The 144,179-nt window shown below is 33.3% G+C and overlaps 3 protein-coding genes across 4 annotated transcripts; all 3 read left to right on the top strand.

The window, feature by feature from the left end:
• The first annotated feature begins 14,085 nt into the window (after positions 1 to 14,085).
• Positions 14,086 to 18,614, top strand: Xport-A (exit protein of rhodopsin and TRP A). The gene is made up of 3 exons (XM_076118280.1): positions 14,086 to 14,181; positions 14,971 to 15,116; positions 17,011 to 18,614. The coding sequence occupies exons 1-3, from the start codon at positions 14,098 to 14,100 to the stop codon at positions 17,156 to 17,158; spliced, it is 378 nt and encodes a 125-aa protein (XP_075974395.1). The 5' UTR covers positions 14,086 to 14,097; the 3' UTR covers positions 17,159 to 18,614.
• Positions 18,615 to 59,988: 41,374 nt separating this feature from the next.
• Positions 59,989 to 116,836, top strand: LOC142975436 (cell adhesion molecule CEACAM1-like). 2 transcript variants are annotated; one of them, XM_076118268.1, is made up of 7 exons: positions 59,989 to 60,251; positions 85,333 to 85,419; positions 88,393 to 88,601; positions 91,118 to 91,328; positions 95,309 to 95,436; positions 106,584 to 106,752; positions 115,902 to 116,836. In XM_076118268.1, exons 2-7 carry the CDS (start codon positions 85,362 to 85,364, stop codon positions 116,009 to 116,011), a joined length of 885 nt encoding a protein of 294 aa, XP_075974383.1. In that variant the 5' UTR covers positions 59,989 to 60,251; positions 85,333 to 85,361; the 3' UTR covers positions 116,012 to 116,836. The 2 variants fall into 2 exon arrangements, with proteins under 2 accessions (XP_075974383.1, XP_075974382.1); XM_076118267.1 differs by having other exon boundaries at positions 85,330 to 85,419.
• A 4,684-nt stretch (positions 116,837 to 121,520) lies between these two features.
• Positions 121,521 to 133,902, top strand: LOC142975238 (uncharacterized). The gene is made up of 3 exons (XM_076117974.1): positions 121,521 to 122,168; positions 129,273 to 133,043; positions 133,885 to 133,902. The coding sequence occupies exons 1-3, from the start codon at positions 121,521 to 121,523 to the stop codon at positions 133,900 to 133,902; spliced, it is 4,437 nt and encodes a 1,478-aa protein (XP_075974089.1).
• The last annotated feature ends 10,277 nt before the right edge of the window (positions 133,903 to 144,179 follow it).

Below are 144,179 nucleotides of genomic sequence, written 5' to 3'. Positions count from 1 at the left end.
ACCAGTGCGGTATAGCAGAATATAGTACCATAGAACGACTGCTTATTGAACCTCCACAACCCATTCTCTTTTCTTATAAAAATCTCCAAAATAAAATGTAAGCTCAGGCATATTATTAATATCTTAATCGCAAGTAACTAACACGAATATCGCTGATCCTTAACAAGTTACTACATACTGAAGAACCAATTTGAAACCAAGTATCCGTCGTTGAAACAGGTACAGCAATATTATTACAAAACGGTGCACGTGATACGGAAGACACAATGATTTTTAAATAAGGCTTTTCCAATTAAAAACAGAAATCATATTTAACCCTAATGTAGAAATTTTTATTTCCTATCATCAATTGTCTAGCATTTCTTCCAACTATTTTGGAGTCGGTTTCCAGTATTACCGGATGCAACTGCATAACAGTAAATTACATGGAGCGACTTCCTATCAGACCTCCACAACCCATATTTATTTCTCATAACATCTTAAAAATGAAATCTTTACACAAACGTATTAGTTCTCACCCACAAGCAACTAACACGAATATAGCTGATCTTTAACAAGTTACTACATACTGAAGAACCAATTTGAAACCAAGTATCCGTCGTTGGAACAGGTACAGCAGTATTATTACAAAACGGTGCACGTGATACGGAAGACACATAATCTCGTTGATGCTTTGTAGCTCGCGTTCACAGGGGAATAGCTACGTGCTATTACGAGATACGAGACTAGTATTCTATCAAGGAGCTGTTAAAATGTGTTTGTAACAGTGTACTTTAGATTAGTCAGCTTTAAGTAGAGTTTATTTATACAATTGTTTTTGTTTTGTTTTTAAAAAAGTTGACTCCCGCACTAAGAATTGCTCGTGTGTTGCGGAGTCTTCTACAAACATACTAACAACGGAAACAGAGCACAACCAGACCCGAAACAATTATTTGTGGATCGCATAAATAATTGTTCCGTGTGGGAATCGAACCAAGACCTCCCGACGCAGTGGTGGCGGCTTGGTAACCTTAACCACTGCGGTATGGAGGCAATCTTTAAAGATAAAGAAATAAATATTATTGTGACGGTTTTAATGTCGTCCCCTCGCTTTCATATCGATGTTCAAAACTAAGAATTACTTGACATAGTTTTTGGTCGAAGGCCCTTTTCCTCTTGGAGGAACAATACATTTTTAATTTAAACAACATTTCGTAAATAACATTGATCACCAGTTTCCAAGAATAGAGAATCAAGCTAAAATATTTTTACTTCAAAATTCAAAACAAGCGTAGGATCGCTTGGGACTGTATTGTTGAGACACTGTCGATAATTTCTATAAAAATAAATATTAAGGATGAGGTGTCAGGGGTATTCTTATTAATCTCTTAAAAGGCTTCCCGTCCTTGTAACTGACTTAGTGTAGGAAAAAACCAACATTGGAAAGAGCTTGTTAATATACAAGTAAATAAAGAAGCCCTTATTTATAACAATAATTTCCTAACTGCTAGCAAGATCGGGTAAAGTGGCGTTCTCTCGTGTCGGAGGCCAAGACACATTTTGGGTCGTTGAGCCAACGGAGTAAGTAAGTAAGCATTACTACTTCCAAATAAGTGTTGCATCGGACTCATCTGTAGCGCGATTCTCTACAGTCGGTACCGTTGAGAATCGAGTGTTTGAGCCTGGTAAAGGTGCTGAACAGACTCGAAAAAAGCTTAAAATGAAACATGTATCAATAAAAAAACCTTGCAAAATCGAGATTGACACCATTGATTGCTTTTATTTAAGAATTGTTCGCTTGCATGAAGCGTTCAGGTTTACACTGGATTTCGGACGAATATCCCAGTGAAATAGTTTGCAACATCTGAATATTTGCAAGGTGTTGTTAGTGTGTAGAGTCCCTGAGTAAGGACATATAAATAGTGGATGCAAGCTTTAGTACTTTGTATTATAGATCACAGCTATTTTAGAAGGAATGCTTTTATTCTAGAAGGAATGAATATTTGACGAGACTGCAATGAAAAATAAAAACTAAATAATACAGTTTTCGTTTCATAGAAATAAATAATATGTGTTCTATAGCCGTACTATTTGCATAAAAATCAAATCTAAGGGTGATCCTTAGATTCAGTTTTTTTTTCAAAAATAGGAAAGTATCTTAAAATAGAACAGATTTTGCTTTTTCTTATCGTACGATTAGTAGTCAACCAAGTGTCAAAGTTGTTCAAGCCGCCCGAAGGCCTTTGACATGGCTTAAGACTGTTATGGTAGTAAATAACAACCGGAACCGACTTTTAACGTGCCCTCCGAAACACGGAGACGCCCAGTTCAAATACCACTATGCGGTCACCCTCTATGGAGTGACCGCGCCAAGGGTTGCTTAACCCACAGATCGTTTACCGACCGGTGAGCGCCACTGGGATTTTTGCTGAAAAATTAACAATAATACAGTGTTAATTAGTAACATATTAATCCTATCCCTATCATATTGGTGTTAACTAAACGGGACTAAATCTGACATTATTTCACTTTAACTAAACAACACAATCACGAAAGCTAATAATTATCTGCGAAAGTGATACGTTGGTATTACATTGTCACAGTTGAGTGTCTCGTGACAAACGGATCTGTGACGTGGGCGCCGTAGATAATGTCCGTTGAACGAATGAGCCGCGTCCTGAACGCCGATGCGATAAACCTTACGGATTTATATTCTGTAGGTGGATCTTGAATGTGATTATGGTTTGTGTGGCTTCGTGTTATAAGGTGACTTAATTCGCTTATGACTGAATATACAAACGTCAGTTTTGAGCTCAAAACATTTAAGTTGCTACAATTCATTGATAGTGAAAAGAATGGCACGAGTTTAAGTTGTTTCCTAAATACTAAAAACCTTTTAGTTTCTTGACAACTAGTTTACTATTCATTTGAGTTTTTATTAGTGAACAGATTTTGTTTATTTTAATAAATTAAAACATCAAGATAATGTGTTTAACATTTAGCAAAAGTGAATCTCAATTACTGAAAGATTATATATTATATGATTGTGTTATAACTTTCTATGGAAAAATATACTTCCTAAATATTCAATCTGAAAGCAGTTCCTATGGAAATGTTCCCGAATTATGGTAATGAAAACTGTTTATTGAAGTCGGAAAAACGCAAAGATTATTGAAAATTGGAAATTGAGAGGCTTTGATCTATCAGAGGATATGAGGCGTAGGAAAAAACTCGTAACTGATTTTTGAAATCCTCGAGATTTTGTAAGCTTAAATAACGTTGAGGAAATCAGTTCTTCATTTCTGATTAGATTTTAGTAAGGAAATTGGATAAGTGAAGTTTTGGTGGAGCTCCAAATCTGAGCTATTTTTTTTCAGTAAAACGAGCGTGATATGCTCCGACAATTCTAGGCAAATTGTTTTTTGGCAATCTTTATTTTTAGTTCAGACCGACGTTTTATCAAAATACGCAATAAGTTTGCAAAATAGAATCATTGAACAACACAAACATTGCTCAATACACTACAGAATCAGTCAATAATGCAATACAAATCGTCGAGGGCCTGCCTCGTATTCATTAAACTACTAAAAGTCTTTTTTACATGACCTCAAAGCTACAGGGGATATTACTAACAATTTAACATTATTATTAATTTCCTTTAATACTAGATTTCGATGGCCATCTTGACCTCTCATTTGAGTAGTGGTCACCCTCCAAGGGACAGACGAGGTCGTTCGTCTTAGATCAAGACAGAATTCCACGAACTAAGGTACTAATAGAATAAACATGTAGGTTTAGGGTTATTAGTCTCTAATAGATTATGCTTAGTATAAGAAGTACTGAGTAGTAAGGTTCTTTTGTAGTAGTAATAGGAAACTAGAATAATCAGGTTTTATTTTATAATTTATTCGGCAAGGTGGCTTGTCAACTAAATCTAATTATTATGGGAAAAACGGAAAGTAGAAATTATTAAAGTAGAATAAGCTTATTAGATACACATGGATACAATTAAATTATTTTAGCTATCCCAAACCTCACTTAGCTAACTAAGTGGACTCATGGCTTAACTACTCCTTTATTCGGGGAGTAGACGCGTGTCCGTCGACGAGACAGTTGTGAGGTTTGAAAAAGTTAGCAAAATAAACATAAATTAATGTCCAAATTTATGGAAATTACTTCAGTTTCAAAAAGGAAAAACGTCTTAAATTAGAATTAACACATAGCTCCTTTATCCTTTTATACTATTAATACATAAAATGAGCTCCAAACTACGATTATTAAACTGACCTAACTCAATGTAATAACTAAGATTAAAGCAATCTTAATACAAACTGAAGCTGCTACTATCTAGTTAAAGTTGACATGTGACTTGATGCATTGTTCAAGACAAGACAGATTAAGTATGCACAAGATTTGCTGAGGAGATGAACATTGATTAATTGATAGCCTGTCAGTCACCCTGATGTGGGTACTTAGGTGTAGAAATATGTAGGTATAGCAGAATTTAGGAATTCTTGTTGAAAATGTAAGCTTGGCTTGGATTTTTAAATCTATAAAAATATTAATATTTATTTTGTTAATTTTTTCGCCTTTTAGATGGACGTTTGTTCGAACTTACATTATTATGTACAATTAATTGAATATTATAATCTCACATGGTTAGAAAAATCAACTAAGTGATGGCGATTAAAATCAGCGACAAAATTTTCTATGTTTTATTGACGTACAAGATAGAGGTACATACTAAATGTAGATTAATTGATTTTGTATCGTATATGAAATCATAATTTTGATATTATTTTTATAAATTAAGAAATAAAAAAATATTTTTACTTTACATCAAACAATCTTAATGAAAATTTCAATCTACATCCTAAGCATAACATAAATACCGATCAAACGCAACAAATTACCTTTCAATCTCATTCACGTACACGAAATATTCTAAAGAAACCGTAACATCAAGACAGTATTCGAGTTTGTGGCTGACATGGTACGTAAAAGGAAAACTAAAAGCTCTTTATAGGAGCTGTGGAACTGAAGGAATTTCCTGCAGCTTTCAAACGAGGTGCAGATGGGTCGGTGTCCTCTCTTGAGTATCCCGAATAAGGAAGCTGGCTTTAGGAAACTGTAGATATATTTGCGTTGGTAGTATTAATTTTGGAGCTGTTTGTGGATGGCTGTTAATTGGAATATTGAGACATCTATATTGGGGTAGGATAGGTTTAGGAGTAGATTTTTTTTGTTAACTTTAAAGGTGTGTTGGCTAAGTTTAAGGTGTAATAAATTCATTTATTTACTTTACTGAGAGACGTTATTATTACTTGAATCCGTCATATGCATTGTTAAATTATATAAGCAACGTTTGCTTCGTATAACTGAAATTCACAGCGGTTTCAGGACTCCTGAATAAGTAGCTAATCAGGTGAAATTATCACAGTTGTTTTCACATAGTTGCTGTCACTTGATATATCAGTTATATGTCCATAAGAAATAAAACCGCCATTAACCTTATTAAATAGATATATTTCGATACTCGGTGAATGAAATCTCCATACATAGAATATAGTCTAGTATACAATGTCACTATACAGGACCAACTAAGCAATTAAAACACTAGGTATCCAAATTTTAATTGAATCTATAAACCTAATAACGAAGAGCACTACATAAAAGTCCAAACAGACAAGCCCCTTTCATCCGAGATAAAAATATAATAATAAAAACGCCAAACAAACACTTTTAGGGATCAAGTGAAGATTTACGATCAGGATGATAGGACAGCCACCTTTCGAGCCTCGGAAATGGAGTGTCGGAAGTACTTTAGCTAAACGATCACCTTACAATACTATGTACAAGCTTGGAGGATGTAAAGAACGTTTTCCGAAGCTCGACAGCAAAGGTATTGGATGTAGTTCGGTGTCGGTATGCTGAGGAAAGTAGATCCTTGACATTTGTGTTGTGGATTTTAAGTTCATTGAGCATGCATACTTGGTTAAATGAAGAAGCGATGTAGTAAAGTTTCACTTGTGTTGTGGTTTGAGTAGTAAAATTTGTATTAATGTAGTTTAATTACTTATTACTTTATGTCAAACTAGCTGACCCGCGCAACTTCGCTTGCGTCACATAAGTCAGGTCAAAATTTTCCCCGTTTTTGTAACATTTTTTGTTGCTACTCTGCTCCTATTGGTCGTAGCGTGATGATATATAGCCTATAACCTTCCTCGATAAATGGACTATCTAACACTGAAAGATTTTTTCAAATCGGACCAGTAGTTCCTGAGATTAGCGCGTTCAAACAAACAAACAAACAATCAAACAAACTCTTCAGCTTTATAATATTAGTATAGATTAGTATAGATGATCATGTCGGACAAAGTTACTCTTTGGTTAATGATTTATAAACTTTGATTTATTGACGCTAATCCACATGGATCGAGTTTTACTGTTAAAACTGGCCAATTATTTATTAGCTCAGATTTCAGTTAAGTTACAAAATTCGGTAGGTAGAGAGAGCTGGACATTTTTCGTATGCTTCTTTTCAATACTTTCCTACACCAAGAGATATGTTTTTTGGACTTACTACGTCCTACGTTTGTCTGCTTTTTCAGAAACTTTAAACCAAGATTATTTTTGAAGCAATAACCAACTCTTTGAAACAAAAGTTGGGTGGTCATTCTACGAAATCGAATTTTAAACGTTATATTTTATATCTGTCATCCAATCTGCGGCGATCAGAATTGCTGGAGGCTGTAACGGCCTTTGTCAAAGTTCAATGACCCTTAAGGCCATTGTACTCATTGTAGATAGTAATTTTGCGGGTAAAAAAACTATTTGAATTAACAATTTGCGAGATTAACTACTTTCTTCCTTGCTCTATTTTGCATTATGACGTCATAGTACGTACAACAGAATGATATTAGTACATCAATGAATGTCCAGACTACTACAAACCTATTTAAAAGATGTTATAATTGAGTGTTATACTTTAGTTTTTTACTTAACAGCAACTGCAAAAACAACAACAAACTATCACCTTCGTGTATATATATTCGCTTAGCCTTTGTTCCAAACTATGTTGGAGTCGGCTTCCAGTCTCACCGGATGCAGCTGGATACCAGTGTTTTACATGGAGCGACTGCCTATCTGACCTCCACAACCCAGTTACTTGGGTATTAACACGATACCCTTCGGTAAGACTGGTTGTCAGACTTTCAAGCTTCTGTCTACTGTTAACGACTGTCAAAGATCTTCGAAAATGACAGCCGGGACCCACAATTTAACGTGCCTTCCGAAACACGGAGGAACTCGATATGTATAAGATGGTCACCCATCCACGGAACAACCTCGGCAAGCGTAGCTTAACCTCAGAGATCGATCCGTGCGGCTGTTGTAAACTAAGCCACGAGCTCCTCCTTCCACCTTCGTGTATATACTTACCACATAATGTAAAAATAAAACCAAGAAAACTTGCTGTTAAAAAAGATTTGATATTTGGTAAAATTGTCCTAAATACACCTCATTATTCCTTAAGCAAGGTAACGTAGAACACCGGTAAGCCTCACCAAAAGCGTTTTCTTTGTGTCTAAACCTAAGGCTGTAGTAAAATGTCGTCGAGTGATTGATTTAGTGTTCCGTCCCTATCTATTAAGAGTTTTTGTGTTCCGGAATATTCGATCGATTGAGTCCTGAGGTTAAACAACTTTGCTCGCGTTCAATCATTTGGTAAATGACTGCTGTTTATACAGAAGATTTTTGTCTTTGCATAAAACGAGGGTTCTATTTAAACAATGACAATCGAAGCGGTGTTTTTTTATCAACCTATTGGATTTCAAGTGGGGTGGCGCTTGCAAGTGAAAATTAAATCGGTTGAAAAATTGTGTTTTTGTACTGTTTAGTTAAATGCCAAGAGCAACATATAGGTCTATTCATTACGCCATATACTACTAATATATACTACTATGTACGTCCTCATATTACGTCTTCTTCTTTCGACCTTAAATAACTATAATAGTAAAATTAGAGTATCTATAAAAGTATGAACAATATGAAACCTTATATCATGTAATTGATAGTAATAAAATGTGTTTACACACAATCAAGTCTTACTAACAACAATAGTTTTTAAGACGTTAAACTTTCTTCATTGCTTCAATCTAAGCGATCGTAAACTTCCTCGTAAACCGTGTCTCGTACACATTGGATGCACAAAACTTAATCTCGTAACAAATAAAACTAAGATCAACTTCCTAATGAACTGAAAACCACGTCATCATACATAATTCATCCTTATTCCGTAGGGTCGGAGGCTAAGTATACAGGGCCCACTTTTTTGCCCCACAAATCCCGAAGTGAGACAAAAACATCTGTCATCTCTTACTTTCGGTATGCGATTAATATGTTCAATAGCGCAATTTCCTACCACTATAGACTATCGAGAACCGTAAATATTGTATAAAAAATCCATCAGCGCCTCTAACGGGTGCCAAACGAACTATTTTTGCAGTACATTTTAATATCGAACTCTCGTTACTCGATAGTACTGACTGTAGAGAATCGCGCTACTGTTCGGCAAAATCAGAATGTGACTTCTCTATTTCCTTTCGGCGTTTGAAATCTTAATGAGATTTTTCTGTAAAATAGAACAACGGAATGAAAAATGGAAAGAATTTTCGTATGGCCTTTATATTTTTTTGGATTACACGTGCCACATGTTTATTTTTATACTGTGTTTATTTTTATTAAGTAAGTGATTTTATTTTCGAATGTTTATTTTGTTGTGTTAAACTTGATCACAAGAAAATTATTTAAATCTTTTGATAGTTTATAAACTCTCGCAGCTCGTACCTACATCTAATAAGGAAGGAATCAATTTAAAGAATACAATTCAATTTTCGTTAAGTAATTGTTACAATAGTTGTTACCTATAAAACATCAGTAGTTAACGACAAATTGGTTGTTGTTTGTCTGTAATGTCTTTGTAGATCTTGAAGGAACACAGTTTTTATAAAAAGCCCCATCAAAACTACTTCCAAAATACACTATTAATGAGCTTCAAAGCATTTACTAATAAGTCTTAGTATGTACGTATCGATAAACTCATACATAGATAATTAATGCAGTCTACGCTTCATATTGAAAATTAATAATGTATTTCCAATGAAAATCCTAATGATGAAACATTTCTAGTCTGAAACAGCTCGCATTCATATCAGCTGCTGTCAATTAGTATAATCTAATAAGCGCACAATGCTCTAAGAGCAACAATACGTTGTTCGGTTACAATTACGTAGTGTCATGTCACGGGCTGCTAGTGCTTCTAATAGACTAACGCGTCGATGTGGCGTAAGCATGAAATTGTGCTCTCTACAGCGTGTTTCGTTCACCACTTACTTAGTAATTCATAGACTATGTCTATTAGATATAGCGTGAAATATATTAGCTTGATATTTTGGTTAAATTTCTTAGCATTAGTTTGGCTTCAAATGTGTCGGTAATGCACTAGTTTTAAGGATAGGGTTGTTGCTTTCGGCACGTTTAAATGTGTGTTTTAGTTTATTATAGGAGCTGTTAATAAGTATTTATTAACGTTCCTGCATTCTTTATACATCTCAATATTCTAGATAGTTAAACACTATCGTTTCAAAAAGCATCCTAAATATGTATTTTCTATGGGTCTGAACTTGCTTCACACTTATTTTCTATTTAAAATAAAATTTAATAAAAAAAATTCACACTCATATAAAATAGAGAAATTACCACAAAATGATACAACTAAATATTAAACCGCGCGGTGCAAGTTTATGATTTCAATTACCATACCGCAGTGGAAACTTTCACACATTCTTAAAATTAACTTTTAAACTGAACCAGCAATAAATAACGAGCTTAATGTAGAATTTAAAGGTTCATAATAGTGAAATTCAAGAAACTTCTAAATTAGGCCACAGTGAGGCTCTTTTGGTATACATGCATCGTAACTTGTATAAAATACCTTTTACCAGCGCAGTTGCGAGATAGTTTGAGCCAAGTCTATTTTATCTTTACTATGTATGTAGGTATTACACTCGTCTGAAATAGAGGTAATACATTCTCTTCTGCATGGAAAGTGCTTTTTAAATGCTTTTTTGATGTGCCAGTGCGCTGATGTAAGTTATTTTACAAGCTTCAAAAAGTAGGTTAAATATTTCACCTGCATTTTTCCGGAGCGGTTAATAAAATCACACGTATATTGTGTATATGATTAGCAAATATTATGAAGAATCTACATGTTAGTTCGTAGTTGTAAGTATCGTTTACACAAGAATTATTTTTTTTTGCAACGTCACTATGAATTGAGAACACCCCTCCCTCGCTCGGAATAGAGACCCTTGTCCAGCAGTGAGAAAGTTACAGGTTAAAAAATACAAATTAAAAATGAGTAAGAAGTATAGACACTTTTATTTTAAACTGACATTGTGATATTAGATATTTTCTAAATTTACTTATTATATTTATTTATTTAATCTTAATATACAAATTTGTATAAAGGCGGACTTAATGCCAGGGGCATTTTCTGCCAGTCTAAATTCTAAGAATGCTCCTTAAGTTTTTCCAATTAAAAACTCCTAATGAAGTTTAGTGCCATAGGTACTCTGAGCATTTTTATAACATCATATAAAACATAATAACAACCTCGCACTATCCAGAGCTTAACCTTTGAAACTTCTAATAGTCTCTATATTTCGTAGTTACGACATTATGCGATAATTATAACTTTGTTAATAAAGATACAGCCTGTATACGCGTTGTAACGCCTGTCCGAGTCAAAGACATGAGTTCGTTAGCGATACTCTACGAGGTAACTCGTGTATGTATTGGCGCACACACACATAGACACGAATATTACATGATACAGCGTGTGTTTTAACACACGTGTAAAACTTTACGATCGCTCATATTTACTTTTTAATTATGTTCATGTTTTACGACGAAAGTTAAATTGTATTATTATTTTGTATTATGTCTCAGTTTGTTTATGAACGCGAGGATATGAGAGGTACCCCACTGTCTAACACTTAGTATTTTAGTCCTAATCCACGAGAAAGAAAATTAAGGGGACAGAATATTTAATGTTAAATATGAATACTTACTCGACGCATAAATTGGAAGACATTTGTTAATACAACTTTCACACAAGGAACTAATATAGCAACATACCGCCCCTGGCCAAATTATTAGACGCACTGTAGTTTTTTGAATGATTAGTATTATATACTAGTTTTTATGTAGTATTTTTGTATTTTTACATAAATAAAATAGTTAGTTTATTAAAGAGATTTGTTTTATACTTCGTATTTGTATTTATTTTAAGATATGGCAATACTTTGTTAAACTTTAGAAAAACGAACGTAAGTAAGTCCAAACCTGTTCTAGTCGCGGTCGCGCGCGTTTTTGAGTTGCGGATATATTTTTGTGACTTTATGCGCTGTGTTATTTGTTTCGTAGTTTTATGCTATGCAGTTATTTGTTTATTTCGGTACACAGTTTAAATAATCGATAAAAGCATTTTCAACATGGGTGAAAAAGGCGATTTTTCACCACGTAAAAGAGCTGAAGTAAAGGCCTTCGTGGATGCTAACATATTCTCAAACCGAGAAATATCACGACGACTGAAGATTTCTGAAGCTAGTGTACGTCGCATAAAGAAGGAAATTGAGTCAGGGGAGGAATTAAGCCCCAAACGAAAGAAGAGATGCGGCAGAAATCCTATTTTAACTCGAAGGTCAGAACGATGTTTAAAGAAAATATGCCTGGAAAACCGATTTGCCACCACGAAACTAATAACATCGCAACTCTAAGAAGCTAATGTCAATACTTCTGAGCGCAGTGTTAGAAGGAAATTGAATGATTTAGGTTTTAAGGCCTGCCGCCCTGCCAGGAAACCCAAGTTAACAGCTGCAATGAAGGCAAAGCGACTGAAATGGGCCAAACAGTAGTGTGATAAAGATGTGGACTTCTGGAGATCGGTAAGATTTTATTATTTGATCAGAAGTGGTACTTTTTATAATTCTCTATGAAATTAAGCGAGAGTATATGCTACTCTTGATGTTTATGTTATTTTTTTTCTATTATTTTCAGGTCTGCTTTAGTGATGAAAGTAAATTTGAAATTTTACAAACCAAAACTCAATTTGTGCGGCGTCGTCATGGAGAAAAGTTTTATCCTGACTGTGTCCTACAGACTGTAAAGCATCCTACAAAAGTTATGATTTGGTTAGTCATCAGTGGCCAGGGTACTAGACGTCTGTACGTGGCAAATGGCATGATGAGACAAGATCAGAACAAAGAAGACTTACAAAATCGATTGATTCACAGCTCCAAGAGTGGTTTCCAAATGGAGAACCCTTCACTTTTATGTAAGACGGAGCTCTCTGTCACACAGCTCGGTCTGTCAAAGCATATTTAGCAGAACAAAACATCCCTCTGTTGGATTGGCCGGGCAATAGCCCCGATATGAATCCAATTGAAAACGTGTGGGAGCTCGTGAAAAGAGATGTGGCTAAAGATGTGATCATTAACAAAACCCAGGTCTTAGAAAAGATCATACATGTGTGGAATCATCATCCTCGCATGCAGGAGACGGTACAGTCATGCATTGATAGTATGCCACGCAGAATAAAAGCTCTCATAGCGGCTAAAGGTGGCCCAACAAAATATTAAAATTTAGTCACATTCATTTACTTTATTTTCAATGTCTAATGAATTCATTTTTTTTCTATAGTATGATGTTTTATTTGTGTTGAAAAGTGAGATAAATAGGTGAATAATAAAAAAAATTACACTATATCTAGCAAAAACCATAGATCTGTGTAATATGACCTGATAATTAACATTTAATATAAAATGTTATAGTGCGTCTAATAATTTGGCCAGGGACTGTACTGCCTAATACTTATTTCACAAAAAAAAACTGGCCACTCTGTATATTTTATAAATATTTCTGTGCTATAAATTATTGCACTGTAAAAATAAATCAATACACAATAAAACTGGAAATCAGAACCATTGAATAAATCCTACATTTGTTGCAAACATAGAAATAAAATTAATCCCTATAATTTATAACTGACGTAAAACCATTAATTTTCTGATAACATCAGCTTTATCAATAGCGTCATATATCAGATAGAATGTAAACAAGCGATTCGCTATTTTATATTGATTTTTAAAACTTTATATTAAATTGGAAGGATGAAATTGACTAATGATGACTTGTCGACAACAATGAATAAATAAATATAAATGTATAAGTTCTTTACTCAACGTAAAGGACAAACGGTTAAAATAACAATAATGATACTACCCCTATCAATTTCACAAGTCAGTTTTTACGCCTGCACTTAACAAATTAGAACACAGAAATCGATAGTCTAATCTGTAATGCAGCACAAAACATGATGGTTTCGAAATAATTATTCAGGGAGTATCATAATTTGTTATCTTTACGGATGTACAAACGGCGATGACATGTCACTGAACCGCAAAAATGTCTTCGTCAAAATATTTTTTCAAACAACTTTATTTTTCACCGGCTTGCAAATTACCCAGGGTGGCAAACATAGCCGAATTTTACTCATTCACTCGCCGGTAATAATTCATAATCGCGTTAGGCGTCGACAACAAAATGTTAGGGTGAGGATTGAGTGACTTTTGTTAGTATTCATTAATTTTATTTTATGTGGAGCGTTCAGGTTTTTATGTAACATTTATTTTAACAATAAAATCATCTTTGCTAGATTAATGAATGCGTATTCTAATAGTTATTACTTCACGAAAATAAGTTTTTGGGATCGTAGTGAATGGGGTGTTTTGTTCTCTACCTGTCAATGATGATAGTTAACTACATTAAACATTTTGCGCGGGTCACACGTAGGCCAAAAATCATTTCTAGGTACCTTAAATAATTGAAAAACATCGAATAATTTATTTAAAAAATCTTTGTAAGTATGAATATTCTGTCTTTTTTTTAATCCCATGTTCCAGCACAACTCGCCAACCGCTCCGCTCATCTAAACCCAATACCCAAAAACTTGGTGCACGTAAAGTATCGATCAGCATTTGAGAGGTTTCCCGCTGAATGCGGTTCGTTAGGTGTGTTAGTGTTCACCGTGAGAGGCGTGCGTGCCTCTTGTTTCTTCCACCACACACCCTTGCCGCAGAGGTAATATTGAATCAAATAATATTTGATTAGGTGCTCAGGTGCTGTACCCCGCTAGTGTTTTGTTTAGCCTAAGGATTTTGCCTGTATCTCTATGTTTAAGTTTGTTCTTAATGGTCTGGAGGATGGTAGTGCTTTCATAGTTATTGTACATAGTGATATTATTGCCTAAAAGCAGTGTAAAAACTATAGATATTATGAATGGTTATACGATTACCGGTAATTTAATTGGATTGGCGGCTAGTTTGAAACAGCAAAGTCAAACTTCGTCAAATTAACTAATTTAATATCGTTGTTCTACCCAATTTATAGTACAAGAAACAAAAGAATATTGAAGTCCAATTTTACCAATGTATACTCGCCCGTAAAAAACCAATAGAATTCGCCTTCGCGTACGCAAAAATCAGTCAAATCTGTTCGCCTATTCAAAAGTTACGCCTGGATAAACGTTTTGAATCGTTTTTTAACGAAACTTTTGAAATATTCAGTGTACGCACTATGGACAGCTTTGTGGCAGCGACAAATTGCTGTTAAAATGGTTTTTGTTCGTTTAAATTTGTCGAACTATGTGTGGGCGGTACCGTTTTAGAACATTGTTACTAAATTTTTTAGTAAAAAGGAAGTTTCTATCAAAAACGTCCTTTTGAAACGGTTATTGCTTTATTTGATTGATGAGTAGATACGTTATTTTTAATTACACGTGCAAAAAAAAATATTTTAATATAAAAGCAGAAAAGAGAGAAGTGAGAATTCTTAATTAAAAGTAAGATAAATAATAAACTTGATTTCTAGATTATGAAGAAAAATAAAACAAGTAATGGAGCAGCTAAGAAAAAGGCAGTAAAAGTTGATGACAAAGAAGCGGCTTCTACTGAACAAGCTCCAGTGAAGGTTGATTCATTGGATGATGAGGAACAAGGCTTCGGTGGGTGGTTGAGGTAAATTGTGAATACTATTATATTGTAATAAATTAAAGAAGACATCAAACCTCTGATGAGTAAAAAATTATGTAATCAGTTTAGACTTGATTCAAATGTTTAATGGTATCAAATTTACTATTTTCTATCTCTTTGCACTCTATATAAAAATATATACTTAAAACTTATAATGACGAATTAATCGGTAATTCTGCCATTTTAATTAGTTTCAATGGAATATTCGAGCATATTATCGTTGTCCAAATATTTGTTGAATAGCAATACAATACGGAAAAGAATGATACTTAATAAAAACAAGTTACACATTGCCTACTACTGAGTTGCCACTAACACGATTATATTAAACAGCCTTGAACTGGTATTATGATAAGTCTGTAATATTTTTACATATACTACATATTTTATTAATAAACTTAAGCTCTGATTTGTAATAGTTTTTGTTTTATACACTCATATTCAGTTTTAAAATTTATTGAAAATTACCGAAACACTGTGTAACTAGTCAAATCTTAAACTTCTTTTATTATTAAGATAGTAAACAGCTGTACTGTTTTAAATATCAGTGTATCTTATTAAAACCCTTCCATCAGATAGACCAAACGAGCCTTTAATGTCAATACTTGGGTAACTTCGGAAGCAGCCACGCGGATGCTAATGTTTTTGAACAAACGCGCTCAGCGGCGATCATTTAAAATCGGTTATACCGTAAAAGTTGTATCTTGTAAAGCCTTTATATTTCTTGAATAAGTACAGGAAGTATTCAATTGAGAGTTTCAAAGTGGTAAAAAAAGATAATTATATGAGTTAATTTCGAAAAAATGTAAACAGGTCATGGCTTTCTTTGTACATAATGAATTAAATAATTTTACTTTGATAATATAATTATTGTGTTGTGCGTGAACTTTGCACTTTGTTTTCACTACTGTAATTTTTTAATGGAGTAAGATTGGCAGTAGAGTATTATGCAGCAGCAATAAGTCTGTATACTCAAAATAATTTGCTTTATTTAAAGATAATGTTTAAATTTGACAAAATGGAATACCTACATCATTCGTTAAGATTTGCTTTGAAACAATTGTCTTTTCAAAAAGTATTTCCCAAATATTTGAAATAATCCTTGGTATGCATAGCAGCAAAATTAATAGGAGCAAATTGTTTAAATATTATACTGAAGGAATAATTTTAACGATTAAAATTACGAGTATATCTAAAAATTTATTCGTTTGATCCAGATAGTGTTTTTACTTTGGACCAACTAGTGCAAAATGAATTACTAAAGTAAAAAATATATTGCTTATATAAGTGGCATGTCAAGAAAATATATCACGGGGCTAATATACTACAAAGTACTCACATTGTAATAACTCAGTTCTAAACTGCAAGCCTTTTATAAAATTGATTACAAAAACTGTCCAACTTGTTTTTGTTTAAAATATTGCACTACGGCACTTATTTTTACTTGCTCGCAAGGAACCGTTTATAAAGTTAATTAACTTTTAAAAGTTACACAAGACGATGTCAACTTGCAAAATAGTTTTATTTATAACTAGAAGACTTATACTTTGTTTCGTCATAATGTAAGTTAATTATTATATTTATTACTACTTAAAAAGAAGCGTCTAGAAAACATTTGTTCGTGAGATATCTAAATAGCTATGTACTTAACAAATTTTAACATTATCTTTATACAATTTTTTATCATAATCTGTCCAGTGATTTTGACGTGGTTGAATGATATTCGCATTTATAAGATTAGTAAAAAGTAAAATACAATTGTTTATAGCAATATAGTAATCTTAAAGAGACGGGTTACTGTATTTGCAACCTTCACCTTTGACCACCATTCCATTATACGAATAAAAACGTTTAATTGATAAATGTTATTATTTTTCAGATCCTCTGACGGGTTGGAGACTATGAAACTGTTTGTAATAGCAAATAGTATTGTGATGCTCACTACATTGGTGTACCCACATATTCAAATCGTCTTCGAGATTGTTTCCGATATGATTCACGGAGCAGACATTCCATACGACGAATAAATTGATTACGAAATTTAAATTTTGTACGAAAATCTGATCAGCGCCTCTAGCGGGCTCCGTAGGAACTAATTTGACAGCAAATTTTAAATGTCAAACTGCGGATTATTGCGCTGCTGTTACATTAACAACTGTGTGCCTTCAACAGTTAATACTAAGAGTACATGGCTTGCATCACTTTAGAAGAAAATTGTAAAACATTGTGTCTAAACTTTTTGAACTTTAGTGCTAATTACTTCTTGATAATAATCTTGTGTAAGATATTGCTAATTATATTTCATTTCGCGTATTTTTTCACATTTGTTATAGTCGCCTTATTTATTTATCTAGTTATCCAAGCTTTTTTGTTCACCATTTGATTTTTTTACGGAAGAAATATCATGTATATTATTCTAATTTTGGTGTTATTACCGCGTTTTTATCTCCTACCTGTATTGTAAGCATCAAAATTAAAGTACGCCTTTTATTAACGATTTTCAACTTACGCGAATTTGTACAAATACCTAATAGCCGAAAAACTTGTGCTAGAAGGAGCTCCATCAGTCAGCCCGTAGTCGACGCAATTCGATCGAAACGTCGGGTCAACAAATAAAGTATCTTAAGGGACCTTTACTTTTCAAACCCCTTTCCATTGTCTTCTGGTAAAACTTTAAAGTTATTTAAATTAGTATACGTAATTACAAATATACTTGTAAAACTAGTGTTCTGAATTCCTTGTTCTTTAAATCTTTACCGTTTAAGCTACCTTTGCACATTGTAAAAAACTTTTGTTAAACAGCTTAAATTTCTTCGCACACTCGTTGCTTTCTTTTCCTGCATTTAAACTTAAGTGGATGTTAAGTTCTTAGTTTTAAACTTAAGAAGATCTTGGTATTATTAAAATTTACTCTGCTCATGTTAATATTGTGTAATAATAATATCATAGAGATATTACAATCATGACTTTAGAATAGCTTATTGTTTTATGTCATTGCGTAGTTTTGTATTTGTATATATTTATTCTTGTTTTTTTTTATATTAAATACAATATACTCTACGTTATTAGTACATGCTGGTACGAAAATATCTATAACTTTACTTTAAACGTCGTATTGGTGTTTGTTAGTATCCAAAAACAAGGTCGATACACGTTTTATGTATTCACGTTTCGAACAACTAATTCAGTAAGGAAATTCTACTGGAGAAAAAAATACCTTCGGCGTAGTAATTTTGTTACGATGCTCGGCTTATTATTTAGACTAATATTTTCTTTGAGCGTCGTTGTGTGGTATTCAGTTAATGTCTGGAATATGATATCAGAATATTTTAATAAAGAATTTCATAGGCTTTTGTCAAATGAAACTGAATACGACGAGGATGAACTGTAGCTTTTATACTTTAATATAACATCAAATATTATTGAAATGTATTGAAATATTAATAATATTGTAGAAATGTAATAAAACGTAATATTACTTTTTTCTTGTTTGTTTTCATAACAAAAGGTATTTTTAGTCGCGTTGAAATGAAAATAGTTGTCTAAAAAAGAATATTTTTCAATATAATATTCTCTATACAAATGCTGGCTTTTGTTCAGTCAAACATCAACAGAACAAAAAGTTGTAGATTTATTTATAGGTTAATGAGTGCTGTGTTATATTTCATTTGACTCATAATATACCTATTTCATAAGGTAATTAACTTAAATGTAATCAACAAACGAATCTAGGGAACTGTTTAATGCAATATGATAACAAAATTAATTTCTTAATGCTGACCATAACGAACTATAAACTAAGAGCATTAACACACAGGGCGTATTTTCAACTTGCGTCAGCTGAGATAATACGCTCAAGTATCCATCTGCCATTTACTTCATAATATTATAAATATTATAAACAAGTGTTAACAACGCTCTTAATAAAATTAGTTTCACTGTACCAGCTTTATCAAGTTGCGAACAAAAAATATTTGAAGACACAATATAGGGCCAGTTTACATGACAGAAAATATAGGAGCACTACTGTCAAAATTGCATCTGATATGCTATCTGAAACTTATCCAAATTTGCTTAAGATTTTAATAAATAAATAATAAATAAATTTAACCCATTACCGTCCCACCGTTGGGCAAAGATCTCTTCTCGTAATGAGGGAAGGGTTAGGCTTTGAGTCCGCCACGCTGGCCTAATGCGGGTTTTAGTTTCCTAAAAAACAATACGTAAGCATTAAAATTTAATCTGCACAAATTGTATAATTTATTTTACTAAACAAATTATACAGTTACGCCCAGTTGGTGAAAGCTCCTTATTCAAGTGACCAGTGGCCACGCACATCACATTTACTTCGCGTGATAAATCACACTACAGTTTACGCTTATTTAATATTCCTAAAAACAAAATGTTAATAAAACATAAATAACGATTATCAACCAAACTCCTGTATCTAAACTGATTTATGACTTTTGGTCATGCAAAATTACAATTTTAAGCACGATATGACGGCTTCGTAATGCATATGGTACTTTAGTTAGTGATTTATTTCTGTTCTTATTACGAGTAACTAGTTAATATATTGCTAGGCTTATAGAAAGGCTTTGTGCGTAGCTTGAAACTTAAAAGGGTCTGACGTCCTAAATTTATACTAAGATGTTAAATATTTTAATACTTGAGAATAGTTTTTCATAACAATCCATACTAATATTATAAATGCGAAAGTAACTCTGTCTGTCTGTCTGTCTGTCTGTCTGTCTGTCTGCTACTCAATCACGTCTAAACTACTGAACCAATTTGCATGAAATTTGGTATGGAGATATTTTGATACCCGAGAAAGGACATAGGCTACTTTTTACCCCGGGAAAATGACGCATTTCCCGGGAAAATTCAGAAAATTCAACGAAATCGCGAAAAATCAATATTATAATGACATTTAATTAACAAAACTCCGTTGCCATGGCAACTGTTCTAATGGCGGATATACCTTAGCGCGACTTCGTTATACTAAGAGATATAAATAATTTTGAGAATATTTTTCGTGAAAAAAAAAGCATATTTTATATCATCACGCTACGACCAATAGGAGTAGAGTAGGTAACAGTAAAAAGTGTTACAAAAATATGGAAAATTCTGACCCATTCTCTCTTATATGATGCAAGCGAAGTTGCGCGGGTCAGCTATATATTATATGCATATGAGAAAACATTCGACGATGAGTTAACTATCGTTAATTCCTGTTAAATTGTTATTTACGAACAATAAAGAAGCACGATATAAAATGCGATTTTTTTTCTGTTTCAAGTAAAATATTTATAATAAAAGTACTTAGATACAGTTTTAAAGTACAAGAAGGATTGTAAGGGAGTACTAACTCTCAAAATCAAATACAAACTTAGCCGATAAAGGACTAACTTTAAAGGAATTTAGTATGTAATAATTACCTTCAGATACCCCGTGAATGGGAGTTTGGGTGAAATACCTTCATTTAATTAGAAAAATCGCTAACGACTTGAAGTTAGGCGTTCATTTTGAAGTTTTTTTGTTCTAAGTTCTTAAGTTTTTAATACGTAGGAAGCACGTGCCAACAAAATCTAGATTGGCTAAGAAGTGGTTTGCAAAGTTAGAAGGTTTTCGATTAAGAATTTAAATTAGTTTGGTTTGACGTCACGTAATTGATTACGTTCATCTAACAATGAGCTCGACCGGCTACAACTTGATGAAGTAAAAACGACTATGAATAAAAACTAGTTGGTAATTATGAATACTAAGTAGTTTTATAATATGTTAAGCTTGTGTAAAGGAATTTAAGGTCTTCCAATGTGGGAGAGAAGCCTGGGCCCAGAATTTTGACTCGGGCAGCTAATTATTTGTTCAAGATTAGAAGTAGCGCAGTCATAGCAGTGAAGGTTTTTAGATATCTTATTAAATCGAAGCATGTGTAGTTTCTAGAGCTGAAGCAAGGTATGTGATATCAAGTTAACACTTTATTTAAGAAAGCAACGTTATGTTTACGTTTCATTTGATGTCTTTTAATTTGAACATCGACTCACGCCTCAAAACTTCGTCTTAGTGCGGGAATTTAACAAAAAACAAACAACGTATCCAGACTTTTATATGCCCGGGTCAAAAACACGTATTGTAAGCGCCATACAACCGAGAACAGTAAATAACACAAATTGTTTATGCTTGCCAAATGTTTAGCCTTTAGGTGAATGTGCTTCTCGCTTCCAAATCGATACGTACAGGTTTTCTTGCTGCTCCTGGCGTCCCGCCAAATGCAGTCGCGTTTCCTACCAACTCTGCCTTCGCGACAATTTATTAAAGCTAAACTGTTAACTAATTATTTCGCTAAGTGCTGCAATTACAGCGCGTTGACTCCATGTTTGAGACAAAATCGACTGTCAGCTACTCTAGGATTAGTCGAAGAATTTAATTTACATCTACCAGTGTTCCTATTTTTGTTCCAATTTAGGAAATTAAATTCTTTCCTTTGATTTAGTATTCTTTTGTAGTTTACTAATTATAATTAGTAGAACTAATTCCGGCGAAATTGTAGTTCGTTGTAGTGCGTAATCTTTTGATTAAGTACCGCGGGGGTAGTTTTTATTGCTTTGAAATTTTAGTACCTAGTTCATTACTCAAATATTCCAGTAGTAGGTAGTTTATGCTTGTACGTGGGCGTTCGAATTTGTCGTATTGTAAATGAATACTAATTTAGACGGGAACGATTTGTAATTTCTTCAGCAGTTAGATCGTTTTCTGTTGATTTTGAATTGTAGATTTTAAAATACTGTGTCTAAGATTTGTTACGTATTTCTATTGAATCGAAAGGCTAAGCTAGTAATGTAGAATATCATCTGAAAACACAGGTCAATAAATATTAAGAATTGTGAAGTCATCTTATGAAAAGGTCGTCAAATTTTCGAAATGGTGTAATGTATTACTTAGCTGATTATTTATGCAAATTTCAAAATTACTTTTGAAGTAAACTTTAACCGCAATTAATCCACCACATCGTACTTACAAAGCATAACACCAAACAGAATCAATAGGTACTAAACTTGCACACGCTGGCGTAACGCCAAAACCATCTGTTTTCCATCAACAAACACGGAGAAATACGTGTTCTATATTGCATTAGCGTCCCTTAGGGCAATATTCTGTGTTCGTACACAGTGCATCATCGTGTGTTTAATCAAAACACGTAATGTACTAGGTACGGTTGTCACCGTTGCCTTGCTAATATGCAAATCTGGGAGTTGGACGTGTAGGATAATTGTCACCACACACTGGCCAATTACTTTGACACATTGGTATATGGTGATGGTTGAGGCCACTTAAAAGCAATATAGTTACAATATACACACTACTATATAGACGAAAGCTAAGGCCTGTTTGTTATGCAGATTCATAGCGTTCGAATCTACAGCTCAATAATGAATCGTTTCAATAATAGTAAGCTATCAACTGTTACTCTTTAAGTTTCCTGTAGCATACGTAGATTATTGCAGTCTCGCAGAAAACCTGCGCCGAAAAGGCAAGCAAAGGAAGTTTAAATAATTCGTGATTGCGTTATTCCAGTTTAATATTAGATAACATTTGTGCAACGCAAAAGTTCTAAAGTTATGATTGTCTTCGTTTGGTTAAATTGCACTGACTATGGTGTTGACTGTCTAACTCCCGTATAACATCAGATAAGCTATAGATTATTTTCCACTAGTTATTTTCTTAATATCTTTCTCTGCTTCTACTTTCCTCACGGTCAAACAAACTTCAGAAGTATTCCTGCAATTAAAACTCGAAGCAACTGTCTCCCAATAAATAAAAACTTCATCTTTCAGTCTTTGAACTAGATTTGTTTTTGAGACGTTTTTTAATATCCGTTTCACGCAATAAGCGACTTAATGACAATATAGAATTTTATTTAACGCGAAGCTGATGGGCGTAATACAAACGCTTTGATCTTTAACTAATAAAGTTGAAATTGTATTTCAGAGTATCTGTTGTTGATGAATGAACACTGACGTAACTTTTGTGTCGAATTTAGATGCAATATAATTTAAAAAGGAAAGTTCTTGTATTTGAAAGAAAAAGTTCAAATAAAAGTTGCAAATAAATGCAGTTGCCAGAACAGTAAGATAAAACTATTCAACTAAAATAAACCGGATTGATTTCCTCCTCTCGAAAACTAAAACGGATTTTACCAATTATTTTGTATACGTCTGATCATTGTTATCTAAAAATATATATATTTCATTAATTGCTCGCAATCAAAAAACGTCTAAATATTCTGAATAAAAAAACTTGTAAAAAGAGAGCAATGTAAAAAAAGTAAATTTTCAGAACAAAAAGTTACGAAATGAAAATCCTTTGAGTATGAAACAGGAAAAAATAATAAAAATAGCAAGCAAGTTACTCCAATATTATGTCATCATACAAAGAGCTCCCTGAGGCAACGTTTGAACAATTCCACACACATAAAAGTCCTTATGACATCTTCATAAAAAGTTAAAAGGAATACAAAGTGTGCTATTTCTTATGTGCATAAGACGTTTGATTAGTCTTCGAATTGAACAGCCATTTTCTTAGCTATTTTATTATTGGGAAAAGCCTTAATGACAGAGATTTTAATAAGAGAATTGTGACAAAGGACATGCATAATATTCATGCTAATTTAGATGCAAGTCACAGCGCTTGAAGGGTTTATAAAGGCATTTTTATTGGCACTAGTGATAGTAGCTTTACGTGATTGTAGTGTTTTTAACAAAGATAAGGGATTTTTCGGAATCGATTGCAAATTTTTCAGATTGAGAAAATTTATGTACTTTTGGTTTCTGATATAGAGCACAGTATTTATGATAATTTCATCAGTAATCTATCTTAAACACATCGAGGAAAACAGTCTTAAAATTATAACAGATTGTCCCTAAAATAGCTTGGTATTCTTACACGTGTATTTACTCTAAGGTAGCAACTCGTAAGTCTTTGGTGCGACATGATGATGTATTATTAAACATTTTTTTTGAACATTGCCTTTCCCAAACGGCTTATTACCCTTTTAGTCGGGTCACTTTGATACACCCACGAAACACATCGAGATAATCCAAAAAGATAGACTACATCAAATATTATGAATAAAATATGTATCTTTCATAAACAAACTGTGTTTAATAACCGTTTTAATCTCGGCTTTTAAAGCTTTGCCACTTACAAAGGCAGATTGGAAAAGTTTTTTCTTGTGAGAGTCCAATTAAAGTTGTTAGAAGCAATTTCCTGTGGTTCAATGTGTGCATGGTAGTGGACTGGGCGCGTGTGGAGTAAATCCGCCTTAATTGTTATTTTTTCGGTTACTTTCTCTTTGATGTGGTATTTTTAGAACGCTTGTGAAAATGTTATCTTTTGATTGGCAGGTGTTTAACGGATTAAAGTGAAGGATTTGAAGTTTTAATTAGAATTGAGATTAATTTATTTATTAGTTTCTAGCCTGCGTTTATTTGATTGCTGTCAAAGACTACACTCTTGACTTTTTTCAAAAGTCAGTCCAAAAATCAAATAAAACTCAAATATAAAGTATAAGTTAAAGAAATCGGATCTATAAATTTGGTAATTTTAGCACGCTCTTAAAAACAACAACTGGCACGATGAGACACTCAACTTTACCTTACTTGTTAAACATCAAGATGTCAACGAGAAAGCATCTTTTACGTTACGTAGCATTTCATTTTCACTTTAAAATATCAGAATATTATGGATGCTGTTTAATTACTCACTTAAAGTAATATAAGCTAAAATGTCTTTTATTTGTTTAGCACACAACAGTACATTAACACCGCGACTTACATATACTTAGGTCAGTATTGTATTGAGACACCGCAGCAGTGCATTTGTGGTAACAGATTGTCAGCCGGCGTAGTTGCGGGACGTATTCATTTGACGCACTAAACCACTTTCGTGTGCAGATGACTGTGGCAACCAAGACGACAGTAATACAATAGTTTGAAGCTTGGATTTAATAGACAAGAGTATGAATTTCTCTTTTATTTTTTCTGGTACTTGGGGATTGTATATATTATGTAGGTATGTTTGTCTTTCAATAAAGTAGCTGCAAACTTTAAATAGGGTAGGTGTTGTGGTATTTAGAGGCTTTAAAAACAAACAAATTAACCACAGGTAGTACCGTAAAAATCAAATATAGTAAATTATTCTCTCGTAACGAATATTGACCAAAAAGTTAGGAAAATATTAAAATTGGCAACTATTGCGGTCAGTGTCCTTCAACTCAATATAAACAAACTTAAGATATTTCAATCTAAGGTAAATGTCCGTTTTGCAGCTGACTTGCACCAAAGCTTTATTGGTTTCTAAATGCCAGCTTCATGCCAATTCACTGACATTTAGTTGCATTTATTTTATCACGAATTTTTCGTCACGTTTCGAATAATTGAATTTTATAGGATTGGTTTAATGCGTGTCCGGTCACGTAGTATCGCTAGGCAATAACAGAATCAAACTTTAAATCCTTCATAAAAATCAATGAATAGTAAATAGGGGATTGATTGTTCTATCGGTTAGCTTTAAAAATGGTCATATCGAAGTTTTTCTGGATATTTTTACACACTGTATATTTTAGGAGGAAAAAAGCGTTTTTGTTGCTCGTATATTTTTTGGTGACACCTGCCAAGAGATATGAGAGCGTCGAAAAATGAGTTTAAAGTGCCGAAAATATAGCCAGTGTTTATGAAATCGTTCCAATCTAGATTATGTCCGGAAGGTGATTAACATTATACAGTGACTATAAAAGATGTCACCGTTCCGCTACTTTACACTACGAGGTTCGAAATCCGCTACAAGCAAAGTAAGCAAATAGTACCTACATGAATCGCTGGTTCGGATTTGCCTGCATTTTTAGTGCATTTTATATGTGTCATTACATTAATATTGACATTAAAAATTTCGGTTAAAAAAGTTGCAACACAGATATTTTTGTTTATTATTACTCTTTCAAGAAATTCTTACCTTAGAAAATGTCCTATACAAATTCTCATTACTAAAACACGAACAAGCAGAGAAGTAGCGAAATTCCGTTAGCAATATAGTGAACGAGTAACAGGAAACGAAGTAGCGTGTTCCGTCCATACTTCTATTTTCACCTCGTTTACCCTAAACATAATAGTTAATTTAGACGTACCTTCACACCGTTAGTTGGGATTGTTGTCCATAGAAAGAAAAGCAGGAGACATAATTATTGTAAACCTTTTAAGACCTATTATATATGGTGACATAAAGTAATATACATTAGATAGTTTGAAATATAGCTGCAAGAAATATTAAAAATCCTTATTTTTTGCCGCTAAACAGGTTTTCAAATCGGTTGTCGTTTAGACTGGACTTGACTTCACGAACTTTCGTGAGAAAAAGGGTATTTTTATTTATAGGCAAACATAATTTGCAATTAGTTTCGAGATTTTTGTTACACGTATAAGCTTGTAATAAAAATATTATCCAAATTTCGGTTCGTGTAAAGAAAATGGCATCTAATGCAACAGATGAACAGTTTCAGTTGATTACATATTTATTAAAACATCAAACTTAAGCATAACACTTTAATACTCTACAATTGGCTATAAAAAGTATTCAAAGCTGTAATTACCACGGAATTCCCGCTTCCACTGGAAGGTTATCTTTTATACCAAGTTCGTTATTTTAGTCGCTCGTTATGTCAAACATTGAGCACGCAAAACGCCGATTCATAAACCTGAGTGACTACGTCGGCTGCTTGAGATATGAAGATGAATTCCGTTTTGGTAATTGAGTAATACGCTTATTGTCGGCCCTCTTTCTGTCTCTAGGATTTTTTAACGTATTTTTTATTCAAACCGTCACAGAATTTGTGTTTTGTTGCTTTTAAAGATTTATAATACATAAATAAGGTTTGGTCCGTGGGGTTGACGTAAGTTCATGAAATTAAAAGTCTTAATATAGTAGTTTAAAACAAGATTTGACGTGTAAGTGATTTTTTTACTAAAATGCTTGCAAAATCTTGCTGCTGACGCCAAGCTGAATAAAAACTAGCATAGAATATACCATGAAATATAATTTATGAACTTGTAAAACATCATTAAAATCGATCAAATATTTTTTTCTATTAAATTTTAGTGCTCGCTTTTATGAATATTATTATGAAAATTTAATAAATATGCAAATATGCCAAAACTCCTTTACCATAAGTGCACAAACATGTCAAGTTTTTTCAAAGTAGAGCAAATTATAATTTTATAGCACTTTTGCTAATCAAAAAGCCTTCAGGAAAACAAATAAAATATTATCAGATTGCGTGCCTTGAATCAACTTTAAATTAAGCCACGTGTTTCAAAGGTCAACGACCTAACGAGGACCAGTATTTCTTCATTAAATCTTAGTAATTCTATTAGTGTTGTTATTAGATATTCACATGGATTTATTTTACTCAATCATTCCAAAACTACTGAAAGGTTTTTGATGAAACTTGTTAAACAAATAAGTAGTTTATAAATCTAATTAACACAGTATACTGTATACTTTACTCTTCGGGAAATATTTTACTGTAAATTACGTTGCGAGGAAAAGCTAGTAATATAATATTTTATAAATTATTATGCTTAATTCTCATAGGGAAGGTAATAGATATTGATGACGGAACAATAAGATTTATTCGAGACAACATTGTGTACTCTACTATGAAAACACAGAAGGGTACAGAAGCTGATTGTTTTTATTCGCTCATTTGCATATTCCTATGAATATTCTAAGTGGAAGCTCGTTTGTTTTCTTTCATAATGTGTTGGGAAATTATATTGGAAGGTACTCCTTGAAAGCATAAAGTATGCCGTCATTTATTACCGTTATTTTTCTTGTGTTTTTGCGTGGATAAAATCGATTCTTTATTAACTAAGGGATACTTTTATAATACCTTAAAAGGAATCTAGCAGGTTCTGCCACTCAGATGTGACGTGGTAACAAAATTATTATTACTATTAATTCACCACGTAGTGATATACCTGGCTAGTAGTTCAGTTTTTCACTTATTTTACGATTGGATTAGATAATTACTCAGTTCATCAAAGTAAACCGCTTAGGGTAATAGTTTCCACACCGTTTAGGCAAACGTTTCCAAACAATCAACATCTAAAAAAACAACACTAATAATAAAATAACTAACTATTCAAACAAGTTTACAATAAGGACTCCGAATTCCAATTACTTGTTAATTCCAAATCCCGCAGGCTTTATTTGTATTGATGATCTAAAGACACAACAATACCTTCCCAACTCGTGATTAAACTAATTGATCTACTGACTTCGAACAATGCTCCGGGTGTATTTGTAAAGGTTTCAAAACGTAGTATTTGAACGGAGACTCCGATACCAATCGGTGGCTACGAGGTAAAGGACATTTCGAAATACGCTACGAATTTCGTAGACGTGCTACGGAAACGCCCGTATCGGCTACGACGTAGGCAATTCTATCTACGGTAGTACATTTCAAAGAAAATACATGCGTAGCAACTGGTGAGCATTTATCTTTATACGAACCGTCAGATAGCTGGCAACTAACTTTTAGTTTGAATAATAGACTAAACTTTCTATTCGGTATATTTTATTTGATTCGTTCTACACGTGCCAATTTAAAAATCAATAGAAGCAAACCGAATAAATTGTTGGAGTACCATTGGCCAAAACTAAAAATTGACTTTAAAATAAAAATATAACGTGAAGCGCCCTCCAAGTAAATAAGTACTGGACACTCGACGCAGTCAAGTACTGCACGCGCGTAAAAACTTTATAAACATTTACTATTAAATTTCGGTCAGTTTTTGGTGTGGACAGTGGCTTATGGTGTTAAATAAGTGATCATCGAAATGAAATAGCTTCGTTCATTAAAAAATGTGAACTTATCTGTATGTGTCCTGTATTTTTTATGAAAATATTTATAAATTACTACCGCTTTTTCATGTTACTCAATGTTTAGTGAACATATCTGACTGTATTTCATGAAAATAATTGTGCCATTTGCTCTCACTTATAACAAAACTAGCAATTTTAAACTTACCAAGAATAATGAAATATAATTTTCAATGTAGGTATATCGATTTAACGTCCTCTACTAAACCTTAAGTGGCAATAGCAAAATACTCAAAGAAAAGTAAAAAAGAAATATTCTAAACCAAATTAAATCCATCACACGTCAATAATCATAAATCGTTATGATTCGAACAAAATACATTCATGGAATCAGAAATTTCGAAATATTACATTTGATATTTTGAGTAACTCGATAGTCTAACGTTTTCAGTTCATTGAATTTTAATCCATTTTCCACAAACATTGGGCTACGTAGACAGATTTCAAATTTGAGTTCTATTCATAGAATATTATTTCATTATAGTGAAGCTATTGAAAGCCTATAGATCAAACAACCAAAGTAGCTTTGATACATTCTAATGGACAGCTTTGAATATTACTGCGTTTATTGGAATTTAGCAGTAATCGTGAAACTAGAGATACATTTTGAGTATGTGTTGAAGATTATTTTCAGAATTTAGGGTTTTGAATAAGTAACTGGAACGTAATTTCACTACGTTTAATTAAAAGTTAAGTTGTTGTTATTTGAAATAACATTCAAATAAGCTCCTAATAGCTATATTTTATGCAAAAGATGTACTAGATGCTCGTAGGAACTTATCAACAAAGGCAAACGCACTCAAGGAACCCAGTGCATTTATTGGGGATTTTAATTTTAATTGAATATATAATAGTATTTTTTATCTTAGCTTTACACATGCTTTACAATGATAAATTCACAATTCGCTCCTTCAATGCAAAAGGGCCACAACTCAAAAAAAAATGAAAATCGTTTTATTGCAAAAATGACACCTGAACCGACTATATTTTATAGTAAAAAAAAAACCCCCATCATTTTTGCTTATATTATGGCTGCACTGACTTACTGCCCTTTTTGCATTAGCTCACTTTGACAGGTAATGTCAGTGCAAAACAGCCACTTTGTGAGTTGCGCCCGGAGATTCAACGCAAATGCTCGTCAGTTGCGTGAAAAAGTGCCACAATCCAAAATACGTCTGTGTTGGGTGCAAAAATTTCAAGTTAATGTGATTATATTTTACAATACAAAACTGCCATATTTTGGAAAACGTCCTTTTTGCATTCTAACTATAGTATTTGTTACCATATTTTGTAATACAAAAGTGCCATATTTCTGAAAACGACCGTTTTGCATTCAAACACTAGTATTTGTTATTATATTTGGTAATATAACAGTAGCATATTTTGAAATACGTCCCTTTTGCATTAAATTATTGTGGAATTAATAATTATTTTTAGCATGCTAGAATGGGAAGGCCATAAATATGGCCGTTTGGCATGATAATAATTTTAGTTTTCGTTAAAATTTTCAAAATAAAATTTAACATTTTGATGCAGGGAAAGGCAAGGGGGGACCCTTCCCTTTCAAATCGCCCTTTTAGCGGCAAGATCCGACCAGTCCTTTTCAAATGCGTCTAGGTCATCCCGCCATCTCCGTTTAGGTCTCCCGCGTCTGCGATGACCATCCCCTGGCATCCAGTTGGTAGATATGCGGGCCCACCTTTCCGGATGCATGCGGATAATGTGGCCGGCCCAGTTCCATTTCAACCTCGCGGTCTTCTTTCCTAAATCGGCTATGCGAGTTTGGGAGCGCGGTATAGAATTTTGGACGTGATCTGTTCTTCTTACATCTGATATACTACGCTCCATCGCTTTCTGGCAAACCTTCGGTTTCTACTTTTGGTTTTCCGTAAGGAACCATGTTTGGGCACCGTAGGTTAGGACGGGTAGTATAAACATTTCGACGAGCTTCCGGTTTAGTGACAGTGGAAGGTTACCTTTCATTAGCTCTTTCATGGATCAGGAGCTCTTCCAGGTACTTGTGACACGTTTGTCCAACTCTTTGTCCCGTCGGTAGTTAAAAGAGGTTATCTGGCTCAAGTAAGTGTACTCGTCGACATAGTGTATGACGTGCCCGCCTACCTCGACCCTACGTTTTGTGTTGTTGGTCATAGCTTGGGTTTTTGTACGGTTCTTACTTAGTCCAATCTGAAGGCTTGCCGTGCTCAGATATTTGAGCATTGATTCGAGTTCCAATGCAAAGGAAGAGAAGAGGACAATGTTGTCTGCAAAACGAAGGTTTGTTAACTGTTTGCCACTAACAACAATGCCTTTTGATTGCCGCCAGGCTCCTGAAAATTCTTTCGAGGGTGCTGGTAAGGAATTTGGGAGATAGCGGTTCTTCTTGTTTCACGCTTCTTTGGATTTAGAGAGATTGTTGTATATTGCTTTGATGAGTTTGATGTATGTAGCTTCGATTCTACATAGTATCTTTAAGAAGGTCTTGGTTATGGAGTGATGATTCTATGGCGGAATGACTGATGCTGCCAAAAGCTTTGGAATACTCCACGAATGATAAATATAAAGGTTTATTAAACTCATAAAACTTTCCTATTATCTTATTTCTTTAATACTCCTACTGCACTCAGTCTACCCGTCACGTTACCCATTGATTGATGATGATGATTGATGTTTAATTTTACTGAATAATGAAAGTTACGCACAAAGTTGATCTCTATTATATTACTTACTTAATAATAAGTAAAGATTTTTTAATTTAGATTGTTTAATACAATGTTTTCCTGGTGTCTATTCACTTATGGTTTTATTTACTAATAAGATTTACCTTTTTGATACGGTTTTTTACCAAAAAATGTACAATAAACCATTTTTATTTGCAAAACTGTGTTTAATTTTTGACATATTTTTCATGATATTGGTTCAAATTTTGAATGCAAAACGGACTTATATGCTTTTTTTTCTTAATAGGTAACAGCTATTACAAAGTTTATATTGTAGATAGATAGAGCTAAAAAATACGCATCTAATGATATATTAATATCTTATATTTAATTAAAAAATGTATAAAATATTATAAAAAAACACTTTCAAAAATTTGTTTTGGCTGTCCTGTAAAATTTATAGTTTTCGATTTGTGGCCATTTTGTATTCAAGGAGCGAATTATGGTTACAGTTTTTATACCTCCCTTATCACATATTTTAGTTTTTTTTTTTTTAAACAAACCGTATTGCAGCATCCTTACATGTTACATCTAAAACCAATTGATAGCAATATTCGTCCCGATAACTCGTAAGTGATAAGCCTCACTATGTGATTACCTGTCGGAGGGTACGAGCGAACAATCACTATTACAGTGTTAAGGACCGTTATAGTCCCGTTAACTTTTATTATACAGGTGCTGGTACATGCAAGACTTTCTTGTTCTGTAGAGGTTACCCTCTGTAGGGAATTTAGTAAGAAATAGGAGGAAGTGTTTCTTTGTATATTTTTCTTTTTATGGATTTTTGATTTTTTACCACTATAAATTCTAATTGTAATGATACTAAAATATAAAAAACAAGCTTATGTATATGTAACCGGTATTTATGAGCTCCATACACTGGTACGGATTAACGTAAGTATTCATTAGGATTTACTTATTATTTGGTCATTTTACAGCGGCATTAATAATATGAAATGTCGTAGGTATATGGGAAATATATCTGGGGGCACGGAAGTGCCCCCGCAAGTCGAGCAAAAAAAAAGCGGCACGGCCGTAACATCCTTTTCTCGAAGCAATTCGGGCTATTTTTGACACCCCTATAATTTCGTAGTGGATAAAACAAGAAGCCTGGATTTTCAGCAACTAATCAGTCATTGTATAAACACGGTATATTTAAAATTTCAGTCAATTTGAACCAGTAGTTTAAGAATGACAACTTGCTAAAATTTTGAATTTTGTCACTCACTGATTCACTGACTCACTGACTCACCGATCATCAAAAGTCTAAGGTACTTCTAGCAGACTTAGAAGCTTAAAATTTAGAATACAAATAGGGTTTAGTGTCTTAATCATGGGAAAAATTCAATATTTTCTAATTTCGGTCAAGTTTTCTAAATACACTAACTGCAACAATAACTTTGTAATCCCATATAAATGTATAAGATTACAAGGTTACATTTGCAGTTAATGAATTAAATTATTATTTCTGTAGAAAATAAAATAAATAGGTGTGAATATGTATCTACTATATGAGACATAACGGGAGGGGGTATAGGGTGGGTAAGGGTGTTTAGCCCATGAAACTGAACAACATTCCCATAGGAAAATATGTTGAATTATGAAAAAATACGGCTTTCCATACAAATTGGACTTATGTTTGCTCTATTCTCTCTACAAAAAGAAGTGAGATGCCATCAAAAACATTCTGTAAAAACCTCAAGTCGCGCCGTAAAAAGTTGTGAGATCTATATAATACCAAGTCGATTAATCTATTTAGTCTCTACTTAAAGGACCTTCTGTCTTAAGTTATTACGTATGTTATTATCATGCCAATTTAAAAAAAAAATACCTTTAAAACAAATAGATCGACTTGGTCATCGCAAGAAAACACAAATTCGCCATTAAAATTTCAGGAGCATTAACTTCTCGTCGTGCTGTGTAGTGTGATACATACTAATAATCAAATCATGCGATGGCCAGGTCGGTCTATTTGTTTTAGAGGTATTTTTTTTAAATTGGCATGATAATAACATACGTAATAACTTAAGACAGAAGGTCCTTTAAGTAGAGACTAAATAGATTAATCGACTTGGTATTATATAGATCTCACAACTTTTTACGGCGCGACTTGAGGTTTTTACAGAATGTTTTTGATGGCATTACTATCTTTACAGAATATAAATATAAGTACGGCGAGGCAAGATCTCAAAAAACAAAGAAGAAGACGGTCGAAGACGTTCACCACGCTGGATAAGAGGAATGTATGACATAATAACAAATTGATCATTTAACTTAAGTTAACGTAATTTATCGGAAGGTATTTATAATCTAGACCGAGATTATCGTCAAATAGAATTACTCGCGGATTCCGTAACACCTAACCTAAAACCAATACCATTTCGCGGTACAGAAATCGGTTTTGCAACATTGTACTTAACAGTACAATCTGTAGGACAGAGACAATGTTTGCATGTCAAATGCAGCCAGAAATCCGTTGGTTTTAATCACACAGAGCGCTGAACAGTTTGCACTGAGCCGCGTATAGTCGATTGAAAATAAATACATGGTTTGCGTGCTGTTAAAGTTCCGGTAGAACTGTTATTGTTTAGATAACTGATGTTATCTGGTGTTTGGTGGGAATATGATTGGTTTGTTTTGTTTTGGTTGTAGTTTTTAAGGGCTATTTAATGATTTATAAATGACAATTGTTGGAAAGCTCAAACGGAGATGGCGGGATGACCTGGATGCGTTCCTGGATCGCAACAATCGACCAAGGGGAATGGAAATTCAGGGGAGAGGCCTTTGCTCAGCAGTGGAACATGGAAAAAGGCTAATAAAAGAAATTAAAATAAATAATGGATGCTTTAAGAGAATGAATGAGCGTTACGAAACTTTGCATGCTTGATAGGAGTACAGGTTTTGAAGGTATTAAAGGAATGTCTTAACAAAACCCGCAGTGAGGTAGACTCAAGGTGGCCTTTCATTTGAATTGCAGGAGACAGTTCTGTTGTGCAGTAATCAATTAACTTAGTGATTTTTTAAAATTATTGTTTTTCGAAATTAAATAATGAACATTAAATTTGCATCATAATATTGTTTTGTAATTAACCTATTGTTGCTATTAAATTGTACAAATCGAATTAAACTATTGACATAATTTATTATGCGAACCTTTTGTAAAAGGCTAAACAAGCGTCAGTTCAAACAAATAAATTGTGCAATGTTTATAAATAATTAAAATTAATTAACGCTCATTGATTATTTGAAAACAATATCGTTTCAGATATAATTAACGATAAAATTAGAATTAACTGTGTGGGAAATTAATAAATAGCGAATAAAATTTGTAATTGCTGCTATGAAATTACCCAATTTAAACATTTTGCCCATTGGGGCTTTTATCTCAGTTAACAATTTTTGAAGGCACTATGATGTACACTGGTTTTTACGATTATAGGGATAAACACGTTACATAACAACAGCAACATACCTACTGAATGTGTGAAAAGTAACCATCGATTTGATGTACTCAAGTTGTCAACTGAGATACGCATACAGGTCTTTATTTTGTAAAACTCTCCTCCTAATCAAGGATTTTATACTATTCATAGAATCTACAAATCTTGATTCGATTTTGTTTGTCAAATAGAATGTCCCACTTGTAGAGGTATACTCAAATCAATCAATAGTAAATAAAATAATGTCTAGGTGGCTACAATACTTTTTTGAACTCGTCTTGCAAGCTTTCATACAATTGAATATACTACGACTTGGCAAACATATTATCCGATAGTATAGAAATTATATGACTTTTTCAAATATTTTGTATAAAGTTTACAAAATAACAGATATTTTTAAAATTGAAGTGGGATATGTCACATTTACAACTCTGACCCCCGGTTTCTGAGGTACATTTAGCGTTAGTTTATCTATTTATTAGCGTTTAAACTCATATAAAAAACGCTATTGAATAAATAAACCAGCGCTAAATGTACTTAGAAACCGGGGTTAAGAGGATTTGTGTGAGCACTTCACAGTTCTACTACTATAAAGTATAGGTGCTAAAATCCAGGATGCGTTTCCAAACAAAGGTACCCCAGCAGTAAATTTCAGTGATTGCGGAACATTGATCCGTGCAGAACACATAAAATAAAACACCTGGATATTGGAGCGTGATGTATTAGCTTACACACAAACCGATTGGGAGTAGACGATCGATTCTGCCGATTGTCACTAGACAATAGTTACAGCGGTGTAAAAATATAAAAAAAATGTTGGAATAGGCAATTCGAAAAAAACTTTCATTTCAATCCTATTCCTATATACAATGTACACCACCATACGAAACCCGAAATTTAAAATCATTATTTTGTAGCACTAACTGAAGATTTCATCAATCTCAAAATCTTAGGTTAGATTTCTGAGTTCATGTACAATTACAATAACGTTGGTCTCCAAACCACTATTATTTATTGAAAACAGCTCAATAATAATGTAACGATATAAGACTGAAACTCAAACTAAGTAGTCTTAAAAAACAGACGACAAAGAATATGGGGAACATATTTCTATTGTCTCGTTGGTATTCTTTTATATTTAAAGAAATAGAAAAGTTCTAAATATAAAATGAGTCTTAACGATAGACAGTTGACAACAGGGACGACTAAAGTTCCAACTAAATTATTTGTTTACTCTAATTCTGTGAGTCTATTTTCAGGGACTATCAATTTCACTGTCAATTAATCTCGCCCTAATAGGTAGGCTAATTTATGCTACAACTAATTTTGAATATAAATAGACACTAGCGAGTTCGATTACATTTCACTAACGTTCAAAATCAATCAATTAGTTTGTCATACAACTTAGATTAGAAATTGATACATTTGATTCGTATTTTGAAAGTCATCAAAAGACTTACGTCATATTGTTAGTGACAGATAGATTGTAAACATGATTTTGATTTAACTTTAGAGATCGATATATCGTTTTGAAATTATATGATAAGTGACATGGAGGTAAAACAGATAACGCTAAAAACTATTCCTTGACAGTTGAAGAACTGTGTCGACTCTTCAACTTCTCTTATGCATTTATCTTTCATATCTCACCATCTCTTCTCTCAGAATGACTTAAATCTAGTAGATTCCTCGTTAATACCGTCACTATTTGAACTAAACAGTAGAACACACATTCCATACTTTACCTGTATAGTGACTGTGAAAAGTGTCAAGCATGTTTATACCACAAGTAATTTCATCTGAATCTCAAGCTAAAATCGTAATAATCTTGAGCCATTTCGTCGACAGTAAACTCGTGTGCATAGCACAGGTTGAAACGTGTCTAATTATTTCAACGTCAAATCGACTTGGAACGTTGTCACTCGAAGTTTCAGTCGTCACAAACTTTCCGAGTTTCAGAACATTGACTTTAGGAAATTATGCATGCGTCAAGGTTAAATAGACTGTAGTTATCTTTGCGTTTGTTTGAATTTGGGAAGAAAAATCAAGGTATACAATATTTGGTTTCCACCCTTAGAAAGGTCGATGAACTTTGACATCTTAATAATATTTTCCGAGAATTACCCAGTCGTACACACTTTGTATTTTACACATAAGGAATATGAATTATAAGGAATGTATAAATGCTAAAGAAGAAAGGTCTTTCTACAGAATTTTTATTTGTACTGTTTTTTTTTTGTATTTATTGCTACGTAAATTGTTATGAAATCTCTATATTAAGTATAACTATACATTAAGTAAAAGAAAACCAATCACCAATTCTTGGAAAGTGTCTGTCTGTGTAGAACTAAGGAAAATGCTTTAAGTAGCCACATCAATTCACATCATAACTCTATAAACATATTTTTCTCAAGTTACGCGTTATTATGAAACCATATTTCCCTCTGTTTTGGAAACCCCATAGTTTATTCTATAAACGGGAGCCCATCTGATCTGATTTTTATATTCCGTTGGCAGTTTTCCTCATTCTTTTCTTAGAAATGTTTCCACTATAGAACGTTTGAGTATTCTCGTGAGACCAAATTCCCGCGAAGGGACTGGACTCCACAAACTATTCTTTAGATAAGTTTTACAGAAAGTCGTTGACTTTACGTTTGCTTTAGAGAGTTTTGTATAAATCTGATTTGAAATACTTATATTCAATAGCTATGCTATGTTGACAGGACATGGAAGATTTATGTCCTTTAAACGTTAACCCTTATAGTACAATAATAATTGGCAACAATTTGATTAGAATACTTTTTTTTTTCTACATTCAACCAACGATTAAGAATTTTGGAATCGTCAGTATTGTTCAGAAATCTAGATTTGTTTGTATATACATATGAACGTGCTCATCAGCTGTACTCAGACTAATAACATAAATACTAATCTATTTCCCTTAACAATACAAAAGCGAAATAATCCTTTGAAACCGAATCTATCAACAATGAAATTACATGCTTATTAAGCAACAATGCCAGTCCTTTGACAGTCAGATGGGTACACTAAATTGTATAACCTTATCACATTATTATAATTTTATTAGCATCCATTATGATCGGATATTGCCACAAACATTTGCCATCGTCAGCCAATATTTGTTCTCCATTACCATATTGTACTGCGATAATTACATTAAATCTAATGTATGTAACACGTGTGATCTGCTCTGTTGATTGTCATGTTCAATTTATAGTAATCTAGACGACGAAACACGAACATTACATATTATTGGACCGTGGATAATGTTCATAACAAACCGATCCTGACAACACAAACAAGAATTTTCAACTCTATATGTATCCTAATACAGTTTAAATTCATTTAGCGATGTAGTGTTTGAAGAACTATATTATCAAGGGTACACAAAGGCCCTCTAGTGTGTTACGATAATGTCTACCAGCTTGTCTGTTCCTATCGTTTCTATCGTGTCAAAATTCAACTCAAAGCCATATTACCTTTACATGTAATTATAATAGTCGTCACAAGATAACACGGAGGGATCGTTAGCCGTCTTAATTCGTACATTTGGAAACAGACAACCCTATCTTTGAAGCCTAATGTACTTTTAAAAGGAGATGGGATCACTGGATTGTGTGATAGAGGAGAAACAAAAGATGTTCTTTGTGAAATTTTCTAGTGTATTCTTTTTAAAGTAACAAAGAAAGCTTAAGGCTAAGTAATTATCTGTCGTGTTGTTGTAAGTGATAACAACTGTAATACTGCCTCTACAACATTAAACATATTGCCTTTTTGTATGATTGATATGTTTCTCTTTATAAAAACTATGAGAACTTTTTACTTAGTAATCAGGCCGGTAATGCTATTTTCAACAGAAATGCCTCACGTATACACGTACTACAAAATTCCAGGAAGCAGTTTTTTCACACAAAAACCTATTGCATTTTATATTCCTTGATACACGACTACACAATAAACCAAACAGATGACACAACCCTGTTCACGAGCTAAGATAAAACAATTGAACCCTCACGCACCTTTCACCAAATTTTCCTATAAACCTAAAACAAATAACATAATTACTGTAAAAGAGAGTACAGGATGCATTAATGTGTTTAACAAGTAAACTCACGTCTGTCCCTCCTGCGGGTCCAACAAATTTTAAAGACTTAATTAATTATCCCTCTTTACTCAGATGTGGAAGTGGGCATTATGTTTTAATTTCGTTAGGATGAAAATTAAGGAAAACTCAATTATAATATAAGTAGAACGTTCTGGCTTTCTTATTTAAAAGGTTAGGTTAGGGTAGGTTTGGGTGTACAGTTTTTTTTGGCATTATTTGTACAGAGACGCAGTACACATTACGAATAGTGACATTTTTGGGATTGGGATTTATATCTATGATATATAATTTGACTATTTATTACTGTGAATATTTTCGAATTGACTGTTAAGTTTGCAGCGAGCAAGTATGTTAAGTTTGTCTAAACAAGCTTACTGGGCATGTGTAGAAAAGATGATTATGTTCAGAAAAGTTTACAAGCTGCCGCACCAAGCCTACTGCAGACTTGGAGTGTACTTGAACGCATATGGTCAGTGTTTAAGACAGCTCCACTTGTGTCCTTATATAACACTAGCTGACCCGCGCAACTTCGCTTGCGTCACCTAAGAGAATGGGTCATAATTTTCCCCGTTTTTGTAACATTTTTTACTGGTACTCTGCTCCTATTGGTCGTAGCGTGATGATATATAGCCTATAGCCTTCCTCAATAAATGGGCTATCTAATACTGAAAGCATTTTTCAAATCGGACCAGTATTTCCTGAGATTAGCGCGTTCAAACAAACAAACAAACAAACAAACAAACAAACTCTTCAGCTTTATAATATTAGTATAGATTTTAAACCGAGATTATGAGTATTTTACATTACATACATTTTACATTTTACACACGTTACGTCAAAGCAGCAACATACTGAATAGTGACCATCGATTTGATGTACTCAAGTTGTCAACCGAGATACTTGATATGCATACTGGTCTTTTGTTTAATATTATAGTAAAACAACTCCGCCAACTTCAAATCTTGATTCAATCATTTTTATTCGACAAACACATTGTTGTCCCACTTGTAAACTCAAATCAACCCAAAGTAAAAAAAAATGATTACTAGTTAGCTCCAATAGTTTTTTGAACTCGTCTTGCGGCTTTTCTTACAATTAAATATACTACGACTTGGCAAACGTATTATTTGATACCATAAAAACTATATGACCACTTAAAATATTTTGTATAAAGTTTACGAAATAACAGATATTTTTAAAATTGAAGTAGGATATGTCACATTTCCAACTCTAACCTCCGGTTTCTAAGGACATTTAGCGGTAGTTTATCTATTCAATAGCTTTTAAACTCATATAAAAAACGCTTTTGAATAAATAAACTAGCGTTAAATGTACTTAGAAACCGGGGGTAAGAGGATTTGTGTGAGCATTTCACACTTCTACTACTATAGAGAATAGATGCTAAAACCCAGGATGCGTTTCAAAATAAAGGTTCCCTAACAGTAAATTCCAGTGATTGCGGAACATTGATCCGTGCAGAACACATAAAATAAAACACCTGGATATTGGAGCGTGATGTATTAGCTTACACACAAACCGATTGGGACTAGACGATCGATTCTGCCGATTGTTAGAGGACAATAGTTACAGCGGTGTAAAAATATAAAAAAAATGTTGGAATAGGCAATTCAAAAAAACCTTTCTGATTTTAATATTATCCCATTTCTATATTACAATCTTCACTATACCAAACCCAAAGTTTTATAATCCCGATTTTGTGTGCTACAAAATCGGGATTATAAAACTTTGGCTTAACTGAAGATCCTTTCAATCTCAAAATCTTAAGTTAGATTTCTGAGTTCATGTACAATTACAATAACGTTGGTCTCCAAACCACTATTATTTATTGAAAACAGCTCAACAATAATAATGTAACGATATAAGACTGAAACTTAAACTAAGTAGTCTTAAAGATGAGGAACACAGTTCTATTGTCTCGTTGGTATTCTTTTATATTTAAAGAAATAGAAAAGTTCTAAATATAAAATGAGTCTTAACGATAGACAGTTGACGACAGGGACGACTAAAGTACCAACAAAATTATTTGTTTACTCTAATTCTGTGAGTCTATTTTCAGGGACTATCAATTTCACTGTCAATTAATCTCGCCCTAATAGGTAGGCTAATTTATGCTACAACTAATTTTGAATATAAATAGACACTAGCGAGTTCGTGATTACATTTCACTAACATTCAAAATCAATCAATTAGTTTGACACACAGCTTAGATTAGAAATTGATACGTTTGATTCGTATTTTGAAAGTCATCGAAAGACTTACTTATCGTTAATGACAGATAGATTGAATACATGATTTTGATTTAACTTTAGAGATCGATTTATCGTTTTGAAATTATATGATAAGTGACATGGAGGTAAATCAGATAACGCTAAAATCTATTCCTTTACAGTTGAAGAACCATGTCCACTCTTCAACTTCTCTTACGCATTCATCTTTCATATCTCACCATCTCTTCTCTCAGAATGACTTAAATCTAGTAGATTCCTCGTTAATACCGTCACTATTTGAACTAAACAGTAGAACACACATTCCATACTTTACCTGTATAGTGACTGTGAAAAGTGTCAAGTATGTTTATAGCACAAGTAATAAAATCATCTAAATGATTGCTAAAATCGTAATAATCTCAATCCATTTTCATGACAGTAAAGTCGTGTGCATAACACATATAGAAACGTGTCTAATTATTTCAACGTCAAATCGACTTGGAACGTTGTCACTCGAAGTTTCAGTCGTCATAAACTTTCCGAGTTTCAGAACATTGACTTTAGGAAATTATGCATGCTTCAAGGTTAAATAGACTGTAGTTATCTTTGCGTTTGTTTGAATTTGAGAAAGAAAATCAACGTTTACGATTACGTTAAATATTTGGTTTCCACCCTTAGAAAGGTCGATGAACTTTGACATCTTAATAATATTTTCCGAGAATAGCCCAGTCGTACACACTTTGTATTTTACACATAAGGAATATAAATTATAAGGAATTTATAAATGCTAAAGGAGAAAGGTCTTTATACAGAATTTTTATTTGTACTGTGTTTTTGTTGTGTTTATCGCTACGTAAATTGTTAAGAAATCTCTTCATTACTATATATTTAGTAAAAGCAAACCAATCATGAATTTTCGAAAAATATTTGTCTGTGTGAAACTAAGTAAAATGTTTTAAATAGCAATTCATATCATAACTCTATAAACATATTTTTCTCAAGTTTCCCATTATTATGAAACCATATTTCCCTCTGTTTTGGATACCCCGTAGTTTATTCTATAAACGGGAGCCCATCTGATCTGATTTTTATATTCCGTTGGCAGTTTTCCTCATTCTTTTCTTAGAAATATTTCCACTATAGAACGTTTGAGTATTCTCGTGAGACCAAATTCCCGCGAAGGGACTGGACTCCACAAACTATTCTTTAGATAAGTTTTACAGAAAGTCGTTGACTTTACGTTTGCTTTAGAGAGTTTTGTATAAATCTGATTTGAAATACTTATATTCAATAGCTATGTGATGTTAATAGAACATGAATGATTGATGTAATATAACAAAACGTTAACCTTTTTATTACAATGATACAAAGCGACAATTTGCTTATCTACGCTCAAAATCAAAATCAAATCATACATATAGGTCAAATGCTGACACTTATGATAGTCAATGATACAAAGAGTGAATTTACCACCAGTTCGGAAGGTAGGGCCAATGAGAAGAGCTGGCAAGAAACTCTTGGCCACTCTTTTTAATCGCCAAATGGTTTTAACAATATAATTATGTCTGGTATAAATCATTGATTATGTAAGGAGCTGCTACCAACACCACCGAAAACACTTTGATCATAAGATAAATTAAATTAAATCAATATAATATTAAGGTGCTAGTAAGCACGATAACAGGTGTATTGGAAGCATGCTGGGAGCATCTACCTACACAATGATAGTATTGCAATCATAAGAGGCATCTCAAGAGCATACTATGGCACAATGAATTAATTATATTGATTTATAATAATATGTATTTTCTTGAAAATTTTGGCAAACTCGCCGTAACCAGGACGACCAGTCACCCCAAGCAGCACCCGTTCACGAGTATGACGCATGGACCAGCCATCACCCTCTTCGCATATATTAGAGGGAAGGGGGTGACCCGGCACACGACGACGCCGCAATCAATGACATTTTAGTGAGCATGACGAACCTTGGCATGGGAGCCCACCATTTCAAGAAAAAAAAAAAAGACAATGAATACCACTGAGACTCGTGCGATACCTCTCAGCGGGCTTATCACGTATCTCAGTTGACAGCTAGTATACGTCAAATCTATGGTCACTATTCAGTACATTGCTGCTTTGACTTAACGTATTAATCACTATCATCTAAGGAAAAAAACAATGGACAGCACAGTGGCTTTCAAATGGTTGTCATCTGAGATACGTGATAGCCCCCCTGTTACAGAGTTAAACATCGATTGCGAATTTTGGAATTGTCAATATTGTTCAGAACTCAAAATTGAGAAATTGTTTGTTATTTCTTTAGAATAGACATATTAACGTGGTCATCAGCTGTACTCAGACTAATAACATAAATACTAATTTATTTCCCTTAACAATACAAAAGCGATATAATCCTTTGAAACAGAATCTATCAGCAATGAAGTTATATGCTTATTAAGCAACAGTGCCAGTCCTTTGACAGTCAGATGGGTACACTAAATTGTATAACCTTATCACATTATTATAATTTTATTAGCATCCATTATCATCGGATATTGCCACAAACATTTGCCATCGTCAGCCAATATTTGTTCTCCATTACCATATTGTACTGCGATAATTACATTAAATCTAATGTATGTAACACGTGTGATCTGCTCTGTTGATTGTCATGTTCAATTTATAGTAATCTAGACGACGAAACACGAACATTACATATTATTGGACCGTGGATAATGTTCATAACAAACCGATCCTGACAACACACACAAGAATTTTCAACTCTACGTTTATTTGCATAAAGTTGAAGTTCAATTAGCGATGTTGTATTTGAAAAACTATATTATCAAGGGTACACAAAGGCCCTCTGGTGTGTTACGATAATGTCTAACAGCTTGTCTGTTCCTATCGTTTCTATCGTGTCAGAATTCAACTCAAAGCCATATTACCTTTACATGTAATTATAATAGCAGGCACAAGATAACACGGAGGGATCGTTAGCCGTCTTAATTCGTACATTTGGAAACAGACAACCCTATCTTTGAAGCCTAATGTACTTTTAAAAGGAGATGGGATCACTGGATTGTGTGATAGAGGAGAAACAAAAGATGTTCCTTGTGGAATTTTCTAGAGTATTCTTTTCAAAGTAACAAAGAAAGCTTAAGGCTAAGTAATTATTTGTTGTGTTGTTGTAAGTGATAACATGATCGTATCTCTAATTTTGATTTATTTTGTAATGTTGCCTCTACGACATTAAACATATTGCTTGTATTAACAAAGCCATAAAAAATGGCAAGCATTTTTATAAAACGCTTAATATATTTCTCTATAAAAACCATGAAATCTTTTTATGTAGTAATCAAGCCGGTAATGCTATTTTCAACAGAAATGCTTAATGTATACAAATTCCAGGAAGTAGTGCTTTCACACAAAAACCTTTTATACTTTATATTCTTTAAAATGTCGTGTATTCTAGTGCACAAAAATCAAAACAATGAATATTATAATGCCCGCTGTCTTAAACGCAACGAAAAATTAAAGGTATACTTATTTGTTTACCCGACGTTTCGATCAAATCGCATCAACCGTGGTCACGAGCTAAGCCAAAACAATTGAACCCTTACGCACCTTTCACCAAATTTTCTTATTAACCTAAAACAAATAACATAATTAAAGTAAAAGAGAGTACAGGATGCATTAATGTGTTTAACAAGTAAACTCACGTCTGTCCCTCCTGCGGGTCCAACAAATTTTGAAGACTTAATTAATTATCCCTCTTTACTCAGATGTGGAAGTGGGCATTATGTTTTAATTTCGTTAGGATGAAAATTAAGGAAAACTCAATTATAATATAAGTAGAACGTTCTGGCTTTCTTATTTAAAAGGTTAGGTGGTTTGGGTGTTCTTTTGGCATTATTTGTACAAAGGAGCAGTGTAGGTTACGAATAGTGACATTTACTTACTTTTTTTGTAGGAAATATACAGTGCACTATTTATAATGTAGCTGCATAGTGTATACTGTTAAGTTTATACAAACCTTTTCATCATGCCTATTGAAAACTATATGCAGAGAGGTTAACAAGTTGCAGCATCAAGCCTGCAAACCTGAAAGTATACTTGATCATATTATAATACATTCCGAATTTAAATCATTTTTTATTGCATCTCAATAATGACTAATAGATTAAAACCAAAGAAAGATTACTTATCCGGTCTTTATGCCTGATTACTGTTTTCCCGAAAATAACCCAAAGGTACCCTATCGAAATGATTATCGCATTATTTCCCACCGCATTATCTAACAATAAATCTGAAAAACAAACAGAGTATTCTATTTAAACAGGCGTTACCATATTACGACTATAATTCAACGAGAATTGACATTATAATATGGTGATTAAACCAAAAATATGACTTCATAGCAAATGTGGAAGTTAATTAACATTGAAATCAATTCTGAAGCAGATGGCTTTTATTGTCTGACTCTAGATTCAACGTCTAAAATCAACAACTAGATAAGTAGTTAGTAGTTATTATTATATTTATTTGGTATATTTCTGTAGATAAGAACGTATCAAATAGTAATTTGATAGGTGTGTTTCTTTTTGTTCTAAATTTTACTTATACATTTTTCGTTGCTTTGTCTTAAATCATAACTTAAAAAGCTTTCGCGTTGCAGTCAGCTTACTGCCGCTTGTGATCACAGCTAGTAACCTGTATAAAGCATTCAACAAAGATAAACTGCACGATGGCGCTAATATGTGTATAATATGACATAACAGATTTTTCTTTACGTGAAAGTAGGTAACACTTAAATTGTGTCCGCTTTTACCAACTTTGAATTAGTATCGATTAGCTTTTGAGGTGGACTTTGATCAACCATTGATTTGCTGTGACTTTATCTGTCAAATAGGCTATTTGATACTTATCTACTAGAAACTAGCCCTTAAAATTACGATAACGCTACTGTATAACTAACGCCATCTCTGTGTTTCATTGAGAAGTAATTTTCCGGTACTCAAATTGTCTCCGCTTTTGTTACTTCGTAGTTCCGAGGTATTTTCCGAGGTGAATAGAATTTCAAATAAAAACTTTTGTAAAGTGTGTTTAAAGCCTTGTAAGTGGGAGTACTTTTTAAGTTTAAGGAGCTTAACTGTGTAAAAATGAAAATCTTTTGAACTGAAAATGGGTTAATTCTTGTATAGGCAATGAACTTACCTTTTGAGAATTATTTGTTATTTAATTCTGTTTAAACATACTTTTATTACTGTCGAAATCTTATGTATATCTTATGTAGTAATTGGAAGAAGGTTTAGTATCTTGATAGTATTCGTCGTTCTTATTTAAATATCAGTATAGATAGTTTTTGTAGTTTATTTGTTTATTGGACGGACTAATTCGTTGTCACGCGTTTCTACTTATCCAATGTGGAATGATTTAAATTATTCCAACTAATTATAACATATGTTAATTAAACATTGCGTTCTCAGGCATTGTGTTTTTGAATCCTTCGGGAACGAGTCAGTAATTTGTATTCTTAATAGTTATTGAAATCGATAGTTTATTGTATTAATAGCTTCATTAATTTATCGTAAGCCCAAGCCCTTACTTTAAACACTAAGTTTTACCGTCAATAAGTGAACCATTCCACGTGACTAACAAAAAGCAAACTGCTAAATCTATTACTCGCCATCGCTCCGAGTCGAGTGAACTGAAGTGTGAATTTTGTATCTCACGACAAAGGTACGTTTCCTAAAGAATATTTGAACACTACAGTGTGTAGTGTTATGAATAGTCTCTGAGTTGCTCTTTGTAATATGCAAGTGATGTTATTGTTTTGAGTTTTGGAGGCTGTTTCTGCTGCAGTGTAGAATGATTAGTGGTAAACAAAGTTTATGATTAAGTTATGGTGTATTTTCTTTTTTCATAGACAACTCCCACACTAAGAACTGCTCTTGTGTCGTGGAAATTTTTACAAACATACAAATAACGGACACAAAGTACAACCAGACCCGAAACAACTATTTGTGGTTCGCATAAATATTTGTTTCGTATGGGAATCAAACGCAAGTCCTCTCGATGCACTGGTAGTAGCTAGGTGACCACACTGACCACCGTAACCACTGCACAACGGAAGTCATCATCTGTAAAATGTGAGTTTTACAGATAGAACGTAGGAATAATCCACGTACATATGTAAAAGTTATAAATCGTGTTAACAACTAAATGCGATCATATATTATTTTTAAGAGCAACAAATTGTACAGACAAAGTATGTTGTTGACATTTGAAAAGTCTTGTCGATGGTACGGAGTGTTAATTTACCTTTTCTTACAAAGAGTCTTAAATTACAGAAAATCAAACTAATAACAAAAGTTATGCTACTGAATTTGTAAATGTTTATTTATTTAGAAACTAATACCGTTGTTACACGGTACTCCTAACATATCTGTATCTGTCCATTCCTCCGCTGCAATAAAGACGAAATGCTGATGATGTTTCACAAGCGATCTCACAGCGACTGCTTTATTGGTGCTAAAGTTGATGGACTAGTACTAGCGCACTCTGATGCGCTTTCGAACGACTAATGTAGCGTATCTTGGTAGTAAACATACGAACTTATATTGTCTTGTCACTTGTCAGCACATTCGTGCGTCTGTTATATGGTTGCCGATATATTTATGTCTCCAGTATACAAATAAATGATATGATATGCTTTCATACTGTGTACAAAGTTAGATATTAAATTACAGTGGTGATTACAAATAAAGATGATGATAAAGTTCGATTTCTGTGATGTTAAAATGTGTGGTTTCTGTTGTATTGGCAATAAGTTTGTCTAATACTTCGGAGTTATAAGAAAAGTAAATAAAGTTTATGTTCTTAGTAGACATCTGTTTACGTCTCATAATATAAAAATGAAACGTTTAAAAATTGTGCTTAGCACTCGTAAGTACTATCACAACGCTTATTATTTTCAGTCTGTCAATGTAGTAGTAAAGGCAACCAGTAGCTCGATTCTCTACTACTATCGACTACCGACAACCGAACTGTCATCGAGAAATTTTGTATGAAAATCTGATCAGCGCCTCTGACGGGTGTCGTAGGAAACATTTTGGCAGTACATTCTAAATATCAAAATATCGATAGCTAGCCGGTTGTCGGTAGTCGATAGTGGTACAGAATCGAGGTACTGTTTAGTGTCCATAATATTACAAAAACTCTTTTAAATAGCAATAAAGTACTAGGATATTTCGAAAGTATTTTATGTCGTAACTAAGCGTAGTCACAAAAGAATTCCATAAGCATATTCAGACGGTACAATAGAAAAAGTTATTTCACTTTTTTTCTGGCACCCGACCAATTCAACAAAAGGTTTATTATTTGCCAGCGAAATAAGTATTTAGTAAAGTTTCAACAGTTGGCACGGTTCTGATTGGCAAATAAATTGAAACTTGTAAACGTCACTAAGGGCTTGAACTCGGCTGGCTTAGTGGAATTTAATGCCTACAGGCAAAATATTTTATTTCAATATATTATTTATTCTTCTGTCAACTGTACCTACTCATACACCTACATCTGTGGGTATAATAAAAGCAATGTATGATATAAAAAATATTTGCATTAATATTCTTAATAGCTCACAACCCAATTAGACCTCCTATTAACCCCAGGTTAAACTCATAATGCAAGATGCTTTATTTCATCGCTTCTACAACATTTGTTCGAGCAACTTATGTGAGTTGCTCGAATTATATGTTAGGTTTGGTATTTTTTTTTCAGCAACAAATGTCTGCAAATAAAAGGCAGGTACAGTAAAAAGCCTAGATGCTTAGAAAACATTGCCTTAATGTAAAAATAATATGGAACATTTTCCAGGTCTTACAATAAAGTGTTGCTGTGTTGAAATTGTTTCTTGTTAAAATTGTTGACTTAGATTAACATAATTAAGCTACTTTTCAATTAAATAACGCGAGTTCTTGAAAGAAATGTTTAGCATATCTTGATTGTAAGCAAAATATGAAAAATGCCAAATTGTTTCAAGCTTTCAAAAAAGGTATTAGTTTTTTTTAATTTAAATATGAAACCAATTTATTAACCTAAAAATAGATTTTGTTTCTTAAATCTGCTTATGATATTTTATGCCCAATAAATACTAACTCTTTCATGTTCGTTGAACATTTTTAAGAAAACAACAACAAAAGGCTTTCTATTCGTTGTACCAATACATCTTATAAAAGAAAATCCCATCGCCGCATCTCTTTTTCTGCCTGTTTACGATAGACCTAATATCTACCAAATGGATTTCCATGTGGTTTATTCCAATAGATCCTAATTTAAGGCTTCATTATCTATTTCATAAAGGTTTTGTGTAAAATTACTGCTACACTTACGAAGTTAGGGCGGACCACTAGTCTATTATAATCACTGGTTCAAAGAAACATAACTCAATAACAACAAAAATACTGGATAATATCAAGTTCCTGGTACAATATACATTAATACGATTCTGAATAGATCCCAAATTACGCACAAGTCATTGACCTGTGGTAACTAATGAACTTCATTATGTATTATTCACATAAGTTATTGCTAATACGATGAATAACTTATTTATTTGATAGAGTATTATACCGGTTTCGTAATTGAGAGTTTTTTGGAAGACCTGTAGTTCGAGAGTAGTTAATACGAATTGAAAACGGTTGGAGTTGGGGAAAGTGATGTTGGGTGTATTTTGTTGCCTAGCTTAGGTTAGGTTTTGTTAAAAGATAACGTACAATACAAATAGACTATTACAGGTTAAGTAAAAAATACTAGTGCAAGTAAAGAGAAAAATATGTAAAGAATATTGAGTTTAGTTCAATTGATTACATCCTAGGTATATAAATATAGGTGCTAGCAAACTAGGCTAGTATTACCTGATCTTCAAAAGTAAAAATTAGTCTTTCAAAACAATGTTTTGCTAAGGGCAGAACACGAAAATAGCTAATTATTTTTGTCATACTTTTTTAAGACACGGTAATAAACTACTTGAAAAATAATCAACTAACTTTTGAGTGGTTCAGCTACTAAGAAATATTGATGACAAATGAATTTACATAAAAGTTTATAAATGAATTCCCAAAACGAAACCTCAGTTGTAAGTAGTTTACAATCTAAAACCTAGTCTATATACCTAGAGAATAGAGCAAAGGTCTGGAATTGAGTTAGAGTAACCCTGTTAAGTCTGTTAACTGTACTAACAAGCTGACCGGCCAAGTTTTACCTAATCACTACAGCCTTCAGTTACATAGCTCGATTGATAGCCGTTTTGTATTTAAATTTTGGTTTATAGTGAAATTTAGTATATTTGCTTTTATTCATGTTGTTTGATTGGTTTATTAGATAGTTTTTTGTATTTATTTAAAACGTCTTTAAAATGAAGACTATAAACAGTGTATTGTGTCAGATAACCAGACTTTAACAAATTGGCCTAACATCACTACTATCATCTGACTACTTGGACTATCATCTGACCTAAATATTTACTTATTCATCGTAGAAACATAACGTGTGCATGCATGCATGCAACATTTTGGTCTTTGTGACGATTTAAAGCAGGGTTTCAAAGTTATCACGATAAACAACAAAGAACTAATCTAGGTTATTTGAAAACATACTGTAAAGCGCAATGGTTAAAGTATTTTTTTCATTATCAATCAATTACAAGTCCACAACAAATTACAAGTTAATGCACATTTAGAAAAGACTAAAGGTGTCAATAGTTTTTGTTGGATATTAGAATAATGTCATCTTGTATGAACGAACGTGTGCGTAGTTTTATAGTTTAGTAATACTAGCGAATACTCTCACCTCTTTTACGAGTGGCAAATGTTTATAGACACTTGACCTTTTATTCCTAGCGAACCTTAAAATAACGTGACTTGTGGTCTCAAAAAGGCCCCTATTTTATCTATGAAACTCATCTAACTATTTTTGCTTTATAGCAAAATTGTTCTCCATCAAATCTGACAAAAGACAATAATTAAGCAAATTTTCGAAATAAATAACGAAACCGCAAAGATAAATGAACCATTAAAATTTCGACTTGATCATTTAAAATGTAAAATTTATCAATCAGATCCAAACCCAAATTACTCCGTAAAACATGCAAAATAGATCTTAATAATGAAATTTTCGAGACGTCTCAAGGGCTCATTGTTGTTCAAACGTATTCTCATAATTGTCATTCATAGTTCAACTAATAGAATTATCTTGTTTGAAGAACCTTTAGAAAGAAGAAACTTTGAGAATTCACAAGAAAACATTTACAAAGGCAGCCTTAAAACGATAACAATGTAAGGCAATACTTCGAAAAAATACACGGAAATCGTATCAATTTCGCATTAAACTTGTGAGAGTTGAGTTTGAAGTTCGTTTCGAAATATATTTGTACAAATCTTTTATTGACTGGTTCACTGAGATATGGATGGCGCAAACAGCGCATCTCTCGATCAGATTATGAACAATACTGGGCTTATTTTACTTTTTTACTCACGATGTCCCTGGTAAAGTATCATCACCATACCTACCTTTATAATCTCGCACAGGTACTGTACAACCGAATATATTTGTTTGTTTTATATCTAGTGGTATATTATCTATTCCATTCTATAGCTCTCCATTACTTTTATAGTTTCTTGGATGATTAGGCCTTACTGCCCTATGAAACTGCCAAAAGTCTTATTTAAATTATAAGAACGAAGTTGTAACCATAAATACAAGGGAAATTGCAGGGCGCAGCCAGTCTTAAAATAATATATTATTATCATACGTATGAATAAACATCATGAGAACAAATCTAAAATAGTGTAAAATCCTCTCTAGTATTTTATTGGGTGTAAAACTCATCTTTGAAACATAGCAGAGTATAAATCCATTATATAATTGTTTCAAGCTCATAAAACAGAGTGCGTTGGCAGAGACTGCGGCTCTACTTTTTTACAAAGAGAAAAATATGAGGCATGTGTCGCCACTTGCACTGAAAACTAGGCTTCATAGTAGTTTATGAACGCTGATATTATATAAAAATATATATTTTTTAGATAATAAACTGTATTTTTGATAGAAATTAAACACTATGTTTTTGACACTAAAATACACATTGTCTTGTTAAAGTGTGGATGAAGCAATGAAAATCTGTACGGTGCATAGCAAGCGGCGTTCTTTGGAGTCCTACTTTAACGGAAAAAGTTGTCGTTTTTTGCATGAATGTACGTAAATACACTTAAAATAAAATGTCTGTTATATAAGACTCAAATTAGTATTTACGACGAATTAGAATCAAATTCTCATATAACTTTTATTTTTAAAAAATGCGTTGCTGAAATAAAATAATTGCACATCTCAAATTCTCGAATAAACAGAACGTAAAAAGAATGTAATAAAATCAAACATGGAACGCACACTCGAAATTCAAATCAAACACAATAAAGAGGCCTTAACGAATGTCGAAAAAGAAAAAAGAACATTAAATTGAAATCGATTGCTCAAGAGGCTGAATATTTTACTTCCTTAAACAAAGTTATTTTTTTATGAATGAGATGAGTCAATATTGTCTTAGAACTGGTTGAACCTTTTTATTATGAAACCGTTTTTTTTTAATATGAAAATTGTATTGTATGAATAAAAAGTAAAGCCGCATGTCACGAAAAATTACTATATTTTGTGAATTTGCATTAAATGAAATTGTAATGTATTGTCTCCTGAATTAAGATTTAAAAAAAAATCCAATCAATTTAAAATAAAAGTTTGTAACAATAAATCAATAACAGAAAAGTTATTACTATTTTGAAGCTAAAAATGTTAATATTCGAGAAAATAATAACAATTAAGAATTGTAAAGTAAAAATTCTTGCAAAATATTTCAAGCAGATTTCATTAGTAAAATTAATTTGGCGTACCCACTAATTTTTATTCTAATTCGCTTACAACAAAAAAGAGCACGTACAACTTAGTTCGTAAACTAATATAAAAGTTAGCGCCATGTTTTAACGGACAGCTAATTTTATCAAAAGCTTTATTCTAGTTTCAAAACTTCTGCAAAATATTATACATAGCAGCTAAGATTATATTGTAATCATGCTTTTTATTATTCCATAGTCTTAATAAATTTATTCCTACATACCACTCATTAAAGCGATATTAACAAAATAATATCGGAAAAATACACATACGATCACTATGATAAGCATTTTTAGTAATGCTTATTTTCTATTTTAATTATAACTAGATTACGCTGAATATCTACTTATGGTCAGACAATGTCATTATTGCTTACGACAGTCTTAAAGTTTTATTCAAATAAAATCTGTCAAAAATTTTGTCTAAAATACACAACAATGTCCACTTTACTTAGGCGTGCTAATGTTACACGTTAAATAGTTTAATGAAAAGTTCTTTAACTATAAATATCAAAATGCCAGGAAAATTAAAACGGCTAACAAAGTGTTACTCTTTAAATAACAAAAAAAACATTTTAATAATATATTACACAAATTAACATTAAAATCCCTGTTAATTTAAAAATCATTTCCCGCTCAACATCATGACAGAGATGTAATCTTTTCTGAGAAATTCTCGCACATATGTACTGTACTTGTATTCGTAAGCAAAACAGTATGGTCGATTGGGCCACGTGTAAGCTTTACTCCTACTCGCGTTGGCCAGACACAATGATTTTGTTTAGAAACCATTGAGGTTACTAAACAAAATCAAGCATATCTATAGATTGAGTTCTAAGTTAGACTGTTAGTCTATTTTTTATTACGTCGCATTTGAAGCAGCTATCGATACTACACTTGGCCTTATATATTTTTTTCCGTATCGTTAATACAAAATCATATTCCGACACGATATCTAATATTTCTAACAGTAGAGACCAACAAAATTATTCAACCTATTAATCAGACATTCAAAGCGAGAAGAACCAAAATCTCGAAGCGTAAAACTTTTTTATATTATCTAAGCAAATAATTTTGCCCCCAAAAACTATGTTTGTTTGGTTTCATGACACAAAATATTATTTTACGTAAAAATGAGATACACAACTGAATAATTCATTATTAAGCGTTAAACAAACAACGCCATCTATCTTATTTACTCCGAACTTTATACGAAACAACTACACATAATATTCTCGAAGTATTTGTCGTGTTCCGAGCGAAGTGTAATAAAAGCAATTACTCGGCAAAAGGTTGGAAAATAACCTCATTTCCATCATACTTTTCTCTTTCTAGCAAAACAATATTCTAGGTAATTGTGTACTAAACTAAGAACTTCTTAAAAAACGTTATAATTTAATTATCGTTCGAGATTATGACTTTGTTTCATAATTAACTTCAAACCTAATCTGCAAGACTATAGTTTAAAATTCTAATCAAGTTAGACAAATGTTTTTGATTAGCGGAGCTGTTTTTTAAATTATAATGGACCTAGAAAATAAACTAGGGACAAATTAATTTCAGAGAAAATTTTGAAATATCTGAGGTTTTTAGATAAAAATTAGTAGGTACAACTGGTCTTCAAATATGTTTCAACAATTGCCTTATAAAAATAGTTCAAACTGTCAACAAACCTTTGTGTCTCAGCAAAATAGTCCATGGTCAAAAATATCACCCACGTGTGAGCCGTATAAAAGGGTCTAATCTTCGGACCACAGACATCTAAGAGTCTATAAACCGAAACGATGAGACTTGGGCTCTTTATAATAGGAAGGCAAAAAGATTTCGATATAACGAGAAGGAACAAACGATCCGTAAAGGCTTCAACTATTCGACCATAAGGCCGAGGCTTCATACTAATAATATTTCGTCATCGATCAGTCACGGTGTCCTGGTTATGGTATCACGGATCATGTGACTTCCTCCTTATTTTCTCATTCTTATAAGACGTTTGACCGAAGGCCACGGCCACTTTAGGACTACAAGGTCATGCAATTTATCAAGGGAAGCGTTTTCGATAAATTACCCTTGCCTACGACTTTCTTTAGCGAAATACTGTCACTGGTAAAGTTTTTCTTACTTTTCGGTTTTTGTATGGTTCAATCTATTTTATGCGGTTTAAGTTTATGAAAACTAAAGAAATTAATTTTAATCTATACTAATCTATACTAATATTATAAGGCTCAAAAGTTTGTTTGTTTGTTTGTTTGTTTGTTTGAACGCGCTAATCTCAGGAACTACTGGTCCGATTTGTAATACTAATATAATAAACCTGAAGAGTTTGTTTGTTTGTTTGTTTGTTTGTTTGTTTGTTTGTTTGTTTGTTTGTTTGTTTGTTTGTTTGTTTGTTTGTTTGTTTGTTTGTTTGTTTGTTTGTTTGAACGCGCTAATCTCAGGAACTACTGGCCCGATTTGAAAAATTATTTCAGTGTTAGATAGCCCATTTATTGAGGAAGGTTATAGGCTATATATCATCATCGCTACGACCAATAGGAGCAGAGTACCGGTAGAAAATGTTACAAAAACGGGGAAAATTTTGATTCATTCTCTCTTATGTGACGCAAACGAAGTTGCGCGGGTCAGCTAGTATAGTATAATTAAAGAGCAAAATGTATTCTTATTGCGGAGTTCTATTTATATTTTACAAAAAACATATAAAGAAAGTTTAATATACAGCTGTAAAATTATAGCAGCAATATAATTTTGGGGTTATCCCAATTTACACTGGCTATTTATTGTCAATACAGCCACGTTTTCTAAAACTGTACAACATTACTTTCGTTACCAACCAGCTAACTTATCCCCATTTAATCCACAAAAAGTGAAAACACGAGTACAAAGGTAGCGAAAGTAAATAAATGCCTTTAGGATTTTTCGGTGCGTATGTGTCCTCATCACTTAAAAAGGAAACGGGATGAAAGCCCCACTTTTGTTACAAAACCTCTCTTATTTTTTCATTTGAATAAAAGGTTAAATAGAGATGAAATGGGATGTCACCGCGACATCCTCAGTTAATTTACTTAAAACATGCCAAGGTATTATTGAAATGTATGGGTGGAACTGTAGCTGTTGCTATGTTGTGACTGCGTTCAAGGAAAATGCGTTTGTTTTGGGTTGGTACTACAAAAAGTCATGCTAGGACTTGTTACACTTTATTATGAACTAACTTTATATACAGTATTATTTTGAGGAGTTATATGTATGCCTCGTATATGATCACCGCGTCTCAGGGAATTTTCAACGATGATTACAATGAAATTCTATATGTTAATACAGCAAAAGTTTTGGTTCAGTATTTAGATTAAATAATCCTTTCTATATTCAATAACTTTGACCGACATAACTTCTTAATAATAGCTGTCTGTACACGTGTAACCTGCTTAAACCTTTTAAGAGGCTCAAAGGCTTATCGATCTACAAACAACATGCAAATAACTAATATAAAATTGCTTCATTTTTCAAACAGATAATGTTCTTTCTAAATCTAAAAATAATACTACGCATAAATCAAAATATTTTTACTGCGTGAATTTTTAACCAAAATTACTAATATTTTTCTAAGATTATGTGCTTATGCCTCAAGTAATTCCACGCTGAGCTGCGAACGACAGCGTATAAATATAAAAACATAATTTAAAAATTTATTTATACGTTATTTCTTTGAACAATATTTTCACTAGCTACGAAGTCGTTAAAGACAAGCTACGTTAGATTATCGTAGCACCGTAGCGCCTACGAGCTACGACATCTACGAAGCGTAGGCTCTCGTAACTCCACGTACCTGAGGAATCTATTAAATTGAATATCGCACTTCGCTATTGTCACGTACTTGAAGTATATCTATCGTTATGAAATATTGTTAATTACGCCATCTTCTTAATTAGAATAGTATTTAATACACTCTCTGAAATACCATAAAATTTTGATATTCTATTAAAAATAAAGTTCTAATTGTCTGTAGTTATTGAAACCTAGCAAAGCAGTTTGTTGTCCTATATTTATACCTTGCCATTTAAAACGTGCAGATTGTAAAATTGAATGCATTTAAAAATAAACGATCATAATTTTAATAAAAAGCCGTTTAAAAGATCTTATAGAAAAAATTGTTTGTACCATACATTAAATCTTGCTTAAATAACTTGCAAAATATTTACCGTACACTCAAAACATCAGTGCAAATCATATTTTACTTAAGAAAAATAATTACTTAAGTGGCTGTTGGCTGAGATAACAGATATTCTTCTTTAATGGCGACTCTAATGTGCTCTGAAGTGGTGCAAAAATATGAGGGCTTTGCCTTAATGCTATCTATTAAGTGAATTTACAAAATAATATTATGTTTTTTTTTGGAACATTGTGTTTGTTGCCAGTGCTTACGCGCCGTTTAACTTGCAGTCTTTATGTACTTTTAGAGCATCAATTGTGTCACTGAGCTAAAATTATCTAAATTTTACTACGGTTGTGCGTAATAAATTTCATATAAGTATATAACATCAACGATGTAAAAGGTAATATTTTTGAGTCACTAGAAAATAAATAATAATTGAGACATTTTTAAACATCACCTGTCAGAAATGTCAAAACTATAATCGCGATTTCGTTACAAATTATAATCTTATCGACTTCAATGTGATCTCAACAATCGTTGAAGTATACCATTAAAAAATACGAACTTATAAGTTTACAATTTTTATTTGTACTCCTAACTGTATTCTTAAGCATCCATTACATTCTTTTTTTTTTAATACACACACGCACTTGTTTCTATAATTATATCTAAAACCAATAAAAAAATACTTAATAATAATAGGCACAAAACATCCCGGAACTTTTCATAAAAAAACCTATTTTATATTCCATCCATATTCCTAATGTCAAAAGTATTCATTGAGTTAATCACGATTTCATGACAAATTATAATCAAATTGACTCAATTGCCAATCAACTATCTTCTTCGTAGAGTTGTTACTGCATTCTAAAGCAAGCTTTTATTAAGTAGAATAGAACTACTGACGACAGTCCAAGCTCTCACTTTCGTCTATAATTATAACTAAAACCATTAAAAAAACTTAACAATAATCAACCAAACTATCCCGGAACTTTGCACAAAAACATCTATTTTACATTCCAGCCATGCTCTTGGTCAGCGCAATAAGTAGCACTACTTCCCTATTAAGTCGGTCTTGACCAAGTATACCTGCACAAGAGCTCGGGTCAAGTGGCCGTATTATTTACTTTGTCACCGTTTTATTATTTTGAGTCGGTAGAATAAGAAAACAAGTTGTAGTACCACTTTAGTCTCCTTTGTTGATATCTGTCCACATGAATGGGCGGGATTTTGAACTTATTGAGTTGAGAAAGTTCTCTGAGAATTAAATTGGTCTGCTATTGCATTGATTTTATTACTTTTTTGAGTATTGACTTTTATAAGTTGCTTTCTGAAGTAATTTTTTTGAAGTGAGTATAAAAAAGTTATCAAATGTTTATTTAAAATAATTAATTTTCTATATAAATATAGTGCATGTCTTAATTGTCTTAAATAAATATTTTGACAAAACAATGCTTATATGACTTTTGACAATACTGTTTCGTTTATCAATAAACAGTTATTAAATATACAAGTTTCGTATTGAACTTACTTAAAACTAACGTGGTTAACAAAAATCTTATGGACAAATTACTCTCGCATATCTAATTGACCAAAGTGTGACTACAAATCTATCTTCTGCTATTCATCACATTCCTTATGCGCTCAAATATTTTTAATTTGAATAATAAATAGTTCATATCGAAGCGGTGGGTTGACAAGACCTTATTAGTTCAAGGATGTTGTGAGCGACGGCCAATTATTGAAGAATGGCTCCACTACTCAACTTGTACGTATTTATGTACGGCACTTACTGCGAAGGGGTTTCAATTGTACCACGATACGTATTTCCGATATTATGATTAGTCTGGTCAGTTTCTGCTGCAACTTGAGAAATCCGGTGTTAAGTTTCAAACAGTCCTTTCTTTAATTTAAGGAATATCCATGTAATATTCCTTTTTAAACTTTAATGAAAATTGAAACTGCATAAATACCGTCACCACAAAATTTTCTATAATTGAAACATCAAGCAAACTGCAGCAAATACCAAAACAACAGTTTCCAGTATATAAATCCAGCTTATTCATAAGTCGTTTGTATCGACGAAATACATCTCAAACTTTTCAATTAGAATACAATAGCACAGTAAATAATAATACTTCATCATCATTCCAATATCGCGCGAACAGTTAAAGCTTGCTACCGGCGAAGCACTAGTAGGTGTAATTGAGTACAGTGCTGGGATTAATTGAAGCAGAAATGTATCAGGAGTGCAGAGCCGGTGGCGCAAAGCTACGCAGGCGCGCTACGCACCTAACATCGCAGTGGCAGCCCTACTGACGCCACGGACACTCGTTCACACAACTTTCACGATACCCAACCACGTACACGTTAAAAGTGCACGCTCCAAAATATTCCGGTACAACCCTAAAGTTTACGTGAAAAAGTGTTTAAATTTTATTTTAATTTAAAACAGTGTCTTATTTTTAAAGTGTTGTGTGTTGACTAAAATTTTGTGTTTGGAAAACTTTTTGTGCCAGTTATTGTACGGACTTTTTCTTTTGTTTAAAAGTGAAGAGTTTTTGAGACTACTTAATTAGGTGAGCTTCCTTGTTTTATATAATAATATGAACTTTGATATAACTTTTGTCGCAATAACAGGGTTTTTATCGATATAATCGTATCGCGATTCAATCGCGGACTGGAAGGGCCGTTTTGTTGATTTTATTTCGAATCAAATTGTTCGTCTAGGAAGGTTTATCGCTTTTCCAATAATGACATCAAATCGTAAAGTCGTTTTAGGCTAATATAAGCTGTATCAGTAGGTTATCGATGTCGTTAAACTTTGGTTTAATCTGGTGTTTTGTGACTCCTTATGAATTGGTTTAAGTTCAAACTTTATTTGTTGTTTGCACTATAATTTTCGACTTGTTACATACTTTTAGTGCTTTAGATATGTCCGAAAATTTGGAGCCGTATTATGGCCTCGGTTCCTTTATGAAACTGAGAATATTTGAATTTTCTTTTAAAGATACGCTCGAATTTGTTAACATAAAATTAGACTAGTTTTAATTTTTTAAAGTACATAATATATTGTGCAAAGAAACAGTTACACAACAAGTTAAAATAAAAACATGTGTAGTTATTATATACTATTTTCACTTTTCAGTAATGAAATGGGAAGATTGATAATATTTTAATAATTATAATTTATAAATATTTATCAAAAAAATATATTCAAGATGTAACCATCATAGTGCCTTTTAATAACGAATTCATTACATTCCTAAGCAGACACGTCAAGTGCTTTGAAAAGTCAATGAAAAATATATGCTCCGTGTCTCCCTGTGGCCCAAGATGATTTATGTCAATGCGTACATCACTACGGTAACACACCGAGACAAATTGCCTTTTGACACAAACATAGTGTGTAGTTCTTTTTTCCTTTTTTGTTCTTTTTTTACGCACGCAAAGGGAATTTATATGCCAGTGCGTAAAGTATTGTCTGTAATATTTTACGCGACCGAACATAAAGGTTTTAATGAAAAATTTGTTTATTTAACGGTTCCTGAGTTTTGTAAATGGAATGGTTTGTTGTAGAGGAATGTTATGGTGTAATATTTTACGGGTCTTTTGTTTGAGACAAATTTGTCAGGTTACAATGTTGCTAACATATTTTAAAACCAATTTTATTCTTTGGATATATAGAGTCATCGTCACTTTAACGTAATGCTGCGGTTTAATGTGTTTGATTATATAATAATAATTAAACAAGTAGTTATTTTTATTTACCAGACTACATGCAGTCATAAATATAATAAAGTTATAGGCGACTTTTGTTCTTACTACTAACTACTACTTTTTTTCTGTCTAAACCTCGATTTTGCGTAATTTTTTACCTTTGTATTTTAATTTCTGAAAACAAAATGAAAATCCTTTAGCTAACATTACCAGTTTTTTTTTGCTCAGCGAATATAACTATTACATTACATTTTATACTCCTTCTGATAAAATGAACGTAGGATTACGATACCATTTCACTCGTCAAAATTCTCTCACAGTTGAATCTCATCAAATTCGCTATCAAGCATCAACATGTTTGATTGAAACGTTCTATTTGATTACATTTAGATCTGATCTAGGATTTAAGTTTTGGGATAGTTTATCTGAATGATAAAGATTTGTAAAAAGTACTTTCATATACATTTAAAGATATGGTTGCTGTAAATTTTTGCTTATTTTAATCTTATATGAAAATTAAAAATATTGTATGTCATACAAAGATGTTACCTATTTTTGCTAGTTTTAACGCAAGATGGTAAAAAATGGCGTACTGAGGGGGAGGCCTACACTCAACAGTGGGTAGGAATGGGCTGAATAGATAGATAGACAGATAACCAATTAAAAAAGTGAGAAATATTTAAATCACTTACCCCCGGTTTCTGAGTACATTCAGCGGTAGTTTACCTAATCAATAGCGTTTTTTTATATAAGTTTTGACACTATTGAATAGATAAACTATCGCTAAATGTACCTCGGAAACCTGACGTTTGTAAATTATAGACACTTATAAAAGAACAAACCTACAATACTACTTCAAAGCAATTAGAAACATTTTAAAACAATCAAGTTTGCGAGTATAACTACAAAGTAAAGCCCTCCTTTCTTTTCCATTCATCGGCGTTTATCGATACCAATAAAACTATTGTAATTAACCATTCAGAATGGACCATTGTTGTAATAGATTTGTTGTTCATTGTTTCAATAGTTCTGTGAATGTTGCACTCACTAGTTAGTAAACGATCAATGTAAAGCTCTTTGTTTAGATTTTCCATACTTACATATTTTACTGCATGTTTCTGTTATCCGGGAAGCATGTAAAAGTCCCGATTGTATTTAAAAAGTCAAATGTCTTTGAGATTCGTACACTATTGTATCACAAGGTTGATTATTGAACATTTATAAGGAAGATAGTATTCAATTATTGATCGTATAATTTGAACTACTTTGAATGTAGAACTTACCTATTGCGCCTTACTTTACTTACTTATTCGACACAAAATAAGATTCTCGTTCAATTATTTTATGTTCTAACAACTACAGTTTATGAAGTAAGCAGTATTATTAAAACTAAGTTATTGTGAATAAACTTGTGCGGCGTACTAATATAATGTTACGTTTGATATCAGTTCACTGCAATCTATTGTTCGTATTATCATATACTGTATGTAGTCAGACGCTTCTCATATCCTACATACAAACACGTATTATTATGTAGTCAGAAGATATGTATGTAGTCCTCACATTTCATATTAGTATTTTGAAATATGAATTCTGTTATCAACATTCACAGCCTGTCTTAGTTTAGGTATTTGGGTTCGCGATTCCCTCCCGGGCCTGAAATGTTCTACTTCGGTAAAAATGTTACTTAATGGATCTTTATAACTGAATTTTAGTTCTTAATTTTCTTGTGTTTATTAATTTGAAACTTAATTGAGCGTCCTTTGTTACGATTTGAAATAAAGTTTAAAAAATAAAATAAAAATTCTGGAACGCAACAGAAAAAAATTCAAAGCAATATAAAAGAGAACATTTTTTTATTTCAGCCAGTTCGCAACCGTAATACTTACGTATGCAGCTTAATGTATCAAAGTGAATGAGGCTCCAAATTGTAGAAAAAAGCACATACAAAACAAACGTATAGTATTCAAATTCAGAGCACGCTGAACGAAAAATGTTTGATGTGAAAAAAGATTTTGTCCGTTGTCACGTCCCTATAGTTCGTTAACGTTGGATTCAATCGGTCGGTGCTGAGTCGAGTGTTTGGTAAAAAGGCAGAGTACATCACTAACGGCCGACGTGTTATACGCTCAATATTTTGAAAAAGGTGCGAATAGTGAATGAACTCGATTTTAGTATTTTGTTTGCGTTCGTTTTCTTTGTATAGTAGGTTTTTATTGCGATAAAATTAGGTATGACAAAGTCTAAATTACTTCTTAGCCTCAAACCTAAGTTTTTATTTATAGACTTTGAAAGTAACTACGTATGTTGAGATTAAGTCTTTAACATGTGTTTATGAGTGTAGGTTTGGTTATTACAAAATGAAATTGTATAACACCTACGTCCTTAAAATTACGTACAAGTTTTAATCCACCCACATATTGAAATATGCTTCAATAAGTATATAAAGAGATGGAAAGGATGCCAAAAATGATTTTCGTCAATCAAAACTATTGAAGATATATGAAATACTCCCACGGTCGGTTAATGTTGTTCTCATGTGATGGAGGGCGAGTCTATTATATTGCCTATTCGTGTTCTATTGAGGTCAACTCAATATAAATTGGAAACATCTAATAGCCATTTCTTGGTGCTCGACTCCAGTATTGGAACTCACATAATATAGTTACTATCACATGATATGGTATATCAAACCCAAATTTTGATGTATGTGCTAATCTTATCCGATTATTTTCTTACTATAATTATTTTTACTACACAAAGATAATTATTTTCTCTTTGTTACCTTAAGAAGTTTAAATTTCACCACGGTAAAGGGCTTTTTTGTTGATTAAAAATCTTGTATTGGATGTGTTTATCAATTGATGTACGTATACTGTTTATTATAAGAATCTGCCGTAGGGTTGCGTTAATAAAATGAGAAATCCTCTCGAAGTAAACGGTGCTCCCCGCGGCGTTTTAAAGTAGCGTTTAACGTGCTAAAAATTATTGTGACTATTTGTACAACTTTAATGCATACAACAAAGACCATTTTTTCATTAGCCTAGCCTTTCTTCCAAACTGTATTGGAGTCGGCTTCCAGTCTCACCGGATGCAGCTGAATATCGGTATTTTACATGGAGCGACTGCCTATTTGACCTCCACAACCCAGTTACTTGTGTTATAACACGATACCCTTCGGAAAGACTGGTTGTCAGACTTCCAGGCTTCTGACTACTGTTAACGACTATGAAAGATAGAAAATGACAGCCGGGACCCACAATTTAACGTGGAGGAACTCGTTATGTTGTGGATGGTCACCCATCCACAGAATAACCTTGCGTAGCTTATCCTCAAAAATCGATCCGCCCGGCTGTTGTTAACAAAGCCAAGAGCTTCTTATTAACAAAGACCAAATTAAGCAATACTCTGTACAGTACAGTATTGCTAAATTCCCTTGAAAGTTGTTCTTCTGATACCTTGATCAGTTTGCATTTGAAACTTAACTCCGCGAAGCTCATTACGTGTAATTACTTATTTGAAAAACTTCTTCTGTCTCGATCACGGAGATCATAGTAAAGTTTCCAACTTTAGTTCCTAGTACGAGGTGTAAGGTTTAAATTTTATAGCCTGTAGTCTAATACCACTTTAATACTTTTGATATTAAGGTTCATAATTGTGGTAATGTTTAAGAAACTTTATACCTTTTAGTTTTAAGATATTTTTGATCGTTTTTAAAGATGTTCAAGGTTATTTTATAGCACGTGCAGTGTCTGACAAGTTTTAGAAAATTGCTAACTATATTCAAGGATAGAAAGAGGGCTTAATTTAGAACTAGCATTACTTCATAATTTTCATGTGTAATTTTTGGTATAAAGACGTGTTAATCTTGAACGCCGTCTGAATACGTCGGAGTACATGGGTGTTGGTAGGGTATCTAATATTAGATGAATTAAATGGTCTTCATCATAATGAATACGCCTGTCAATCGTTAGGTCTCAAAGATTAATTTCCGCTTGGCAAAGTACTATTAGGTTTCTAATTCTCTTTCCAATTACATTTGTAATATTTATGGTAGCTACTCTGGGTATGGGTTATTATAAATGTAAGTATAATAATATAAATATAAGGTTATCGATAACCGAAACCAAAAATGTTAACGATAAATTAAGGGCCTGCTTTATACAATTCTAGGGAGGGTGAGATATTATAAAAAATATATTATTATACTCTTTTTCATTCAAAAACAAGATTTTAAAAATGTGACAGAGTATGCTCGTGACTGTTCATATAACAAAGACTCTCTCTAAAAGCGGAGCTCTACGTGACGTAAAAGAAAACATGACACAATTGCTTCCCTGTAAACGATACGTAGCTAGACGTTGCATTGAGTTCCCGTTGTTAATAATAGCGAGCTTTCAAGCAGTGTTACTTGGAAGAGATTTAAAGTGAATGTCTTGTTCGCAGAATTTGTTGTAGGAACACGTAGGGAATATTATTTTTCATAGTGACTTTTATACGCTGGATACTTTAGACCGCGAAAGCAATCGTGGTTGTGAGTGAGATTGTTACTTGTGCTGTTTATTAAAACGTGTGGAAGTTATTTTAAACACTTAGAAAGTATTATTTTTCATAGCATATATACGGCACATTTTTTATAGTACCGTAGTCAAACCCGTAGGAAATTGTTCGCTTAGATAAAGTTAGTTTCGATGCTGATAATGCAATAAACTGCTTAGAAAAAACTACTGCGTTAATCTGGTGACTATTGGTTTTATTATAAAGTGCTTGCTTTAAAGTCTTACTAGAGTTGAAAACTGTGAACAGTAAAGCAGACTTTACAAGTCGTGATGTTCCTCAAACATATTCATTCATAATCAAGTAATCTCGTCTCGGATGGTGATACACGATCTTATACTAGCTCACCCAGTATTCGAATATCTTAGCTTTAGATATACTGAACATAATATAGTTTACGTAGTCATTACAAAGCAAATAGTGCGGCAAGTATGCAATTGACTCTACCTGCAGGATACTGTACAAAGCTGAGCCAAAGTACGGAATGGTTTTGAAGGCATGTTGTTAGAAGGTAACTATTACATCAGAGAGTGCCTATATTTACTTACTGTAGCCATATATAACAAAGCCCTGCTATTTTCAGTTTTCTTTTTTAATTTATTGCTGCTTAAAATTTTACCCCCGCAATGAAGTAGCTCTTTTGTCTCAAAATAATGACTTTGTTTGAATCAAAATCACGCATGGTAATAAATTGTTCTAGTACAATAAATAAAATGACGTAACGATTATTTTTAAGGTTTTACCAAAATGTAGCTTCTACCTGCGAGCTCACCACGAGAAACCATTACCTAGAGAAAGAGTGTGCTTTGTGCAAATTCAGGTTATAAACTATCTACGTAAAAATTTCCTTATAATCCTGTGCTTTCGGCGTCATTGAGTCACAATCATCCAAAGTTTCGTATTCATAATATAAGTATAAACTAGGTACATCCCATATTCTAAGAAAAAGAACTTTCCAACTGTTCACTTAAAACACTATATCTTAAAACCGCGACACTTTAAACTAAGGTATAAAAGAGAAACATTTCCATTTTGTCTCCACAGGTAAAAATATTCCACATTTTTGTATAGCTAATCCAACCACATATTTTACGGTAGTTGGGTAATAAATTTTAAAGCGCCGTCTGTGAACTTGGTATATTTTCAGTTTAGTTTCAAAGTTGTAATGTGTAGACTAATAAATCATAATAGTTTATCTTTAGGGAAAGCTTAGTGATAAATACTGCGGAACGACAACGTTTAGTCGTTCATGAGTAAACTGTAGTGCGATTTTCTGTCGTCGTGTACTATCGAGTATCGATATTTTGACCTATAAAATACTCAATTGTGCTAAAATTTGTTCGTACGTCACTAGTTAGGGGCAGTGACCAAGAAGTGCAATTATACAGGCTCGATATCGAGATCCGAGAGTTTCAAATTTAGAATTATTTTTTTTAACCTATTGTAAACCGGTTGTTTAAAATCGATAGTAGTATTAAATGGTTTGTCTGTTATGGCGCCTCTAGCACTCAGATTTGTAAACAATCAGCGTAACGAAGTAATATGCAAAGCCTTCTATAGGTTGATTACTGGTACTTATCTTACGAGACCGTTTACGGGAATTCTACTGATTATATACTTAAAATAACACTGTAGGTCTGACAAAAATGTAAGATACAATCATTGTTAATAAAATTAAGGTCTTACATAGCAAGCATTTGGTGTCTGTTCTTGCAATAATTAGGTGTTAAAATGTTGGTAATGAAACTCATTAATACATATTTTCACGTTGTGTCTAAATTTCTATAATTAATTTATAAAGCCGTTATTATACTGTGTTTAACTAAAACCTATTTGTGTATTATTATAATATCAATGTTTAATTTAACACATGAACGATTTTATTAAATAATCTTATTAGTTTAACTAACGCGATTATAAATTAGTTGACACGGTAAACATTGAGCTTGTGGTTTTAAATAATAAAACGTATGCGTAATAAATAATACACATTTGTTAATGTCGATACATTAGCGGTTTCATTTTATTCGTTTAACTTGCATAGGTAATGAGTAATTTAGTAATATGGGAATTTTGTAGCGCGAATCTCTGTAGTCAGATAGAATTTGACACTATTTGTTCCTGTGGTATAATATGACAAAATTAAGTCGACAGTTAGCTAGGTTTATAGTCGAAAGCAGTTAGGAATCGCCCCTTTGACCAGTATCTACTTCACAGAGTGTTAGACTTAGTTCAACGAAATATTCCTGTTTTAATTAAAGACTATATCGTTTACTTCTCTGGTATGAAGAATAGATAGAATTGTTTTTTGAACCCATTAACTGTCCCACGGCTGGGCCAAGGATAGGCCTTAATTGGATACAAAAATAATATAATAAATAAATAAATATTATTGGACAACTCACACACGGTCATTTTATTCCAAACTAAGCAGAGCTTGTACTATGGTAACCAAATAACTGATAAACATGCTTATATACTTCTAAATATATATTTTTATAGATAAATCGACACCCAGGCGCAGAACAAATACTCGTCCTCATAACACAAAGGTTTGTCCCGGGTAGGATTCGAACCCACCACACGCGGCGCTACGGTATATAAGTAGCATGAGTTTCTTTGACACAACAAATAAGCTTACATACTAGTTCAAAGTAATTATGAAAACCTTTCCTTTGTAACAATATTAACAATATTCAAAGGAAAAGTACGTCACTTGAAAATTAATATAAAATTAACCTTTATGAGCAAAGGGATCATGTATTTCAATATGAACCACAAAGAAATTGTACTCGTAGGAAGAAAAAGTATTTCATACCGTAGGGAAATGAGCAGAACATACAGACCGACGTGAAATGTTCGCTGAGTTAATATTATTTTTCTTTTAACTACATTCTTTGACGTACACTGTCGGCATGTATTAAATTTGTAAGAAATTCTAAGGAAAGAACGCTTTAAATGTGTATTTTGTCGTCGTTACTTTGGAGCAAAGAGTTCTTGTAACCTTGCTTTATTACGACATAATGACTGTAAAATTTTGTTGCGTTTTCGGTTGTACTATTCCTGGTATTTTGCCAATGTTTTAGAGTAAAATGCCGTGATATGGCTAATTTTAAAATTGCTATATTTTGAAACAAGCAAATAAAATATTACGAATAGTATTGTTATGGTAAGTAAACGTAGAGTTTTTATTTATTTGCAAATCAGATTTATGGCAAACAACGAATTTCAATCAGCTATAACTCGCAATATATAAGAAAACTGTTTATACCATAATATTTTAATGAATGTTGCATCGCAATTGACTTTATCATTATTGTATTTCAATACAATGTGTTAATGTGTTACGTTTTTAACAATTAATCCAAGTGAAGGTGTACATTAATATTCGGCATTGCCCCGAATAACAATACATGTACACGTTGCACTATCTCCCAAGCGCTGCAGATAAAATATTCCTTACTTACTTTATCTTTTATCCAAAGAACGTTCAGGGTTTACGTCACCGAAGCTTTGTTTAAATTCTTGGCATCCCTAAATAGGCTTTACTGCTTCAACCAGTTGGTGTGGAATCGTTCCAAGATTCTTTAATAAGAGAACCTAGTTTCAGATGGGAGATTTCTTTGATACAATCCTTAATGTGTTGCATCTAGAGCGCTTACAAACTAGGCTCTTATAAATGCAGTTAGATAACCATCGCTTAATTTGAAAGCTTTAGACGTGTTTACTAGGTTTTCTCAAATTAAGCTTACTACTTATATATTATTCACTAGCTAACCCGCGCAACTTCGCTTGCGTCACAAAATTTTCCCCGTTTTTGTAACATTGTTTACTGGTTCTCTGCTCCTGCTGGTCGTAGCGTGATGATATATAGCCAATAGCCCTCCTCGATAAATGTGCTATCTAACACTGAATTTTTTTTTCTAATCGGACTAGTAGTTCTTGAGATTAGCGCGTTCAAACAAACAAACTCATTAGCTTCATAATATTAGAATAGATTTGAAAGAGTAAAACGAACAGCTAATTATGAGAGTATTGTAAATTTTATATGGGATTTACATTAATATTAACCATTAAGCAATGTTCTTAATTGTAGTATACTGTCTGTATTGATGTACTTGATCCTAAAACTTTCTTCGAGCATTGCTTTATCAGTTGCTGAAAGCGGCGTGACAATCGGTTCAGTAGATTTTAAATTTGTCGCGAACGGACAGAATGAAACGAAGGAACTTTTTTTATAATATAAAGTGATACTCTAAAGGCTTCCTCAATAAACAGTCTACATGCATACCTATTGTTTCAAACCGCATGCAAATCTGTACAAGAGAGTCAATCGCAAATAGACAGATTATGATAGACGAAACCACTTTTTTATTATATCGAGTGATATGTATAAAATCGTAGAAGTTTATTAAAATGTTTTAACAGCTAGCTGGTTAATTTGCTAGAGGAAACATAATTTACCTGCGGTGGCTTCGTGCATTTCAAATGAGCATAGAAATCCTATTAACTAGGAAACTGTAAATTGTTTTGTAATGAAGAATATCTGCTCCGAGCCGACTCTGAGGTCATTTCTAGGTTAATTGCTGGTGTAATTATGTGCGAGAGGGTATTTTCTAGGAACTATTAATTTATCTGTTGGTCGCTATTGAGACTACGTATTTATTGTTTTGTAATAGGAGGTGGGTTTCTTAAAAGTTGTCGAATAAATAAAAAAGACCTTACAACCCGTTGTGCGGATTTTCTTTATTAAATGTATCAAAAAAGGCATAGATATTTATGGCCATGTACCTACCTCGCGCTACTTTTGTCATCTGCAATAAAAAAATTCAAAATAATGATGGTTTTGAACGAAGAGGAATAAATAAATTAATACGACATTAATTATAATATTTGGATCCGACGTGAAATTGATAAACAAATCAGTCAATCACGGTGTCATCAAGAGGTATTAATTAATTGTTTTACCAATATTCGAAGTGATAATCATTTTATACGCCGTAGAACAATATGCGATAAACAGTTTTAACTCATGTCAACAAACAATAATGTATTAAAATGTAAAGTTTATTTTTGGATCATACATTACAACAACGTTTTCTTGATATGTCTATTTTGCTTCTTTTGTTGAAATGTATTTAAAATTTACCACTTTGTCACTTTAATCTGAAAGTAAAGCAAACAGATACAATCACCAAATGGTTTCTAACATAACATTTATTGCATGCTAATTATAAAACGTATGTTAACGGACGTAACAAAAATAATGATCACGTCAATTCGCCTATTCTTCTGTTTTTTGTTCTTAGCCAAATATTTCTTGTACAAAGATTTTAGATTCTAAAACATTTTTAAAATACATTCAGCTCTCGAAATTTATGTCTCTGGACTATAAACTGCTATGAAAAGTCCCAGTAACGCTGAGATATAACCTATGAAAACTAAAATTTGGTTACAAAATTCTAGTCGAAAGTTGCCAACAATGAATTATTTTAGAGAGAAAAATAGCTAAAATACTTGTCTAAAATTAATTTGTCGCCAAAGTTATTTGAACATTGTAGAACAAATTAATAGAGTTTATTACCTAGCGTAGTAGCCATTTAAAATTTATCTCTCTTACAACTAAGCTGAAAAATAATAAACTGTTTTATAAATTACAAGATTTTTCTATGACGACATGTTTATTAACTACCCATTTAATATAAAAATAGAAAGTATCCGAAATCGTATCATTATATATTATGATAATAATATGTATAACTTCTTCTTATTTACCTTTTAGTTATTTCCGAGACTAATGATGTAAAACTATCACAAGAACCCAACTGGGGAAAAATATAAACTAATATTTGTATTAAGTCTTCAAAAATAAATAAGTATAAGAGCTTTAAAGTTTACTTTGTTATATTTTAACAAATATTAGCTCGGAGAAATAGTCTTTTCGCATTATAGTATGTATGAACTTGTAATAAAATCTTTTCTCTACACAAAAAAGCTCGATATTTGGGTACCTACCTCACGAGCTCACTGAAAGAAACCTAATGAATGTACATGTACTCATTTGTTATTCTTAAAGCCCTTTTTGGCTTTGGCTATTACAAGTTCATACATACTTTGCGAAAATATTTTTTTCCCGACCTAATATTATACATTTCAAATTAAACATGACACTCAGTTATTTGTTGACCTACCGGTCTGGTTCGTATAAAAACTGGCTGCAGAAACAGTGATCTCAAATCAAATAGGTGTTCGATTCGAAAACAGAAAGCCGGCTTTGTTTTAGACTTCGCTTTGAGTGCACGTGAAACCTTTACAAATAACAGAGAAAAAGGCTTTTGTAATATTTAAGCTTGAAAAATTCTACACTGCAGTATTTACTATAGGTTTTCTTTTTTGATATAAAAATCGACTAGTTTTTTGAATATTTAATTGTTAAATTGTCAGTTCGAGTTTTCGATTGACAGGGTAATTATATTCGATTGAAGAAGTAATTGGAATGTGAATGACGAGGCTTTGAAATAATGTAATTAAAAGTTAATCAAAATTATGACCTTAATTTTTATTACTATTACTAGAAAACCATTTTTTATCGCGCTGCGCTAACTTTCTACATTTTTTTTTATTCATCGATTCTCCTAAATTTATTTTAGAGACATTAATCATGGGGGTTGCACTCAAACACTTACATTTCCACAAGTAACAACCGCAATAATTACACCTATATTTGTCTTCAAAACCCGGAAACAAACAAGAGCAGTATTCTTCCTCTAATATAATATTCAATTTTCCTACAATACATAAACAATGTACACTACTTAAGAGTCTAATCCCGCAAAGGGTCGGCACAATGTGTGACCCTCTGCCGAGAAGTTGTGATGCGTCATCTGCACGCCCTCCCAGCTCGAGGCAGGCACAATAGACCCATCGTCTGTTAATTTTCTATTACTCTACTCGTAATAAAGACATGATACTCCATTTTTCCTTCGTTAATTGTACCGTCAAGCGTAAATGAACTTGTCTGCTTCACGAATATGATAGGTTATTATCGTAATTAATGTTTTCTAAGATATTCTTCGCGTATAATACACAGAATTTCACACGATACTTCAATCTTCTTAGTTCTTTGTGCGTTTCGAGAGACGCCAATTAAGAAACAATATTAGACAGTACCGCGAAGTAATGAACTTGAGTTTTCTTAGATGTTAATACTTTAGCTTTTCCGTTGTTAGAAAAGAAACAAATTTTGAAATGATTAAAACTTACGTAATGAAAACGTAATAGAAGAAGATTGAACATTATTACTAAGTTCGAGTTTTCCTCTATAGTGTTAGTTTTACGCCATTAGCATTACAAAAATTTGATGTCGAATTAGAACAAGACTCAATAATATAAAAAATAGCAATGTTGATGAGTAACCACCGATATCTAAATAAATTTAACGGTAGTTTATCTATTCAATAGCGTTTTTTTATATGAGTTTTAAGGCTATTGAATAGATAAACTACCGCTAAATGTACCTCAGAAACTGGGGGGTAAGTTGTCTTTAATAATATTGCAAATACGGCACGTTGGCTTAATATTTTGATAACAACAGTAACAAAGTTTACAAACCACACGCGGGACACGTTTCCAAAACGATACACGTTACGTCACAGCTGTTAGCTCTAAATATTTAGATTAAGAACATTGAAACAATATCTGAAGGGTACTCGTAAACACACGATTTTCAACCTTATGTCTACTAGTTAATGGAAAATTTCGTAATCCAATATGAAACTAGGCCCAAATTATAATTACGTTGTTCTAGACTTATATTGTGTTAAAGTTTATTAAGCTTTTACACACATTCACAAAATCACGCCTTCTTAACACAAGGGTAGTTAGAGACCAGAGAACGACCCACGGCACGATCGTTTGAAACTTCCTAAGCTTTATTCACATCCATACATCTCGTTTTACAAGACTACTAAAGCAATGTGTTAAGATAAAAATATAAAAAATATTATTTAACCAATGTCCTCTCCCCAATGAGGGAGGAGATCGATGGCCGGCAGTGGCATTGTAATGGTTTTAAAAAAATGTAACCAAATTGTCATTATTATTCATCTGCAACTTGCCAATAAAAAACGTAACCCCAAGATCGATGCGCGAGGTCAACTCCATTTCCAACTTCCAGAAATTATAATTATATTCCAGAACATTCTTTGAAAGATCAAACACAAGGGAGTAGCGCAAATTGATGGTTACTTTACAAGCTGCGGTCTAACTTTGTAATTGATTGTAATTAACAACATTGTGTCACAACGCAGCAGTTTCGTCATGCGCGTATAATATTAATTGCTTAATTAATTAATTGCTCGTCTTTGAGCCTCTCAAGTATTTCCGCATAATTTTTGACACAGAATTCTGTTTGGGGTGTGTGAATTTGCTTTGTAATTGGTAGACAAAAGTCACACTTGAGGAAGAAATTAGAAAATACCGACTAGGAGTTTAATTAGCTTATTCAGTAGCTCGATTTTCTACCATTATCGATTACCGGCTAACTATCGAGAAATTTGGCGAAAATCTGATTAGCGCCTCTAGCGGGTAACGCAAGAACGAGGCATTTTGGCAGTACAATTAAAATGTCTAACTCTCGACACTCGACACTACTGACTGTAGAAAATTGCGCTTCTGTCACTATACAGAAGCGCAATTTTCTACAATCATAGTTGTCAACTGAGGTACACAATAATTATAGCCTCCCAGTTCACCGAAATTAAAAAAAATGAAAATCGATATGTGCACAGCCATTTACGCGGTTCGTGATGACCTTTTGTTAGGACTTGTTTTTTTATTTATTCATTAGTCTTACTCTATTCTTTCTTCAGTATCAATAATATAGACAGTATTTGACGGCATGCCTGTGAATTCAAGAATGAAGAATATGGCGCAATAACGTAGTTCTAAATTTAATTTGTGTTCCTTGTCTTCGCCTTTATTTCGTTTTTAAATTTCCTTTTTCTCCATTGTGTTCATTGTATCGTTAAATTGATTACTTTGCCATTGACTTTGTGTTGCTACTACAAAATGTATTTCTCGTTTCATAATTAAATATAATTATAAAATTCTTCCGTTACTGAGTGGTGGAAAACGCACAGCCGAAACTACTGACCGTAGGAAATTGAAATTTAGTATAAAAGTCCCTTAGGAAGTGTGCACTTTGAGAAGATTTTTGGAAATGCCCACTCACCCTGAAGGGACTGAAATTTCACGCGGATAAAGCCGTGGGTGAAATGCTAGTATAATATAAAAAATACGTTTTATATATCAAATTTACGGGCTTTTTTGTTTAGTTGTTAATGCCTTTTATCATCGTCAACCTCTCAACCACAGCACAACGTCACTTTCAGGCACATGTCAGAAACACATTCGCTCACATTAAAATAATAAACAAGCACTATGTTTAAACTCATTACATTTTATACAAAACGCGCTATGTGCGAGCGAGAGAGGGTTATACAAGACCTACGCTTGAAAGAGACAGAATATCAAATACAACGATTTATTCTACACAACGTAAACATAATTCGTTGATATATTATCGTCGAAATAAAGCTTATTATTAAAATCTTTTCTTTTTTTTCTGCGGCTTGTTCTTAGTTTTGACAGAATGTAATATAAACTGGATTACTAAATATAAAAACCTTAGAGTAATAACTCAACGACTTTTATTTGTTCTTTCTATGAACAAATTTTGAGACGTTTCAACTCAGGTATTAAAAATAAAATATTTGAATTGGGATTTTGTGAATATCCTATGTTTTGAAAAAATACTGGCAGGACATGTATGCCTTTAATGCGTCAATTAGAAAAGGGCACCTGTCTTATGTATATGTATAGAATGATGCAACCTTTTCAAAGTTGAAAATGCCATTAACTAAGTAATGCATGCTTGTCGAGGGATTAACTAGTACGATAGTACCTGAAGTAACTAGTACAATCACGTTTATATTCGAAAATTTTGTTATGCCTACAAGGCTTTCTCAGATTTTACTGTTAAGTTAATCAACTTCAAACTTATAACTACTTTAAATACTTCAACAACTAACAAATGATAACATTTTACGATAACTTTCTTAGTTTCGGTTCGTCAACTCACTTAACAAGTAAAACTAAATAACTTTTTCACTAACTTATTTTTCGAATCAAAGCTAGCGACAAGGACTCGAAAGTTCTAGAACATAATATATTATTTTATATACGCAGCTGTTTCACAAAGTTTTCGATAAAAATTAAGGATTAACCAAACATAAATTGTTGAAATTAATTCATCGCCTTTGAGAAAAAGAAAATGTTCGACATTTCTTAGTACAATTTGAATTTGATTTAAAGATTAAGTTTTCAGAAATTTTGGTATCAGAACTAAGCCAAATGTCAAAGCTCTTAAAGCCACCCGAAGGTCTTTAATAAGGCTTATCGACTGTTATCTTAATTACTAATAACCAGGACAGACGTTGAATGCTCTTCTAAGCAGGAAGCTCAAATAAAACTATGCGGCAATCCATCTATTGAATAACCGCGCTAAACTTGCCTAACCTACTGATCGTTTTACCGACCAGTTAGTGGTCTTTGATCGCCTCTAACATTTTCGTATAATAAAACAATAATGTTTAAAATTTAACATGTTGCTTTTCTCTCGTATTTGTATTTTGAAAAAGGGCTGCGTGTACCTTAATTGCCACATAAAAGGTCTTATTCAAATATAAAGTCCCGTTTTCAATGGAGACGGCCATGAATAGTATATTTGGGTACATAACTGAAATGAGAGAAGGAATTGCTGGCTACTAAATAAGACAGTAACTTTGAAATATTGTTTAGCTTGTATTGTGTATTTTTGCTTCAAATCTTCCTTCTGAGATGAGTACTAGTTGCTTTTGTAATGGTTTTTCTTTTTATTTGCTATAAGAAACACTTTTAAGTACTTGACTAAACACCATAAAGGAGGCTTATCTGTACCAGCTGGTGATAAAATAGAACTTAAATATAATAAATTGAATTCTATATTTTCACATATTTTTATTCGGAACTAAGCCTTTTCAATCACTAAAAAACGTAACATAAAATGGACGGTAGCGCCAAAAAATCTAGCTTATGCCTTAAAATCACTTGCAAAACCTCCTCAATAGATGAATTTGTTCTCGATTTAGTGGTATTGAGGCATAAAACATAATAATAGTACACAATTTGTCGCTTCGAGTATTAATATCGCCCTCGGTTACATGTAGGGTAAACTAAGCACCTGATTTATTACGGTACTCGTACGTAAACTGATCAACGAAGGGAATTCTGTTTAGTGGGAAACATCTTATTTGGAGCAATTTATTTGTGAATGAGAGTGTAGTAAAAGTACAAGACAATGTTGTTCAAATTTTAACGATTTAAATGCATATATGTAAATGCACATTTACAGGCATTCAGGCTCACAAGGAATATTTTTATGCCTAAAGCGCCAAACTGGTTCGATAGTATACACTTATGGGTGGGTAAAATTGGGGACGAAAAATTTATATGTAATTGATATTGAGCACCATTTTTGTATCTGTATCTATGAATTCGTTTATTTATTATCCCTTATATACTAGACAGACAACGAAGGATTAAAAATAAACCTTTCATAAATATTTATAACCCGCTGCCGTAAAATTGACTAAAATTTAATTACCAGCACGAATATCAAAAATAAAATACCAATAAATATTCAATCCTTTATCAAAACTTTTAATCATCGATATTTGTATTCGAACTAAAAACGTCAACTTTAATGGACGGCTCGCTGTACAATTATTTAAATCTGTTTGAAATATAACGTCCAATGATACGAATCGTTGGCCGCCATAATTGAAAAGTTTAAAAGTATTTGTGGCTTCATTTTGTCCCGATGCCAGTAATATTATGTTCAATTGGCAAATACATTTTGCGTTATTGAGGTGACTGTGATTAATTTTTCGTAAAATAACTGTGTCCTGCAGTTTTACTCACTATTATGGATATTACTTGTTTCCCAAAAGTTGTTATCTGTACAGTGTACTGTACCGCGATTCTGTACAACTATTGAGTATCGACTATCGACTCGCTATCGAAAAAATTTGTATGAAAAATTGATCAGCGCCCCTAGCGGATTTTCGCAACAACTATGTTCTTCAATGGCGCCATTTTCCACCAAACATGAAAATAAAATAAAATTAAATAAATATTTTTTTTTGCTGGAACGCACTTAAGGGCAATTCGAAATTCGAATTTCGAAATAAAATATTCTTTCCATTTTTAATTTTAATAAATTATTTTAATAATCTTGATTGGATATATTTAGGAAGACGAGGCCAACGAGACTGAAAAGATATTGTCTCCTTTGCCTGCTTCAACGTAGAAAAAAAAAGACGCTGATTCTTTTTTTGTGTTGATAATGTTTCGTTGAACAACATTAATTATGATATTTTTATGTTATTGATTTATTTTTACTAATACCGAATAAAGTAGACTATAATTATTATTTATGAGAATAATACCTTTCATGATTATTTTTTATCCACTATATAATATATTTAAAATTAGTTTATACACAATTATTACGAATAAATTTTTATTTAAAGAACAAATTTTCAGAACGAAACTTTTTCTCACTTTAAATGTCAAGTTTTCGATACTCGATAGGCCGCGATTCTCTGCCGGATTGCTGCCGGTTTCCTTACGAGTAGCTCGATAGCAATGTATGGTATTCGATAACGTGACGTTAGTATCGAATGTACAGAATCGAGGTACTGGTAGCCTGTCCGCTATAATAATTTTCCCGTCAGTCCATACATAAGCACGAACAAACTTTCGTTCATTCTTTCACTATTTCATCACGACTCGCATTTAGGGTTGAAAAAATCGTATCCTCTTTGGAATAGTAGCTTACGCGTCTCTCTATTTTAAATATTCTTTTTTATATTTTAGTTGTTCGTGGAATAAATTCCTATAGTAACGATACATACCGAAAAATAACAGTACTAATAATATCTCATATAATTGAAAACACATAACCTCCCACAAAGTGGGGCCGGGCCGCAAGTATGATACATCGCCGCAGACGCAATCAGTCTTGTTTACACAAAGTACGACAAATCTCTTTCATTTCCCTCTCACGGTTGTAATGGGGCTATTGTTTAATCGACGGAGACATGTATGTCCTGTTTTTATTGCACAACTTTTTCATATCATTGTTTCGGAACATCTGGCATGGTAAATTATGTTTTTGTGGGCATTTTTCGTGGTTGGGTAATAGGTACTTATAAGTGTTATGGTTCTAGAAATATGGATGTGATATTAAAATATTTATTTTTGTCTATTTCCAGCTTATGTATTGTACAAACTGCTAATTAATTTGCCTCAACTTCATGTTGCAAATATTAGAAGAGAGATGCAGAATAAACATCCGTGTGATGTCAAGCTTGCATTTTTTTAAATTGTTCGAGGTATGAGCACTCCATTAACATTTGTTGTAATAGGACGTGGCGGCCATTCTTTCTGTTGAATTCTTTTATTCTCCATCTCATAAATAGTACACAATTTCATTGTAGAACTAAACGCCCACGTTGCAACGCTAAGAAATAAGAAACTGAAATAACTCTTCATATTCTTTCCACGTTTTAAATAGATGACGGTCAGAAACTTAACACAATAACTTCTGATGTAACTTTTAAGCCTTAAGGGGACTTGAACTTAAGACATTTGCGAAAGAATTTAAAACAACCAATATACCATGTTACGGAGCCTCGGTATTTTTATTTTCGCTCGCCTTTTGCCTATTTTCCTTACCTATTTACTTTTAACGCAAATTGAGATTTTCTTACAAAGATGCTTTGGGGAAAAAATGTAGTCTATTTTCATAAATCATGTATTTTTTTGCCTTGAAAAATTGTTGATTTATTTATCACTAGCTGTACCGCAACTTGGTTTGCGCAGTGTTCGGATTTGGCTTAAAATTTATATGTCTGGGAGATTAAGCTACGTCAAAATAGAATTTTGTGTACCAAAATGGTGTTTATACAATTGTTCAGAGTCAAAATTTAAGTATATTTACCAACATTATAATAACGGAGAACGAATTTCTATTTCTATTTTAGTTTACCTTTAAAAATAAGTCATAAATAGAAGTACCTTTTATTTTATTCGTTTAAGGTATTTAATATTTCTCAGAGAAACTTAATTTAACATCGTCGAGTTTATTTATATCAACCCTCGACTCTACTTACTGTTTTATTTTTCGATTTGATCTAACTAGTATAATATTAATAAAATGTTACATTCTCAAGTGTCCATTTCCCGACGCGACTCAATTCCAAACGAAAATAAAGCAGCGGAAAAAGCCTTCACATCCCTTCATATCATAAACCTTATTGTCGATAAAATCTTGAAGCCTACACCGTGCTTCTCTATACAAGTGACTTTCTGAAAGCAACGAACCAGGAATACCTACTAAGCTTATTGTCTGAAATTGGAACAATATGGCGACATTCAAAAGTTTGTTAAGAAATTTCGGAGGGCTTTGAACGCCTTATTGATTGAGTCCCAGTTTCGTAATCAACTGTAATTAAATGGCAAATTTCGCTTTAGTACACTTCATAGGCGTCTTACGTTTAAAGATTATAACGGTTTGTTCAGATACAATTGAGAAAATGGAACAAGCCGTTTGTCCTTCGCGATTGTCGGTAAAGACGAGATAGGTGCTTCTAATCTCTTCCAACGTTGCGGTTTTTCGCTTATCAGAATCGGTTTATTAGCATAAAACACGTTAATACTAGCGTATTTGGGACTCAGGTGTAATATTCGCGTTTTATTATATAGGTTTTCGGCAGCAGTATACTTAATGGAATAATTTGGTGAACATCTTTTTACTTTTTCAATATATTACATCCTATTAAAGTGTATATTGAGTTTCTTTCCTTATTAATACTTTGCCTGCCTACTCTAAGCTATATTTATTTATGCCAGTATTAAATTAGAAACAGAAGTTCTACATCCAATTTAGCAGGAAATTCTAACATCGGTGTACCAAATATAAATATTTGTTCGCAACTCCAGCAGAATTTGTCTGACACGTTACAAATATGACGTTTTATACGGCACGGCAAACCGCACATATACGCCTGTTTGCCTTCAAAACTTTTTGTGACAAGGGCATGTTGCACATACTCGTGTATTTTGTGGAGGCAAAGGTTTCGAAGCTCGTGTCAACTGCAGTACGGTGGACGGAGTTTGTAAGCTGATACAATTTAAACGTTGGCAAGGCTAAAGGTTCATGTTTATAGGCTGTTTTATAGTAAAAAATGTAACGTTGGTTACGTTACTTGTTTGTGTATTAGATATTGATATAACAATTAAGACTGAAACAATGAATCTCGATAATTTAAGCGAATACGAGTAAGTTTTAATATTCAGCAATAAGATGGCAAGAACTTATGCTGTGCATTATTTTGTTTATCAATTACAATAAAGTCCCTTTTTCGTGGAAGACGTTGTGAGTTTCACATATAAGAAGCACCTATTTGTATTATTTCAAAACAATTGAAGTGTGTAACTGTTTGTTTTTTTCCTAAATAAATAATGAATACGCAACATCAAACGATACCGTTTATGATTTCAATAAAACTTTAACAATATAGTTTATCTATCCATGAATAGCTCAGTACTCAGTAACCAGGTTCCAATTACTTCGTCCCTATTAAGACAGGTGCTTAATTTGGTTTGACGATGACCTGTTCAGGCGGTAGATATTCAATTGTCTTCGGTTTCAATATATCGGTCTCAGTTTAGTATACGTTTGATAATGGAATGATTATTGAATAGAATACGTTATAGTGTGCGGACTAATAGTTTGTGAATAAATTGACGTGAGTTTTGACGGATAAGGGATGAATTAATACAGCATGGTTTTGATCTTGGTAAGTATGAACCAATTAATAAATAAATATTTTTTTACAATAGCAGAATTATAATATTATGTGGACAATTAGTTACACTTAAATACGTTTTGTTACTTTGGTATCTGAACTACATATTATATTAATTGTTAAGTAATTACTTAAAACTTTTTAGATTTATTTAGAAGAGTGGTTACAATAAACGCTCAAACGCTCTCTACTTAGATTACAATAACAAACTACGTACCATATTTATATGTGTGGTCCCTCCCTGGTAGGTCTGCCGTCAACTATAACAATAAAAACGCTTATAAACACTAACGTCCAGTCAAACACCATAATAATTACAGCCAGTGCTTCATATTTTACTTTCACGATCGAGTTTAGTGCCGGCCCTTACAGACATTAACTTTATACTGTCCCGAAATATTATGTTACTTAATGACATCTTCACAAAGCTTTGATGGCACAAATATATCGTACGTTTCAGAGGCCGCGGCCATTTTTATTCCATTGTCTTTTATAAATAGAGTTCCCAGTATTATGTTTTGTAAGCGATATTATTAAGATAAGTGTTGATTACTGAAAGTTCGTACGAAATTCTCTTTGAAGTTTAGTTTGTACGTTGGTAATTTTAGGAAGAAAATCTTTTATAATTACAAGTTTGAGGATAAGACTACGTTACGAAGTTGATGGAAAATATAACTTACTCGTATTTTGTTAGCTTTGGATAAGTCATTCACTGTATTGTAGTGGTTTTAATATTATACAATAAACATTATACATGTGTCAAACATACTTTGATGAAAATTAACAGAAAACCTTTTTTATGCCTATTCAGATTAGTTAATGTTGGGAACCTCCTATTACATGGGACTAACAATGAAAACGGCAAAACGATGTATGTTATACATCTCTGTCTACGCCCTCGGATATCACTTCATACATACATAAAATCATGCCGATTTTATGTTTGTATAAAATCAGTTAAATTTTAAGCAACTTGATCAATAAAAATTTTCTATACTAAACTTACAATACGACAAATAGCGGATACACTGTAATGGATACAAAGGATACAAAAAAAGTATCAATAATTTTTAATTGGCAAATGTTTGCTGCTTCATTTAAACGTCACCGTAGACGTGTCTCATTCAGGCTTGCCAGGATTGTCGTATTGTAACGATCCACTGAATGAACGTGCAATGGACCGTGTAATTATCGTATAAAAATGACTCAGATGTTTTTAAAAGTATATTAACGACAAATTTTATTTTATTGTTCACACCGGCTGACGTTACAAAAGCGAGGCACAGAATTTATTGAAGACTAGCTGACCCGCGCAACTTCGCTTGCGTCACATAAGAGAAAAATAATTTTCCCCGTTTTTGTAACATTTTTCACTGGTAATCTGCTTCTATTGGTCGTAGCGTGATGATATATAGCCTATAGCCTTCCTCGATAAATGGGCTATCTAACACTGAAATAATTTTTTAAATCGGACTAGTATTTCCTGAGATTAGCGCGTTCAAACAAACAAACAAACAAACAAACTTAGTATACATTTTTGCTGTGTAATGGGTTGAAGTTTTGAGTGTGATTTGAAGAAGAAGCAATATGCTTAGTACTTTATTAAATTGAAAACTTAACTTATATGCAAAGATAATCGATGTAACTTGCTAGTGGATAAGAAAAAAAATCGTTTTAAAGAAAAAAATGTTCTTGTAAGAAGCAGCTACGACCACCGTTTTTCATGACTATAAAACTAAAAATCAAACCAATTATTTATTTACACCTCTTTTGTAATTCAATTGTTATGTATTTGAAACAACCAAAGGTATTAACCAACATATATACTTGCAAAGACAAATTTTATCGTAAAAGGCGTTTCGACTAGACACTTTATATCTTTTAGAAAATGCGTGTAACATCATGGTAACGTTTTAGAAATTCTAATTTTAGGCTACGATACCTGACTTTTTATTATACTACAGGGATGTTTCAAAGGTGTGGAAAAATCTACAATATCTGGAATAGTGTTACATCACCGACCTTAGGAGTAATATTTCGAGATAGTAATGTTCTCTTGCGTTTTTCTTCTTTGTTTTACTTTGGCCTGGTTGAGGATTTATGTGTTATAACTATTTGCAATATTTTTTGCAAAAGGGTAGATAGAGAGAATACAGGGCTGAACTAACTTGACTTTGTTTATTTTGCGAGCAGTAGACATTTAGAAATAGTGACTTGGCAAGGTCAGTGAAAAAAATACGAAAAACATTGTTTGGCTACTTATGGTCTTCTTTTTAAGAGAGGAATTCAAAAGATTTGCTACTACAACAGATCCGAGTTATCGTAAATTTCCAAACGATCATGAATTATGATAGGCATTTTTTATGAACTCTAAAACATTATATCCTTGAACAAATTAAATAAAATTCGAAAATATTATATTTTGATTTATCCATTCAAAGTGTCTAATTAACTGGTGATATGTAATATTCCATTAAACGTTACGTATCTAAGTATAAAGTAACTGCTATGAAGAGTAAATTTAATTAAACCACGTTAGAAATCATTCAGATCATATTATGAGATATGAAGATTATTAGCTGGTGTGCTTGACAATTCGGCCAGATTGTATCTTGCAAGCACAATAAGCGACGGTATAATAATTATTATATAATACCATAAACCAAAACTAAATAAATAAAGGCTTGACTCTATCATAACACGTCTCTGTGACAAACTAACTAAAATGAAATCAACCTTCGCATCTGTTTAAAGAATGAAACTGTACCAGGCAATTCCACACCTCTTCAAGAAAATTGACGCAATTACCGTTTTAAGTTGAGCCCCTACTGTGTTCTATTTTACATACAGCCCTTAAGCCAGCCCTCTATTGCAAGCGAAGCAAATTTCGCTAAGCTTATCAATGTAAAATTAATAGAACTGCGCATCTGAATGAATGGTATAACTATTTCGAAAGGTTGAGATAAGTGAAATTTCGGTTTTGATTTGGTTTCATAATAGCTACAATAACATATTTTTAGTCATTTAGAATATTACATCTAAAACATTATGAGACTTATTTGCGCACTTACGAGTATAATGTCTGCTTATCTCAAATCATAACATATTTTTCAAACTATCTTAGTTATACTTTTAAGGAAACTGCACATAAATTCTTCAAAACTTCACCATAATAATATTACACAGTAATAAAAGCAATCTTCCGTTTTCGCCAGAGTGTTTTGACGTTTGGGTACAACTTGTAGGTACGAGACTGTACAAGCAGAATCTAACTGTCTAGAATTCTTTGACAGCTACTACCATTTCTGTCATAATTTGTTGGTTTCATTTTCCTCCCACATTCTCAGCCCATCACATCTCGCCACCCTCAGGTATTCAGAGATTATTAGTGCACTCTTTGTTCCAGGAGCGATGACCCCGCGCCGGGAGAGGTGAGAGATGGCGCGTGCCACCGCCGTCTGCCTATTCACAGCTCATTTCCTCTCTTGCATTATTGGTGAGTTTTTATAAGCCTAGCTACATACTTATGACTCATGACTGTAGCTTATTACAATTATAAGCCTAGTATGCTACATACTTATGACTTACGCTTGTTGGTAATTCAGTGGGGCGTAAAACATTCATGGTTGATAAATGATCTGAAGGTTAAGTAAATTTAAGCTTAAATAGTTTGTAGATGGCCGCTTAGTACAATTTTAGCCGCTCGACTATGTACTCCGGAAGGCACATTAAAAGTATTCATAAAAAGATTTCAGTACTTACCAAAAAAAAAATTAAAAGTACTTGTGTCTATAAGTAATAATACCTTTAAGAATGTATTGCAATACTTTAATTACAATTTAACATTTAAAATTGCCACTTGTTATCTATACTAATATTATAAAGCTGAAGATTTTGTTTGTTTGATTGTTAGTTTGTTTGAACGCGCTAATCTCAAGAACTACTTGTCCGATTTGAAAAAATTTTCAGTGTTAGATAGCCCAGTTATCGAGGATATAACATCACGCTGCAGTCATTAGGAGCGGAGTAGCAACGAAAAATGTTACAAAAACGGGGAAAATTTTGACTCATTCTCTTAAGTGACGCAAGCGACGTTGCGCGGATCAGCTAGTATTATATACACACATTCAAAGTGGTATTAATAAATGTTAAAAGTCCGCTTAAATGAATCTTATTTTACAAATTAAATTAAAAGGTTATAACTGTATGTCAAAATGTTACAACGGCATAATTACATTGATGCAAGAAATGGTTCACTCAATTTGTGTAAACTGCTATCATGGGATGATAAGCCAACGACCTTATATCCGCAATACTGAAGTTTTGTAGCTCGCGGCGATTCGCTGCCTTTACTTATTACTTGTCATAGTTTAAGAGAAGGGCTTGGACTGGCTACGGACATATTTTACAACCAATAGTCCTTAATAAAAACATTTAATTAAATAAATACTCGGCTAAGATTTTGAAGTTTTGTCTTTAGTATTTGAAGTATGAGAGAATGAAAGAACATGACGAATAGGAAAACGTAGATGACCACGTAAGATATCACCGTTAGAAAGAAGAATTTTATTTAAGTATCGTCATAAATAATTTAATTATGAAGAAGTAGTTTGTAGTTCCATCTAATTACGTATTTATGAGAAGTTATTGTAACATTTCTATGAGTATGAATGTAACTTGTTTTTATTTATCTGTATTTGCCGAATTGTTCAAAATGATATTAAGACATTATGCGTATAATATATATAAACATCTATGCATATGTAATGTTTAGTTTGATAACTTAATAAAAGCTTACTTATATTATGAATGCCTGCGTCATGAATAAGTCTATACTAGCAGTAAACGTTACGTAAATATGAATACAGAACGAATATTAAAAAGGTTACAACGCACACTTCAACACTTTATACAAAGTAATTATGAAACACAATATTATTATCTTAACAACAAGTTGTAATTAACAGTATATAAGTTTCTACTACATACCTTAATGAGTCCTTAGTAAGCACAAGGCTTACAATGCCGCCGAGTTTACGTCACTCAGACTGTAAGGGTGAAACAACCCAAAATAAATTACTAAGCAAAGTACAATTTTAAATAGACACCGCCGTTCTCATTTCCTACGACGGCCAGCTGACGTAGTAATTATATGGTCAATTGAAACACTGAAGCCAATTTACGTCCATCAAGATTTTATCATTTAATTTTGAAACCGGCAAAACACGCAATGCAGGTACGATCTATCTTTGCACGACAGACGTTCAGAATATATTTTTCATGTCCGTAATAAAATAGGTAAGAGATCGTGCGAGAGCGAGCTCGTTACGCAACCACCGAGCCTCTATTGTAATAAACTCAGTAGTAAATTCGTCCATCGACACGACAAAGCCGTGGGATCATAATTTAAAATTTAACACTTAATCAAGCTTCGGCGGACAATCGCGATTTACGTCTCTCAGTGGACGTTTCATTTTCCACTCGATTACTTTCCTCAGGTCGTTAATGCGATTAATTTTTAATCTTATCAGACGGTTCCATTAATCTGATGGGGATCGTGGCAGTCCGTGAGTGAATTAATGAAGTTATCGTTTGTTTATTGTACTTGGGCGTGAATATTTACAATTACATTTGATTTACGATTGCGTTTGCTAACCGCAGGATTTTGGTTTGATAATTTAGCTCAGAACTCTTCTTGGTTAGACGGATTTCGGTCTTGATGAATACTTAAAATAATTGTTCTGACTTTATTAGTATAATGGAAGTATACTTACGATGTATTGAAGTACAGCGACATGAGCGATGAATATATATTTCGTGCTCGTAAATAATAATGCGATAACGAGAAATTATGAATGGCGTTATAAAGTAATTTTGAAGCACGAAACGGGTTATTAAATAGAAATACTTTATATTTACGACCTGGCCTCAAGATTACGAAATGTTCTTGGGACTTGAATTAATCAAAAGAGATTCCAGATTTAATCTAAATTGTAAAAAGTATTAAGGTTCATTCAACTTACCGAGTTAGCTTGACCAAAAAATAAAATTATGTAAAGACTTACGAATCTCAGGGGATTTTTCGTAATGGTTTTTCTTTTTACGAAATCTCGCGTCACTTTATTTCTTAGGAGCATTATAACCGGGAAAGAAGTTCTCTAATAAATAATTTATCGCATTCGTATGTAATTTATAGCTTGGGTTATAAAAAATGCAGTTCAGAAACATGTCACTAGAAGCTGTTTTACGTTTGCAATTTTTCACGATCGAAAAGGAAACATAAATTTTAATTTATCGCTGATCGTGGAGCAGGTGACTTTTTGCTAGTAATATTGATTTGACGGTTTTAGGTCTTAAGACCTTCATGCTAGTCTTGTTGCTAGTCAAGCGCGGTTTGTTTGTATGTTATTCATAGCCTAGAGAATAATTTTTACTGCAAACATTCACTAATACAAATAATTTTTTCCAGTATGCCGCCAAGATAACAGTAACAGTAAGCCGCGGGAGCAGAGCACTGTGTCGGAATCTTCTAGAAGGTTTCGAACAGAGTTCTTGGAGGACTGGCCACAGACCCCCGGGTCTCCATACTTCGACCCAAGCACGCCTGACAACGTGACCGGTCTAGTTGGACACCCAGTCACGCTGCTTTGTAAAGTGAAGAATTTGCAGAATAGAACAGTAAGTATGGCAACAATTGATCTTTATAGCAACATATTACTTTCACGTTAATTACTTTAGAAGCTAACGAACCCAACGTACGAATAGAAATGTAATATAGGAAGATTGTTTTGATTTTATTTTGTGTCATTGTTTTAGTTATAAAAGCAGAACAACGGATACTATTTTTGTTTTCAATGACGATTTCGAATTACTCGTTAACTAACTTTCCAAAACTTAACACTTGAATAGTTCTTTAAGAAATGAGACGTAAAAGTATTGGATGGAGTATAAAATCTTATTTTTAATACAAATGCTACTGGCAATGAAAAGCCGTACATTACGTATCGATAAAGTAGCCAATCTATGGTCCTGAGAGGCCAATACATTCCGAGCAGTTTGAGCCTTACGGAATTGTAACTGCAGTGGAAATCCGCAAAGCGTTACTTAAAGCTTTGAATTTAAGTGTCAATGCACTTACGGAAGCAGCACTTTCGACCAAAAACGTAGCATAATTATAATTCAATCTTGAGTAGTATGATGACAATTTATTGTAGATACAGAAAGAGTATTGGGTGTCATAGAAATATTAGTAGCATAATATATTTCTGAGTACATTTCGTCAAAAGACCAATATTAAAGAAAAAATACAGTGACGAATAGTCAGTCAACGGGCCAAATAATCAATTAGGCTGCAACTACACGTTAAATGTGTATGCGCTAAATCATTTGGCACTCCCTCCAATTGTCCGTTGCAAATGACAATTGACTGAACTTCGCGGCTATCTAACAGTGCGTAGCGACTTTTAGCGCATGCAAGTCATTCAAACTGCTAATTTCTCACGAATTACCAATTTCATGAAATGTTCAGTTGTATGTTCAAATATTGGCTGCCAATTTCTGCCTTATTTGCTGCCGGAGCCTAATTTCTATCATTTATTGAACAGAACCTGTTTTCAGCCGTTCTGAACTTGCCAAATTCCTGTTATTGGCAGCTGTATTGCTCTAAAATTTTAGTAGTTCGATGCGTATCTACGCGATTCATTTGATTACGTTCAAAATTTAGGAGTTAATATATGGAGGCACATTCATGCTGAACAACTACCATTCGACATTCAAGCCAAATTAGTGGCCTTAGAGAGCCTAAATGTTTAGACAGCAATATTATTACTTACATATTTTTGCAATGCAACAAAACAAAAACATTTCAATCATACACGTACCACGTACAAAATTAATTCTTTAATCAAAGCATAAACTCAGAACTTAATCCATTCAGCGAATCCAAAATTGCATATTCAGAATTTCAACACAACTGCAACAACAACACAGGTTAACATAATTTGTTTAAGTGTTCGAAGTTTTGACAAAGTTCCCTTCAGAAACAGGTGTCGCGAAATTCTCAGTTGTATTGAAACCGTGATATTAAGCTCGAATAGGTTTTGGTTCAAGTGAGCAAAATCTTCCGGCTCACTTTTGTTCGACTTACAATAGGCAATTTCCGATATGTGTAGAATTCATTTCTGCAAGTGAGCACAAAGTTCCTTTGGAAGTGGAAATGATATCGCGAAAGTTCTTTGGATTTAACTAAAATACTAAACAGAAATACTTTGTATTGTAGCAATTTTGTTGTAATCTGTAAGTCTTTAGCTAGAATTGTTGTTCAAAATGTTAGTTGTTGAATACACATACCAATGTCCCTTTCTGTCGCATTCTGCATAATTTGGCCTTGGAGAATTGAAATGATATTAAATTTCGTCTTTACTTATACACAAATGGTTAACTTTGCGACAATTCAACGATATTTTACTGTTATTATAAAAATTATGAATACAAAACTAATTTGTACTTGCTACCATAAACTTTAGTGCTCCAAAAATCAAGCTTCAGCTTCAAACATTTCTTCAAGGAATAACTTAAAACATCAGTCGCTATCGAACTTTTCTGATATACATGTTCCGCTTAATATAAGCTCCAAGTTTTCCTTTGTCATCGGAACAAGTTTAGTTATTCCGAAAGTGGGAGCGAACGACTATTTTCTTGCTATCATCGCTCGACCCTCCTCAAATAAGTTAGACAAGCCAATCTACTGGATTAGTTATCGCCAATGCCATTTTGATTACCAGAACGAATGTTCTCGTTTATTTGATAACTTTCATGCACTTTAGTGTCTGCATATTTGAATACGTTAGTACAGTTAAGATTGAATTTAGCATCGTTGAAGGGGCATTCAGTATTGCTTTTGAGTTTTAATATGATTTGAATATCTATTTACCTTCCAGTGAAAATAAAAATTGAATTTCAAATATAATATTTTCGATATTCGTTGAAGTTGATTAGTAATATTGACAATTTTGATTTCAACTTTGGAGTACTATTCAGTGACTTGCAGGTTTAATAATATACAATATTTCGATTTCCAATTCTAGAGCATAAATAATTTTGCAACGTATCAATGCACTTCCACACATTTCAACACATAGGATTCATTTCAAACCTTTTTATTAAGACTGTTTCAATTATTTCTTGTTACTCAGGTATCATGGGTGCGTCACCGGGACATCCACCTGCTGACAGTGGGTCGCTACACGTACACGTCGGACCAGCGCTTCGAGGCGCAACACAAGCCGCGCTCCGAGGAGTGGGCGCTGCGCATACGCAGTCCGCAGCGACGCGACTCCGGACAGTACGAGTGCCAGATATCCACCACACCACCTATAGGACATCCTGTTCATCTTAATATTGTAGGTTAGTAGAAAACTGCTCTATTTTACAATCGAATTATCTTTATTTTTGGAAATAAACAACTCTTCTTTTTAAAGTGCCATAATTTAAAAAAAAACGTCGACAAAAGCTGGAGTAATAACCTAATAAACCTCAGCAAAGACAGCATCAAGAAAATACTTGGTGCTTTCACAGGACATTACGGCACGAACTACATGTTAAATAAAATAGGAGCCATAGATGACCCTAAATGCAGGCACTGCAATGAAAAAGCAGAAACCATGAAACACATACTGTGCGAATGTGATGCTTTAGGAAGGAAAAGAATGGATCTTCTAGGATGCGGTTACCCTAAACCAGAAGACTACAGGCTGCTTCCGGTGGGGTGCATAGCAAAACTGAAAAGTTTTGCCCTGCCCCCCAACGTTTAGAGTAGCAAAGGAGGGGGTGACAAAAAGGATCAAGAATGGTCGAAGTGTCAGCCAGGCATTAACTGGCACCCCCACCCCTAAGATAAGATAAGATAAGATAAAGTGCCATTATTTGTGATTTTTACATCATTTTAACTTTGTTTTCTCGACTGAAAATAGAAAATAAATGTAAGCTTAACAAGTTGTAAATGAAAAACGGAACGACCTTAACGACAAATTGCGACGTTGTAGAAAAACAAGTTTTTAATTACACGTATATTTCAGGTCTCAAATAAACACGTCTACGTTTAAAGACCGTGTTACACAAATAGTTGTAACAGAAATTCCGCTTCAAAGTACTTCTAAAATACTCGCTTGCATTCTATTTGGACAAGTTCCAATTACTTTGAATGAACTCCATTCAGAACTTGGAATCGACCGCCAAATCTTAGGGCCATCCAAGAATGGACCAAGATACGCAAACTACGTAATCGTTCCATATTTTTCACAAGTACCTAGAAAACATTTCGTTGGCCAATAGACGTTGGTGATTTGGACAAATTCTTGGCACAAAAGTTGGATTCGACACAAATAGGTTGATGTCTGGGTAGATCAAAGAACAGAGGGTTTGCGAAATTGAAAGGAAGCAACTTCAGATAGAGAGTTAGAGGCAAAGTTAAATAGGACACTTCACAACTATTGTTTGTATGGTTTGTGTTTCACACTAGCGTCTTGGAACGTAATTCGTATGTTTGCTCTGTTAGTTTGTTGTTCTATTATTATTTCATTATATCCAAGATGTAGATAAACATCAGTTTATTGTTGGCATATCTCATAACTTAAACAACAATTTAGGGACTATTCTAGATGATAGAATATGGAAATGAAATGTTATTGTATACATTATAGTGCTTAGTTATAACGTCCTACATTAAACATAATTATAACAAAGAGAAGAGCAATGTGTAGTTCGGGAACTAAATCATAAACTTACGCTAGAAAATAAAACTAAATGATTTGGGAATAAAGTGTATTTGTCGCCAAAGAGACAGTAATTGTTTTACGAACGGAAACTCTTTTAATAGAAAGCTTCGATTATTAGAAAATATAATTGAATATTTAGCATAGATATTTGGAATACTCTTCGAATATATTTAAGCAAATTAGATGAAATTTATATTAGACAATTCATTATAAAAAGCGACCACGTACTTTTCGCCGCATTGTTTTATCCTCAACATTGATAAGAACTTTGTGAATGAATAATTTTGTATTGCTCAAATATTGAAGACTCTAAAACTTCAGAACGAAAATGATTTTTTTCCCCATATCACCCTAAATTAGTTCAACAAAACCTTAAAACTTCATAACTGATACTTTATCGCACAACTTCCGTATTCACCCTGTATAATAAAAGGGCACGCAAATGCATAAGAAAACGTAGCAACAATGAATAGCAGTCACGCATCCATAATTCATTCAAAGGGTAAAAGTTTACAAAGTATAAAAATAGGTGGAAAGTAAATGTCCCTTTTTAAGGCCTTTCTGCTTGATCTGTAATGGAACCTTTATGTTGAGCAACAGCTGTCTCACACTTTAGCGAAATGTCAAACTTTCCTTTGGGACGTAATGAAGCGAATTTCATACACACTATATTTTTTTGTAAAGGGTTACTTATCCCTAACGTTATTGCGTTTTTGTGATCGCGATGTCTTTATTCACTTGTTATATTCGTTTCAATGTATTGGATGGTCTTTTTGCTACTTTATTTCCAAATGCGATGTTTTATTGCCTAGTTGAGCTGCTGTTACCAATCAACTAAATAAAATAGTAACTGTTTCCAGTCATAGAATGATATTTAATCGGATGATATATTTCCATACTAGCTGACCCGCGCAACTTCGCTTGCGTCACATAAGAGACAATGGGTCAAAATTGTCCCCGTTTTTGTAACATTTTTCACCCGTACTCTGCTCCTATTGGTAGCAGCGTGATGATATATAGCCTATAACCTTCCTCGATAAATGGACTATCTAACACTGAAAGAATTTATCAAATCGGACCAGTAGTTCCTGAGATTAGCGCGTTCAAACAAACAAACTCTTCAGCTTTATAATATTAGTATAGATAATTTAGCTATAATTTACCGTCATTTTTAGATTTGTAATAAGGTAAGCAAGCCAATGGCATGGGTTTCATGCACTTTAATTGTATATGATAAAATACTTGTAACTACAGCTATTCAACGACAACAAAAACTTCTATCCGTTCTTGTTATTCTAAGTTCAGAACCAATTTCGTTGAGAGTCCAACCTAGAAAATTCAGATCTTAAAAATACATCTTATAGTCGTTGAAAGGAAAAAAGTTAAAAGCTGTGTAGTGAAGCAAGGAAAGGGTCAACGCATAACCTTCCTACTGCCTTCACGTTTCCGTATTCAGCCCTATGCTTTCAAAAAGAATCTACGCGCTACTTTTACTTCGAGTTGAATTTGAAATGCTTGGGAGTATTTCTTCCAGGAATTTATGGGATACGCAACAGTAATAGCTTGGTAGAAATATAGTTACTTAAACATTTTTAGGGAACGTTTGGCGATTGAGAAATATCATACACATTTTTAAAATTTAACACGAGTTCGTAATATTCTTCAAGCTTTGTTAAAAATTGCTTTCTACTATGAATTTGAGGCTTTTAGCAACTTAAAAAACAAGACGTTTTACTCCAACACCACGTAAATTGTTTAGTGTTTTCATATAGTTAAGAAATTTTAAATATAAGTAAGTTTACTTATATTTAAAGTTTTTTAATTTACTATATCAAAACATTCTGACCATATTGATCGAAAATGCGAATAAAGTTGAAAAGTCTGTAAACACAATGTATCCATAAAAGTTGCCAGTATGCCTAAACAAATATTTGTTTACAACCTTTTATTTTTAGCTCTGGTAATATTATAGAATCTTTTCTGCTAGGGTTAAGAGAACTGTATCATGTAAAGCTTTGGAATTCGAGTAGGTAGTTAGGTACATATTTTCTATTGTTGTTTTTGTAGTGTTTCAAGTTATTTTCGTGCTACATAGAAATGTATGTTTTGTTATGAATTCGAATAGATTTAGTTTATTGTTCTGTGACTTCATTGTTGAAAATATAACACACCGAATTTGTAAAGATTTTATACATATAAACAATGAAAATAAATTCTAACTGACATCCGTTTTTAGCCACACCATAGAATAGGACTTAAGTATGATTTATTATTTGCATAACTTATGGACTCTCAGATATGTAGAGCTATAACGCTCTAAATGAAACGCTTGAATCTTTTCTAATAATGACATCCATTTTATGATAGTATCATTAGGACATGTCTAAAACATTTCCTGAAGTTACTTACCCAAGTTTAACTATTACTCTGCTCCTATTGGTCGTAGCATGATGATATAGCCTCAATAAATGGGCTATCTAACACTGAAATATTTTTTCAAATTGGACCAGTAGTTCCTGAGATTAGCGCGTTCAAACAAACAAACAAACTCTTCAGCTTAATAATATTAGTATAGATTGTACAAGCTAACAAAATTCCCTTTGTCCACAGAACCCGAGACAGAGATCCTGGGTGGTCCAGATCTGTTCATATACGCGGGTTCCACGATAAACTTGACGTGTATCGTGCGACACACGCCGATGCCGCCAAACACCATCAATTGGACGCATAGAGGGAAGGTGAGTGACGATATATTTTTACATAAAAATTAATCACGAAAAAATGTATAACGTGCATAATGTTTGAGAGAGACAGACACAAAATTGTACCATACCCGGACGAAGTTGGGCCAGTCTGCTAGTAACTACAAAATATAAAAATTACTAAACTAAATTAAATTCAAATCAAATCAAATCAAATCATTTATTGGTGTGATTTTGGGTACAGTAAGGTCTTACAAAATATTTCGTCTCTCCAAGAACCTGCCAATGGGCTTACACACTTAGCACATGTAATTATGAAAGGAAGAAAAGTAAAAAATCAGTATGGTATACAAAAACAAAAAGCTTAAAATTAATAACACACACACAAACATAATAATCACAGAGAGTCATTTAAAAAATCAGTAATGCTGTAATAGCTTTTTTGAATTAAAAACATTTTTAGCTTAACTCTAAATTGTACATCGGTAAGTTCTTTAATTTTATTTGGAATTTTGTTATACACTTTTGGTGCCATACAAAAAATGCTTTTGTGCATTAGAGCAGTTCTTGATGGCCTTATGCATATATTATGTTTATAGGCTGTTCTTGTGGTTCGTATTCGGTTGTCAGAAACTTTTTCAAAAAAGGCAATGTTATTTCTTACAAATACAGCTACTTCATAAATATACAAACAAGGGACTGTCAATATGTTTAAGTCAGTGAAATGTGTTTTGCAACTGTCAGTAGGTTTTAAATGGCATATTGCCCTGATACATCTCTTTTGGGCTTTGAAAATAATATCTTTTGCGCAAGAGTTACCCCAGAAGATTATTCCGTAGCGTAGCACAGAACCCACGTATCCATGATATGCAGTTAATACAACATCACGGTTAACTTTTTTATTTAGGCTATACAGAGCGTAAGAGAATTTGCTTAATTTATTGCTAAGCATACTAGCGTGATGTTTCCAACTTAAGTTATTGTCTATAGCAAGACCAAGAAATTTTGTGTGGGTCACTACTTCTATTTGCTGATCAGTGAAATTTATAGCTTGCATCGGAACCTTTGGTTGCCTTTGATGAAAATACATGATTTTAGTTTTGGATAGGTTTATTACTAAATTGTTTTGTTCCAACCATTGTACTGACTGGTTTAATGCAATGTTTATATTCGTTTCTAGATCATTGACTTGGTCCTGTTTGATGATGATAGTGCTATCATCTGCGAATAATACCATCGGATATGAGACATACTTTGGAAAGTCGTTAATGTAAATAAGAAAAAGCAGTGGCCCCAGGACGCTTCCCTGTGGTACTCCGATTGTTACTGTCCTTTCATCTGATAGATATTTTTTCTCTATTTTGGAGGTTGTACAAATGTTCACTATCTCTACATATTGTTTTCTGTTGCTTAAGTACGATTCTAACAAAGCAAGTACATTCCCACGTATCCCATAGGCACTAAGTTTTAAAAGAAGCAGTTTGTGACCGACTAAATCAAAAGCTTTTGACATATCCATGAATATTGCACAGGTTAGGGATGCATTATCCATTTCTGGCATAATGTCGTTTAGGAATTCATAGATGGCCATATTTATGGTTTTGTCTTTCCTAAAACCTTTTTGTTCGTTGGTCAGTAATTTATATTTTTCAAGGTAACTATACATTGACTGGTAAATGACTTTCTCAAAAATTTTTGAGAATATAGGTATTAGGGCAATGGGTCGATAGTTATTGACGTCTTTTTTGTTATCTTTTTTGAATAGGGGTTTAACAATACTTATTTTTAATTTATCTGGGTAAATACCAGTGCTTATACTGAGATTTATTATATGGCTTACTGGGTTGGCTATATTTCCGGATACAAATTTCACAACTCTAGTAGAAATATCATCGAATCCCACACTAGCTTTATTTTTCAGACTATTTATTATTGTTCGTATCTGTTGCGGAGTTGTTGGAGACAGAAACATGGATTGATTACAGACATTTTCAAAACAGTGATTAAGATTATTATTTTGTGACTTATTAATGTTTTGAGCTATATTAATATAATTATCATTAAAAACGTTAGCTATCATTTTAGGATCCCTTATGACGTTATTATTTGACTCTACCTCATTAATGAAATCAAATCGATTGTTATTACTATTTTCGTTTATAATAGACCAAGTAGTTTTACCTTTGTTTCCTGATGAAGAAATTTTGTAGTTATTTTTGGCTATCTGTGTTAATTTAATAATCCGTCTAAGTCGCGTGGAGTAGTTTTTTAATTTAGTAAGACTCGTTCTACTTGGGTTTAACCTATGTTTCCATAGTAATTGCCTTTTATTTTTACTGCATTTTTTAATACCTGGCGTAACCCAATGTGCAGACCTGCTTGTTTTTACTTTTATATCGAGTACAGGAAAACACAAATTATAAAATAATAAAAAGCAGTCAAGAAAATTATTATATGCTAAGTTAGGGTCTTCTGCTGTATAAACATCGTTAAAAGAAATGGACGCAAGGCACGTATTAAACTTTTCCATATTTTCGATACTATAACATCGAGTTTGTTTGCTCCAACTATCAAAAATACAAGTTTTTTTAATGTTTAGCTTAAACAATTGAGCTGTATGGTCTGACATATTAAGATCTAAAATTTTATGTTCACATTTTTGCTTAACATTATGCGCAAAATTGTCGATGCATGTGTTGCTTTTCAATCTGGTAGGTTCGTTTATTTCTAATGTAAGGTTATAGCTAAATAATAAGTTACGAAATTCTAGAGCAATATTATCATCTTTTAAAATATCAATATTGAAATCACCACATACAATGACACGTCTACGCGGTATGTGACAGATGGTGTCAAGAATATTACATAGTTGTTTATAAAATATGTCCAAGTTGGGTTTAGGTACCCGATACACACACAGAATAATTACATTATGTTTTTGTAACTCTATTGCACAACACTCTATTGTTCCTTGAATTGAGAACTTTTTAATGTCAGTAAGTTCTTTAAACTGATGCCCCAATTTTGTAAGTATACACGCACCTCCTCTTTTGCTGTTTCTGGAGTAGCAGGCTGCCAGTTTATAGTTTTGTAGTGTTAAGAGATCTTCATGGCCCTTCTCAATAAAATGTTCGGTTATGCATAAAACATCCACAGTAGTTTTGTCTGCTAGCAATTCCTCAAGGTGTAATGTTAATAGGTCAGATTTATTAATTAATCCAGCAATGTTCTGATGCAATATGTTAATGGTATTATAGAAAAAACTTATTATTGTCGTCTCTCTCTTGTATATGATTGTTACACTGAATATCATAATCTATCTCCGTAATCGTCTTTTTTAAATTGCTAAATATATTCTTCATGCCTGTGTGGTTCAGTGAGCCATCGCGTCTCGAAAACATGACATAATCACATGTAAGATCGTTATTAGAGTCTAGAATGTATGCATATTCATGGGTTAGGTTATCCAAATAGAGTAGGTTGTTGAATACCTCTACTCTGTTATTGTACAATTTTTTAAGGTAACTGTATTTATAGGTTGGCAGGCATATAACTATATTTGTATGTTGTAGGTTCTTCAGTGTATCTCTTATCAAAAATATAAGCTGATAGTAATTATTAGTTTTTTCGAAATCTTTTTCTCCTAAAATAATAACGCAATAGTCTTCTTTACTAAAAGTTTCTAGTTTTTTGTTAAGTCCTTCGAGCATGTGTTGGATACTTGCGTTGGAATATTTGTAATGACAGTACGTATAGTTCCTTCCAAAAGTGTCCTCGCAAATATTCAGTATATTGTTTCGAGAGTTATTGCTTAATATGCACAGTTTCTTAATACTGTTCATACTTTTTTCTTCTTCTTCCTTTGGTTTTTGTGTATTTGGTTGTCTAATTATTACATTGGGTTCTTTTGACTGGGAGTGAGCGTCAGTTGTTATATCAGCTTCGGCCTCCAATTTGTTAACATTGGAGTCATTGTCGTTTCTTTTTGGGCTTATAAGACTGATCTCCTCAGCAGTACTAATGACTTTCTTTTGAGCTGTTGAGTTCTTTTGGAAATTGTTGAACGAGTCTTTTATTTTATTGTTTTCTTGAGTTAAACATTCTATTTTTTGATGAGCTATTTTTAGACTTGATTTTAGTTCTTGTATTTCACGCCGTAAAGCTGATATTTCGCTGCAATCGTCATTATCATCTGACAAGCATGGAAAGCTACTATCGTTGTTTATGTGACTAGTGGTGCCATCTTCTAGGTCACTGTTCGATCCGTCGTCTTCCGTGTTGTTAATAATTCGTTTTGTTCTGAGCGTTATGTTATCGAAGAAATTCATTTTGTAGAAGTGTAATTTTGTGTTTGAACTAGGATGATGTATGACGAATAATAGATTTTTTAAAAAATCCTCAAAAAGCTCTATCGATTGGTGAGACGCGAACTCGCGACACCGTCTTCACGGGCTGAATGCACTACCGCCTTTGCTATCGATGCAGATGCAAGTTGAGTGAAATAGGGGGATAGTGTTTTAATGTTTACAAACACTGCATATTGCGAAACCGTGGGTGGTCTCTTATTGGTCAATAATTGTAAACACTGAGTTTCAAATAAAATTAACGAACAAAATGTTTTACACTTCACAAATTAACTGTTTATTATTTTTTGGCACAATATAAGTTGATTGTGACTTAAAACACTGTTTCTTATATAATTTTCTTATGTTTCAATTAATGTTTTTTGTTATTATACACTTGTTTTAGCTATATTGTTTATTTTCACTACACTATCACTTGTTAATTTTGAAACTGGCTTTACGTAATTTTTACTGAAGATTCAGATTTGCCTACATTATATGTTAATTATTGTTCTTAGATACTTGAATTTATTACACTGGAATGAACGAAAACACATAAGTTGTACTTTATTTGAATATTTTACACGGAGCTAAAGTTAACATGGCAACTAACGCCACCTATCCACCTAAATTAATATGGGAATAACGTACATTCAATCAGAAATCGAAATATTATCGTTGTACATACATAAAACCTGAACCTTATCCTGTTGTAGTCGCTCAAAATCGAGCTACCTTAACTAAAGTGTCTGCCAGTAAAGATTCTAGGAATTTAAAAGTTGCACGGCAAGTTGTTTGAACTTTTATGTTGATTGCAAAAAAGTTTACTGCGTGGTGACGAAAAAGTTGCACATTCTAAGTATTTTTTTAATGATACATCATTTGAGTACAAAATTAGCAATAATTTTTAGGTTGACAAAATCTGAATATTACTTTATTAATGAACATTTACATTCATTTTTAATCAGTTAGAATTCGCGAATCAATAAAACATTATTATTTATTATACTTTTGTGGGGATTCAAATAGGTTATTCGGAATATTTTCGGAGTGTAATCTATACTAATATTATAAAGCTGAAGAGTTTGTTTGTTTGTTTGAACGCGCTAATCTCAAGAACTACTGGTCCGATTTGAAAATTTCTTTCAGTATTAGATAGCCCATTTATCGAGGAAGGCTATAGGCTATATAACATCACGCTACGGTTATTAGGAGCGGAGTAGCAACGAAAGATGTTACAAAAACGGGGAACATTTTGACCCATTCTCTTAGGTGACGCAAGCGAAGTTGCGCGGGTCAGCTAGTGTAGTATATACGTAAAATAAATCGTTTACCCAATTGATTCCCGGAGGCATACATAACAAATTGTGATATGTTGAATAAACATTTTTAGATCATACAATAAATAAGTGGGACTTTTGGGAATAGTATATTTCGTTCTAGAGGTAACTGATATTAATAAAGTGTCCAGCGAGTCCATTTTTATTTTGTTATTAATTTAATTTATTAAACTGCGATTGAATTTGTGGTTGACGCGTGTCGGGCAAAATGGTTTTGATTTATTTTTATTAGTCTATTGAAACTTGTAAAACAAGAGCTCGGAGTTTTGCACCCGATAGCAATATTTCAATAAATCCCTTATACCTAAGTAATCCAGTAGGGATTACTTAAATAACCTAAGTAATCCCTACTACCTACCTAATATTAGTGCGAATATAACGCCGTCTAACCGTCTGTTACGCTTTCACGTCTAAACTCCTGAACTGATTTTAATGAAATTTGACACAAAGATAAAACTGACTTTGAGAAAGAACATAGGTTTCTACAGTGAGCAAAGGGGAAAAAAGGATTAGGAAAACGAATGAATGTTTGCATGGAAACTTTTTCCAAAGTCACTAAATTCGCGAGCAAAAGCTTGGAATAACATTTACAGAAAAACGTGGGTATTCATAGTACACAATATTATAGAAATAGTGAAACATACTTCCAATTAGGACACTACCAATCGTAAAAACACATTCTATCCAAAAATTTGCCCTTACGATATATGAAACGAATCACTCCTTTACAATTACCGACTAAAATTACTTCACATTGGCAGTAGTAAATAAACAATGGAATACGGAGCCTTGAAGCCTTCATTTCAATGTGTGCGCCGGTCTATTATGAGCCATGCAAACGGTATGTGATTCCCGAAATCGCAATTAGACGGTCGCTCGACGCATCCGCATATGAATGCCGTTGGGTATTAGTATTAGGATGACTTTACATTGTGGTCTATGTACTTGGGGTTTGGTGTTGTATTTTATTGTTATTAATGCATGGATGAAACTACAATATAATAGTTCACTGGGATATAGGTATTTGTTTTCTTAGTAGACAAGGGACCGAACTCAAACGAAAGTCGAAGTTGTGAATCGTAAAAATCAAGTGTGAAATTGAAAAATGTAATAGCAATCTAGGTTTTGTTTTCGTAGCCCGAACTATGTCTTTCATGTTTGTATTCTTCCGTTTATATTACCTACATTCATTGGATATTATTTTTGTTAATTTATATTTACAGCTTTATAGACCATAATCTTATGAAGTTTACTAATACAGCGAAGGTAGTTTTACCGACTTCTTTACCTATGAAAGGGTTCCTAAGTCCCAAGTACGTTTGACAAAAGACGAACTGTAGTAAAATTTAACAGTTTTCTCGTCCTACAAAATCTCTTTACATATTCTATACGTCCGAGCTCATTCTGAGAATGCATCGGATTGGCGTATCTTGGAGCGCAGGCGACTCGTTGAAACAATTACCGGAGTCAGAGAACTTCTGGACGTTATTTTATATGAACATTTCTAGGAAATACTCGTTTGACGGTAAGCTTTGAGATTTTGCTTTAAAATTTCATACGTCGGCTTTACTTAATTATAAATTGGGTGGCGGGAAGGATTATGTGGTGAGGTCGTGGTTTTTAATACTCACCACAGCTATGTCTTACTTTGTTTTCTAGTTCTTCGTGCAGTTATTTTGTAGATTTAGATACGGGTATTTTTTCCATTATGGTTTTATTAACTTCTAATTGAATCGCTTCCGTACTTACATTTTTTTTTAAGTTTTAACTTACCGTAGTATTCACGAGATATCCAATCTCAAATATTCCTCCTACAATCTAATGGCAGTGACAATATAATTCCTCATTAATTTTATTCTTTATCAAATCTTTAAATTTACTTGACTCAATCTCTGCAATAAACAATAATTAATTCTTAAACACAAATCCAACTGTATCTCTGTTAAGTTCTAACAATAAACAAAAAATACACTTTGAACTTAGCATAACTCTAAAGTAAAGTTAAAACGAACAATGTAAACATCATTCAACTTTACCTCGCCGTTTCTTGTTCTGATTAAATCTTTACTGCGTCGCTAAATAATATTATTCTCACAGTTCTTGGTAAGAATTATTACGTTTGTAGTTTTGATGAGAGAAGATAGGACACGTTGTTTTATTATGGCAAGATACAAATTGAAAATGTTATTTGGTTTAACGTTTTAGTGTTATGAATTTATTTTTAAGTAAGACTTAAGGAAATATTAAGACTACAAAGTTGTTTGAAAACTACTCTCAGTATCGCGATTCTCTTTTGTCAGAACTATTGAGAATCGAAAATTTGACATCTAAAATGTATTCCAAAAACAGTTCTTACGTCTACTACTAGAGGCGCTGCCGCGCTGGTCAGATTACTTTTTCGATAACTAGCCAGCTGTCGAGTAGTCAATAGTATCGATGTTCTAATAGTAGGGAATCGTTACTCTGGTGTCTGCCGTTTTATAACACTATGATTTGAAATAACTTTGACGATACCTAACTCAAAAAATAATGTCTATATTTTTAATCGTATTTAAAACCCAGTTTAGTAATAACACATCCGATGTGCGATAAAGCTTACAGTTAATACCAAGGATTTTTGCAGTGGACAAGGAATTGAGGAGTATTAAGTAGTATATTACCAAAAGAATTACTTTCATCTTTCCTAAAACGAGTAACATTTCAAACATCAAATCGTCCATTCGTTCTGAATCATATCATCCAATAGTGTAGAAACTGCTACTGTTATTGTTATTACTCAATAACAGTAATAATTCCAGCCTTTCAATGCTTTAGGTGACTTTGAGTTTTTCTTAATATTATTATATGGAGTGGCTAGTTGTTCTCTTTGTCACCAATCTTTACTCGAAGCTTGGTGTAAAGTTTTATATCCATTTTGATCTTAAATTCTTAATACCATATAACATGAGCGAACATTTTGCTCTAACTACGGCACGTTACCAAACGCTACGTTGCTATAAAGTTCCAACATAACGTTTAAGTACTATAAAATTTGTCTTATTTTGATATTAAATTAAAAAAAAAGAACATAATTACTGCTGACGATAGATTCAAAAAGAAAAATCGGCAAATTTCGAAATTATGAAACAATAATGTCTAGTTGTTTACTTTAGTTTTTATCGTAGAAAAAAATCTATACACATAACTTAAGCTAGCTCCTTGCTTGGTGTAACACTATATTTATTTTACAGACTCTTATCTAAAATCGCTTATTTGTGCTCTCGGCAGTTGTTTAAAGAATTCTCGGTAGTTTGCAGTAAAGTGGTCTTTGCGAAGACTTACAAGTTGACAAGTTTCCACTGCTAGGCGATTCTACCAAAGAATTTTAAAGTTCACTGTCTCAAACTATTTATTTGTATCTACTCTAGAACTTAGTTGAGAATGTGCATTTTTCTGAACTAGTCCATTCTCAAAGGCATTGCAACGAAATATTTTATTTTGTCCTCTTTTTGTTCCCATGTCTGTTACGTCTTTACCCTTTTTTTTAAAGTCACCTCCCGCACTAGGAATTGCTCTTGAGTCGTGGGGACTTTTACAAACATAACAATGGACACAAGCTAAGACCAGACTCGAAACAATTATTTGTGGATCGCACAAATAATAATTATGTTATTAGTGGATCGCACAAAAAGTTGTTCCGTGTGTTAATCAAACCCGCGACCTACTGATGCAATGGTAGTGGCAAGTAGACCTCAACCACTGCGCCACGGAGACAATCAACTCCTTAACTGCAGAATCGATTTTGATATTGTCTATTACAGAGATATTGAATCTTACGAACACTTTTTTATAATACTTTTAGCCGTATTGCTCTACATTTAATACGTACTTTATAAAACTTCTCAGTTCGAAATTGCCTCAACATAACTTGGCATGCAATTCAAGATTCTGTTCCGCTTTGCTATTTCTAATAAGTACCTACTGAAGGAAACTTTTACTGAAATGAAAGTGTACCTAAGTACGGCTTGAAATATTACGCTGCGTGGGATGTCTTTTACTCGATGGACTGAAGATGTTGAGACTTGAATCGTTTTTATGGAGGACTATTCATCAAAGTGATATATATTCAACAGTTTTCACAGCTGGATATAAGAAAAACATCTTAAAGTAAAAATAGCGATAGCCTAGGTTTTCGGTCAAAATCAATGGAACGTGGAACCAAAGGTTAACGACCTCATCTACCTCATCGACCTGATTTTGATATTGGAAATTGACTAAGACTTAATTTTGATTGGTTTTAAGGGAGCTTAAAAGATTTAAGAAAAATCTTACATTCTATAAAAAGGCGTTGAAATGTTATAAACGTATTAGTAGTAATTGCGATAAATTCGGCGGAGTATATATTTTTAATCTAGTAAAAACGTACGTTAACAAAACTCAAAAAGGACCTCTCGCATGACACAGTACTTTACTATAGCTATCTCCATTGAGACATAAATAGAGCACTTACGTGTTAATTGCTATATTACGCAATAAACATAGCAGTAACCGTACTCTGATGTCGCTTAAGCCAAAACTGAGGCGGAAACACATAAAATATGCATAAACTATTCCAATAGCAAACACTACCGTTTAATGACAATTTAATCAAACCGGTGCAGGCGTTAAACTGGTTTAACCGATTTGCATGTTGCATATTTGATGTTGCTACCAAATTTCCATGTAATTATTACGAATCATTTCCTGTTTGGATTTCTATGTCAGAATAGGATTTATAGAATTTGGGAGCACGATTTTGCATCAGGAATTATAAAATGAATTGCCTGTTAAGACTCTGTTATCAAAAGAACTAGAGATTGTAACTAAAATTTCAGTTGAAACAAAAAGAGTTTTTTTACTTTACAACGCAAAAAAATGATCTGTAGACGAATATACAAAAGAGAATAAAGTTATTTCTAACTTTCAGTTTTTAGATCTTACATTTTGCAACGCTGTAAGAACGATTATTATTCGCAGAAGTCTAGAATAAAACTTTCTAAATATAAATTTGATACCGGCGCACAAAAGTACAAAGTTCTATGTCTTCGTCTCGGTTTAAGGAATTGTCGTTGATCTTAAGCGACAATCTTAAAAGCATTTAATTAGTGGAATTAATTAGAAACGTCACTTTCCATCACATTATTATCTGATAAGTTGGTAATCTAAGTCGTTATGTGCAATAATAAATGTGGTGGCAGTGTTACTTAGTCCTTTTATGAAATATGTCCTTTATTTGTACTGTAGCATGATTATCTACAGCCGGTAATACCGACAATCGACAATTTGACATTTAAAATGGGCTAAGAATTAGTTCCAATGGCAACCGCTAGAGGCGCTGATCGGGTTATAATACAAAATTTCACGAAAGCTCGCCGGCTGTCGATATTCAATAGTACAGTATGCTCTTTCTGATTGCCTTTGTGTCTGTAGATACTTAAGCAAATTAATTTTATTTATTTAAACATTTTCTTATTTCCAACAGACGATAAACTTTGACTCGACGCGTGGCGGCATATCCCTAGTTACGGAGAAAGGTACACACAGTAGCAGTAGACTACTAGTGCAGTCAGCGCGGACGTCTGATGCGGGAGCATATCAATGTGCGCCGGATAACGCACAATCGGCCTCGGCGCGGGTGCATGTATTAACTGGTGAGTTGCTACTGTGTTTTGGACAACTTGATTTATGACGTCGCCAAGTATCGCACGGGGATTTTGTGGTTAACAGTCTCATGTGGAACAGACAATTGTGTGATCTATAAATGATGCAAGCTTTTTCAGTCGATGCATCTCTCTTCATGACTATTTAACTGGGAGATCTGCATTTCTTTTATTCTCTTTTCTATTTGTCGTATTTTTGATATCTTCCTTAACGCCTTAAGATGTCACCGAAAAACTCTGTCCACGTGGAAAAAAGACTACATGCTCTTGTGCACTTTCGGGTGAATGTAACATAAAAGTAATAATCTGCTGGATTACCTTAAAAATAATATTTAGTGACCTTGATCGACTGACCTTGGCGCAAGTACACTTAAATACTTAAGCGTCCTAACCTTAGTCGTATCATAACACGTGTGTTTCAGGAGTTACGGTGTTTACTAGATAGAGGATCATAACATAGTTTTAACAAACTTGTTTTAGTTATATGTGACTTTGACCTCGACCTTTTGACAGCGAAAAAATATAAACAATTCTCTGTATAAGTATATCTTAGCGATATTATTTAGCAACATTCATCGAAATTGTACGAAAATGTAGACCAAATTTTCTTTTACAATATTTTTTCTTAGAATTCTGGCAATCAAAAAGCGAACGTCAAAATTAAACAAAAGACCTTAGAAACTATCAACTGTACAAAGATTAAGTACAATTTGTTTAACCAGTTAGTCGAATTAATTTGCATCAGCTTAGCAATTAGCTTAGCCAAGCTAACGACAGTAGTTCTCCGAAGATTCGACTTAAGTCGTCGATTCAATGCAAATACTTAGGACCCAGTATTGACACGGGTGATTCAGGGGCTAAATTAATATTCTGTTTGTAAGATGAGGTCGTCGGTATCGTACTGCGTTCTAGTTTCATTGGAATTAAATTTTCCTCCTTTTTTAGAAATACTAGATTGAATTGCAGGTAGATTAAAATTTGTTCGGTGATAATTAAAAATGAGAATCTCCTTTTTAGAAGTCGTTTAAGCAGCGTTATGTCGTCTGAAATGTATGTTTAGAATAAATTGTAACAGTGATAAATCACGTTGTTACAAACTTAAAACGAAAAAAAAATATTGGCTCAAAAATCTGTCTAGACACTTAATTTGATTAAAAATTATTTGCTCACACAAACTTTAAATTTGCAAATTCATCTTAAACTTCATACCACTCGAACCACACTCCAATTAAGACAAGAAACACCTACCGCTTGACAAATTAACTATGATGCTAAAACAAAAAGGGGTATAAAAACACTCCTTGACTTACGCTCCTCCCAGTGGAAAGATAGACAATAAATCAGTCCTGTCCTTGATGTAATTAACTGGAGCACGGTCTGAACCTCCAGAAGTTCTAATTAGTTGACCGGGATGTTCGTCAACCGACAATCGTCAGGCGTCTCAGCACGGAATGTGAGAGTTCATTTGGCTGTTAAGTCAAAGTAATTTCAAGTGTTGCATTAAGAGTTCTGAAATGTTGTCACTTGAGGTTAAGTCTATATTGCGCTTTGATGAAACTGTTCTTGAAGTATGTGACGTGTCTGATTAAAGACACGTCTATTACTTTTGGAAATGAAGATTGGATAGCTTATTAAGTCTGACTTTAATACATTATTTTAAGTTTATTTTTGTTTATCTTATATTAGAAGATATCTCTTAAAACGTAATGTCCGCCTTAAGGCGAGTATCGTTATTGCCGAAAATAAAAGTCCCTGTCTTTAAATATAAAAAGCTCACGACACTATTTTTCTTTTGATCACTAACTAGAACAGCAAATAACGTCACAAATTATTCTCATTTCTAAACATTGACACTAGTTCTCCCTGAAGACCGACCCTAATGTGTATACAACCTAAAAACACAAATACGTCTAGGCAAATAGCCCGACATCAGGCAATCTGAAATCCCAGATGAACATTACAGCACAACAGTGACGTTAGACTAATGTATTCATTACTTGCTGGCACGATGTTGCAAATTACGGCATCACTCTGACGCCCACCATCCCTGTTTGTTCCATATGCCACCACAAATCAAATTGATTTCGGATTTGTAATTTCCTTTGAAGTTATGGAGATCGTTGAGCGAGTTTCGCAACAGGGTCATCTGGATTTGATGGAGATTAGGTGTCAGTTGTGTTAAGTTTTGCCATGGAGTAAGGATAAATTAATGACCTAGATTTGATACATATAATATACTGTACAGTGTACAATAGTGTACATTCCACAACAAATTTAAATACTTATATCAATAAATATTAGATCAATTTATAGCTTAAAAAAAAATTCTCAGATATTTTACATAGAGTAGCCAATAAAAACTTGCTCTTGGTCTCGAAGATAAATGCAAGTTTCCGTTATTTCCTTGCGGTTATATTGAACAAATTCCTTGAGTGAAATTTAAAACCATGTTTCCCTCAAGAATTTCAAATTAAAAAGCTTTCAAGTCCAAATTACTTGCACAAAAAGGCTTGTTACTTAACCAAACAAGGAAATAGCAACTTTAGAAGAAAATTCAGGAGAGATACATACATTTGCAGTAATTACTTGCTTAACGACCAAAGCAACGGGTACTGCAAATTAGAACATTAGTCCTACAGACTATCTGTTCTATATGCTAGTTATATCGTAGTTGCAAAGGATAATGCATACTAAAGTAGTTCTTCCTTGGCTTTCTTATTACTCGGTTTAAGGAAGCCAGCAGTTGCAAGATTCGATATTGCAAATGTTTGAATAAGAAATTATGATTTTAATTTTACTCGAGAATACATTTGGTGTAAGTAGGAAGCTATCTTCTTCGCTTAAAAAGGATAATAATATTTATGTTTGTATTTTATTACTTGTGTATTGGCTATGCCAATGTCGTAAAAGAGTTCCTTGTTCTTTTGCATCGTAAAGTTTATATTATTTTGATTGATCTATAAATAGTAATTTGCTTGTGCAGATACAAATATTGTTATAACATGATTTCTTAATTTACAACGCACTTACTTTGTTCTCTGTGCAGTCGTTTTATCCTTCAAATCATTTCGGATCATCAATGTGGTCATTTGTTATACTAATCTTTGTAAAAAAATATGTTTCATAATTTTTCGTTTTAATGTAGTGGTTACAATTTAAAAATATTGTCAGTGCTTTCGTTCTCGGTGCAGAGTTTCACATATTACAATTTTTATAGCCGACATACGATCAATTTTTATGGCGTGAAAACGGCCCGCATATTGGATCGTCGCCTATCTCGGCAGTACTGTACCAACTGGCATAAAAGAAAAAAGTTAACCACATAAAAAAATAGAATCACAGTTACTTTTCTACGCTTGAGTTTTACCAACCATGTTTGCTGTAATCAATATATTTTTGTCGTTATTTTAGAATATTTGAGTTTCCAATTTTTTTCCTTTTAATTAAACGGATCGTTTCCAATCACGCGGCGTGTTTCATTCACAAATTAATCACATAGAACCGTCAATCCACTTGAGGGACGCGAATTTACAAACTCGTTAAACATGGCTCGATATTTTTATTGAATAAAGGCCGCGTGTCATTCATTTCCCAGTTCGAACGTTATGTTTGACGTTGTTTATGCTTTGTGAATATTTTGTCGACGATATTTTATGTAAAATAATTATTATTTTCCTATATTATGTATGTAGATTGCTAGTTTACTGTTATTGATATGACATTGCTTTTGAGCGATATTTTGTTTATAAAACCATTTTGTAATTTAGCTTTCCAATATTTTGTTATTATTTTTATACATAAAAGGTATTTGTAACGTTTTATGTAACTAGTGATTGCCAAAGGAATAAGAGTTTCAGCACGAACGCAATAAATAGTATTTATTTTCGTTTGAAACAATCATAACTTTTTCTTTACCATGTTCAAGTTTGCATGAGTCTTCGTACTTTTTACTAATTTATACAAAAATAAAAGCAAAATATTAATTTCATTTAAATCTTCGAGTTGTTTCTTTGGTCTCTGTCTACCGCTGTGAGAAAATGCTACGATATATTATATACATAGTTGTATTATATACTTATTGGTGAAATTGTCGTAGACGTGACGTTACGTACCTCTAAATAAGTTCACTCGCATACGACGCTCTATTAAACGTTGCTTTGAATTCAATGTTGGAATTCGCAGAAGCTCAACAACACTCGTATAGAAACTTGAGTGCGTGCAATTTCGTGTTGAATTCACGTTCTAGATTGTACTCGTTATACGATATATTGGTACATTTTGTGTGGAATACCTATTTGTAAGACACCTATTTTTAAATTTAAGTTGCGCTTCTTCACTTCACTCTGACTTAGGTACTACATTCTTTATCGCAACTCAAGGAGTGCTATAGTACCATACACTTTTGAATTAAATGTAAAGCCTATCTGTTTAGGTTAAAGCACTGAATTGCTTTTCATGATGGCACAGAGATAAAAGAATTCCAAGTGCTAAACACATTAATTTTTTGACATAATTGCGATGTGGTTTCTTTATTCCTTTTTCTTTTCCCGCGCTTAGATTTGCTCATATAAACAACGGACACAAAGTACAATCAGACCCGAAACTATATGTGAAACTCACAAATAATTGTTCAATGTGGGAATCGAACCCACGACCTCCCGAGGCAATGGTAACAGCGTGGTGACCAAAACCACTGCGCCACGGAGTCAGTCATCTGGTCTTAACAAGCAGGATAACATACGTGTGTTATCGTAGATGTAATAGTTAGTTGCTTAAAACCCTAATAATCTAAAATCTAAGTATATCACGTAGTTACCCAGTAATTAGCCCATTTCAAAATCCTTCCTAAATCCATAATAATAATATTAAACCGTAACGTCCAGCGCTATCAGTAGTTAGGTGTTCAGTACACCGTGTAAACGTCTATTGTGCACCGTTCAACGAATTTCCCACTGTTTAGCTACTGCGTTGTGGATTTAAGGCTTTACTCGCATTAGGAAATAATTATTAGCACAACAATTTGCACGTGGAAAATTTGTAGTTTATTTGAGGTTGGGTGGTAAAGTCATATTGTTTTTACACTAAAAGTCATTGACTAATCTTAGCTAGTATTTGATTTTGATGATTCATTGGATCTTTTTGTGATCGTATCTTGCTTTGGTTTTAATATAAACTTTGATGACGGTATGAATAAAGCAACTGGCAATTACAATCGCTTGCTTAGATAACGATATAAAGATACGGAAAGGAATAATACCTACCTTAAAAAATAATGTCTATTACTATACTAGATCCATCCGAGAACGATACCCGATGCAGAACGATAGGTAACTATGTGCCGCAGTATTATTTGTTGTAACTTTCATTTAACAATGTTTTTGCCTGCAAAATTAAGCAACATTTTAAATTACAAAGGATTTAACATTCCAATAAACGTTTCCTAATGGATGTCCAGCTTTTTGTTACAAACTAGCCGGCTTCCTGGTGACGTCACGTTTGAACCACGCCGCCAGTTAGTTTTGTGTACTGAATTGCTAATTAGTTCATGTAGGTTTGTTCCGTAAATGGCAATGAGTTTGCTGGAAATGCATTATTGTAGTTGTGACGGGATAATTACACGAAACTGAATTTGTTGAATAATTTCGAAATTGAAATATTTGAGTTACTATGTTAACATGTAATATAAAGAGCGGAAAAATATAAAAATACACTAGAAGCGCAATTCTTTACAATTAGTACCATCTTGTATTGAAAGTTTGACATTTAAAATGTAATGCGATAATAGTTCCAGCGGCGTCCGCTAGAGGAGAGCTGATTAGTTTTTCATGTAATTTTTTTCGAAGTAAGCCGGTTGTCTATAGTCAATATTCGTAGAGGATCGACTTACAACACTTTAACTTTTATTGGATTTAAGACCAATTTACGTCAATATTTTTGAGTAATTGAGTAAATATTACAAAAGATAAACTTTTAAACATAAAACATAAAGCTACGAAAATTTTGGGATTTTGTGTAAGGAAGTAAGCTGTTTACCGTTCTACTTATCTTGAAATTTGGGCACATTGATGGTTTCTCATATTTATTGTTTGTCAAAATGAAGATTGTTGAACTTCGATAATTGTTTTTCGATTAAAAGGAATACCTTCAAACTTCCAATATTCGATAAAATAACTGGCAAATTGTGTCACGCAAAAGTCTCATAACACAAAATAATATACAACTTCTATGGTTTATACAGGATGGCAAAAAATATGGGCCATGGATGAAAACTACATTTTACTATAGCCCGATTCTCTTCAGTCTGTACTATCGAGTATCGAGAGTTTGACATTTAAACTGTACCTCGATTCTCTACCACTATCGACTACCGACAACCGGCTAGGTATCGAAATTTTGACATTTAGAATGTACTGCCAAATGTTTGTCGGTAGTCGATAGTAGTAGAGAATTGAGCTACTGTACTGCAAAAACAGTTCCTACGGCGCCCGCTTAAAGCGTTGATAAGATAATAGGTAATCAATCACCCCTCTGAGTTTGATTTATTCATCTAAAAATTTTTGAATGAAGTTGTTGTCTTTTTTTACCAAAAGCATGTTTTATTTCAACGAATCAATTTTTATCAATGTTTAAAGTAGTTTTCCTAAAGAGCCCAACATTTTTGTGCACCCTGTATAGCAAAGTTTGAGTATATGAAGGTCTTAAATACCCATTGGTGGAAGGAAAAATGTTAGCGGTTAAGGGGTGTTTTTATTACAGCTATTAAACTTAAATACACTATTATATTATATGGGTGTTTTATCTCTGCTGATACATTTATGATGTGCGTAAAAATTTACTGGTGATTGATTGAATTTGAGAAAGTTATAGCTTAGTATGAAGATGTTGAGAGATTAGAAAAATATGACCCTGAAGTACTCGATTCTTGTTTTACTTAGGCTTTAGCACACACATTTATAAAATGATATTCGTTTCAAAACTATATATATCAAACTTAGCGGTTACACGACTCTTATAGCGCAATTCTCTACAGTCGGTACTGTCGAGTATCAAGAGTATGACATTTAAAATTTACTGCCAAAATAGTTCATACGGAGCCCGCTAGACGCGTTGATTAGATGGAATATTTCTCAATATCTAGCCGGTAGTAGATAGTGGATATCTACTGAATGAGATAGTATAGTTAAACTTATCCGCTTGAATGTTGACTATTATTTTCAAACATTTTTCTGCCACTATATCACTATTGAATATGTTAAGTGCATAAACTAAAACTTCCTATTAACCAGTTAAGTATATACCGGTTTGAAACCAACCATAATATCGTTTTGAAATTATGTTTGAAAAAAAAGACTGGGTATTATACAGAAATATTTAACGTTTTAATAACCCGTTAACAACCTAGGTTTACAGGCAGTTAACTCTTTTTATTACCTTTTCAGTATTCATACCTTGGGTTTTTTATAACTTTACTACGATACATTTACTGGTAAACTAAGAATTTGGTAAACAACAGTATTCTACGAAGGGTTATGTTCAACATATAATTATGTAATACTTATTTGAAAATGTAATATTCGCATCATTTCACATTCGGAATGGTTCACGAAATCAATAGAACTATTTTACAACTTGATACTTCTTGACACACCTTCTTTTATTTGAAAACTTAGGCAAAATTTACATATTATTATTAACGTTTATCTTGGATTTAAGTATTAAAAGATTCGTTACTGAAATTACATTTTCCCTTTATTTAAAACCGCATCCCACCTGTTGTATTCCGCAGTAATTTCATAAATCTACTTTATATTTTCACCGTGACATTATAATCATTTATGTACGAAAAATGCGTGACCACTGGCCGTAAAATAATATAAATACCTGCTACTGTTATTATGTTTACTTTATTAATCATTTTCTACTATTAACATTTTGCCGACTTTTTTTATTTAACTTTTAAATTAGCCGCTAACTCGCAATTATTTTTCGCACTGCTTTTTATTTATGTCTGTTTCGCGTTTTAGGGTTCTAGTTATTATAAAATTAGGCTATCAACAGTATACCTGTTTTAAAAGGCTATTTGCTGGAAACGTTTTAATTATTACGAAATGGAAAATTATGACATCATTTTGCGAGCTTTATTATTTAATTTCGCAGTGAACATATGCTATAGAAGACTTTTAATATCATTTTTACGTTTTCTTTTTTTATTCTTTTTACCTTACCACTTCTAATATGATGTATTAGGTTCATTGTCTTTATGAATTATTTCATCTAATTACTTTTGGCTAATATTTTTGCTAGTTGACGCAATTTTAGTATTATTTTATGACCTCATAACTGATATAGAAAGGGCAAACGCGCAATACAATTGACAGATTTTGTATTCAAATATATGCAACAAACATTTGTACCAATCAGCCAGCCTATCTTGGCAAACATACAGCTTGCCAGGCTGCGTCTCAATGTTGGTGACAATATTGGCACAGTCCACGGATATTTGCCCCGTAAAGAGATTGAATCCTTGAGCAATGAAGACATATACTGACATGTCGGAGCCAGTAACGTCTGTTCTCTAATGTTAGGTGAAACTACAAAGTCATGTCGATGTCACATTCATGCGATTGTGGGTTATTGATGCGATAGTATCGACTTATTTTCAAAATTAACAAGTCAAGCTTGATATTGATTCGACGAGCTTTTAAGTACGACATTAAAGCAAATTAATAAAGCATACTTTTTTGTGGACAACGTTCCTTAATTGAAGCATGCAAAACTTGATATTGGGGTAACATTTTATCCAACTCGATTATTCTGTAAGCAGTTACTCACCAAAACTTATTACTCTATTATTATGACTTGTTTAATACACGTCAAATATGTTTCACACCAACTTTTCCTTTACCTTCTAAGAACCTTATTACTGACTGCAACACGTGGCACGTCAAAATATTTCCTCCGTAAATTGAATAGCAACATTTTCCGTCAACATATTAGAGCCTTTTCAAATCACATCAGTCACAATAGAAAAAGCCACTATCTATTAAATAAAAATAATATTTTCCCCAAACTCTCAAAGACGACAAGAAGATTTGCGAGTAAATATTTGACTTTTCCTCATGATGTTTGTTTTGTCGCAGGTGAGACGCCCGCTGCTATGCAGGGAAGCGCACAGTGGTCCAGTCGATTCGACGCCCGCACTCTTCTATACTTCGCCAGTGTTATATATCTATACTCGTTAAGCGTATAATCGTAAACAAATCCAAAGGACTGTTACTGAATAATGTAAGTTTGAGAATGTTTTGTAAAGTGAATTCTAAATTCGAGTTCTCAATCGAATGTTGTAACTTCGATTGATCGGTTTGAAAGTTGAACTGTGAATGGAAAATACGTTGGTTGATTTGAAATTTTAATACGAGTTGTGTTTGCAATATATTGAATATAAAATATAATAGTGTTGTACAGTGACATCGAAATATCGGAGCCGCAGATCCTGATTGTCAGTTGTCGACTAAACGTCAATCTTTTATAATAAAAATGGTTTTAGATTGTTCCAGCGAGAGAACTTTCTATTGTTTTATTTTTTGATGAAAAACTTTTGATCTCGTCTTTTGTTTCTGTTGAATAAATATTGAATTGCTACCAATTGTTTATACCGTATTGATATTTTCAAAGGCTGAAAATTTACTGCCAATATTATTTCTATTGAAGTTTTGTATATTTATTTATGTATGTCTGCGATCAGTGATCAGGGATAAATCAGGCCTGAAAGGAAAAATCTGTGCCAACGTCGCATAGAAGATATCCTAAGTATCAGGGTAAAGTTAAAAATAATGAACTAGAATAACATTTCAGCAAAATCACGTCTCTAATGTTTAAATTCATAATTTTAATATAAAACCACTGGGTGATTGTCAATCACGATTGCGAATGATTGAAGTGATTGATGATTGAAAGCAATAGTCAATCATGATTGACAATTACGATCAAACGATGTAAAAATGTAGTTAACATTATGAATAATTATAGAAATAGACATTATTGTTTTGGAGATTTGAAGTTGATTTAAATAAAAGACCATTTTTTAAATTTCTGCTATTTTATTTGTTCTTGTACCCAAGAAGTTAGTAACAAAACGAATTTCAATTACATTGGCTTGACAAAGATTGGATTGAGTAAGAGTACAGTCAGAAATAAAAGTAGTGTGGCGAGCAAGATTTATGTGTAATGAAACAAAAAACAATACGACTAAAATAATAACTTCTACATTCTTTGCATCGGTGCATTTTTTGAAAACAATATCCTTAATAAAGAGAGCTGAAGAAACATAGCGAAAATAATAATTTACTGAAACAGTTAGTATTTGTGCACAAGTTTAACGCAGGAAATTAATTGAATCGCATAATATAATTCTGGCACACATTCATCACCCTCGCTTTTCACCATACATTATACAGAAATCAATCATATTCACCCATTCGCGACACGTCACGGAACTTTAATACAGACATTGCAATAGGAAAACTTCAATTCGTACCAAGCTCCTTTAGCGCCATTCATACAAAAAGCATAACGTACATACAAACACGATATTTCCCGACCCGTCCTTTACCTTTCACCCGAGGCCCTTAGAAACACGTTCACGTCAACTATTCACTGCGACTCATTCGGGTTTTATTTAAGGCTTTTCATTTAGACGAATGTAGTTGACGGTCCGACAAAAGTCTGAGTGCCCGAGGCGTAAAGGCTTCGTCGAAGCTAATCGAAACCAAGTCTAATGGAAAAGTGCTCTAGTTAGGGCTACCTGTCCCTGTATTGTTTAGATAAAAGTAATAGAGTAAGTAGAAAAAGTGTATTGGAAAAGTGATGCGCTAAAACGCTTTGCGAAAAGCGATACGGGTTTTCATTAACTATAGACTTACAAACAAAGAACTATTTCTGAAGTGGAATATGATAAGTAAGCGGGTTAGTACTTGAGATGGAAGTTTTATTATACTTAAAGGAAATTTTCAGTTATAGAACTATTATTCATCATTAGTCATAACGGTGTCTGATGTTTTAGACAGGTATATAGTAGATACATGCATAATTTCTGTGGTTCCCGAAGTTGTTAGCACAGATGTATAAAATACGAATGCGGTTCGTCAGTTAAAGTGATAGTCCATGATGTAGGAGAGCCCATTGCCTATACCGGGTACGTTACGTTTATGGTTCAATAGATAGTCGCAACCGATAAATCGCATTAGCTTATTATACTTATTTTATAATATTAGTATAGATATGCTTATAGGGTAAAATGTATGCATCCATTTTGAACTACTTATATTTCTAAACTCTGTTCCATAAATAATTTATTTTGGTACAAATAGTAATATAACGAAAACATGTAGAAACAAAAAAATGTGTCAACACAAAGTAAATATTTTCGAAATTACCAAATATTATTTAGTATATTCAAAACAGATTAAATGACATCTTTTGGACCGGCACAAACATGATAACACGATCAGTTGAATCCTATTAACAAGCATCAAATATGTTTAAACATTAATTGCTTCAAACAAACCGTAAAATAACTAAACTATGTTCATTAACTAAATCGGAATAATTATATTACTTATTATTTGTGCTCCACTGCGTTTTATTACCAAACTGCATGATTGCTAGACCGAGTTCAGGTAAACAAATACGATTTTATGTCTTTGGAGAATTTTATAGATAGAATAAATTGAATTCCATTCAAATAAGATTATTGACTGTGCATAAAATATTTACTTTTCGATCTAAAGGTGTTGATGCTTGAATCAATTGATGTTGTTCATGCAAATTGCTGTGAAACTAAACTATTAATAGTTGCATAACATATTTATTGGTATCTTTATATGTAGCATATTTTTTTATAGACAATTCAAGCACTTAGAATTGCTCTTATGTCGCGGGTACTCTTACAAACATACAAACAACGGACGCAAAGTACAACCAGACCCGAAACAATTTATTTCTAGATCGTGCAAATAATTGTTCCGTGTGGAAATTGCACCCACGAACTCTCGACGCTATGGCTGCAACGTGGCGGACTAAGCCACTGCGCCACGGAGACATCAATCAAAGCAATCAATCAATTATAATAAAAATACGTCACTTTTTTGTGCTTATCTTATATTCTAGCGAGGTGTGTGGGCACCAGTCCGCTCCAGCGCACATACTTGACATTGTCACATGCATCGGTCACTGTTTCAATTAACGCGGTATTCTATAACAACAATTGATTTGGAGGCATTGTGATTAAATGAATTCACATAAACTTATTTGTCGTATAATAATATTAACATTTTCAGCCCACTGTTTTAAAATAACTTATGAACTAAAATAGTAAAAGAATTCAATTAGTCCTTATTTTGAAAATACACTTTTATGTGAGACTAATCACTAAACTAATCAAAGAGAATACATCCAATACTTATATAGGTCGCCTCCTCGCGAGTAACTCTACATCCTTAACCGAAAACCTCGCACATAAATCAGAATACCGCTCAGCGACAATCTAATTACTTATCAGTACACGTTTCACCAACCCTAGAACACTGATCTCTGATTCCCGTTCAACGGATATTAATGGCGGAGTACAAAAACCGAATCGTTTAAAAATGAGATAAAGGTTAAGTACGATTCAACGGATTCCATTACGCAATCCCTGTTTTTATTCAACCTCATTTCCAGGGACGTTTTATTAATTATTGAAAATCTTTTAACAACTAAAGGGAATGGTATTTTAGTTTCGATACGGATTTTATGGTAAAAAAATTATGGACTTTGGATGATTTCTTTCGAAGATAAGTAAAAATTATTTTATTAATTAAAACCAAGGATTGACTTTATTATTTAAACAGACATTGTTCTTAAGTTAATAATTTTAATATTAATTAGGTTTCAATTGTCATTCAAGAGTAGAGGTTTTCTTTCTTATAAAATACATTCTCACAATTTTGTTATTTGTGGCTTTTCCTGACCTTCAGTACACCATTTATTTCAAACAATACTTCTATCAGTTGATGCTGCACTATGAATAAAAGTTGTTATTTTTATTCGTTGAAATACACAGTAAAAGCGAATCACTGGTTTAGAAGAAAACCACTCAAAATTCAAAATTGCAGTATTTTTGCGACTGACGTGTGCACTAGATAGTATTCCCAACTGCAAAACACTTAAATTTATAAATACATTTTTCATCACTTCAGTAGATTTCATAGAGATTTATGAATTTTTCAGTGCCATTCATCAAGTTGTAAGAGTGGTTTGTAAAAATATAACGAAAAATTCGAACTTTTGAGTGTTACATTTGTACCGTTTACATAATTAATATAAAAATCTGGTAAGAGTTGGATTGTCCATCATTATTAAGATAAGCGTGTTAAAAAAGTTTGTAAACAAGTAGGTACCTACTTTATGATGTTTTTTATTGAATAAACAATTTTAAAAAAGGCACCCTTTAATTAATTTGGCTAAAACGCTAAACAATTTTTAATATTGCATTGTAACCTAGGTACTTGTAATTCATGACGATGATGGTGACTTGTCTAGCCAAACGAGCTTAATCTACTACTTAAATGCAAACATTCATAGAAGTTAGCCTTATAACTAGATACTAAATTAAAACACAAAAAGTGTGCTCTTTCCGGAAGGGGTCCGCCGGCGGCCTCGACGGCCTGACACCACAACACCTAAAGGATCTGGTGTGCCCGGGTGCCGGGGAGGCCGGCGTTGCGCTTCTGAAGGAGCTCACGGCTTTAATCAACCTGATGCTCTCCGGCAGCGTATGCGATGCCATCATTGATGTTCTGTACGGGGCCAATTTGTGCGCTCTGAGGAAGTCAGATGGTGGCATTCGCCCCGTTGCCGTGGGGTGTACCTATAGGCGTATGGCAGCCAAAATTTGTTGTAAATTTTACAAAGACGATTTGGCATCAAAATTCCAACCCCTTCAACTCGGTTTCGGTTCAAGAGGGGGTTGTGAGGCTGCTATACATGCCCTGAGGACGTACCTTCGTAGCAGTGAAGGAGAGGTCATCCTAAAGGTTGACCTCAAAAATGCTTTTAATTCAGTTAATAGGGACACCTTGCTGACCCAAGTAAAATCTGAAACCCCCAAAATTTATAAATTCGTTTGGCAATGTTATAGACATCCCTCAAAATTATTATATAAAGATAATCTTTTGGCATCTTCTGTTGGTTGTCAACAAGGTGACCCTCTCGGACCGGTCATCTTCAGTCTTTCTATTCACCCTATTATTCGGCAAATAAATTCCAAATTTAATGTTTGGTATTTGGATGATGGGACCTTGGGTGGCGATGTAGACACTGTTTTAAAAGATTTGGCTTTTCTAAAAGACAAATTCAGTTCAATCGGTCTGGATCTAAATTCTAACAAATGCGAATTATACGTTATTAATCAGAACATAAATAAATCTTTGGCATTATCTAAATTTAACTCTTTGACACCTAATTTAAAAATTGTTGGGAACAGTTCTCTTCGCCTCCTTGGGGCTCCCATCCTGGAAGAAGGTTTCGTACCTTTTTTGGTTGAAAAAACTCAAAATTTTAATGAAGTTTCGGATCGTCTTCTTAAAATTAACTTACAGTCGGCTTTTACTATCATTCGGTATTGTCTGTTTGTTCCTAAATTTACCCATGTCCTCAGATCCTCACCTTTTTGGCAGAACCTATCACCCCTTATTAAAATTGATAATGTCATTAAAAACATGTTGTGCAAAATTTTAAATGTGGCCCTGGACGACCGAGCATGTAGTCAAGCCTCTCTACCCATCCGCTTGGGTGGCCTCGGCGTCCGCAAAATTTCCGATATTAGTCTACCTGCGTTCTTGTCTTCGGTCTACGACACGGAAGAGTTAACCAGGAAAATTCTAATTCCTACACTGGTTGACTTTGAAGTGTCGTGCAAGACCGACGCTGTGAACGTTTGGAAGATGACCGCTCCGTCTACTGATTTACCCCGAAACCTGTCCTCCCAGAGACAGTGGGACGCGCCGCTCTGCGGGTTGGTTAGGAAAAACCTTATCAATACTTCATCCAATCCCGCCGAGCGTGCTCGCCTGTTGGCTGTGGGAGAGTGGGAATCGGGGCTTTGGCTTCAGGCACTCCCATCGTCCAACGTAGGCACGAAGTTGGACGATGCCACTTTTCGCATCGCCACTTGCCTGCGTTTAGGTGCTCCGAGTGTTTCTCCGCATCGTTGTCACTGCGGGGAAGCTGTCGACCGTCTAGGGCACCATGGTCTTTCCTGCGGTAGGAGCTCTGGCCGTATACCCCGACACGCACACCTCAACGACATCATTCGCCGGTCTCTTGCCGCCGCTGGAATGCCAGCCATCTTAGAACCTAATGGGCTGGCGCGCGACGACGGGAAGAGGCCGGACGGTATGTCGTTGATGCCTTGGAGGATGGGTCGGCCTTTGGTGTGGGATGCAACTTGCGTCGACACCCTTGCGCCGTCTCATCTTCTAAGGACGGCCGGTGCTGCTGGAGCTGCTGCTGCGGCTGCCGAAGACCTCAAGCGGCGCAAATACAGTAGTCTTGTTGGCGACTATGTCTTTGAGCCGTTTGGGGTCGAGACGCTGGGACCATGGGGCCCTAGCGCCCACTTACTCTTTAAGGACATTACCAAACGCCTGGTCGACAGTTCCCGTGACCAGAATGCTGGCATTTTCTTGGGACAAAGATTGAGCATTGCCATACAACGTGGCAATGCTGCCAGCATTCTGGGAACGTTCCCGATTGACAGCGATGTGGAAGAGTACTACGACGCGTAGTGCGCTTCCCATGTTTTTTTTTTCTTTTTTCTATTTTAATACTTGTTTCTTTTATTTATTTTTTATCTATTTGTATATATAGTAAGTTTATTGTTGTTAATTTAAAATGTAATTGTAAATATTTTCTTTAATATTAATAATTTATAAATATTGATCTCATAATTGTACCATAATTGAAAATAAATAATTGACCTCAAAAAAAAAAAAAAAAAAACACAAAAATAAACTTGTTTGAAATCCACACCACTTCATCGTTTAAAGTCCGGAATTTATTCAGTGGCTTGTCTTAAATTGCATTTAAATTTAAATTTTAAGGACTACACAAACAATATGGATGCGGTGAACAGTTTCGCAGAATTGTTTAGTTCTTATTATTTGTATATTTTTAATAGGTCATAAGATGCGGTTACAGAAAGGTAATAGGAGTAAACAATTAATTGCGGATTTTGCATGCAATGCAGTACCTACCTATGTTTGTATTATGAAGTTGTATTTTCAATTTTCACTTTATTTCGCGGGTCATAATGATAGTGCTAAACTGCGTCATTCCATTGCTGGGCAAAAGCCTTTTAATTATCTATATTCTTATTAATATTTTGCCATCTATGTCCAATATGTTCAGGCCTTGCACATAAATTCTGCCGTCGTAAATCTAAACACAGTAACTTCAAAATATGCGTTTTGAGAAAAACGCGGTTGAAGTTTAATGGTTAATTTTTGCTCTCATGAAGATACTAATTATTGTATATTATTTCATGCAACTTTTAATGTTAGTATATAGTTAAATCTTTGATTCTGTATATATATATCTAGTATATTATTATTGTATAAATAATAAAATTAGATAATGTGTTTTAAGCTAGGGTAATAATATAATATTTTTTTCTTTTTTAAGTTACAACACGGTAACTCAACGGTTACTGTGTTGTAACCAAGTTTTACCTATTACTGTGTTGTAACTTTGTAAAGATATTAACATTAGGGGAATTACGACACAGTAAGTATGTACATACTGTGTTATAACTATGTTTCTTAGAAATACGTATAAAATCAGTAATACAGTAAATGAGATACTGTGATTTATTCAAGTATTTGTTGTTTATGTTTGAACAATATTTTATACGCAATCACAGTAACTGAAGAAGCCGTGTTATAATCAAGCAAAAAAAGAAAAATTAAAATCTATTCACGTTAAAAAAACACAGTTAGTAGTGAGATACTGTTATTTAATTTAAAATAACACAGATACTGTATTTTTTATTAAAAAAAATGTTTTTTTTGTAAAAATACTGTGTTTTTATTTAATGTATTTCGGTAACTATCTATCGTACAAACAAACCGAAAACTTTCTCAAATAGCCCGCGGTCTCCTGATTCCAAAGAACTAAACAAACTATAAACACAGTAACTTAAGTTACTGTGTTTATATTTACGACGGCAGAATTGTTAAATATATTTTTTACATATAAAATCACTCAAAACCTAATTAAAGACCACTAAAAGTGTACTTATTAGTTATGTTTTTTTTTACAATTTTGAAAAGTATAGTTACCCGTTCTCATCCTTCAATCTTCTTTGTGATGCTTTGCAGCCGTAACGAAGCAAGAACGGCTCAAAGTGAGCGTGGCTTAAGTCTTTGCCGTTGAAAATTCATTTAAATCTGCTATATTCACCCAGAGATTCAGTTCAAAACAAATCCTTATCTGTTTTTGTTGCGCTAAGAGGGTGAAATTGTTTTATATACGTTTATAGCTGGGTAGAACAATGCACTTGGTAAAAAATAACTATTAAAACACTTATTTTTTTAAAGACTACAAAAAATATTCAGTTTGTATCAAAATAGTAACATATTCTTTTTTATAATCTAAGTATAGTGTAGTCGTATTCCCATTTCTATTCCTTAAAATTCTTTGGCAACTCGCAATGAATGCACGTATTTTTTATATTTATTTAAAATAGATATTCATAAAGTAAGACGTTAAGTCTTTAAAAACATTTTTAGAATTTAGTCAAAGAAAATAGTTTTTACTGTAAAATAACATTTTCTTTATTCTAGAATATCTTATAGCAATGTAACTGATTACGTTGAACTACGAGAACTCATTCCGTGCTATGAATAATTCCTCTAGCAAGCTTCGACAAACAACTATTTTATCTCTTGAAGAAAAACAGACGAGAATAATAACTGTGTTTTTTCCTAAAACAGAAACAGCTTGACACACAGATTGTTGGGCAAGTGCTTGTTTTTATTTACTAAAGCATTTTCTATACAAGTAAATATAAATCATTCATTATGTCGGTAGAACTAGTTCTGGTATTGATAGCCTGTGTTATTCCACTGCTGATGGACAAAAGGCTCTCCGTCTTTTCGTTAACCAAATTATATGATAATTGAAATAAAGACTTATATGGGTGAAAGTGTATACAAAACAATAAAATCCGAGCTTGTGGGATACCGAAACATATGAAATTAAGCATCGTTTTGAAAACTCTTTATACAAAATTGGGTATTCAAGGCATATTTTATACCTAAGCGTAGTACACGTGAGTATACAAAAACGTAATGTTAATATTTAGTACTAGTTAGTAACAAGTGCTCAATGTATTCACAAGTATTTTGAATTTGAATCTCCACAAAAATTTAAGAAAGAAATCTCCTTAAAAATTCCTGAGATTTCGTTTGATGACCAAAGTATTATAAATTGCACGCTCAATTACTGCCCCGGATTTTAATCGAAGATTTATGAGTTGGAAAAGACATTTAGCACCCTATCCGCACCCTTTCCCTTCACTGGAATTCAGTATTTCACTTGTCCAATAATGTCGATTCCATCTCTCCGACACAAAAGTTGGAATATAGAATTCTTATGAAATTTATTTTGAGGTCGACTGTACTTCTAGTATTTTTATTTAGTTAGATGCATTTCTGTTTCCAGCTACCAGACTTCTTAATACACTAATGTCTGTCTGGTCCCGACAAACTCAACTTATTAAACAGATTTTCATGATTAAAGAGAGGGGCATTAATTGGTGGAAATAAGATGGTAATTGGAATATAATAGAGAGAATTTCATAGACATGTAAGTATGTCCGTAACATCAATGTAATCTCAATTTATAAACTTAACACGCATGTACATGTAATTACCAAACGGATACATAAAAAAACACATTAACACGTTAAAGCCTTGCACTTTGTAAATCCAGTGGACCATCGAACAGAACATTATATACTCATGCAAATGTATTAATTCACTAATAAAATACACATTCCCTACAGTTACTACATTAACGGACCGTTTCCATTCGCCCATCTCATAGTATCACCCGAGTATTAAATTACTTAAGGGCCTAAAAGCCGAAATTGGGGATCACATCATTAAATTTAATCTATATTCTAAACCATTTAGACTTGGCGGGTGCGTTTGTTCATGGATTATCCCGGATTATATATAAAGTGGTGGTAATTTTGCACGATACCCACTCTTTTGGTTTGACGTTGATGGTATTGAAACGTTTAGTAATTGCAAGTGGAAAGTTTTATACCTAACCTCAATTTTGGAATAACTTTAAGAATTGTATTTGAACCCTCGAGTGATGGCAGTTAGAATGCTTTCTAACACATCGTTTTTAAGGGTGGAAATTCAAAGCCCTAAATGACGAGTAAAAAGGAGAATATAAGGGACCGTATAGATAAGGGTACCTTATTGGTATACCTGTCGTTTTGATTAAGTTGCATCGACCGTTTTCACAGGCTAAAACTCGATCAAAACGTCTCCGTCGAGTAAACAAATAAGGTATCCTAACCTTTAATTTTGAATCGCGTTCGAGTTGCATTATAATGTTATGTGTACAATCGTTAATGAGATGTAGACGCCTAAATACTAAATCAAATCAATGATAGTTGATATACGCCTGAGGAAACTTACGGCCTACAGTTGGTAGATGACGTGAAATTACGGTTATCATTTTTATTAAGTGAAATATGCTCCAACAAAAATAGACTTAAGATGACTATTCGCTACAATAACACGTAAGTACATAAGTATTTGTTCTAACTACAATAGTTTTAAGCTGAAATAGCTCAAAATAATATCGTCTCAATCCAATTTAATTTATAATAATATTTCTAAGCTTTTTGAGATTAAGTAGCTACTCATAGGATTAAAAAGATGTCAGAATAGTATTACGGTGAAAATTTAAAATGAAAATCTATGATTGCATGCTGGATACAATAACTCTTGACTAGAAATTTTCAATTCTATTTTAAACATAATGCATGATTTTGAAGAGTCATAGAGTTAAATGGAAACCATCTAGAAACCTTATCGAATCAATTGTAATATTTCATTCAGGGATTTATTGAAGAGGTACTCAATCTTGTTCACAATTTGCAAACTCATATAGGTAAATGGAAAAAAGGTAAAAATGTGTAGAAAAAAATTTGGCCTCAGATCTTTGGAATTAATCATAGTTTTCATTTTGAACCGACTCCAAAAAAGGTGGTTTTCATTTTGACCCGTCTGTATGCATGTTTGTCCGTAATTGTATTGTATCCGATAGTAGGAGAATATTATAGAAAAGTCAAAAGTTCCTTCTGTACATTCTTGTCACGTCAAGCAAGTAAGTGATTGTCCTATTATCATTGGAATTACACAGTTACTAACCATGTTTATTTTACGTCTGAAATTCTGAAGATTTATATTATTTCATTTTATATTTTTAACATGCAATAATAAATGTGGACGCAACATAATAAATTAGATACGACAGCTAAACACCAAGTCACAAACACGAACCCTAAAATTATCTAAAACATATTCGTAACCAAATCCGTACGTCCTTCAACAATGAATATTGAAGCGCGTCCCTAAAGGGATAGTCAATTGATTGGATTCGAAACAAGAAGGTCCAATTGTCATGTTGTTACCGAAACGCCCCGGAAGGATAGCATTGCATACGTAATCAGTAAGTTGGAAACTTCGGTATCGCTCACTGATAGTGTGATTTGTTGTCAACAAGTGATGTGGAAAGGGTTTATGGTCTGACATATCGGATTGTTCGGAGTCGATTTGTTTAAGTGCGGAGGTGGGGGATATTCGTATTGTAATGCTTGTTATACTGAGAAGAGGCTAACTAAACGGTAAAAGAAAATATGCAGGCAGCCAACCTAATCTAGTTAGCAGAACTATTGCAGGATAATGTTTGAAAATTCCGTGTGCTTATGGATCATTTAAGTAATCATATTGGGTGCATCGTTAGATTAGCCAATAAAATAAACGAAAAACGGAACATCAACAATGGCTAGTCTGTATTTTTTTTTCCAAACCTATTGTTTCACCTGAAAAACAAATTCATGACCGAGCGTAGTTTTCCACGATTTCAATTATTTGTAGTATTTTCACTAATCTCTATTACCAGACTGAAAGAAAAAATTAAAGTGGCCGCAGAAAAAAAAAAAAAATAAAATCACTTCTATCAATGTCACTCAGGTATTAAACTATCCACAAAAGATTCTATTTTAAATTCAAAGGATTAAAATAGAACACCTCTATAACTCGACCTGAGTGACACCCACTTTAAAGGTCGTATGCTTGGTCAAGACTGTTATTGAGATCAAACGAAACGTTCAAAACTAGGATATTTCTGCGAATTTTAAGTGTCTTATTACTCATTTTAATCTTAATTAAAATAAAGCCTAATTTTGTTTTTTATTAGATTTAAGAAAAAGTATTTAATGCCTTTTTCATCTTTGTTAAGTTGGTACTTATTAAAATGGCCGCGTGGTAATTTATTAAATCCTAACCAATTTATATAAATTTTACTGAAACTAATATTACGACACGACACTGAGTAAATTATATTAACTGATTTAATAAATTTGAATGACGTTACATATTATTATATTATTTTTATAATAATAATAATAATAAGCCCGCAGGGCACCTTGAGGCGAGGTGACGGGGAGTAGCGACCCCGCGGTACCTGAGTGCTCCAGGGGGAAGTCACCCTTCCTCATCTCCGGCTTGCCTTAGTTGGCTGGTCGGAGTGAAAACTGACGAGGAAGCGGTCCCCCGCCTCTGGCTTGCCTTCATTGGCCGTCCAGAGTGGAGTCGCAAGAGCAGAGCTCCCACTCTGTTCGGAGGACGGATGCTGAGCGTAAGATGGCTAGTGGGCCAGTGATGCCTGAGCCTAGCAAAGGCGCGTGAGCTGAGTTTAACGTCCAGCGAGGCCTCTCCGTCCTTCAGCTGCTCACGTCCCTGTTGCCCCCTTGTTGCATTTTGAGCGACTAGTTTAGGGGGCCCAGTTTGTGAGTTGGCAAGTCTCCGCCTGCCACTTTTACGTGTTATTTACATTGTTATAGGCAGGCGCCATAGTTCCCGTAATTTCCTAGTTTCCCAGTCCATAAGCACCCCATCCCAATAGCCCAAGTAGTATATCCCCTTAGTTTTGCCATAGTTCCACTCAATCCGGTGATTGTCCTTGGGTGCATTTCATAGTGTAAACAGGGATAATCACCGGATTGTGACATCATACATTTTTAAAATATTAAAGCAGTCGAAAAGGGCCTCTACGTGTTGGCTTCGGCCCCACGCACGCCTTCCAAAAATCCGGGACTCCATAGTCCCGAGATGTGGTAAAGACTTACATAATAATAATAATAATAAGTCCATGTCGAACATCAGGCATACGTGGGGGGCGGACACGCGATTGAGAAATTACTGGCGCGGCTAACATGGCTCTGGACACCCATAAAAATGGAGACTCGTAATAAAAGAAAACGTATAGGGCCGCTGTCCGGGGGCGATCGCCGGAGCACACCTGGAGTCGACGCTGGGTGTAGCAGCATGCGATCCGTCGGCGGAGTGGAGTTGAATAGGCGGGCTCCCTCCGGGTTAGACCCAAATGCTACAGCCAACCAAACACAGGACAGACAGACTGACATAGACACCATTAGTTTAGATTCATTCACATCAATAGTTGAACCGTTTAGCCCATCCAGTAATTCATACAATCCCACACCGGTGTCTTCCATAGATGAAGATTCTTCTCGTGGAGCACCGACCCCGACCTTAAGTGTTGCGCAGGTGGCTAACGCCTTTTTACCTGCGTCCACTAAGGCTGGGAAACCTCGCGTGCGCATGAGCTGGAGCAAAGAAGTGAATACGTTCATCATGCGCACCTACTACTACATTACAAAGCTAGAAACAGATATGACCACCTACAGAAGACAGCTACATGAACTTTTCACACTGCAATACCCTGAAATAAAAGTTACCGAACAAAGAGTCTCTGATCAACGAAGAACTATTATTCGAAATAAACTTTTGTCTCAAGATTTACTAAACAAATTAAAAGAAGAAGTACAAGCACAACTAGAAATAGAATCAGACAATCACTCATACGTTACCTTAAACAGCCAACCTGAAAACACCCAAGACAACCGCGAACAACACTCTACTCTAATACCTCACACACTAACACAAGCACACTCACTCACTCAAACATCAAACACATCTACACAAACAGAATTTATAACACAGTTGCTGGAAACTGAAGTAGACACATTATTAGAAAGTAGTCCAACAGCAGAAGTACATTTACAAGAACTGACAGATAAGCTCAGAACAGCATTAACACAATATTCTGGCATGAACCCAGCCTCACGTCCAAAGCTTCCTAAGCTAAAATATAGCTACAATCTAACACAATTAACCAACATATTTAATAATAACATACTGATCCACTTCCTCACTGACAATATCCAGCTAACAGATTTACACACTATTGTATATTGCACAGCCTTAGTTATTGCAGAAGAACTTAATTACAAAATAACAGATTATATAGGAAATATTGCACCCAAACATAATAATAAGCCTGCGTGGCAAATAAGGTTAGAAAAGGATATAGAAAAACTTAGGGCCGACTGTGGTAGACTCACGCAGTATATTAACAACAACAGATCAAACAAAGTAGTCGCAAGGGTAGAAGCAATATTCAGAAACAGATTAATACACACTAGACACGAAGACAACAATAGAAAACCTGAGGAGTTCCTAGACACACTAAAACAAAAATTAGCTTTAAAAGTAAATAGATTACGTAGATACAAAAAGGCACAACAACGGAAGAGTGACAACATATTATTTAATACGAATGAGAAACTATTTTACAGAAATCTTTTAAAGTCAAACAATAACACAACACTAGATAACGCAAACACACCTACAAAAACTCAATTAGAATCTTTCTGGTCAGGTTTATGGGAAGAACAAGTACAACACAATGACAAAGCAGAATGGATTGCAGAAGAAGAAAATAGGCATAATGTAATAGGGGAGATGGTATTTGACGAGATAACAGAACAAGACATTACAAACATCACAGCTAGATTGCACAATTGGAAAGCACCAGGGGTAGATAAAGTACACAACTATTGGTACAAGAAATTAACAACATTACACAAATATTTGGCTAAAAACTTGACAGATATAGTATTAGGAAAACAGGAAATCCCAGAGTTTATTGCAACAGGAATTACTTACATGCTCCCAAAAAGCTCTCACTCCTCGCAACCATCTCAATATAGACCTATAACATGTTTACCTACCATATACAAAATTCTCACATCAGCAATAACCAGAAAAATCACTACTCACATTGAAGACAATCACATTATAGCAGAAGAGCAGAAGGGATGTAGACGCGGACACATGGGATGCAAAGAACAGTTAATAATTGACTCCACTATTCATAAACATGCCACCTCCAAAAACAGAAACTTACACTGCACATACATCGACTACAAAAAAGCTTTTGACAGCATCCCACACTCATGGTTATTACAGGTACTGAAGATATACAAGATTAATCCAAAAGTAATAGAATTCCTACAAAATATAATGCGTGGATGGAAGACCACTTTGCAGCTAAATAGTCCAAACAACACAATTACAACGAGACCCATAAACATTAGGAAGGGAATTTATCAGGGTGATTCCTTAAGCCCGCTATGGTTTTGCCTTGCCCTAAACCCACTCTCACACATGCTACACGCAACCCAGGCCGGTTACTGCCTTAAACAAAACACAGACGACACAACTATTTCACACTTAATTTACATGGATGACATAAAACTTTACTCTAAAAATGAAAAGGAAATGAAAAAACTAATAGACATTACAACAGGATTCAGCAAAGACATTAAAATGGAATTTGGTTTAGACAAATGCAAAACTGTACACATAGTGAGAGGCAAGATACGGCCTGGAGACTACGAAATAGACAATGAGAACACAATAACAGCAATGCAACCCACAGACCTATATAAATACTTAGGATACAAGCAACTCAAAGGTATAGATCACACAGCAATTAAAGAAACACTAACTACAGAGTACAAAAGAAGAACACACGCGATCTGCAACACACAACTGACAGGAAAACACCTTACAAAAGCAATAAACACTTACGCAATACCAATACTAACATACTCATTCGGCATAATAAAATGGACTAAAACAGACATTGAGCAGATAGAAAGAACAACACGCACCACACTAACAAAACACAATAACTTACATCCAAAATCTGCAATAGAAAGACTCACAATCAAAAGGCACCAGGGGGGCAGAGGCATTATAGACATCCATCATCTTTGGCTTAAACAAGTACACAATCTTAGAACATTCTTTCACACAAAAGCACTCACAAGCAACATTCATAAAGCTATCACACACAATGACCACCATTACACTCCATTAAATCTCTCGGAACACACAGATACACAAGACCCAAATCAAACTGATCCACAAACACAGGGCATAGAAAACTGGAAAAAGAAAACTCTTCACGGACGACACCCACACGACCTGGAACAAATACACATAGATAAGATAGCGTCAAATAAATGGCTAGATATAGGTAATCTTTTCCCTGAAACCGAGGGCTTTATGATAGCAATTCAAGACCAGATAATTAACACAAAGAACTATAGAAAATACATAATTAAAGATCCTACTGCAACGAATGACAAATGCCGCAGATGCAACGCCCAACCTGAAACGATTCAACACATAACCGGAGCTTGCACTACACTCACACAAACAGACTACACACACAGACACAACCAAATAGCCAATATCATACATCAAAATCTTGCACTCAAACATAACCTCATACAAAACACAAACACACCGTATTACAAATACAAACCTGAGACTGTACTGGAGAACGCCACACACAAATTATATTATGACAGAGCCATACTCACCGACAGGACTATACATTATAACAGACCGGACATCACGCTAATTGACAAAAATACTAAAACCACTTACCTTATAGATATCGCAGTCCCCAACACCCATAACTTACAAAAGACCATTACTGAAAAGATTTCTAAATACGCAGAATTGAAGGATGAAGTAGCAAGGATCTGGAAACAGAATAAAGTATATGTAGTACCGATTGTTCTCTCCACCACCGGCGTTATTCCGAAGCACCTCCACCACAGCATCAAATTAATAGACCTGAAAAAAAACACATATATTACTTTACAAAAAGCAGCAATTTTAAATACATGTAGGATTGTGCGAAAGTTTTTAGAAATTGAAGAAACTGACATTACTCACCAACACGACACACTACACACTTAAACTCACACACGCTGCATCTACTTGGTACCCACCCGTAGATGCAGTTAAAAACCAGCTTTAAGCTGAGAAAAAATACACTTTACAAAAATAATAATAATCTTTATTTGCATCAAACATAGTACAAAAGGTGTTACAATGGATAGTCTCATATGTTTGGCTGTAGACAGCATGCAAAACTTTAGTTAAACAGAAACTTAATATAACAAGTAGTATAATTTAATCCAGTACTGTCTTACTCTTATTTTCCATTATAATTACACACATATTAATAAAAAAATAAAAAATAACAATAATAGTAAATTTATATCAGTTACAGAATTATAACAACTTACATTGAAACAGCAGGTAAACAGTTAATAATAATTTTTTCTTGTAAGTAATCATTAACAGAGTAAAAAGCTTTGGTTACAAGCCACGACCAGAGCCGAGCCTTAAATACTTTGCTTGGTAGATTTATAATATCCTTTGGTAATTTATTATACATCTTTATAGCCATTGAGTAACAATTTCGACGATACAATTCAGTTCGCATACTAGGCGCAAGTAATCTATCTGGATGCCTGGTATTAAAATTACAATGATCACTCCATTTTTGAAAAAGGTGAGGATGGGTTTTTACAAAATAACAACATTCCAGGATGTAGATAGATGGTAACGTCAATAGTTTTAGTTTTGGAAATAATAGCCTACAAGAAGTTAGTGGTGGAACACCGGCTAAAGCACGGATGCATTGTTTCTGTGCTATAAAAACTTTATGGGCCTCAGCAGAGTTACCCCACAAAAGGATGCCATATCTGATTATCGATGCTACATATCCATGATAAGCTTGAATAGCTGTATTTTGGTTAGCCACTTTTGTCAACCGCCAGAGTGCATAAGCAAATCTATTTATTTTACTACAAACTTTTTTTACGTGTAAAGACCAACGGCACTGGCTATCTAGAATTATACCTAAAAAGGAAACATCTTGTGACTCATGGATATTTTCGTCTTTATATCTAATTCTAAGATCATTATTGTTTGGATATCTATTATAAAATTGCATAAATCTTGTTTTATTAATATTAACTTTGAGTTCATTGTAATCCAACCATGAGACAATTTGAGTTATGCAACTGTTTATATCATCATTGTAGTTGCTTACCTTAGAGTCTGATATTACTACTGCTATATCGTCGGCAAAGAGTGTGCAATCATGATGAGTGACTTCAGGCAGATCATTTATAAATATTAAGAAAAGCAGTGGACCTAGTATGCTTCCTTGGGGGACACCGAGTTGGTTTTGCACAGAATTCGATTTAATGTGGATTTCTTGCATACATTTATTAACACTGAGGATATCTACAAACTGCGTTCTACCAGTTAAATAACTTTCAAGCCATTTATTTGCAATACCTCTGATCCCATATTTATCACATTTCGAAAGTAGCTTGCTATGTGGTACAACATCGAACGCTTTACTTAAATCAAAGAAAACCACTGACGTGCGTATATTTTTATCTAAGTTTTGGAGTATTTTATTAACCAAATTAAAAACTGCTAGCGTTGTCGATTTTCCTTTTTGAAAGCCATTCTGCTGTTGGTTAAGAATATTATATTTATTTAGGAACTGTATTAACCGATGCTGCATAATTTTTTCAAAGATTTTGGCTATAATAGGAATAAGGGCTATGGGGCGATAGTTACTTATATCTGATTTGTCCCCTTTCTTGAAAATGGGTTTGATTACAGAAATTTTCAAGCAATCAGGAAAACAACCTTCTTCGAATGAGAAATTGATTAAATAAGCCAGTATATCAGATAGGAAGATAGCACTTTCTTTTAGAATCATCGTCGGGATGTTATCATAACCCGTGGAATTTGTATTTTTAAGCGACTTTAAGATATTATAGACTTCTCTAGGGCTAGTAGGTTCTAAGAATAAAGTTGAATTGTTTCGTTCAATTAAACAGTCGTAGTTATTTTGTAATGGACTAAAAGGTATTGTAGTGCTAGAAGTTGGGGTAACAAAAAATTTATTGAATGCAGTAGCAATTTGAGTAGGGTCTGTTAAAGTTTGGCCATCGTAGTCGATTTTACAAATATAATCTGAATGGGCACGTTTATTTTCAAAATTTTTAATTACGGACCACGAGGCCATACATTTATTTTTAGAATCTGTAATAAATTTTATATTATGTAATTTTTGAGCCTTGTACACGCAGTGTTTTAGCAAACTTGAGTACTTTTTGTATTCTTTTTTTATACTTAAGTTTTTGTTCCTGTAATAACTATAGCGAAGATTTCTTTTTACTTTGGAGGATATTCTTAAGCCTTTCGTAACCCATGATTTATTGCTAGGCTTTGAAGCACACTTAATTTTCATGATCGGAAAACAAAGGTTAAAAAATAAAATTAACGTTTCGTGGAACAACTGGCATGCATTATTGAAGTCGGATGTTTCCCGCACTTCTTGCCACGACAGGCTTGCCATACACTCATTAAATTTTTTAATATTATCTAAATGATAGTCTCTTCTGTATATGAACGAGCGCTTTAACTGTGTAGGTCTATTTTTTATAGTGAAAGTGATAGTTTGAGCTGTATGGTCAGATAATCCTAAATGTATTACTGTACCTATTGCTTCAGGAATATTGCTAATAATTTGATCCAAACATGCTTCGATTCTTGTAGGTTCATTTATATGTATATAGAAACCATAGTTATTTATTAATCTATGATATTCATCAGAGGCTTTTGATTGCTTACATAAATTTATATTAAAATCGCCTGTTATTATGACTCTTTTCTTGGTTTTTTTACGAAGTTCGGACATTAATATTTCTAAATTTGTGAGAAAATGACTGGGATTAGAATTTGGAGTTCTATAAATGCAGATAACAATACAATTATGTTGCGGGATTTCGACTCCACAGTACTCAAAAGAGAGTTCAGTAGTCAGCTCTTTCATCAATTGAAGCTTTGAACAATTTAATGTATTTCTAGACAAAATGCATACACCTCCGCGTCTTATGTTAGACCTGCAAAAGCAGTCAATGAGCTTATAGTTCTCAATATGTACACTGGATTCCTCGCCAGATTTCAGAAAAGTTTCACTTAAGCAAATTATGTCAATACCTAAATTTTTATTATATGTTTCTTCAAGATAGATTTCAAGTAATTCGGATTTGCTTAGTATTCCAGCAATATTTTGGTGAAATATCGTAAAATTATTGTAGTTAGCATATTTAGTGTCGAAAAAATCTATCATCTCTATCTAAGAGTTTATCAGACGTATATGATAGGTCTGGTATCTTTGAATGCAGATTCTTAGACGTATCTAAGTTCGTTTTGCGGGTAAATGCGTTAGCACTCTTGCGGGTTACTTTGAAATAATCTAAGATAGTTTTCTGTTTCTTTTGTAAGTTGAATGCTGGGTCTACATTTTTATTAATATTCAAATCAGCTGAAAAACAATTTCGTTTGCGGTTACTAAAATTTAGAAATTTACTATGATAATCCATGCTATCTATAACAAAATTTATCTCCTTGCTTAAACTATATAAAATGCCATTATTTCTATATTTACACAGTTTGCTTAAATCTAAATATTTAGTAGTACTGTAATTGTTGCATAAGAGTCTAATAGTATTATTTAACATAATCTCGTTTAGATACCTGTTTTTTGTTATACCTGTAATTATTATAGGTATATGTTGAAACTTCTTGAGTATTGCCGCCAATTCCACACTTAGTCGAGTTGGGTTAGAGTCGTTTTCGCCTACACATAGTACTAGTTTGTCGTCCGCATTCAAGATTAAGTTCTGACAATCTTTGAGTACTTCTTCAGATGCCGCGTAAGGTTTAGTAAGAGCTGTTACCTGGTAATTTTCATATTTGTTACTTTTTCTCAGTTGTTTCAATTTAGCAGCAAGCCCAACAGCTAGTTGTGTGCCTAATATTACTATCTTCCGCTTCGAGGTTTTATTAGGCTGATTCGTTTCAGGCGTGGAAGAAATCGGCATTTTTATTTCTGTTGTCGTGGCAGCAGGACATTCTGTTTCAAACTCTAATAAGTTTTTCTCCGTACGCTCTGGTTCGAAGTGAATTTTCTTTTTGGCCATGCCTGTTTTGATGCTAATTGTCTTAGGCGTATGGTTTGTACTGTTACGTCGTAATTGAGCAGTCTTGTTACAAATAGGCGTGGAACAAATTTGCAGTAAACTTTTAACCTTCATTTCAAGTTCTTTGACTTTTGTTTTTAATGTATTATTTTCTAAAGACAACTTGTCTATCTCATTATGAGCACTTCTTATTTGGTAATTGAGGTCCTTGTTAGCATCTTTAAGGTCATTTATTTCGGTATCTTGAATCGATGATAAGTCGGGTAAACTTCCAATTCTAGTTGGATTTACGGTTGGTAGTGTGGAGTAGCTCTCATTATGATCGGAGAGTGAATCGTAAGAATCGTCCATTCTTATTCTCATTTTTTTACGAAGAGTAATATTCATATTACTCGACATTGTAAAGATAAATTTCAATACGTATTTACTAATTTGGTAGTATTTTAACGTTGCGTATTCGGAGTGGAACGGAACGTGATTGTATTGAAAGACTGATATTCAAATAGAGGAGTGTAGCGATTTCTGAACGAAACACGTTACGTCAACATTCGTTTCGGTGAATGCGATTGGTCAGTGATAGTTTGTTTATGTTTACACTGCACATTTGAAAGCTTAACTGTTTTATTTTTGTGAAATATTATGAAAATGTATTGTACCTCATATGGTTTAGTCCAGAATTAGCGCTGAGTGAACTATAATGCACGAATTTACTTAAGTTGCCACTTCTTTCTGTTTAGATTCGTATTTGCGTAGAATATATTGTCTTAGCACTGTGTCACTATAATGTTGCAATTGTTATTGTTACACTTCGTATTTTACTGAGATAACGTTATCATGGATTGCACGAGTAATGAGTATGAATTTCCACTGGGTTACAAATGGGTTTGTTGCAAACTATATTTTATTTTATTTATTAATACGGAGCACTTGATATTTACAACTGACACCTGTCACCTGACAACTTAGTATTAGTATTATATATATTATATTTAAGAAAGTGATTCAAAATTGGGTGGAGCTTGAGCGAGTATTGACGAATACGAAAGTTACTATTTCTGTTAAAATGGCGGCCTAACGAAAGTCAGAATGATAATGACATAAACCTAAAATTTTCTGCTTCAGCCTAAAATATAGGCACAGTAACAATTTACAAACCTTGTTAAGAAAACAAACATAGTGTCTTTAATATTTACAAAGCGAATAACACATTTATTTATATTTGCTTTCACCTAACTAACCGTTGAAAGTATAATCATAACGTACCTAAAATTTACGATTATATTTTAAGAAAAGCTTGGTACAATTTTTGATGGTTACGTTTCTAAGCACGTATAAGATATTTGTAAAGCGAAGGGTTATCTTTCTAAGTTTGTGGTGTAAATGTAACTTTGTATATTACGACTTCGGAGAATTTAACGGCGTATGCCAAACTTATATATGATGAAGACTAGCCCGAATTTTCGGTAGTATCGAGTCACTTTGATATCAAGCGTTAAACATTTATTATTTCATGATAAAATGAAGTATTTCAAAATGTGCTAGCAATCGTTTCTAGCTAATCGTTTCTTTTGATAAGAATACTCGATAGCAACTTTCTAGTCGACTCTACAGGTATAGGATATCAATCCATAACAAATCAAAATTTTGATCATGTCCTGAAACTATTTCTAACTTGCTGCTATAGCAAAAATCATTGTCTCACAGGGTCTTTTTTTCTGTAATACAAATAGCTTTACAAAGGTTTGTACTTATACTAACTTCCTCCTACACAATGATCGCACAACTCGATGGCATTATTATGGTTAACACAAACAGTATAACATAACCTTATTACCGTTACACATTGTCATTTTTCCCGAGCATCCCTATACCTTGATTACACGATTTGACACAAATAACAAGAAAATAATGGAGATAAACCGCTTACTCGTGAGTAAGCCTCTTATCTTACGAGGAAGTTGCAGACAATAGGTCAGTGTGACCTCGGCCTAATGTCGATGGTACCACGTTTTCCTCTATTAACGCATATTTTTCCTTTCTTAATGCATCTGTAGGTAATTTTAGGTTGTAAAAAACAGATGTCGGTATTTAAAGGGCGAAAGTGGTACACTAATGTACTGTGGAAAAGTTATGTGGGTACTGCATAGAAAACAAACAGCAAAGGAAACTGAACGAAAATATTTCTGCGTAATTGTTTTTTTTTCAAGACATCTTTACGCTGCAGTATATGAAAACAGATAGGTCCAGACTATCTGTATCCAGTCTGGCAATAAAATATTAAGGATCGAGACATTGATTTTCATTATTTAACTAGTGCAACAATAATACTAATAACATAATGTCATCATATTAAATACTAGCTGACCCGCGCAACTTCGCTTGCGTCACATAAGAGAGAATGGGTCAGAATTTTCCACGTTTTTGTACCACTTTTTACTGTTACTCTGCTCCTATTGGTCGTAGCGTGATGATATAAAATATGTTTTTTTTCACGAAAAATATTCTCAAAATTATTTATATCTCTTAATATAACGAAGTCGCGCTAAGGCATATCCGCCATTAAAACAGTTGCCATGACAACGGAATTTTGTTATTTTAATGTCATTATAATATTGACTATTCGCGACTTAGTTCGCCACTTGAATTTTCCCGGGAAATGCGTCATTTTCCCGGGATAAAAAGTAGCCTATGTCCTTTCTCGGGTATCAAAATATCTCCCTACCAAATTTCATGGCAATTGGTTCAGTAGTTTAGGCGTGATTGAGTAGTAGACAGACAGACAGACAGACAGACAGACAGACAGACAGAGTTACTTTCGCATTTATAATATTAGTATGGATATTTTGCTTATCCCGAAGTTCCACGTATCAGTAGCCAAATTAAACATCAAAGGCCATTCACTTACCAATAAACTTGTCAGAATACAATAGGTCCCAAAGAGGTGCCGATTTAAAAAGTACCTATTTCAGCAAATTTTATTCATCTTAAAGAACGAAATGGAAACCACAAACCTATACTTATCGACAGCACAATCCATTAAAGAAAAATCGAAAAAGTTTTGAATTAATTCCCGCTGGGAGAGAAGTTGCGTGAGAATTATTAGCCTTATCTACAACAGACAGACCTTTTACGAGTGAAGAAAGAATGTTCTGGAACTATTAAAGTGTTACCAATGATTACTGGTAATAAGGGTAGACCATAAAATAAGTGTGAAACGATTTTGATGGAATTGACTGACCTAGTGTGAATTGTTATACCGTTGTAGGACGATAACATCGAATAAAATATAATATAAATTGTAAAATATTGACACAAAACTATGTTATAAATATAAATTAAAATAACATAGTTTTGGGTCAATATTTTACAATGTCGAATGGCAATAATATTTACGACCATTATTTTATTTAAATCATGTATTGGATGGAGCTGGATTATTTCGTTTTCCAAACGTCTTTAGAATTAATGAATTGGGAATTGGGAACCAAAAATTACTAAATAATTTGAAGAAAGATGTTGAGATACCACTCTGTTTGCCAACTAAAAGGGAGCTCCGAAATTGAACTGCCTTTATGTAGAATACACCGATGCAATTAGCACTTTGCCCTTTCGCCTACCCCATTAAGACCCCGCCATGAATATAAATAGTTTCATAATAAGACAAAAATAAGGGTCAATTTGTACGTAACACTTTCAGAGCTTCCGTAACGCAGTACTTTTAATTTTAATCCCAAAGAAATTCAAGTCACAGATGTAGTTACATAAAGTGGTTGAGATAAGCCAGTTTGAGCATCCCAGACGTTTGGAATAAGCGGTTACATTAGCATAAGTGGGAAATGCTCAGTTTTTGCCAAAAAGGTGTCGCTGTAACGTTTTTGCTACAATGCCATGTGTACTGAATTTTGAATATTTCTAACATCTGTTTTGAACTCAAATGACACGGACAAATGGTTGGAGTTAGGTATTTTTGTGGGTCAGACGGATGTTTTTCTCGATGCAAAGGTTCGGGGTCAGGAAACTGACAACCCAATTTGTCGTTTCACTAGTACTTCTACGGCTTCTACTAGATTTGGTACATGTTTACAATTTCAGAGATGTATGGAACGGTGCTGAGAATTTGGGTTACTTGGAACATTTATGCGGTATCACTGAATAAATTCGAGATATTTCTATTTTGTAGGCTAGGAATCTGAAACTGCGTTTACTAGTGCCATATTAATGTTGTGCCCATTTTATTATAAAAGATGTTTGTACAGTTGCACTTTTGATTTACGAAAAGATTGGTTTGGCTTGTATCCTTGTTTTATGAGCTATAGGTTCGTGGTTGGTTAATCTGCAATGCTAGAAATTGATCGCAAATTACTCTTTTATTCTTTCAACAAATATTCAAAATCCGAATTAATAGTTAACTTGTATTGAGTTTTATTCATTATTGTGTAGCTTATTAAATAAAAAAAATAAGTAAAATACATTTACAGTAGGTAGTCTACACTTTTTTTGAATTACTCAAATTCATTCAAATTGTGTCACAAATTTATCACCATCATAGACATTTACATAAACAATAAACACATCACCATACCCACATGAGCGTGTATATCCATTTTTTATAGACAAAAGGAAGTTTCTAGGTTAAGTTCTAGTTTACAGATGAATGTTCCGCCAGCTTTTTCAGACAGCTTAGTCAGCTGTCGTAACATTTAAGTAGGTCAAATAATAAGTACTGCGTTGCAACTTTTTAAGTATGATGTATGTGTTATGTTGGCTGAAATTTACTTCTGTATTTTGGTCTCAAAGATTTTAGATTTTGGGATATTTTTAGATCCTGATATAATAATTACTGAAACAAAGTTTATTTGGGAATTCTTTGATGACAAAAACTAAAAATAGATTTTTGAAATAATGTAATGTATTTTTACGATTTGATTTAGCACAAGGGTTGCATATTAGCCTTGAAAATTTTCCACTTATATCGATTTGAGGACTAATATTTATAGAATTTAAAAGTCAAATTAGTAAAAAACATGTTAAAATGAAGCATGATCGGTAATTTTGTATATTACTCTACGTAATTAAGAATATTTTTGATGTTTTGTTTTGCCCTCACAAATCCAGCTGCTTACAAAATCAAGAGAATATTTACGAAACAATTTAAACTGTTCTCTCAAAACTCCTCACACATAAGGTCTCTTTTAACACCGGTCGTATTAAGTAGGTATGTTTCCTCGCGGAGACAAAACCGGATTTAGTCAGTTCATTTTACACAATGTGGAAGGCCCAAGGATCCTGTACGGCAATACACATAATCCCAAAGGAGAGCCTGACCAAATACTTCCAAATTAAACCTTTCTACATGTGAATGTAGGCGTATACAGAAAAACGGAAGAGAAGTTTTTTTACAAAGAAAATTATGCGTTAAATTTTGCCCCTTTTTTAATAATGATATAATTTTAGATCTGAGTTTTTGTTTCACTAATCATTACTATTGGTTTTATTTTTATTAACATAATTTGGCAACACTGTTGATCGGACCCAAAGTTTGACAACTTTTATTTTGAGTACTCATGTCCAACAATCGGACTGTGGCAAAAGATAATTAATTTCATTCAAAATCATTCCCAAATCTGTATTCGTTAACGTTAGAGATATTTTATGATTTGTGAAACCGTTTGAGATAATCGTATTAATAGTCATTACGATCAGTTTAATAAGCAATGTCTTTAAAGTATTATTTTACATTGCACACAGTCACGTACATTCTTCGGCCATTTTCCGTGCAATGCACACGAATTTTTTAAATTAAATTTTATCGCTCACACTGTCATCAAACAATGTCGTTGATTTTTTCTCCATTTTCGAACATGCTTCAAAGTATTCTAGGTATCTTTTAAAAGCATTTTCTTGTACATACATCACGTAAAACGTATCCAAAAGGTTTCATCCAAACGATGTTTACGTGACACTTGGAATATATAAAACAGATTTTTTAAAGTTTACTCATAGTTTTATAGAGAACATTATTATGCCATGTTTTTATAATACATTTTCGTATAAAGCAAAAAGTTCTACGTGCATGTATCTAAGTAAGTTTGAGCGGAGTGAACTTTTATTATCATTTCGTGCTTAATAATCAAATTTGAAATAGGTATTTGTAAGGACATATATTAGGAATATTTTTATGTATTAAGTATTGACATTTTTGCATTAGAAAAGTTTTCAAAGCTATTTTTGTGTAGAGTGTACTCATTACCTTTTATGCTTTAGAGAGAGAGGAAACATTACAATGTTTATAGCTTGCAACCATTAAAAGGTACCTAATAACAATTCAGTTATGGAAACTCAGAACACAAAAACTGCTCGACATTTTTTAATAATATCACAAGAAGAATTTTTCATTAGAAAATCTTCCGGGACCATATTTTAATTACGACAATAAATTATACCTGTCCTTTCACTAGGGGATTCGTACGTGACAGTTATATTTTTAATTATGAACATTGAAAGCACTTAATCGCAAAGGTAGACCCTAGGGTATGGAAAAAATATCGCCTAATTTTCCCACTCCTGGATATTCTATGATCGTATGGAAAAAAATACTAAATGAAACATGCTTTGCAATAAAAACTAATAAAGGTTAAAAGTGATTAGCTGATTAAAAATCGATAAAAAGTTTTTTACTATTTCCGAAACGACACATATTATTATGTACCGCGATTTTTTACTACTATCGAATACCGACAACCGGCTGGCTATCGAAAAATTTTGTACAAAAATTGAATCGGCGCCTCTAACGGGCGTCGTATTTAAACAATTTTCATTTAGAATTTAA

This window comes from Anticarsia gemmatalis, chromosome 9 (assembly GCF_050436995.1).
Source record: "Anticarsia gemmatalis isolate Benzon Research Colony breed Stoneville strain chromosome 9, ilAntGemm2 primary, whole genome shotgun sequence".
Taxonomy (NCBI): domain Eukaryota; kingdom Metazoa; phylum Arthropoda; class Insecta; order Lepidoptera; family Erebidae; genus Anticarsia; species Anticarsia gemmatalis.
Note: the sequence above shows the minus strand (reverse complement) of the source record. Positions and strands in the feature narration are given on the sequence as shown.

What these genes read in the sequence shown, in the direction of transcription:
- LOC142975436 (XM_076118268.1), top strand. Translation starts at nt 85,362, where the DNA reads ATGGCGCGTGCCACCGCCGTCTGCCTATTCACAGCTCATTTCCTCTCT. An exon ending in AGAATTTGCAGAATAGAACA is followed by an intron (nt 88,602 to 91,117) that starts GTAAGTATGGCA and finishes CTTGTTACTCAG; the next exon opens with GTATCATGGGTGCGTCACCG. An exon ending in TGTTCATCTTAATATTGTAG is followed by an intron (nt 91,329 to 95,308) that starts GTTAGTAGAAAA and finishes CTTTGTCCACAG; the next exon opens with AACCCGAGACAGAGATCCTG.
- Xport-A (XM_076118280.1), top strand. Translation starts at nt 14,098, where the DNA reads ATGCGGTTCGTTAGGTGTGTTAGTGTTCACCGTGAGAGGCGTGCGTGC. An exon ending in CACACACCCTTGCCGCAGAG is followed by an intron (nt 14,182 to 14,970) that starts GTAATATTGAAT and finishes CTTGATTTCTAG; the next exon opens with ATTATGAAGAAAAATAAAAC. An exon ending in GGCTTCGGTGGGTGGTTGAG is followed by an intron (nt 15,117 to 17,010) that starts GTAAATTGTGAA and finishes ATTATTTTTCAG; the next exon opens with ATCCTCTGACGGGTTGGAGA.
- LOC142975238 (XM_076117974.1), top strand. Translation starts at nt 121,521, where the DNA reads ATGTTGTGCAAAATTTTAAATGTGGCCCTGGACGACCGAGCATGTAGT. An exon ending in TCTTAGAACCTAATGGGCTG is followed by an intron (nt 122,169 to 129,272) that starts GCGCGCGACGAC and finishes GTCGAACATCAG; the next exon opens with GCATACGTGGGGGGCGGACA.